At 40.7% G+C, this 116,960-nt stretch overlaps 3 protein-coding genes and 1 pseudogene across 10 annotated transcripts; 3 read left to right on the forward strand and 1 right to left on the reverse strand.

Annotated features, from left to right (window-relative positions):
* The first annotated feature begins 13,786 nt into the window (after window positions 1-13,786).
* Window positions 13,787-13,915, forward strand: LOC128851547 (U2 spliceosomal RNA; annotated as a pseudogene).
* A 1,758-nt stretch (window positions 13,916-15,673) lies between these two features.
* Window positions 15,674-58,824, forward strand: MARCHF6 (membrane associated ring-CH-type finger 6). 2 transcript variants are annotated; one of them, XM_054060823.1, is made up of 26 exons: window positions 15,674-15,728; window positions 20,919-21,018; window positions 21,797-21,870; window positions 28,038-28,181; window positions 32,261-32,333; window positions 34,076-34,244; window positions 35,677-35,869; window positions 36,163-36,224; window positions 38,262-38,294; window positions 39,204-39,255; window positions 42,371-42,429; window positions 43,023-43,103; window positions 44,334-44,402; window positions 44,515-44,589; window positions 45,405-45,539; window positions 46,048-46,167; window positions 47,171-47,271; window positions 47,935-48,072; window positions 49,837-50,038; window positions 51,083-51,152; window positions 52,140-52,321; window positions 53,253-53,387; window positions 54,661-54,750; window positions 56,140-56,272; window positions 57,067-57,202; window positions 58,427-58,824. In XM_054060823.1, exons 1-26 carry the CDS (start codon window positions 15,710-15,712, stop codon window positions 58,515-58,517), a joined length of 2,736 nt encoding a protein of 911 aa, XP_053916798.1. In that variant the 5' UTR covers window positions 15,674-15,709; the 3' UTR covers window positions 58,518-58,824. The 2 variants fall into 2 exon arrangements, with proteins under 2 accessions (XP_053916798.1, XP_053916801.1); XM_054060826.1 differs by having other exon boundaries at window positions 15,677-15,728; window positions 20,922-21,018.
* A 769-nt stretch (window positions 58,825-59,593) lies between these two features.
* On the forward strand, window positions 59,594-75,814 carry ROPN1L (rhophilin associated tail protein 1 like). Of its 6 annotated transcripts, XM_054060830.1 has the most exons (7): window positions 59,594-62,047; window positions 63,179-63,355; window positions 68,724-68,880; window positions 70,538-70,661; window positions 70,844-71,005; window positions 73,571-73,746; window positions 75,582-75,814. In XM_054060830.1, exons 3-7 carry the CDS (start codon window positions 68,750-68,752, stop codon window positions 75,643-75,645), a joined length of 657 nt encoding a protein of 218 aa, XP_053916805.1. In that variant the 5' UTR covers window positions 59,594-62,047; window positions 63,179-63,355; window positions 68,724-68,749; the 3' UTR covers window positions 75,646-75,814. The 6 variants fall into 6 exon arrangements, with proteins under 6 accessions (XP_053916805.1, XP_053916802.1, XP_053916807.1 ...); XM_054060827.1 differs by lacking the exon at window positions 63,179-63,355; XM_054060832.1 differs by lacking the exons at window positions 59,594-62,047; window positions 63,179-63,355 and adding an exon at window positions 62,112-62,435.
* Window positions 75,815-75,829: 15 nt separating this feature from the next.
* On the reverse strand, window positions 75,830-88,484 carry SNRNP48 (small nuclear ribonucleoprotein U11/U12 subunit 48). 2 transcript variants are annotated; one of them, XM_054060833.1, is made up of 9 exons: window positions 87,868-88,484; window positions 87,662-87,775; window positions 86,424-86,484; window positions 84,906-84,980; window positions 82,158-82,346; window positions 81,217-81,338; window positions 80,385-80,500; window positions 79,146-79,307; window positions 75,830-77,570 (listed from the first exon to the last, which is right to left on the reverse strand). In XM_054060833.1, exons 1-9 carry the CDS (start codon window positions 88,177-88,179, stop codon window positions 77,531-77,533), a joined length of 1,191 nt encoding a protein of 396 aa, XP_053916808.1. In that variant the 5' UTR covers window positions 88,180-88,484; the 3' UTR covers window positions 75,830-77,530. The 2 variants fall into 2 exon arrangements, with proteins under 2 accessions (XP_053916808.1, XP_009568598.2); XM_009570303.2 differs by having other exon boundaries at window positions 79,146-79,310; window positions 87,868-88,385.
* Between the last annotated feature and the right edge of the window lie 28,476 nt (window positions 88,485-116,960).

The raw sequence follows: 116,960 nt of genomic DNA on the forward strand, positions 1-116,960 counted from the left end.
CCCCAGGACTCAAGTACATCCAAGCTGCAGTCCCCTGTGGAACAGCATGGGCCAGCAGAAGCAGACATCTATTCCCACACGCATCTCATGACTGTAAATCTTGTCTTCCTGCTCAGCATCTTTAATTGGGGGTGGTTAGGGTGAAAGGAGAGCTCTGCTGTAATGCAAGCCTTTGTCTGCACACTGTAATTATGTTTGATCTGCAAATCCCAAATCATTCAGATCTCCCGTACTTGAAGAGACTGTCTCTTTGCCTGTGAGATATCACCACCTCTATAATGAGCCCAGGATCATGGAGTACATTGCATACGTGCATTTCCTACAGTCTCAAGCAACTTATACGTTTAGTTTCTTAAGACTGCTGTTAACATATCTATTTCTAGCTGTTCAAACACACGGGTCAAATTTCTCCTTCACCTGAAACATACAGATGGGTTTTGTTTGGTTTTATTTATTTTTCCTGAAGGTTTGAACCAATACTCCTCCAATTGCTCCTCCTGGTTTTATGTAAATGGAGTGGAGTAAACCCCCAAAGTAAATCCTCATGGCTGTTGGCTGCATTTTTAGCTGTAAGTTAACATAACAAACATGATCCTAGGACGTGCAAGCCTGCTGTCCTGAGACAGAATGGAAGGTTATTCTCTCTCAAACAACTACCGATAGATAAAAACTCAGAAAGTCTATTGCTGTTGGTAGCAACAGACTTGTCAGAAAGTTAAAATCATTACAAATGCTATATTTACGCTGTGAAAAAAACTGTTCAAAGTGCCTACGATAAGTGATGCTCTGCTTGCAGCTTGGAAGTTGCAGACAAGGCAAGATGGATGGTGAAGCTCCCCTTTTCTCTTGTGTGTGCCCTGCCAGCAGTCACAGCCTTGTTCAGGGGTTACCACCAGTTCCACAAAGAACTAGTGGAGAGGCGCTCTGGAAAGTTTAGTGGAATAGCATGGAGGAATGGAGTCAGAAAAGCTCAGCTCTGTGGGGCCAGCTTTAATGCCAGTAGGGGCTCTGTACCCAGCACCTGCCCTGTGAGAGCAAGAGGCATCTCCTGGGACTTGGGTGGCTACAGGAGGAGAACACAGCTATTCCCTCTCACACAACTTCTCTGTAAAGAGAGGGCCTAATTAGTGGGCTTGTGATTTGGAACTAGGTTTAGGGCTTTTGTTTCTCTATGTTATACTGATTCTTTTCCCTCTATCCAGCAGACAGCTGCATACCTAAACTTATCACTGAGCCATCACTTAGGAGGGAAGAAATATAGTTTAACAAATCTAATTTCATTTTCCAGGTTTCTGGTTTCAGTCTCTAGTCAGTGTTTGAAAAAAGAACCTTGGAAATCAGGCCAGCTCTTGTTACTGCAAATCAAAGCTTGGTGGGAGGTTTACGTGTACAGATACTTTCACTGTCATTCATGAAAACTAGTCTCATGCTTATGATTTTGGTTTTTATGTTTTACCTAGCATTATACTCTGAAGTTCATGACTGGTTTTGCCTGGAGCATTAAAAAAATTCTGCAGGAATTCTCTTAATTGGTTAGCCGTGATCCATATCCCTATTCTTTCCCATGCTTCCCTGTGTCTCTAAGAAGAAAGGCTCAGAAGTCTCTCCCCTGTGGGAGTGACCTTATCCACTTCATCTGGTGCACAGCTGGCAGGCACCACAGCGTTCCCTTGCACTGAGCAGAGCACCCACCGCTCCTCACAAGGCACCAGGACCCAGACCAGGGTGATTGCTGCTTCTCTGCTATTAACCATTGCCTCTCTCACCATGCTCTCACTCCCCCGTGCTTTTACTTGCTGCTAAAAATAATAGACTCAATCTCTCATCATCTATCCTCTTTGTCCATCTCCCCCTCGTATCTGCCCACCTGCTTGGCTTCCCACTCCCTCTGTGCTCTCACATCTTTCTGTCTTTTTCATTCTATCTTTGTAAGTTATTCGAAGCTACAGGTGTCAACTTGTTCCTGGCTGTCCCTTTTAGTGTCCCTCTGAGTGTTCCACTTTCCTTTCGGGTAGGCTAGGGTCGGCTCTCAGAGCATACAACTCCTTTTCTCCGTAAAATCAAAATTATGGCTCTGACACAGGGACAGAAGGATGATCTGCAATAAAATGTTTTAATTACGTGTGCTGATAATTTGCTTCTTGGCATACAGAACTGGTTTAACCAACAGCTTCTGGGTTTATCATGCATGCTTTGGATTAATTTTTTACATTAAATACATTCTGAATGCTTAGTCTCAAATTTTTGCTGAAAGAGCTTGTGGGACTTCAGAGAGCATGTTTTGTGAACTTTATAGAAAAAGGGTGGAGTACAATTTTAATTACGCCAAAGCAATAACAGGAAAACTATTTTAATATTGTGGATGACATGCAAAGAGGTGTATTAAAATTACCTAACACTATCCAGATGTTTCTGAGTTATTCGGTAGATCATCACTTTATTAAAAAACAATTTTATTGAAATTTCAGTACAAGGCACATTTTACAAATTAGAAGTATTAATAGCAACATACAGGAAAAATAGTAAATTTTGGAGCAGTGGCTCAAGAATAAGTGCCCAATATCAGAGGGAAGATCATTGTTCCGCTGAACACTACAAAGAGACACATGAGCAAAACAATAGAATTACGATTACATGGGTTTTGTCTTCTCTAAAACTACAAAAAAATGTCATCTAGAAATCTCTATAAAGCACTTTACTTTGCACTTATCCACCTTTTACATTATTACTGTCAAGGATTAATTCATTCCACATGTTTATGAAAGCTGAATTTTTTTATGCAGAATTTTCCCCATAAAATATTGATTTAAAAATAGTTTGTTTTGTTTGTTCCAGGGCAGAATTAGGATTTTTTCCTTTTTTTCTCCTTTTATTGGTATGAGTTGTCTCCCTAAACAAAACTCATTTAAAGCTTAGTTTACATTCCAGGAGCTTTCCAGAGTTGATCAGCTGGAAGTGGGTCATTTTGTTTGCTTATAATTAAGGCTGCATTTGCATTAATATATAAACACCACTTCATTCTTCAGAACAAATAAGTTGCCTTGAACTAAAACCTGCACTTTGTGCCAGTAGAATTTATCCCACTTTTCAGAAGAGGCAACTTTCATGAGTAGAAATTTGGTTTCTTGTCTGTAAACTCCCAGTGTACACTTGAACAGTTTGTTTTGACTTGGGGACTTCTCAAGAGGTCCTTTTTAAAGCTAAGAGGACCCCAACATTTCCACTTATATATGATCCCACATAGGCTATACATCTCCTAAATGAACATTTAGAGGTTTTTTCCTAACTGGGAAAGGGGAAATATTTGCTACTATCACTGATTGTTGAAGAATTCTGGCAAAAATTTCTATACTAAATCAGTGTTTAAAACTCCAAAATTTTAAACCATGCCAGAAAACACCCACAACCCTCTTCTTCCCATGTTCACCCAGCTTTAAAAGTCCTATTTTGCAAACACATCTATGCATTAGTAATCTTGACCTGGATCCAGTCAGCTCTGGACTGTATCCCACAAAGCAACAATACAGATGCCCAAATGCAACATAAAAGCCAAAAGTTTAAGGAAAGTTAATATGAGTTTCTAATTATATTATAAGGTAATTACCATACACAAATAAATTCTGAGCACTCAAGGTACTTTATTAAATAAGCTTGCAGTCCTAGCAGAAAAAAATTACATTTCAGTGTAATTCTGCACATTGAGTCTGTGCTAGGAATAAGTGTACCTACCCCGTAGTCTGTTCTGAGTAAACACATAACAAAGGATCTCAGAAGAAAGGGCTCTGGCAGGAAAGGCGTGTGGGCAACACACAGCATGTATGGAAGGGAACTCCTGGGCCAGGGAGGCCAACTAAACAGCAGTCACTGTCCAACCTGTAGGGTTCATGGAGGACATCTGCTGCATGTGGCATCAAACTTCGAGATGTGGAGGAGGTTGTCTCGCTCTGCTCACCTGGACATCTGCCCAGGTTTAACTGGACAGTTAAAACTTTTGCAAGGGGTATTTGTGCCAAAGCGCCTGTGCCAATGAAAAGTGAACTCCCAAGCTCACTCATCCATAGCTCATTCATGAATTGGCAAGTTTCAGACTGAAGGTTTCAGCAAGGAGACAGAATGAGCTTAAGGAAACTTCTCAGATTTGTTCTTAAGAGCTCATATTACCACTTCCAGTACTGACAATTTCCATCACACTGCATCCTTCTGGTCCTCAGTTGCCCGATAGACCTACGACGAGATCATAGAGACCTGACAAGTTATCGGCCGTAAGGAAAAAGCTTAGGGCCACCTTATTCGATCCTTCACAAGGTTCCTCTCTCAGGTGCTTTGACTTTTTCCCACAGGAAGCTATAGAGATGATGGCTTGTCTGTACTTGACACAGCAGCTACCACAAGACAGGGCCCTTACAGAGCCCTGTCTTGAGCTGCAGCTCAGATCTCAGGCCAAGCTCATCTATTCATTACAGCCTGTTCTCCTGGCTCAGGAGGTAAAAACAACCCAAACCTGAAAGCCTTCCCCAGCAAGCTGGAATCAAATCCTCAGTCACCTGCCTTTCTTCAAAGAGACCAACAGTCTGCACTACAACTTACTAGCTTCCCCAGATCTTCTGACGTGCTTTTAGATTTGCTTGGGGATCCAAGATCCAGGGTTTTTTTTTTTAGTGAAATCACCATGTGTTTCTACCAAGGCAGACCCCAGCAAGTTTCCTTTCCTCCTTGTGTAAACCTTCTTGTAAGATACATACAATGAATGAGTTCTCCAGGGTATGGATGATCTTCAGGCTTGCTATCTGGATAAAATAGGGGAGGGAAAAAAGTGGAAATAAGCCATTTTCTCCACAGAAGTAATTCATAGTTGTGTCTCTACCATCACATAGTCTTTCTCATCAGGGAGTGATAGACTGACATTAATGGGATAGCATTTGCCTGAATATCGATACAAAAAAGTAGAACTCGGATATAAAGGAGATAGGAATAGCACTGTGGGAGGAAGTCTTCAATAGGATGGTCCAGAAAGAAGGACCCAGAACTTTTTGTCCACGACATATGCCCTGAGTATGGCCTTGAAGATTTAACATAACTATGCTAGGTCAGAAACGCTTTTTCAATCTCCACCATGCTTGTTTGAAAAGGGACTGCCATACCCACATGGTTATTCCTTACCCTCTGTTTTCTCTGAAACATCCTGTCTTTGTATAGCCATTTATGTTTTCCCATGAGCAGGAACCAGAAGTCTGATTCGTCTTGTTCTAGTCAGATACAAGTATGATATTAGCTATTTCAATACTCCCTCTCTGGTTTTAAGCAGAAATTGGTGCCTGCTGCTGATGTCTTATCCTGAAATTTCTTTAAACATGGCACCAAAACTGAATTTTGATTACACGGATTTTTCTGATGATATGTATGTCCTAATAACAAAAAATCACAGCCAGCTCATTTCAGTTCCTCATAGTTAAAACCCATGGTTTAGCTGAGCACAACCATTTCCCTGTATTATGAAACAATCCTGAGAAGTTCTTTCCTGTGTGAAGAGACATAAATGCCAATATTTTCAAACTTAAAGCTCTGAGGGCTAAATGAATTCCCAGGGACAACTACCTATTATGTAAATTGAGAACAAACAGCAAGCATGGTGTGACTCAGGCAAACAGCAATGAAACAGCACATTCCTCAGTGAACTTCTGAATTATGCAAATAGAAAGTCAGAAGTTTAACAACCAACTCCTGCCTTGGCATTTGTAATTAAGGCTCTTCATTACCACCCAAGATGCTTTTATAATAAATGTTTGTTAAAAGGCGTGCTTTATGTTCTCTGCTTTGATGGGGTAAAAAGGTTTTGTGAAGTTTGGGAAACAAGTGGTTTCCCTAAATGCAAACTAGATTCTGCATGTTTCATCTGGGTACAGTTCAGAATAATTTTTTATGTGTTTACGTTCATCTGTCAGGCAGCTGAACTACTGGCAGGGATGTTGCTTACTCCTGGAAGCCTCCCAGAGAATACACAGACTTCAAAGGCTATTAGGAATCCTTCATATTCTTTAGACATAATATCTTTTCGAGGAACTCTTCTTTCTGTGATCTGCCAACAGCAGCTGAAAGTCAACAATTATAACCTCCTTGTCACACTTATAACTTCCTTTTCTTTTATACTACATCCATTTGTCTTAATTACAAATTTTACAAAGAATTTTTTTCCTGAATTTGTTTTTTTCTGAAAATAAGAAATAGATGTTTTTTTCCCAGCTTGTTGTCTCCAAATCTTAAAAAAAAACACAAACAAACATGACTGAGATGCTGAAGAAGAAAAGCTCCAGCCAAGCTCAGAAAAGCCAAGCCAGTATAGGTTGTAGTCCTACAACGCATGCCACTTTCCCAAGACCCCACTCACTTCATTCCCTGGGCTCCAGGAGGGACTTTGATTCGCCGATGGAACACAAACCTAAATACTTATGGCAATTTTGTAAGTACAATGGATTTACGATGGACATCCAGGTGAGTGAAAATTTGTATCTTTCAGCTTCCAAATTTAATTAAAATACAGTCATATTAAGTAACTGAAAATGGGTAGGCAATGAATCTTATTGAGTGCTTGTGATTATATGTGATATTAAAATGCAGGACATAGTAAGTATCTTTGAGAAACTGACAGAGATCAATGTAGTGACTGGAATATAGCAGGTAGGGAAAGTATGACGGAAAAAAAGATGGAAAAGTCACCGAACTCTAATTACATTTTAGTAAATGGTTTGTTGCATATTATAAATATGTTTTGAAACAGAAAGAGGTCTTTAATGTCTTTCTTCTAGTGTGTCTTCCAGTGACAATCTAAATTCAACCCTTTTTTGATCATGATAGCTGGTCTGGAATTGATCCTGCATCCAAAATCTACAAGCCAATCCAAAGTATACTGCAGGTCCAAGAACTTTTCAGATATAATCATGAAAGATATATTAACATAAATATATAAACATATTTTACATAAGCATACGTTTTCATAACCCAATTTTGGACCACAGTGAGAAAATCTAAAGCAGAAAACCAAGCACAAGTTTTCTTTGTTGCACAGACTTCGAGTTCACACACATCCACGGATTCTCATTGCCTAGACAAACTAGACAGTTCTTGGTCTCCTCTCTCTTGACCTACTTGTACTTCCTCCTGTCATTGCAAGATAAAGGCTGCTAGTGAAAGCACATCAATGCACACATGCATGCAGCTCAGTAGGACTGTGCTGACATGCTGCCAGAATAGATTCAATGCTGTACAGCCAGATGCACACAACAGTCTCCTCCCATGAGACCATTTGGTGCATCACTGCTGGAGTGCTCCCACACCCCCATTCCTGCCCCTATCTACTTCCTCCTGGGGAGCTAAAGCCCCTCTCTCTCTCTCCTCCCGACTTTGGACTGCTTGATACTCCTGACAGGACATTTCACTAGGCAGCATTTTGCACAGAATTTCCTGTTTGAACCAAAACTTCACTGAGAAGTGGAAAAGATGGCACTAAGGTGACGGTGACCCCTACCTGGGCCCTCAACAAAAAGGCAAGGTTAGAAACTCCCAACACATTCTTCCCACACTTCCCTGAACAGAGGGACAAGGGCCAGTCCCTGGGGCAGGAGCTGGGACTACTCCCAGCGAGGCTCAAGGAGAGCAGCACTTTCTGCAGCCGGCTGGAGACAGCGCCCATCAGCCACTGGCACATCACACAGGCGCTCCTGGAGAAAGCTCTAAGTCTTCAAATCTTTCTTCCCAATCACCTCCCAGATGAGAGCAGGTAATTGTTGACCCAGCTGAAGGGGGTTTGGCAGTCCTGGAATGCAATCTGGAGGTTATATTAGCGAAGATATGGCAAGATACAACAGCCTGAGGCAGGTCAGCAGATCAGCAGCTCCTGGTGACTCACTCATTCAGCTGCCACCGGTGTTGAAGATGCGGGGCAGCTGTGCAGGATGCTGCTTCAGATAATAAAGTCTTTAGACACCCGGAAACGCCCGGGGATCTCTCAGGTAATAGGCCGAAGCAGGTAGCAGCATTCAAGGCATCAGGTTTCTCAACGTCTACAGCTGCTCATTTCATAACCCATGAAATTACCAGATGGCCCCAGCCAGGTGCGTACTGTCATGATCCCTGCCTGGCTGGCCCACTGCAGGCGCCAGAGATGCTGGTGTCCTCTGCCACCCTCCAATTCTCCACCCCCACCTCCTGGGGCTGAAGCAGAGGTGCCCTCTTGTGGCACCCCTGGAACTCCATCACCTCCCTGGATCTGCCCGTACTCCTGCTTCACATCTCTAGGTCCCTGTTGCCATGAGGCAGTTTCACTGCACATTCCATAATCTTGCTGGGGACTCAGACTAGACCGACTGACCTGCAGCTCTCTGGATTCTCCTTCTTCACCATGAAGATGGCTATAATGCTTGCCTTTTTCTTGTTTTCAAGGACACACCCGTGTGAGCAGTAAATGTGTTTGATTTTCCATGTCAGTTGCCCAACTGAAAATCGACCTAACTGAGCCAAGCATTTTACTTTCTTCTTTAGACATCAAAAGTATTACGTGGTTTCTGCACTTTATTCGCTGACTCTACAGTGAAGGCAGTATATACAGCAAATACATTATCACCACAAGGAAACAAGCAAAAGCTGGGGTTTATGCACAAATTTTCACTGTGCAAGCTACAGTAAAATAACAGTTACTACAGAAATCAGACAACTTCATAAAACAGAGGTCATTAACTCTGATCATCTTGTAATATCTTCGACCTTTAGACCATAGCTCGCTTTTCCCCGACCAAGACAACTCCCATTCTTTTTCCTGCTGCTGCAAATGTTCACTAAAGGGTAATACCAAGTCATTAGAAATCCAAGCCCTTCTTTATTTCTCTCCTAGTCAGTGCAGGAGAAGCAGAGGCAACAACACAGGTGTCATTAAAGAAAGTATCTGTAGTGACTATGTGGATCATTCTCCACAATAGAACAGTTCTCTTTTTGGCAACATTGATAGTTTTAAATGAAGTAGAACTGACCCTTGCTCTGAGGAGTTCAATGTATTTTCGTCGGCAGTCATATAACATCTTCAATAACATCTAGAAGGTCAAGAAAAAGGTTTCTGGCAAAATAAGATAGCTCCTGCTACATACTGAGGATAATCCTTAGCTGCTGTCATCTGTAAGGATATTTTCACAGACTTCTGAAGACATGAGAAGCAACTTGTTCTCAGTAGGAATTGTAAGTAGTCACTTGACAATGATAATATGTTTCACACCACATCCTCTATTACGAAGGAGAACAAGGAGAAGTATGTAAAATAAAAATTATTCTAGTCTAATGACACAAATATCTATCTAAAAGGTTCACTTGAAGTGTTTCAGGTAAAGAACAAGTAAAGCCTCAAATGCTACTGCAGACAGCTATTACAATACAGTTTTTAGGAATGGGTTATTCCAGAAGATGAATAAAGCCCTTTTTTTTTTTTTTTTTTTTTTTTTTTTTTTTTTTTTTAACTCAGGAGTCCTTCGCTGACCAACAGCAGCTGCAGAGCTCTGAATCCCAGGTAGGTAAATAACAGCCATCGGCTCCACTCTCAGCATGACAGCGGGATCTGAACCAAGCTGATAGGGCCTATGTTTTAAACAGAAAATCTACAGGAACTAATATATGTGAAAATATCTCTGCTGCATTTAACCAATGTAATTTGATGATGTACATTCTGCAGATCACGAAGAGTCATGAAGTTCTGCAAATACTTCTTTAATGCATAGAAATGAATGTGTCGATCATCCAAGTACTACCGAGTTTCTTGAAATCGAGACATATAAAAACAGCCTTGATCTTCTTCTCAGTGGAACCTACTGAACAGCGATTTCTCCTGTAATCTCATTTTAGACTACTTTTTTAATACCTTAGCAAAACCTCACATCTCACTGAAAACGGTAGCGGGTATAGTTTGTTTCTTGGTTAGAATGTTAATACTCTGTAGAACAAACCCCAGTGCATAAATAAGCACCCCAAGCATCTCCTCAGAAGTATTTTCTAAAACAAGCAGATATGGAGCCTATATCATGGCTATGTCTGATGATGCTGAGCCATTACTTCCATCCCTAAACGTATGTTGGGCGCTCCATGTTTTCTAGCATACTACAGGCATGCGAGATATGAATCACAAGTCACATTTTCATTCAGGAAATTTGATTCCTCAAGGAGCTACTAATCCTAGCCTAGGTTTGGGATTGTCTCTGCTTCCCAACCAGCTTACCGTAATAGTTCTTTATATTGTGATTGACTCCCCATATTTTGCTATTTTGGGAATATAGTCTATTTCTATTTATCTCGTACTGTAAAGCTAATCACTGACATTGTTATTGCAGTTATTTTATGAGAGAATTTCTTAGTATCCAAGGGTGTTTTCATTACTCCCCTTTTAGCCATTCTTTCGGAGCTAAAATGCATGGAGGGTGAGGGAGAAGTGCTGTACACAGTTTGTAAATAAAATAATTTAATTAATTGTCTGGTTAGTATTATTTCTTTGTTTATATCACTCTTGTGTTTTCTGTTACTGGCTAGAAAGTTAACCATCCATGCAAGCTGGACAATAGCTTGAAACAAGCTCTAATTTAATTTCATGCTTTCCATATCCCCTGTACGAAATAGAAAGTAGCTAAAATGTCTTGTCCCAATGATGTTTGGTGACAAAGATCTTACCCAGAGGGTTATTACAGGGTGAACTTGGCACCTTCATCCTGAGAAAAGTTCCTCCTGGTGCAGCAGTAAACACTATTCCATACACAATATGTTTGAGACCTGGTCTCCATCTCTGTGCCAGGAATCTGCTGGCATAGAGCTACTTGCTGCTTAGGCTGCCTTATGAGACGTTGTGGCAAAATAGCCAGTCACCAGGTAAAACATCCTCTAAAGGTGCTGAAATGCTTAGAGGAGATCCAGGGTGGCAATGACATTCATGGTGTGTTTTTGTAGTCCGCAGACCTTTGTGCTTTCTGGTTATGCCAGGGTAATATTCTTCAGGCTGTACTTTGTATTATATTACTTACTGTAACAGAGCGCTTACTATAACAGTTTCTCTCCTGCCATGACTTCCCTAGTGGTGACACATCATTTGTTTAGGAACAAGATACATGTTCACCCCAAATAATGCCTGATTTTAAGATAAACTGGCATCCTTTTGGTTTTCCTTAAAATAACCCATTATGTTTTCCACATTTCTGCAACTTGCTGTTCACAACCAAGTCATTTTTGTGGTAAGAGTCAGGAAGACAGCTGAGGAAAAGAACTAGGGCAGCATTGCAAAAAAAAAAATGGTTAAGAAAATAAATGTGATTTGAAGTGTTCAGCTAAAGAAAAACTGAAAAGCATTAGCTTTTGCTGTTTGGCTTTCTCAATGTTCCGACCCTTTAAAATTACTCTAAAAATGTAAGGGAATCATTTTTATGAAGTCATTTTAAAATGGGAGAATAGATGGAAATGTCACAGTACATGAGATGGATAGTCTAAATTTCACAATATTAATTTTCTATTGTTTTAAGAGAACTTTTGGGAAAAAAAGACAATATACTTTCTAAGCATTTAAACCAAAACAAAAGCATGTTCAAAAGAATCTTGACTTCTTTCTGTTCCTCCCACCCACTCTAAATATGCCTTTCTTTTCTCCATAACCTTCTGTGACTTGGGGTTACATCTGTTACTGCCTTAGGTTTCCACCTGAAAAAGATCTATATTTCCTCTGTTATCCAGATAATAACTTACTTGGAGCAAAGACTTTTTTTCAGCATGTTTGTTTAGTGCCTCTTGGCACTAATTCCAGGGCCGGATGACAGTCAGAAGCTAATAACAATTTCCTAAGATCCTCCTCTGTACCAAAAATTTAAAACTACTTAAGCCATGGGTATTGCTCAGGTAAAGAACACCTAACATATTACCAAATAGACAAGAATTAGTAAGACATTCACCAAAAATACCAAGAAGGCTGAAAGAGAGAGATTTATTTTGATTTAACTGAAAGTCTTTTCTTTCTGTTTAAATTCCAGTGGCCTGTCTTCAACTCATGTTTACCTGTAAGCTATTGTGTAGCCTATACTGAAACATCGAGTGAGAACAAATTCGGGGGATTAATTCTCTCCAAATGCTGGGAAGATGGTATACGTGTAATGGTAGGTAATTTAAATAGCTGAATAGTTAGATACAGACAGGAATGAAATTATTCACTGGCAACACATAGCAATTTCTTTCAAAAGCTTCCATCTAATTTTAAAAATGCTTACCATGAAAGAACAAATTTGGAGAATTATGTACTTCAATCCTGTCATTGCCTTCTGAATGTGAACGAAAATTTAGAGACTGTTATATAACATTTAGTTTATATTGGTCACAATAGAGTAACAACAGTGGTTACATGTTTGGGAAATGAAAAGTGGGAATGTGCTTGGAATCTGAAGTGACATTCTTGTTTTTTTCATTTATTTTTCCTTGTTCAGACAAATTGAATATACTGGCATTTCTTATATCCTCAGTACTACACTGGCACTTTTCTAATATGCCAGGATAACTTCTCTAGATGAAAATGAGCTTACTTTTAAAATAAACTTTTTTTAAAAAAAAAGTCATAAGTAGGAGTTTTTCATTTTGCCTTGCTGAGAGGGAAGGTACAGAAGAGCTGACTACTACAGCATAGCTCATGTGTTTCATTGCAGCACTTTGCTGTAATTATACAGCTACTGGAGAGCTACATCAAGCCTTCACATTTTCCTGAATATTTTTGCTTGCACAGGCCTGTATCATATACCTCACCAGTAGCTCTGGTGCTTGAAGAAGTTAATCTTGAAGGTAATAATGTGGTTAAAGTTGAGGGGAAAGTATTACATAATTGTAACTTGGGCATATGCCACCTCTGCACTTTAAGCCCAGATTGGGACTACCATTCACTCTACTGCTGACACAATGGCCAGAGGCTTAGTGCCAAGGATTTAATAACAGTTTGGACACAAAGGGTCATGTGATAAGGAGAGCTGAAAGTTGCTATAACTCGTTGATCAACTAGAGGGGTTAAGATAGATACTACAAAGGAAAATTAACATGATACACACATGCATTTCAGCAGTATAGAATTTCTAGTTATTCTTAATGCAAAGAACTTGTTTTCTTCCTTAAAAAAATTCTTGCCAACTCACCAGAGACCACTCGACAACTTTCCATGCATCCAAAAGAGTACAAAGTTTCTATGCACGCCACCATCTCCACTACTTACACCAGCAAGATGTGAACACATAAGCAATTAAGGTAGAAGAGATTTTTGTCTTTTACTAAAGAGTTTATTAATTATATTGGAAATTTCAGGCTCAGGAAGGAGAGATGGGATTTTTAGAAGACCAGATGAGGAAGAGGGCTGTTTCCAGGGTCACCAGAAAACCCATGGCTTACGCATCCCTGGCCCCTAAAACACTAACCCTTCCAAAAGCTTGGTCGACTTCAAGTGTGAATGTCATGTTTCTCTTTGGTTTGCAGTAGAATTTATAGAAACATAGACTCATTAAGGTTGAAAAAGACCTCTAAGATCATCCAGTCCAACTGTCAGCCCAATGCCACCATGCACACTAAACCATGCCACAAAGTGTTACGTCTTCACGTTTTTTGAACGCCTCCAGGGATGGAAACTCCACCACTTCCCTGGACAGCCTGTTCCAATGCTTCGCCACGCTTTCAGTAAGAAATTTTTCCTAATATCCAATATAAATCTCCCCAGGCCTGCTGCAACTTGAGGTCATTTCCTCTTATCCTATCACTTGTTACTTGGGAGAAAAGACCAGCACTCACCTTGCTAAGATCATGTGTAGTATCTGTTCTTATCAGTTTAATATCTGATACGTCCTCGATGAGAGGACTTAAATTTTAAAAATTTAGAAGAGCAACAAAGCTGGTGAGGGGGCTGGAGAACAAGTCTTACGAGGAGCGGCTGAGAGAGCTGGGGTTGTTTAGCCTGGAGAAGAGGAGGCTGAGGGGAGACCTTATTACTCTCTACAACTACCTGAAAGGAGGTTGTGGAGAGGAGGGAGCTGGCCTCTTCTCCCAAGTGACAGGGGACAGGACAAGAGGGAATGGCCTGAAGCTCCGCCAGGTGAGGTTCAGGTTGGATATCAGAAAAAAATTCTTCACAGTAAGAGTCATTGGGTACTGGAACAGGCTGCCCAGGGAGGTGGTTGAGTCGCCTTCCCTGGAGGTGCTTAAGGAACGGGTGGATGAAGTGCTGAGGGACATGGTTTAGGGAGTGTTAGGAATGGTTGGACTCGATGATCCAATGGGTCTTTTCCAACCTTGTGATTCTGTGATTCTGTGATTCTGTTACAACCCCCTTTCAGGGAGCTGCAGAGAGTGAGAAGTCTCCCCTCAGCCTCCTCTTCTCCAAGTTAAACAATCCCAGTTACCTCAGCTGCTCCTCACAAGACTTGTGGTCCAGACCCTTCACCAACTTTGTTGCCCTCCTCTGGACATGCTTCAGCACCTTCTTGTACTGAGGGGGCCCAGAACTGAACACAGTATTCGAGGTGCAGCCTCAACAGCATGTTTTCAGCTGTATTTCGCCTGACCCCTATGCTCTTACTGGTACAGCCACTTCCAAATGATAGCCATGTCCCTCTGCCATGACCTGCGCTTCCATGGTTGCCACCATCCTGTCCTGCTCGCCCATTGCCACCCTGACTCCCCTCCAGCTCGCTCTCACCCACAAAGGCAGGCAAGCATGTAATAGCAACCATCACACTTCCAGCCTGGACGCTTGACCTAGTGTCACCTGCGCAGTGTCACCCAAAGCAGCACAGTGTCACAAGCACAGTGTCAATGACCCCAGCATTGTGTTACCCCCATGGTGTCACCAAACCCAGCACAGTGTAGCCCACATGGTGCCAACCACCCTGGAATGGATTCACACACCCCAGCACAGTACCATTCACACAGTGTCACCTCCTCCAGCATGGTGTCATCCACCTCAGCACAGTGTCACCTGCACAGTGTCACAAGCACAGTGTCCCCCACCTCAGCATGGTGTCACCCACTCCAGCACAGTGTCACCTGCACGGTGTCACCCAATCCCAGCATGTTGTCACAAGCACAGTGTCACCAGCTCCAGTGCTGTGTTACCCCCATGGTGTCACCAAACCCAGCACAGTGCCATCCACACGGTGTCACCCACCCTGGCGTGGTGTCACCTACATGGTTTCACCCACCCAAGCATGGTGTCCCCTGCATGGTGTCACCCACCCCTGCGTGGTGTCACCCACCTCAGCGTGGTGTCACTTGCATGGTGTCACCCACCCCTGCATGGTGTCACCCACCTCAGCGTGGTGTCACTTGCGTGGTGTCACCCATCCCGGCAGGGTGTCACCCACCTTAGCATAGTGTCATCTGCACTATGTCACCCACCCTGGCATGGTGTCACCCACCCGAGCATGGTGTCCCTGGCATGGTGTCACCCACCCGAGCATGGTGTCACCTGCATGGTGCCTCCTACCACAGCCCGGTGCCACAAGCGCGGTCCCGCCTCCTCCAGCGCGGTGTCCTCCCCCTCCCGCCCCCCCGCCAGGTGGCGCGTGCGGCGCGCGCGGCGCTCTAGCCCCGCCGCCTCGCTGGTGCCTGCCCCCGGCTGGCCCGCTTGGCCCCGCCCCCCGCGCTCACGCCACCCGCCCGCCCGGCGCTGCGTCAGCCACACAAGATGGAGTCCGCCGAGGAAGGTAACGCGCTTGTTCCGCCAACGCTGCTAAACCCGCACCCGGCCGGGGGTTCTGTCCGTGCCGCCTCGGAGCGTAAAGGCGTGTCAGCGGGCTCAGTCGCCGTTGGGCGGCTCGGAGGCGGAGGGGGGGGATGGGGTGGTCTGTGTATGCCCGAAGGGGCTTCGCGTACAGGAGCGCAGGTGCCCGCCCCCCCCCCCCCCATCCCGCCGCCACACGCACCCCAGTCGGTGCGCGCGCGCGCGGGGCCCTTACATAAGCGCGGGGGGGGGAAGGGGAGGGGAAGGGGAGGAAGAGGCCGTGGGGAAGGGGCTCCCGGGAGCTGTGAGATAGGAGCTCCTAGAGACCGTGGGGAAAGGGGCTCCCCCGAGCTGTGAGATAGGAGCTCCTAGAGACCGTGGGGAAAGGGGCTCCCCCTGCCCCGAGACTGTGAGAAAGGAGCCCCCCTAAAACCGTGAGGAAGGAGGCCCCCCGGAGCCGTGGGAAGGGACTCCTCAAGGCCATGCAAAATGCTTGACGGGTTTAGTTTTCTCTTGTGCAACAACCAATATCCAGTCCTGTAACTGAAAGGAGTTTTAGATTTCCAGTTTCAGGTGAATAACAAAAGCAGCTTTAGGTGCTGCTGTGTCTTTTGTGAGGTGAACTTTGTTATGTATGCTGGAAAACCTGTTTGTTTGTTTTCTGGAATAGTGAAGTGATGCAGGAGCTGACACATTAAATATTTTCTACGAGAGACTAATACATAGCAATTTACCTCATTTTAAAAGAGAAGTTGTCAAAGGTTATAGTCATGCTTTTTAATATGTAGGTTCCATTTCCAAGGATATAGCTTACTTGAGACCAAATTGCTGGTGTGTTTCATCAGCACTATTGCTCTGCTCAGATAATGCTGAAGAACTACGTAGTTCAAGCTGATAATGCAGATCTTTCATAAGCCAGGACTTCATACTGTAGTGTAAACCAAAATAAATAAAGGATGTGTGTTGTGCTATGTCCCTTGCAGTCTTTGAGCTTTGTTTATCATCTTGAGCAATGACTACAAATATGTATTGCAGTAGCAAGACAGTTCCAAGGAAAATGTTTTGTGTCTTGGCTTCAGTTACTTTGGCATCATTTCACGTGTGGCTTTTTATCTTGCGCACTTGATTTTCCAGCTTGAGAAGATTAAAAAAAAAAATAACTGGAAAAACATGAAGCCCCAAATCAAATAAGCCAGCGCCTTTGTAGAAATGTCCATTGGGTTGAGCTGTAGACATCATTAGTACTTGTCAAAGTCGATGGTTTATCAAAATATTAGTGCTTTTAAGATCTAACAATTTATAAAACTGCTTGCTGCAGCACTGTCATGCCTCTGTAGACCTCTGGTACTTATACTGATTAAATTAACAACGTGAAACTTTGGCCTCTGTTTGCCCAGAAAACCTGGATCGTAGCAAACTCTGGAATGGGTACTCGGAAACAACCAGCTGAGTTCCCACCACTCCAGGACTTTGTAAATCCTTCTCAGTGGTTTTAATTTGAACAGCATAGTTGATAATTTGTTACAGGCTGTTAACAGAGGTAGTCTTTGATCATAGCTGCTTTTACAGGGCTTAATTTGGTGAACAGAGAGACCAGGAAAAGAAGACAGGATTGTTAGTTACATCTCAAGGCACTATCTCCCTTAACTAAATTTTGGTTATACTCTATACTTGGAATTTGGACTTCTGTGTTTATATATGTGTGTGTATAAAATGCTTATATTTAAATTTTTCATGTATGTACAAAAATTTTATTAAATATTTATATATATATAAACACACGCACACATGTAGCCATAGCTATTATGTTGTAGTCTTATCAATATTCCCCTCTAAAGCACTGAGCAGTAGGATGAAAGCAACTAGTCTGCATACTCACTTTCCATAAATACCCCTAGAGTGTTACAACTTCTACAGTTTCAATCTTCAATTCCCACTGTTAGAATTTCATTACACTTGCCAGTATGCTGAAGAGACTTCCCAAGGTTAGAAGGCTTTAAACACAAGCGGCAGAGGTAGCACTTTAAGGAGGAAGTCGGTATTCAGATACTATTGTGTGGCTGAACTTTTGCTGCAAAGTGTCGGATGGACTTTGCTAAGTATTGATAGCCCATTAATGATATTAAGGCCATTGTGTTTCTGTTGGGTTTTACTTGACTGAGTTGTATTTTGGAGCCAGGAAACTTAACTGAATAGCGAGAGCTCACATGAGTGAGCTTCTGGAACGTTGCTTCTCTGTAGCACCTGAAAGCACCAGATACCAGCTTTTGCTGATAAGAGATATTTCTGTTTCTTTCTAGTTAAACAATTTTTGCTAAATAACATAATCTTCTCTTTTGGATACATCACACGGTGATGATCATTCAGATAGGGAGGTGACAAAGATTCATTCCCTGAGGGAACAGAAAAGAACTGTATTTACCCAAGATAATTATTTCCAAAACACATTCGTGAAGAATGTGTGTGTGCAAGTAAAAAAATAGCCTCTCTTACACAGTGGAATTCCCTCTGAACAGGACAGTAGGTTGTAGTGTGCATAGCTTTTTGTGTTGACCCTTAGTGGGCTTTATGGATTTGAAGCTATTGACTGTTTAACAGTCCAGGTTGTTACACTCATGATATGTTTGTTTGGATTTATAAAGCAAGTGGGGGTATCTAAAAAGTCTCACAGCCTTTGGAAAAAAAAAAAATTAGATTTAACTTATTTCATTAAGTGAACAGAAGAAATCCTTTCCCAGGTAAAGAATTAATTTGCTTTACTGAAAGCAAATTATGTTTTTTTTCAGTAAAGCAAATTATGGTTTTTTTTCTAATTTTTTTGCTTTCAGTAAAGCAAATTATGTTTTTTCCCAGCAGTCTTAAGAATAATTGTACAGCCTGCTGTGAAAGCCAATGGACCATTAATAAGTGGGTTCAAAGAGCTCTGGGGGTCTTTCAGAGAACAGTGTACTTTTAACTTGCTTTCTTTGGTGACAGACAGTATCCTTAAAGCAGTGGTTTTGCAGCCTGTCCGTGTGCTGGCTGCTGTGTTTGTCTGACCCTTTATGAGGCTGATCTGATGTACAAAGCTGTCAGCTTACTATAGTGAAATAGCTCTCCTCAAAAGAATACTGGAGGAAGGCAAGCACGCCACAGCTTGTGGGTAGGTCCTCCTGTCAGTTGAAGAGACCTGTCCTGTGCAGCCATCTGGAAATATTCTCTGTGATGAAAGAATTATTTGTTAGTAGAGGTAGTTGTTCTTGTCAGCACAGAAACCAGAGGCTCTTGATGTTTACAGCAATATGTTGTTGCTCAATATGGCTGTGATGGAAGTACTCTTCATGATTCTTTGTAGCGTCATTGGTGTGGTGTTGAATACAAATTTCTGTTAATTCTAGGTTTTTGGCCTGCATGAATGAATTCAAATCTCTTTTCTATAAAATTATTTTTTTCTTTGGAATCACTTGAATTCTTATGTTTTATGTTTAGAAACTGTTGTAATACTGTACAAACTATGGATATGGCCGTATTGTGACTTTTTACAAAAGAGAAGCATTCATATTTGAATGCTTGGTACGGTTTGGAAATTTTTTAGAAAAACATAAACTTTTGGAGATTTCAACCACAACCAAAGATAGGTGGGACCTCATCTGGAGTATTGTTTACAGTTCTGGAATCCTCAACATGAGAAGGTTATGGAATTGTTGGAACAGGAGGGCTACAAAGACGACTGGAGCACCTCCCATACGAGGACAGGCTGAGAGAGTTGGGGTTGTTCAGCCTGGAGAAGGTTCTAGGCAGACTTTATTGCAACCTTCCAGTACCTGAAGGGGGCTACAAGAAAGTTAGGGAGGGTCTGTTTGCAAAGGCTTGTAGAGATAAGGCTCGGGGCAATGGCTATAAACTGGAGAGGAGCAAGTTTAGAATGCACATAAGGGAGAATTTCTTCACTGTGAGAGTGGTGAGGCACTGGAGCAGGTTGCCCGGGGAAGGTATGGATGCCCCATCCCTGGAGGTGTTCAAGGCCAGATTGGATGGGGCCTTGAGCAGCCTGATCTAGTGGGAGGTGTTCCTGCCCATGGCAGGCGGTTTGGAACTAGATGATCTTTAAGGTCCTTTCCAACCTAAACTATTCTATGATTCTATGATTCAGGCTTGAAATTACAGGATTCTTACATCAGACTTTAGGCTGGTATTTTTCTAACGAAGACCTCTGATGTGTATCTGTTACACTAGCAGGTTTGCTGAGTGGTGGTTGGTAGACCAGTAATGAACAAAAGACAGAATCCTAAGCTTAAAGAATGACATTTTTTGTTGATTTCCTTAATAGAAGTTAAAGGAGTGAAGGGAAGATAGAAGGCAAATAAAATACCTTTTAATTTGTATTTTATTGTGTGTTTAAATGCTCTGGATGACTGATATTAGGAGACACGTTTTCTTTAGCGGCAAACATTCTTCTTTGTCGTCAAAACATCTTACAATCTTTAGTTGTAAGAAAATTTGAGAAATGGAGAATAAAGAAGGTGCAGGACCTATTGAAATATTACTGAAATTGAAATTATGAAATTAGAAATAGAAAGTGTCTTTCCTCTTGTGACTGGACCATAGACTGCTAAATGGATGGCCTTATTCAACTTAGGTAGCAAACACAAAAAATACCTATTTCTGTTTGTTGATTTTTTTTTTCTTACCATTTCATCAAGAGCACCAAGGAACACCCATGTTGGGTTCAAAAGTAGTGAATGCCATGTTCAACTCATTGTTAGAGATGAATAAGTCTCTTCTGCTCAGCCTCCATGGAACTTCTTTAAAACTCAGGTGGAATTTTTCCATTTCAACATCTCCTCTTTCAGCAATGTTATCTTTAACAATCTATCTGTTGTTTTAATGATAACTTTTTTAAGGCAAAGAGCACCTGTGCATGTACCTTTACTGTGTCTATTCCGTAGGGATCTTAAAAATATAAGGAGACATGTTTGGGGCTTTTTATAACATGATCGTGCAAGTAATGTTCTTGTTGCTTTTTCTGGTGATCTCTCAGTCTTCATCTTGCATCAGATGAAGTCTGTCTTTCAGACTCTTTCAATTTATTCTGGCTTAGTTGTGCTGTGTGGTAAAGAATTTAGTTGTACAATTTGTCTTGTAAATTTGAGTTCTTTAAGCAGAAGTGTAATAAGCTTTATGCCCTTGTCAGCAGATATATGCAGAGTCTGTCGGTCTGAAGGAACTCCTGAGAAACCCCTCTATCATCCATGTGTGTGTACCGGCAGTATTAAATTTATTCATCAAGAATGGTGAGTTCTGTGTTTGTAGGGTTTTTAATATTATGTTAACGTGTTTTATTAAAAAAATACTTCTACAAACAATACTTCCTGAGTCTTCACGCTAACTAGTAAAAGAATCCAGTTTTCAGTGGGAACGTTAGAGGTTATGATGTTTTTTACATGGTGAATCATTACAGTTCACAAAGAATTTAGTAACTATATATGAAAATAAAGTACTGATAACCGTGTTTAGGACTACAGTTCTGTTCGTATGTCAGCTTCTGATGTCATAGCAAGAAATAAAAATACCCTAGTACTTTTGTCATATTTGAAGTGTGGTTTTAATCAGGGAAATGCTGAAGTGAAAAGCACAATTCTGGTCTGTAGCACACATTCCTTTTGATGGTATTTTAATAGCCATTGTTTCACAACAGTTCTAAATCTTAGTCGTATGTGTATACGTGTCATATCTTGAAATATTTGTAAGGATTGGTGTCAGTAGTGAGTGTCCATGTCAGGATATATACTGTTAGTTATTAGCCCTTTCAGTAACATACTCAAAGAATGTACTTTATCAGTAATGTAAATGATGTAATTGAAGAGTCCCTGTTACCAATAGTCACCTTGCCTTTGTCTGGTTTTGAAACTTACTTGATGGCCTAAATAAACATGCTAATTTAAGTCCTGATTGATAGTACCGATATTCTGATTTATGTTTGAAAACAGAGAATTGGCGTGTTTTCCTTAATGGAGGGATAAGGCAGAGAGATGTAATAGCATGTATTAATACGATCACTTTTTATTGCAGCTTAGTTCAGTGGCTTAAACACAGCAGAAAAGAATACTGTGAATTATGTAAGCACAGATTTGCTTTCACACCAAGTAAGTATGTCTTACTGCTCCTATATTTTCAGAATTTCTTTTCTTTTTTCTCTTAGCATGTATGAAGTGATTGCTTTTTCATTCAGCATGATAGATGAATCATAGTACAATACCTGCGGCTCCTCTTTTAGTTTCTTGGCTTGCTGGTTAAGAGTGTTGCTGTCGTTCTGTCAAAAATGCGTGTTTGGTAGTATATGTGTATGGAGTATTCATAAAATATTCCAAGTGCATGTATTCTTTAGGTTCCTTACTATTTTTAAGTTCTGTAATATCTCATGACTTCTTTAGCACCTGAACTACTAATTTAGTTACTGTTTGGGAGGAAGGAATGGAAATGTAGAAGGTTCAATTTGCATCTTGGCAGGAATACAAAGGAACTGATTTTTCTTTTGAATACTAGCATCATTCTTTTAAAATGTTTAGTTATGTAGGCAAATTACTTGATTTTCAAATGCACACTTTCTAGCTAAATTTTATATGCTTTAAAATTCATTCCTTTTCTGACGTTCTTCTAGTTAGGACTTAGTACTAATATTTTTAAAAAGTAGCTTTGGACTTTTTGTTAATTATTGCAAAGTGTTTGTTCAATTTTAATTTGTATATTTTCTTTCTGAGTTTTTAAAGAGCAACTACTCCATATTCTTTCCCTCCCCACATATGCATCTTCCTTTGTCATGTGCTAGGATACGTTTTTCTTGATGTCACAGTAATTATTCATAAGCACGGACATGTGAAAGAAAGTGAGGCTCTATTCTCCATGAGAAGATAGTTTCCAAAATTTTTTCTGTAAAAGGTAACGTTAACATAAATATTTTCAAAATTACAAAGGTGGCAGACTAGCCTGATCTTTGGCTGGAGATTGGGATGGTTTCATTCCTCTGCTTCCTAAGCAGCTGCATTGCTGGTATGTGACGAATACAATTTCACAAGCTTAGTTAATGCAAAGATTGAAATGGAAGGAAGCCATATGGGTAGGGTGCTCTTCAGTTGATAAATTATTGTAATCTGAAATAATCGTTTGATTTATGCCTGCAAAGTTACAAATTCAAGACTTGCAAACACTTGGACCTCACTGTTTGTATTGTTATAAGCCTCATTTGTTACTGTTCTTCCTCTTGCGCTTTACCACCTTTTTGCTTGCATGTAACTTGTAATATGAAAGTTTGTTTGTTCCTGTGAATCATCTGGATTGATTGAGCTCCTAAGCTATCCTACAGAACACTTAGATTCTCCACGTTAAACACTTAAAGTTGTGGGTTTTGATTATCTTAGAACCTTCCAGATGTGACTAGCATATCTAGCTTAGAGTGATAGATTCATGGCTGATAGATTTCAAGCAAAGACAAATGAATATGCCTCTGACATAATTGTAAAATATTAAATTACATATTCATATTTTAAGTAATTTGTGCAAAAAACATCACTTAGTAATTTCATGTTGTTTGTAGTTAATTTATTCCTTTCCAAACTTTTGGATCTCTAATTTTGTACAAAATCATCTGTAAGTAGCTATGTAATTTTGCTAAAATGAGTGACCCATTTTATTGGGCTTTTCATTTGAAGTAATTAAGATTTTATTGAAGGATATAGTGGGTTGATTTTTTTGTACTGTTTATTTTGACAGACTTTAACACAGTAGTCCATAGCTTCAGCATTTCTAGTTTGGAAAAGCATAAACTTCTGAAGCAAAACACTGCGTGCTGGCGCAGAACTTGACATTGCTGTCAGCTCCTGGGTGCAGAGTAAGCATCCAGCTGAGAACACATGATTGTCATTTCATATGTTTTGTTGGACCCATGGCTTGCATGAGAAGGGGTGCTGTTTTTCCCATTTTACCTTAGCAGTCTGGACCAAAGTCTGTTTATATCTCAGGAGTGTAAAACACAGAAACATAGAATGATTTGGAAGAATATTCCTAAGATCATCTAGTCCAACCTAAAGAATAACATGCAACCCCTGTTTTACCAAACCAGTGCTTTAACCCATGACCTATAAAACACACAGTTTTTACTTAGGAGTTATATAGTCTTATTTCATGATCAGTGCATATGGATGATTGAAGTGGCATATAAATGGCTTGCGAGTGTAATAGTAAATAGAAAATCTACGGGTAAGAGGGCTGTAAATGTGGAGATTCTGTGAAGTAGGCTAATGACAGTTTAATCTGATCAAAGACAGTTCGCTTTCTCCCACACTAGGCATGCACCCTTTCAGATTATGGGGAAAATAGGCTGACTTGGATGCAGAAAGAGCGAGAAATGAAATAGGATGTTGTTGCATTGTGACAGCTGTGGAGAAAAAGACCACTGGAAAAAAAATAGGCCTTCATAATAAATGCTGGTAGGGCTTTTTGGTACAGTGTATGTCAAAATGCTGTTGCTTTTCTAGTTTCTCTGCAGTTCTGCTTCCCTCAGCAGAGACTAAGATGATGTACTATAGGAAGCAACTCGTGGGAGGCATGAAATCTGTAGGTATAATATAAACTGGGAAAATACATTTTAGGATCTTTGTTTCCTTCTGAGAGGAAGATTTGCATTTTCAAAATGCTGCTGGCCAAAAACGTGAAAAGTGCAGATAACTTTCCATTGTATTTTATATTAGTTTGTAACAATCATATATCTGACCTCTGCAGATGTTTCCATGCTTCAGAAAGTATTCATTTTTTAACTCATGGCAGAACTAGCCATAAATGAGTGAGATAAACAAACCTACACAACCTGTTCTCATTCATTGAGAGTAAGCCATTAGGAGACCAGGAAAGTCATGGACTGCTTTGGGACAAATTATGCATTGCTGATGATTCATTGTGGAGGAGAGTTTGTACTGCTGGTGTGGGACAGGAAAGAGGAACAGGAGAATATTGGGATTGGGAAGAGACTGGTGTTCTCTCTATACTGGAAGTTTTTTTCCTCTTGTGCAGCTGGCATTTATAACTACAGAGTGCCAGTGCTCCTGATGTTGCTGTTTCCTTTTTTCTTTTTTTAGTGCAAGCAATAACAATGAAGTCTGAAAATATCCAAGTTTGCTAATATTTAGATTTATCATTAAGTTTAACATTATCATAGCAGAACATACAGGTATTCAAAAAGCCCCTCTTGCTCAGATATTGCTCTGGTGAGAGATTCTTTCTGTATTGTCTGTCATGACTAAATATCTCTCGTACCTCCTTGCAAGGGAAATTATGCATGCAGAAGAGTTTGTGTTTGAGTCAAGTTTTGGTACTTTGAAAAGATAGGGAAAGAAAGGTTAAATTGAAAGCATTAGTTTAGTTTATTTCTTCATAACTTTGGTGGGCATTCTAGCAATCAGAATCAGCAGATTCATAGAATCAAAGAATCGTAGAATCATTTGGGTTGGGAGGAACCTTGAAGATCATCTAGTTCTAGCCCCGCTGCCATGGGTGGGTTCACCTCCCACTTGATCAGGCTGCTCAAAGCCCCATCCAACCTGCCCTTGAACACCTCCAGGGATGGGGCATCCACAGTTTCTCTGAAGTTTAGATTGTGTCTGTTGTGTTTGTCGAAGTACAGTTGTGTGATATTTGTACTAAATAGCCTGTGAGGAAATGGGAATGAGAGTTTCCTGTAATAAACTTAAAGGTATCGCTTTGATAAGCTAGAGTGTTGGGAACATTTTTTTTTTTTACTTTGCTGTTCTAAGATGTTGGGTTTTGTCAGCTGAAAACTGTTGATGAACTGTTTCCCTGAAAATTACTAACCATTATTGTCTGTTTGCTTCCTTGTTTTTTTCCAGTAGAAGAAAAATTTCTAAATATGGCCTTGTGTTCTTAATACCATTTTTGGTCAGTGTAATGGCAGATTTTTGTCCTAAGCTGTCTGCTTTGGAGAAGCAAAATTAATATTTGTGTTTCTGAAACAATCAGGCTTATTGGGGAGGTAGTGGAACAAAAACCTACCCTCAGAAAACAACCAGTCAACCAAAAAATAGCCCACTCTAATCTAGTATTACAAGTAAAGTAGCAGTTGCACTGCCACTGCAAAGGTGTGACCTCAGTATCCAAAAGCTTTCTGATAATTTTCCCATGGCCTGGACGGCTCAAAGAAGTTGAGCTAAAGCTATGAAAGCTCACTTACGCTCAGTCAAAGTCTGTTTGAATTTTACTCTGTAATAGGAAAAAAATATTTCTTTAATTGTTCTCTTGCAGAGAGATTTTTATTTGGAGGAACTGAGGTAAATAACACAGGAAGTTGGTTTCTCAAACTGAGTTAGGAAAGATTCCTGGGATGGGAATTAAGGGATGGAGGAAGACTGAGGACAACATGTGTGTGAAAGGGAATGAAGAGGAGTGTATAACACAGTGGCAGGAGTCAAGGTTCAGTGGTAGTGCAAAGTGGATAAAAGGGGGTGGAATGTGGAGAGAAAATGGCAGTAGTGAAGGGATTAGCTATGAATGTACTGGCAGCATCCTTCAGGGCTGCGGTGTATTTGCACACCAGGAGTTCCTGTCATGCTAGGAATTTTTCATTTCACCCACCTGAATGTAGCAGGACATAGAAGGGCTTTATCTTATCATTGTGGTATAAAACTTCTAGTGGTAGAAACTTTATATATTTTGAGGTGTGGCAAAGCAGAGAAAAAACAGCAGTCTCGCCCTCAGCTCCTGAAATCATCAAAAATTAACAAATTGTTAAAATTTGGGGGATATAGCTTGTCTTCTTTAGGTAGTAGCTACACTTTTTGTTTATTTGAATGTTCTGTTGTAATCCTAAAGCCTTTAGAAAAATGAGTACGTAGAGGTAATAACATTTATAACCACTTAAGCTTTACTGAATTAGGATGGGCATCTTTTTTTGCAATCCCTTGTGTGAGTGTTCAGTAATTCCTGAAAGATGCATTTTTTTAAAAAAAAAACTTTAAACCTTCCCAGCTTCCCCCAACAAATAAATCATTAGTGCAAGGTTAGTGTTTTCCTTTTAGCCTCTGTTGCAGTTGCAAAGAGTTGATCAAACACTGCCGAGTTCAATTTTGTCTGAGTGGTATCATAAATGTGTTACAAATCTACTCTTTTAGCACCCTTATCAAAAGTCTGCTTGTCTTGTCTGATAATTTTTCAGAATGTTTGGTATGAGCTGAGAGATCATTAGTAAGCCTTTAATAAGAATTTCCTATGGTACTAACAAATTGTATATTACATCTGTCTCTGTAATAAGACGATTTTTAAATTGAGAGATGGCGTCAAAATACATTTGTCTTGCTTTTAATTTACCACTGTCTGTTCTCACAGCTAAATTTCCCTAGTGTTATATTTTTAGTCCTTTTTTTTTTTTTTTAATGAATTCCAGTTCTTTGCCAGATACCTGACAACTGAGAACCTTTGAAACTTAAAACCAGTTACTATTTACCTTATTGTTACTGTTTTCTTGTTACATTGTGCCAAATATAATCTACATGTTGTTGAAAGGCACCAAACATTCCACATCTTTGGCTCCTTCTGCATGTTGGTACTGCTTTTCTATGTTTTTGAGTTCTCTTCACAATACAGAAACTTAGGGAAATATTACTGGAGAGAAGAGACTTTTTTTTTTTCTCCTGTAGATACTTCCTCTCTGTGATTAGTAAAAGGACGATTGGGAATGTAGGTAAAGGTAGCAGGGGTGTTTATTAGAGAAAAGGAAGGACACAAGTGTGTTGCGTGAAGCAGTATTTGAGACTTACAGTCAAAGGATTGTCCATGGGAGGGAAGGAAAGTTGTTTTTCTAGTAGCTCTTCTAAATATTGAGTTTCCTTATGTAGCTAAAAGTATGTTATGTTTTTAAAAATAGCCCATTAATTAAATGTGTTAAGGTCTTCAAGCTTAGCTGTTAAACTGTTAAACTACGCTTTGAATTTGCACAAAGACGTTGCTGCCTGGATGTTGAGATAATCAGAGTTTACAGTGGATAAATAAAACTATTAAGAAAACTTCGAAGTCAAAAACTAGCACAGAGGGGGTTTTTTAATTTTCCATTCCAGTCAGTACACAGTGTAACAAATGTGTTGTGAAGGGTTTTTTGTTATTTGTTTGGAGTCATCTTTTGGGAATCTATAAAATGTGCTTATTCTTCTAGTAAGCTTTTGCCAAATACAAACATTCTGTAGTTGACAGGACTCTTACATAAACGCTTCTTTAAAGGAAAAACTGTTTCATAAGTGCCTTTTCTATTCAGTTTATTCCCCAGATATGCCTTCGCGGCTTCCAATCCAAGACATCTTTGCTGGACTGGTTACAAGTATTGGCACAGCAATACGATACTGGTTTCATTATACACTTGTGGCCTTTGCATGGTTGGGAGTAGTACCTCTTACTGCATGTAAGTATTATTTTTTTTTTTGACTGTGATACTCGTATACAGGAAAATATGGTACTTCCTGTAACAAAGCTTTGTGAGACCATTGTTGGTTTATTTAAAAAGAAAAATCACAGATTAAAAGACATTATTTTGCTTATTTTCACTTAGAAGTTCCAGCTATTTGACTCTTAAGCTAGTAGTGTAGTGCAGGAAGGTGTTAACAGAAAGGAGAAAAAGCATAAAAGGGCTTTTAAACTTTTTATTCCAATAAAATACCCCTTTTCAATTATTTCTTTTAAAATGTATATGGATTTTCTGTTTGATATTAGGATAGAAGAATTGTCCTGTTTTTTCTAACCATCTACAGATTAAATGCAATATTATTTTTTTAGTATGAAAAGTTAAATTCCTTTATAGTCATACATGAGCTAATTAGTAAAACTCTTCTTTACTACCTCTAGGCCTTTGTTTAAGATTTAAGGGATTCAGCAGAAAAAGAGAGCACACATTTAAATGGCTTAGGATCCAGTTTGAATTTCACTTTCCTAATACAAGTGGAAAGACAACTACTGATGTTTTAACCAGCTAAAAATATAGTGAAGGTGAAAAAAGGCAAAAGGAATATAGTGTTCAGTCAAGGAAATGATTGGAAGTGCATTTTTACTAATAGTAATATACCCCGTGGACAAAAGATCAGGGAGCCAGTAAATGCATCTCCCTAGATGGTTTCTTAGTATGTTCTGTGTTTTCATTTGTAGCTGGCAGTGGCTTAGGTTTAGAATAGCAAAATGCTGGCATCAGCTATAAAAGAATGATCCCGTTTCTGCTGCCTGTCCTTCCTGTGCAAGAAGGAGCTTTTCTAGGCATGGAGTAAACAAAATTTTAAAACTGCTCTGCATTGAAACTGATAAATATTTGAAAATTCTTTCTCTTTTTTTTTTTTTTTTTAGGAAGCTTGGTTTTCTACTGTTGTCTTTCAAAATATGAATGTTGTATGCTTTTAGGGCTAAAACTTCTGAAGAACAGCAAAATCATATTCAGTAGTGTTGTTGAGGTAGTTGTGTTTAATAACTGCCTGGATACCTGATGCTGACTCTTCAGTAATACTAAAATGTTGCCACCACCTACAAGCTAGTTATTATATAACACTTTTTTAATATAAAAGTGTATTTTTTTGTTTTAGTACTCAGTTCCTAAGCCAGTATAACTGATGATTTTTATTTGAGTAACTTTTCACTTTGTATTAATTTCTGTCTTTAGCATTGCATATGTACCCCTGTATATGGTTTCCCTTAAGAACAAACATATTGTGAAGGGTAACATATTGCACAAGAAGAAATTTAACATAAAAGAGCCATTCAGTCATAAAAAACGTTAAAAAATTCTATTTACTTCTGAAATTTGTCAGGATTGGTCTTGTGGATGTGATTTTGTATAGGTCTTGTCTTCTTACCTTAAATGCCTTTAATGTAATCTTTAATTTTCTATAATATTTAACTCCTTTTTAAGGTAATATTTTTGCCTCCACTGTTTCTGTCATGTGGCTCATGTAATTGTGTGTTTAGTTTGCTTCAAAAGGAAGTATTCTTCTCATTATTTTATATCTGGAAGAAAAACATGCAGCAGAAAAATATTGTCAAACATACGAAAGGAGATGTATAGTTGAAGAAATTTGTCTTCCAGGTTGACGTGCTAATCATGCAGTTCTCCCATTGTGGGATAAATTCTACATTATTTTTTTGGTAATGTCACTTCTTTATTGCATACCCATCTTATATGGTTAGGTAAAAGGAATTTATCTGTCTCTGTATACCCTCAGTCTGGTCCCAGCAGGCTCTGATATGCTGTTGCTGTTCTGTTAGCACAAAACATTATTGTATTTAGCTGTGTGAAATACTCCAGGTACTTGTAACAGTACGTGGGGTGAGAAAGAGATGTACACACCGAGGAAAGTGAATGTGCACCCTAAGACGGTACAAAATGACAGAGTGGGAGCTGGATTGTCTGAAGTGCCTCCTTTATCTTGAATCTTAGAAATCACTGTTTGCACGTCAATACGGCACATGAATGTATTTTTTTGGAGTCATTCAGCTGCCATTTAAAAAAAAAACCAAAAAAAAAACAGCATAGCTGAAGACTGTGGTTGTATCCGTTTCATGTAATGATGTAGTGGTTAAAATTGTAGAAATGTGTAATAAAACTAAATTGACATGAGTGAAGTATGTATGGAATGGCATATGTGAGCACCAGGAGAACTAGAAGAAGGGCTAATGGGAATATTTGCTCTGTGCTGAAGAGCACTATATGTGAGGGAAAACAAACAGACTAAGGATAAGGTGTTGAGATGATGAAGAACAAGGCTGGAGTTCTAAGAAATGCAGATAAGAAAAACAGAAAAACTGAATTTTCCCTCAGACTTAAGAGGGATGAAACAAAACAATGGGACAGAGATCTCAAATGGCATCCTCTTGTGAATAATATGAAAAATCAGTTCTAAAATGCTAATCAAGAAGAATCCAAGAGATATGATGAAGATTCAGTAGCTAGTGTCCTTTGTCTTCAGTGTTGTCCACAAGTGATCCTGTCCAGACCGCTTGGGCATACGTGTCTTAATGCTTGCATGAGAGCAAGTGTAATCTCTGTAAAAATAGCTTACTTTGAGGTCAGTTTGCGTAGAGGTTTTGTGTGATAAAATACCCTTCCTATTCCATAAAATCTCACAATGAGTTTTGTGACACTGATTTCCTGCCAGTGTGGTGTAATCAGAAGTTAGAAAGCTTATGTTCTTTGACCTTTTTAGCCCAATGGAGCTCACAGCAGTATCTTGCCCGTTTGAAGTTGCCCCACCATGTAGCTTGATGGTGGGCATAGGCAAACTATTGAACATCACTGGCAGCTGAGGATCAGTATCACCTTGCTAAATTTGATTCAGAGACTGTTAAACATAAAATGTCTAACTAGTACTGACTGTAGTGAGACTGAAGAGTTTCATTAGCTCAGCTACTGCCACTATCTGTCTTGTGTTCTAACTTAACTCTAGCCCTTAGAGTGTTGTATTACTATTTTGTATTATTTTCTGTCCAATGTCAGAACTTCAGCAGGAGGGATGGATTGCACTGTAAGTGTTAACTTCCTCCAGGTTCTATAGTCTGTCTTACCTAAAAGGTGAGCATAAACGGTATACCTTTCAAGCATTTCTAGTAGATTGATTCATGAGAGATGTAGAAACGTAAACTTCCTGTAAGTTCCAAACAGGTTTAACAGAGAGGAAATAACTGAGCTATTTATTCTAGGTCACAGAAACCACAGTGTGCCCAATTTACTTGGGCACTGATGCCTGCCTAAAGGGTGGAATGAAAATGTTAAGAATTGCATTTCTGAGTATGGTTACCTTAATTCTTCTTTCACCCTGTTCTGGGCATGTGTTATCCTCCTGTGGATCTGAACCTAATTTTCTCAAGTAGACTGTATACAATTATAACCTGCTTTTAAAATTATGTGACTGATGGTGAAAAGCTAGCATTAACTTACATCAAACGTTAATCCATAAAACAATTATTTAAAATGCATAATGAAATGATGAGGCTTCTTGCTGCAAATTGTCACAATACCGAAAGTTCATATTGGTTCAAAATATGGTTGAACAGATCAACGGCGGGGGGGGAAGGAATCCATCAAGGATTAATTAGTACTGATAGACTATGGCACAGAAGCTGAGCTGCTTTGTGTGAAGCATATCAGAATATACTGAGGAAGTATTGGTGAAAGAATCTTCAACCAGTTTCCGTATTCTTCCTTAGGCATCTATTGGTGTGACCAGTGCTGGAGGCAGATTTAGATGAATCTTAGGTCTAACCTAGTAGGGCACTTCTCAGGCTTTGAACATATACTTTATCAAGAACATTCAGCTAAAATAAATACAGCTTTGTTCCACATGATTGCATATAGTCTTGAGTTCCGTTACTTCACTGAAAGTGGAGATTTTTTTCCTTGTCATAAATTTAGTTAGGACACAAAGTGAAAAGAGACTACCTATGGTCTTTCCAGGTGAGGCTCTAACCAAAATGATATTTATACCATGCTTCTGTTTCTTCATGCAGGTCGTATCTACAAGTGCTTGTTTACTGGCTCTGTGAGCTCACTACTGACACTGCCGTTAGATATTCTGTCAACGTAAGTGCTTAACAAATTTGATAAATAACTTTTCTAATCAGATTACCATGAAAATGGTTGCTTTGGAACTTAGTGTCCCTTTCTTCTGATTATGCTTGTCATCTTCTATTATGTTATGTGAGCAGCTGCCCATTACCCTTTGCATAGTGAGATGTATGAGCACCGGTATTACCGTAGAAATCATGTCTCTTTGAAGTTCTGCTGTTCAGCATCTTTGGAGATGGAAAACTGACTTTACAAATTGGGCCCAGTTTAATGAAGATTTGTATTTCATGTCAAGAAATCTTAAACTGCAAAATTACACTTTAATTAAAGAAATTAATTTTCTACAGTTTAAATCAGACTACCATTATGTATTGCTAATAATATTAATGTCACATTCTGTTTGCCTTGTTGCATTTTTATATTTTGAATTTAATTTTATCCATCCTGAGTCTCTTATGTCAGAGGGAATTTTTTTTTTAATCAGATTGCCTTCTAGCTGACAAATTTTAATGCTTCTGTCTCCATATGCTATTGGATATTGTCTATCTTTGTCTTTTTACAATCAGCTCTACTTAGAGAATCAGCAAATACCAACGGAGTTTCTGGCTGGTTCTTACTTTTTTCATTATCTTGAACCTGAGGAACGGAAACTCAGTTTGATTAGACTCAGTTGTGCATCAAGCAAATTTTGAATAAATGTACTGTGTGGTTTAGCTAAGTCATTTCATTTGGACTATTTGATTTGAGACATCGGATCATGATACATTTAGTTAATTTTTATTAAGGGAGAGACATGCTCACTTGAGATTAATAACAGTATTTTTCCTGTTGTCTCCCATTGAGTGTAGATCTTATTTTTCTGAGAAGAATCTCAAACAACTGAATGTAGAGCACCTCTTCTCGTGTCTTTTACAGGAGAGAGAAAATAGAGGACTCAAGTATGTGTCAGATTTTAATAACATGTGAAGCTGTGCTTTGACATGCATTTTTTTGACAGAGTCAATTTCAATAGTATCTTGTCATCTTTTCATTTTGTACTTCATGGTGTTCACTGTACTCTGCAGGCACAAGTGTTAGTGCAGCTTCATGGAGAGCCAGACTGATACTTCTTTGGGGATGGCAGAGTGCTATGGTGGCACCTTTCATTCTTATTTCTTACTTAGTTCATTAGTTTCCTGAGCAAATTCACTGTGGTCAAGGAGTAGTATGAGATTGTAAACATGTGGGAGGGAGTAACTGGAATTAGGGGTGAGGGTTGCTTAAGCGAATTTAAGTTCTTCTTGCCGTAGTTTCAATTGGCTAACTGAACTTTGTTTTGCTGCTGCTTTGTAGTTACACATAACTCAAATGATTGTTTTTCCTGAACTACTCTTGAAGCTTTTCTTCATATTGAATCAGATCCTGTTTTGCAGGAGTATTTATGTTTAACAGTAGTAATTTCACAAACCAAGCCAGAGAGAAATAAACGCTTTTCCAAATCGGCGTTTATCTTGGCACTTAAAGCCGTTTGTACACAGATACATGTAGCCTTCATAAAATAAACCTTCTTTGAACAGTTTTTTTTAAAAGTTACATAAAAATTATGTCTAGATACATCATTCATCTAGACACACAAATCAGTTCAGCTTTTTCCGCAAATTCCAGTTCCTTTATTGATTTTAGAAAAATCTGTTTGTGGTCGTTAGCAATGACTAAGTTTAGTCTTTCTGGCAAAATATATTTGTCATTAATATTTTGGGGTTTTTTTTCTTGAACAGGGAGAACTTACTGGCTGACTGTCTGCAGGGCTGTTTTGTGGTAACATGCACTCTGTGTGCATTTATCAGCCTTGTTTGGTTACGTGAACAGATTGTCCATGGAGGAGCGCCTCAGTGGTTGGAACAGAATCAGCAACAGCCGCTCAATGGTGTTGGTCAACAAAATGAGGTAGAACTTAACTGCTCAGTGCTTTATAATAAATGTAGGAAATGTGTTATTGTCAAGAAATACATTGTCAGAACCCAACAGTGGTGTTACTTTTCCACAGGGTGTCTTTATTTGTACACTGGCTGAAGTTGAACATGTTCCTGTATAAACTCAGTGGCACCGCTGTTATTTTTTGAACTACTGTAAAATGAAATTTTAATGGATGTGTTAGAATTTTTGAAAAGTAACCTTACCATTGTTTAGATTCTTATGGCTTAGATTCTTATATTTACACTTTTTAAAGATAACTTTGTGCATATAAAGATGAATTGTTAGCCATAGTCAATGAAGACGCAGCTTGCTTTTGTTTTATCTTTTTCATAATTATTTCACTAGTTCATGAGATAACAATTCACTGTTCTTAAACCAGTTGGAGGTTTTTTTGGAACCTCTGAAGCTGGAACTTTTCTGCCCTACCCCCACACGTGCACCCCTTTAAAGCTTACAGGAGCCTCCTGGGCAGGAGAAGAGAAGATAAAAGCGATATCTGCGTAGTGGGGGAAATAGTTAAAATTTTTTTTCTTTTGTAATGTTGATTTTTTTAAGAGGAGAGAGAGAGATCCTCAGCTAGTTGACTGACTTTGGTTGTCCTTGAATGATTATCTTTCTAATATAATGATAGTTTTCATAAGATCAAGATAATTCCCTCTATTGAACACTGGTGAGACCACATCTGGAGTGCTGTGTCCAGTTCTAGGCTCCCCCAGTACAAAAGAGAGACAGGCATACAGGAGGGGGTGTAGTGAAAAGCCAACAAAAATTATTAAAGGACTCTATCATCTGATGTACGACAAAAGGCTGAAGAGAGCTGGAACTCTTCAGCCTTGAGATGAGAAGGCTCAGGATGGACTTTTATCAGTGTGTATACATGCCTAATGGGAGCATGTAAAGAAGGCAGAGCCAGAGTCTTCTTGATAGTATGGAGTGACAGGGCAACAGGCAGTAGGATCAAATCAAAATACAGGAAATTCCATTTAGATAAAAACAAAACCAAAAAACCCAAACCAGTAGATGTGGGTTTGGGTTTTTGTTTAACTTCAAGTGTGATCAACTACTGAAACAGGTTGCTCAGAGTTGTTGTAAAGTCTCTGTCTCTGGAGTTACTCAAAAAGTCAGCTGTAAACAGCACTGAGCAAATCTCTATAGCTGACCCTTCTTTCAGTAGGTGAGTTGACTATAGACAATCTCTAGAGGGCCTTTCCAATCTCAGTTACTGTGTGAAGAAATCTAAATGTTTCTTTTCCTTTTTCAAAAGATTTAGTGGTTCCAAATTTAATACTTATCTAAAAAAGTGCATTAACATTTTTTAATAGATTCTTTTTTTCTGCATAGGGGATAAAAGTGCACAGAGAGGTTGATCAGTTTAACTGAATATCAAATCCTGTTTCTGCAGGCTCAGGCTGTTGTAAATGGCGGTGTTGAAAACGCTGTGCTTGATCAACCTGCTAACCCGGCTGCTGACAATGTAGTTGTAGGCGAGAATCCTGAAATTCAAGAAGAACAGGTAGATGAAGAGGAAGAGGATAATGAAGATGAAGAAGATGCTGTGGTAGAAGACGCAGCAGATGCGAACAATGGAGCACAAGGTAACAGGTGACTCAAAACAGTAATGTTCTAATTATTTTTTAGTATAAGTGAAGCCATTGAAAATAGAGCTGATGTAATTCAAGGATTCCCGCTTCAGCTTGTTTATCTTGTTTTTACAAATCTCATATATTTAATTTGAGCACAGAAGCATTTGCTTGCTGAAGAGCTATCACCAGTTATGAGTTAAATGTTATGCACTTAAGTCTTTTTGTTCATTTAAAACATAGCATGGAGTAGTTAATTGTGTTTTAGGTGAGTTTAACAGATGTAAAAATGGTCGTTGTCTCCTCAGATGACATGAATTGGAATGCTTTGGAATGGGATCGAGCAGCAGAAGAGCTTACTTGGGAGCGAGTGAGTAAGAATAATTTTCTTGAATTGAGTAATCCAGACTCATACTTGAAATGATTTGCAGTACTGCAGTGGGATAGGTTTTGGATACCATTGTCCAGTGTGAAAACTATCAGTAAGAGGCTTTAGTGACTTTAAAAAGTCATTGTGTTAAAAACAAAATGGTTTTGTACTACTTGTTAACTATCAAAAAGGCATTTTTTTAGTTTGGAAGTGGTAGCTTAAAACATATTTTAGAACAGACTTTTCTGAAGTCTTCAACTCAGTCAGCTTGGAAATAAATTGCAACTTGTACTGAGGATTCTAGGCCAGATTAGGTGCACATAGGGTGTTGCTTTATAGTGTAATGCTTAATTTTTGTATTCACAAAAGTTTTAACCTAAAGAGAAGAGAGAACCGGAAATTTTTGTTAATTTACCTTTTGCAAATATGTAAGTAAATGTATTTCTTAAAAAATTATGGAACATTTTGATGTAACATTGCTTCTGTTTTGCTTGTGGATTACAATTAGAGCATGAGATGCATGTACATTGTAATCATAGAGTAGTATAGGGACTCAATAACTAGGTTTTTTTGTACCTGGTTTAGAGGTAGCCAATATCTGAGTTCACAGCTCACCACATGCAGCAAAATCTCCCTGAAGGCAGATTCAGCGGCTTTGTGTGATTTACTAGCATCACTGGTGCCTATGGCAGGCAGCTGTAAAGCTAGTCGCTGTATGTGTAGGCTGTGATATGGTTGTTGCCTTGATTGCAGTGTAGTGGAAACACAGTTTACATCACAAGAGGCGGGTCTTGATCTTTGTTTTGTATCTAAGGAATACTTCATAGTTTCTTTTGAAAGGTATTTAGTGAAAAAGTGCTTACATAAATTCAGATTTCTGAGCCATTCTACTGTGTATCTCAAGACAAAATTGTATATTTCTGTAACCAGTTTATGTCCTGGGAAATGTTGATGTACTCCTAATTGAAAATATTGTGATGCTTCTTCATGAATATAGAAATCAATTTCAGAAAACTCATAACCATTTCCAATCCTATGTGCCAGCATAGACAATATTTGTACATGCACACAATATACAGTACATATCTAGTTAGCAGGTGGTGTCAGAAGTGGGGCAGACTTTTCTGCTTTTTCATCTTGTGAAAAGAGCGCACAAGCTTTCTGAATTTTCAAAGAAAATTGCATCTTGGTTTACTTTGTAAAATATGTGCGACTTCAGTTCTTGGAGTGTAGTTGAAAATAGTAGTGTAAAAGAGCCTTGAACTTGGTATTTTGCAGCAGTACTCAAGGAGTAGGAGTGTCTGGATTGAAATAGTACGATTTCCTTGGAGAGGGGGGCAGGGAAGGAGAGATTTTTTTTTTTTTTTAATAGATGCTTTATTTTTGGCTGTTGTGTGGACGCTTCCCGTAACAGCTGTGCAGAATGATAGAGGATTTGTTTCCTGTCTTCCCTAGCTGCAACTCAGTTCTGTTCTAAACTTAAAAACATACAGTGTAACAGCATTATCCTGTTACTAGTTGCTTTTATACCTTGAAAAATAATATATTAAGTATTGACATTTCTCAGTGCAACATAAATTGATACTTTGCAATTTGCAAGCAAAAATAATAATTGCTCTTATATCTTAGTATTGAGTTGTTTATACATGGTTTTAAATAACAGTTCGATCATTAAAATCTTTTGTAAATACAAAATCTTAGTCACTTTTAAAAGTCTCGGAGAGAAATACCCTATAAATTAATAGATTATCTGTTTCGTTTATCATATATAAATAGTTAAGTACTGAGATGTTCCATGGTTGCTGCCTTTTGATCAACCAAGTTTTGCTGTGTTGAACGAAACTGAAAACTTAGTTTCTATCTTTATCTTTAAGAATTTATACCCAAGTTCTCTTGGTTAAGCATTAAAAGAAGCTTTTGACCATGTTGGACTTTAAAAGTTGGCGTGAAAGAGACTTCTATGCCACTTATTTTAGATGCATGTTGCTTAGTTTTTCTGATGAGTTTTAAATAAAATTAACTTTATTGTCTTCACAGATGCTTGGACTTGATGGATCTCTGGTTTTTTTAGTAAGTGAAATCTTGCATTTCAAGAATTTCTATAGAAGCCTCTTTTTTTAAAAAAGTGTACATTTTAAAAAAAGTATTTTTTTAAATGATATCATTGTGTTTGAAATCCCTACTCTGATATGAAATATAGTCTTTAAATAAACTTACATATGATGTCATGTTCAAGCAACCTTTTTGAGGAGTTTCACAGAGTAGAGTTGTGTATATTGCACAAAAGTGGAAATTTCCTAAAAGACATAGGTCACTTTGGCTCGCGTAATCCACTGTAAATAAAAATCAGAAAGCATGAACTGCAAATACATATTTGTTCTAGCCCTAAGTTTTGCTCTTTATGATTAAAGTAATTTCCTCATTCAGTCCTTCTCTGATTTGCCCTAGTACCACTAGAACACCAGTACTGAATTTTTAGATAGACTACATTTTAAAATTTAAGGTCTTTGAATATGTTAGTTGACCTTATTTGGGGTTTATTTTTGTTTGTCCTTAGAATTTTTCCGCTCTTGAATATTATCTTAGTTTATATTGGTATCAAATCTTTTCTTAAAAATCTTCATTTATAAAACAAATGTCCGAATACTTTTCATGTAATTGTTTTTAAGGGTGGAACTGTTTATATTGATTTTTAAATAAAAGCTTATTTTTTTAAATATACGCATGTTAAGGCAATTCTAAGTGCTCATATCTAGGTGGATGTCCGTGAATATAAACAAATGCTTTCATAATCTGTCCTGCGTGTTTTGGTTGTTGTTAAATTCCTTGGCTCTAACGTGAGTTGTGCAAGTTCTGGTAGTAATAGGCATTCGAGAGAAGAAGTTTAGTTAGAAAAGGAAAACTACTTATTTAAATTACTGATTTGTATGTATTGTTTCTTTGTCATCTTCTTCACTCCTTCCCCCATACTCCTTGCAGGAACATGTCTTCTGGGTGGTATCTTTAAATACATTGTTCATACTTGTGTTTGGTAAGTATGTTTTACTCATAGGTTTTAAAAGGTCCTTCTTTGTGAAGTGATGATGCAAGCTAAAATTTTAAGGCTGTTCTCTCAAAGTAAATGAAGTTGTAACATCTAAAAATGGAACCACAAACAAACTGGGTATATGAATAATAAATCTTTATTGCTTCTAGTTTTGTCATGTTAATTCCTTTAAGCAAATGGCTTTCAAATAGGAAATCTACCAAAAGTTTAATGTTGTCAACCAAAGCACAAAACAAGTAGTTTTGGAATACTGTTAAATTAAAGGAGAAACCTCCTGCAATTTAATTTATGAGCAAATGCAGTACTTCTAGGAATGGCTAGGGTATTTTTTTCTCCTTATAGTTTTCACTAGATATAGTTGAATCACTTTTTTCCATCAAGAATCCTCCAAAATTGGGAGTGAGGGGAGCACGTAAGAATGTAGCTGTCTGCGTAGTGTTGTTAAATATACTTTAATTTTGCGTCCAAGTTAATATGGAACAACTTTCCTTAGTTCATACAACTTTGACTTAAATTTTAGAAAGCAGTAAATTCAAATCACTTGATGTATTTTAGTTGATTTTCCTTTCTCCTTTCTGAAGACGTTGAAGCTGCATTGCAACTTTAAATGTTTGCGGGACATACTTCCGTGCTTCTTGAACACAAACTCGTCACAGCTTAAAAACAACAAAAAAAAACCCCAAAACATAGGTGTATATTTCTCAATCATTTGAACCTTAAAAGAGAAGTCTAAAATGCCTGCTTTATTGCAAATAGCAGTAAGCTCCACTTCGAGAGTTCCTCAAATTCCTATTTTGTATTTACTGCTCCTACCATGTAGGGTAAGCTTGCATTTCCCTTTTGGTTTTACTGCAGGAAGTGGGGTGACAAATTTAGAAATATCTATTTATTTTCTTTTAAGAACCTCATGAGAGATATTAGACTGTGATTTTTTTGTACCTTACAGCTTTTAAGTGACATATAACAGCAGCTCTTTCCTATGCCTCAGTTTTGCCTGTTTTGTTGCTAAGAGAAGCTTTTGGACTATGGTGCTTGAGCACATTAGTGTTAATTTGACACAAACAGGATCATTTTAGTGAGGAAATAGAACCTTTTATACACTTGAAGAGATACCAGACACAAAATCACACTTGTTCTGAATTATCAATTTAGAAAGGGATTGGGTATGTTGCTTTGGGGTTTTGAGTGGTCTTTCTCACTTGAGCTTTAAAAACTGAAATCGTACTATAGGTACAGATTTTTGCTGGAAAAATAAGAGTTAGAAAATACTTGAATTATTTCTTTCTGGTAATTAGTCTATTTTAATTATCAGAAGTTAATTAGGGGGTTTTTTAGTTGCTATTAAACTTATGCCTTTTTAATAAGTAGACTATGAAATATCTAAATCCTTAATTTAGATTCAATAACAAGTGAGTAATAAGAATAATTAATGAGGTTGACATATAGATGTTTCAGTAGCTCTGTCTTTTTAACAAGTGGGAAACTAGGGAGTAGAGAAGGGGAATGACCTTCCCAAGCAAGCAAGCAGGAGATCTGCAAATTTAATTTGTGCCTCTCAAGCCTATTTTTAGTATCTTTTCCATTAAGTAATACTGCCTAATTTATGACTGCCAAATCTCCAGTTATTCATAATTATAGTCCTGGCGAGTTCAAATGTCACAGGAGGTACTTTCTGGAAGATAAAACAGAGGAAGGCATTTGCAACCTTAGTTACTGGTCCAGAAATTCTCCTGTGATGTTCTCTAGGACAAGTTAATTAAGTTCGACTTAACTCATATTTTCTATAAGTCATTTTAGTACTCAAAGAGGAGTTTGTATTCCTTCATGGTTTCTATTAAAAGGAATCTTTTGGAAATTCTCTTTTAAAGAAATGTATTTAAAAAAAATACGATAAATTGTGTACTATAATCTCATAGAAAACTGTCAGAAAGATACAACTCTTAAGTCACAGTCTGGTATCTACAGGATTTGTGTGATTTTTCTATTTTTTTTTTAGTCTCACTTTTCTTTCTCTTTTTCTTACTGGACAGGAAGAGCTCGAGTACTCCATTTATCCTTTATATTTTTTATAATCCTGGTAACTGCTGATTTCTCTGAAAGGGACATAAATTAAAACTTTTTGATTGTTGATTAGGGTAATAGAAGTCCTGCTAAGTATTTTCCTAGGGCTTTTTTACATATTGGTCGTATAGGAATAAGCAGAAGAGAGAAAGTCACCAAAGTTTTCATTTGAGGGTGTGTTTAGTCTGCAGTAGTCCCCAAAGTGGATAATCATGATATAGTGAAGGCAACATAGGTGAAAATAAAAGCTTGTGGTTACTCCTTTATTTCCTGTTGACATCCTGTAGTCCTCTTGCAATATGATGTTAGATTCTATAGTCCTTCATATATTGGTTAGAAGACCACAAGGTGAACTAGAATTATTACTTGATCCTGTTGCAAATACACAGGTGTCCAAAAATCTGGAAAGTGCTGTGTCAATTTTAATTCATTCCTCTTGAGACCTCAGAACTGGCAAGTGAGTTCTCAGGTATGACTACAGTTGTTAGTACCTTAATGCAGAGTAAAAGACTTCTCAGTTACTCTTCATCCCTTCACTGGAGCATCATTTTTTTCTTCCCCTAATCTTCTCATCCCTTTGCAAATTTTTGCAGTGCGTGCATTTTTCACAGTGTTTTTAAAGAATTGAAGTGCTAAAACTGAAACCTTGCTAAAGCAAGTCTCATCTGACCAAGATGTAAAATGGTTACTTAAGTCTTTTAGCACATGACGGAGTGGCTATACAGAACAGGTTCCTATAGGAGCCTGTGAGACAGATACCACTCTAGTATGTAAGACTTAGAAATTGAATTAGGGTTTTTTATTCACCTTTTTTCTGTGTAGTTTTGCATTGTAGTTTTCCAGTGTGAATTCTGATCTGATTATCAGTGTTTGTAAAGTTATAGAAATATAACACTTGCAAATATTTGCACAGGAACTAATTTTTTAGTTGTTTTCACAAAATTGGTGGGAAGTGGAATAATTACACATCCTGCAAATAAAGCTGCATTTAGCAGTTTTCATGGCCTTTTTTCCTCTTCTTTCTGCTTATATTATGCAGCATTTTGTCCGTACCACATCGGTCACTTCTCCATCGTTGTCCTGGGCTTTGAGGAATATGTAAGTACTGTTTTATATTTTCAAATGAAAAAAGTGCCACTGTTTATTTAATAGCAATAGTTTTGTGGGTTTCTTCCACTTCTATTTGTGATTGCAACAGTAACCTGGAGTGTCTTTCATTTTTTCAAACACATTTTAGTCTACGATTAAGAATGTTCTCTCACTCTTTCCCACTTCCTCCATTATTTACGTTGCAAGTGAGGTTTTCTCCTTTAAAAAAAAAAAGCCCACTTTTTTAACAGCTTCTTGTTCCTCATGCACATTTTTGTTTAGTGTATGTATTGAGTAATTTTCATAGCTGATAATAGTTAGCAGAAGCTGTGACGTAGTGTAAGGTGATGCTATTTTGTTTTGAATATAGTAAAGAGGTGGATTTGTGTTTGAAGAAAGGGAGTTGTTACTTTTGCAGTAAATGTAAATGTTTCCTACTCCTTGGAAATACCAAAAAAAGTAGTAAAGTAAAATATGTAAATACTAAAGAAACTTGTTATTCTTCTTGAAAAGTTGAGATTTGGCACTTATCCAATTACATAAAAAGATATAATCTTTTAAGAGACTGTGACAAACTTTCCCTTTTTTTGCTTTCCCTCCAGGTTCAAGCATCTCACTTTGAAGGGCTGATCACAACTATAGTTGGATATGTTCTGCTGGCAGTGACTCTGATTGTTTGTCATGTATCCTTTTATCAGTAGTTACCTGGTTGAGATTTTAAATGTAAATAATTTTTTTGAATATATTGGAAGGTGGCACAGACGTGGTGCAGATGCAGTAAATTTTACCACTTTGCTTTGCTCTTTTGTTGAAACTAGAAGAAAAGTTCTGTTCTCTTGGACATTCAGAAGCTGTCAGTGTGATTGCATCTTCAGAACACTTGCGCATGTTTAACTGTACATAATCATAGGCTTTTGTGCTTGCTTGAAGGCTTCAACTAAATTTTGGAGGTCTGTCTGAGAAAGATGAGTGTAGAACCATTTTTTTCCTCACTCTCCTCACACTATTGCTGTGGACTATGTAGTTGCAGCACGAAATGAAATTGGATTGTGAAAACACATAGGGTACAATGGGGAATCTGTTCACATCTTTTTAATCTGTCAGATCTTTAGAGTGTGGATTGTCTTAGTTTCTCCTCTATGTCTCTGAACCACTGAAAATTTGCAGCACAGATTTCTTTCAGGTGATATCCCTCATTATTACAGAGAAAATTAAGTAATGGGGAAGTCCTGAAAGCTGGAAAGATTTGATCATAAGTAAAAGGTCTGCATTCTACCTGCATGTTTTTAAAGGGACTAAATACACAGATTTCAGTTTGGAAGAATGAACATTTGTTAGGAGTTTTCTGTTCAAGAGTACACAAAGCTAACAGCAACTTTAAATCTCACTATACCATTGTGCAGTACCGAAGTGGTAAAACAGTTGATTGGTATGTCTATGTTTTGCTTCCTAAAAGAAAACAAAACAAGCCTCCAAACTGTAATGTGCATCCAGCTTTTCTTGGAAAAGGTTAGAATTTGTTTCAGGCTGCATGAAAAGGAAAGCTACCATTCAAGATAGGCCTTCAGTTTAGAAGCTTGCTTACTTGTTTTAGACATTTTCACAGCCAGCTGTTCATTTCTTGAGAAAACTTTTGTATGCTTAATTTAAGAAGGGTGGTAGTATTATTATTTATATATTTATTCATTTATCTTAGATGCATATTTGGAGGGGTTATCCAGCACATCAGGCTTACTTCCAGAGTTGCAGACAATTTTGAAAATAGAGCCCTGATAAAATACATGCTTCCTATTGTGCTTTTGTTTTTTTATAAAATTTCTTGTTGCTAAAAGGTGCATAACACAGTGTTTCATATTAATCAAACTATGTTATGAAGTATTTTTCAGTATTATTTTCTTAACAAAACTATTCAGGGTTTGGCGGCACTTGTGAAGTTCCAGCGCTCACGTCGTTTACTAGGAGTTTGCTATATTGTTGTCAAGGTAGTCCTATTTTTCTGTGTGTAGGAAGAACTCTCTCAATTAAAACTTACATTTACAGTTTTCTTAACAATTTCTCTCAAACTAGTGAGATGTTATCTCTTTTTTCCTACAGGTTTCCTTGTTAGTGGTGGTAGAAATCGGTGTGTTTCCTCTCATCTGTGGCTGGTGGTTGGACATATGTTCTTTGGTAAGAATGGAAATAAATGGGATAAAATCTTTTTTAATGGTGTTTAGGAAAAAAGTTCTGATGAGAAAGAAGTTGTTGATGTGACTTTGACAGCACTGTTCTGTTTTTGTAAACATAGAATTCCCAGAGGGAAATGTTTTTTGGGAACTACTTAATGCTTGTTTTGTTTTCTTTTGTTATTGAATACAAATTAACATGCTTTTATTGAAATAATAGGATCCTAATCCATTTTAATGCATTTACAAGACTACCATGACAATGAATTTACAGGTAAACTTGTGTACTGAATAACCTTCTTCATGTAGCCATCTTGCGTGAAATGGTAGTAACTTCAGATTTTAATAGTTGTCCAGTCTCTTTCGGTTTGAAGAAGAAACATGCTACGTTTGCTTGGAACTGAGAAGAACAGCTTTTCTGTCCTGAAAAAAAGATGAAGTGATGAGTTTCAAATGGAGAAAATTATTTCCACTAAGGCTAGAAGAAATTAAATTTTACTTAAGAGAATAAGTGTTTGCTTACACCACAGTGTGACTTTGAAATGATTTATAACTTAGGTTATCTACATTAGCATTTGAGTTGACTTCCTTCTTCTTTCTGTCAGAAGAAAGAAATAGATCACAGTTTGAACTTTATTTCCTGTTCTTATTGTAAATTATTTCCTTTTTTTCTAATTAAATGCTGCAGTTATTTATTTATTAGCACAAGGCAGACATTTAAATTAAATGCCTAGTAGTATATATGAACTAAGGAAAGCAAAATGAGTAACTGGATGTTTGCCAAACTTTATTCATATATGCTTACTGCTTACCTTCTAGGAGATGTTCGATGCCACTTTGAAAGACAGAGAATTGAGCTTTCAGTCTGCCCCAGGTACCACGATGTTTCTGCACTGGTTAGTTGGAATGGTTTACGTCTTTTATTTTGCATCCTTCATTCTTTTACTGAGAGAGGTAAGTCTGTAAGAACAAGATTGGTACGTAACATAGCTAGAGAAGCTTGCCTGTTGAATTGCTAGTTAATCTTTAAATCTTTCACATGTGGATACTGCTGATAAGTGTTTTGTTGTGTATGTTGGATTTCAGCCTTATGTAAAAAGGACCACACTGGTGCTTAATGCAGTGGAAAATGATGATATAGAGTGTAATTCACTTAAAGATTTTTAGTTTACTAAGAGTCCTTAAACATGGGTACTTGTTTTCAAATGGATGTAAATATATTTCTTTTGTCTAAGACTGATTAATACTTGAAAAATTAAGCTTGTAATTAGTTATTCCTTCTCTACTTCTCTATGATAATGCTTCCTTTGTTTTACTTCTGTACCGTTTTGTTGAACCTTGTTCAGAAAATGCCCCTCTTATGTTCAAAACTCATTTGCTGCAGCAATGTTATCTAAAATGAGAAACAAAGAATACAAAGGTGATTTTCTCTTCATGTACTGTTTTCTGTTTCCCACTTCAGGTATTGAGACCTGGTGTCTTATGGTTTCTCAGGAATTTGAATGATCCAGACTTTAATCCCGTGCAGGAAATGATTCACTTACCCATCTATAGACATCTCAGGAGGTTTATCTTATCAGTGGTAAGGACTTTTCTCAAAACCTTTATTTGGTAAGAAAATTTCATAAGTTAGCTCCGATATAAATATACTACTGTATATTTAACAAAAAATATTTTCTCTGTGAAGGTGATTATGGACTGGAGCAGGCTGCCAATAAAATTTGTCTTTTGGCAATACTCAGAATTCAACTGGATAACGTTCTTAGCAACCTAACATAACTGGGTTTGCACAGAGCAGGGGGTTGGAGTAGTTTAGTTCTAGACGAGCCATCCAAAACAAATTTTTTTGTGATGTCCTCTCCTTATGCAAAATCACAGAACATATTTGTGCATTCAGACAACAAGTGTTTATTATTAGAGGTATTATAAATCACATAACTCTTTCATAATGCTCTTAATTATTTCAGTAAACATTGTGCGTCCAGTTCAGCTAGAGTAGTGCAACAGGACTAGAGTAATTTTCTAGTTAAGTTCTTGATTGGATTATGCTGATCTAGCCAGCAGTGTCTGTTTCCAGATTATTATTGTAAGATCCTGAAAATAATGAAAATTTTCCTTCTGCTTGTTTGTCTGAAGTTTGCCTAGCAAGCAGCAAGGGAAGGGTATCAGGCTGTCTTTGACAAAAATGTCATATCAGCTGTGAAAACAATATTATTTGACATACTGTATTAATACACGTAAAGTGCTTTGAGCAGTGAAAGCTCATAGAGAGATCTTAGTTCTATTAGAGAGCCCTTCCGTACATGAAGAGCAGCTGACGTGTCTAACTTCCTGAGTATTTTCTCCTTAGCTGCCTGAAACTTTGTGTCACAGCAAGTGACCTAAATATAAGCAAAGACCTGCCTTCCTTTTGTTTCTTCCACACTCAGCCAGAGAGGGGAATGAGAAAGCAGCAGTGTAGGTGTTTGGCTGTTAGCTAGGGCTAAGCCACTACGCACAGGACATACATCAGCCTGAGACTGATGGGAAACTAGTTTTGGTTATTTTTGCTATTCGGACTAACTTGTTTAACTTCCTTGTTGCAGATTGTCTTTGGATCAATTGTACTGCTCATGCTCTGGCTTCCTATACGCATTATTAAGTATCTCCTGCCTAACTTTCTTCCATATAACGTTATGCTCTACAGGTAAGCATTTAATTTTAAAAATATGTTTTTTCAGTCTGCCTATAACTAGAAAAATATGTATTTGCACTCTTGGAGCATTAATGTGACATTAGTATGCTTTGCTTGTTTTCAGTCAATCTAAACTTCATTGTTCTAGGCAAGGGAAAAGGTATAGGATGTGGATACATCATACAGTTTGTCAAGTAAAAAGCTACTCAGAAACATAAAAGGCATTTTGTATTACTTCCATAATGATGACTAGTTGGTTTTTACATGACCCTAAACCACTTTCCCTTTCAATTTTTTGATAATCATGTTGCTGCCATGTTTGCTTTCCACATTCATTCCTGATTATCATTGCTTCAAGACTAAATGGACGTCTCTGATTGCTTTTCAATGGAGTATCTTTCTGTTTCTAAGTAATAAATGAAACGGCAATGGTAGAAGCAAATCATATTCTCCGATATAATCTTTCACAACATTTTTTTCTTATATTTCATGTGCGCCTAAGCACTCATGAACACTTAACCTGTGCTCAGAGTGGTATATAAAGAAAAATGTCTGCAAAAGCCTGCGAGTTGTTCCTGTTGGCATCCATTATGTTTGTTTTTATTGTAGTGGTGTAAGAGATTGGTATCAGAATGTTCCTTCTGTTTGACTTCCTGCTCTTCCCATTGTTTCTAGTGATGCTCCAGTAAGTGAGCTTTCCCTAGAGCTCCTTTTGCTTCAGGTGGTGCTTCCAGCTTTACTAGAACAAGGACATACAAGACAGTGGTTGAAAGGTCTTGTACGAGCATGGACTGTTACTGCTGGATACTTGCTGTAAGTACAAAAAGCCAAAATCAGCTAAAAGCATCGTGTCCAGCTTAGCCTTTTAACATGAAAGCAGCATGCTTTCAAGAGAGTTATCCCAACAAGTAGCTGTTTTACAGATAAATATATGATGAAAACTTATATAGTAATTTCCTGTGGAAGTACCTTCTAAACAGTAGTTGCATCTACTTCTGGACTAGTTTTTGACAAGTAATTCTTTTGGTACACTGTTGCAGAATTTGCTTAGTAAAAAAAAAAATCTATATAAGTATGACTGACAGCTCGATAACTTCCTATAATATGGAAAAATTAAAGAGGTAACTGTCAGCAGAGCATTTCCATGAGTTGTCTATGTAAAATTCATGTACCTATCTTGCGTTTCTTATTATAAGCAGGGAAAAAAAACCTAGGAAAGTTATATATATAAAGTTAATAGTTAGTTAGAACATTAAGCTGAAGAATTGAATATTGAATTGAAGATTGGGAATTTTAAGGTTAAGTTCAGTCTCTAAAGAAGGATAAAACTGTATCTTTGTCAGCTAAAGTAAATGATTATACAAAGTGAGGTTCTTTAATTTAGACTACCAGACAGAGTTCTAGCACTTGAAATTATTTTTTAGTTCCTATGTTGTCCGCCAAATTAGTCAAGAAAAAAGAAGCTTGATTTTGTTTCTATGGAGTTTTATATTTATCTTCAAAGTGTATTGGCATTGTCCTGCCATGTCTTGCTCATTGTAGGTTATGCCAGCGCAGCACTATTAGGATGAAGATTTATTCTTTGCTAAGTTATGTCTGAGGCTGAGAAAATGAATTTAATACTTCTTCCACTGCAATACAAAATATTTATTTTAGCTTCTCGCAAGGAAACTCTTCCTACTCCTGTTGTTCTCTTAGTTTGCATTTTATAAAGTTATTTTTCTGATTAGTTTGTCCATGTTTTGATAGTGTTTATATGTAATGCAAGAAATGAATTTCCGAGGTGATGATAGAAATGCCTTTGCTATCTCCACTGTTGCAGCTGTTAAGAACAATTGTGAAATCTCTCTTCAACAATTTTAGTTGAGCAAAGATGAAAAGCTTTCTTAAAGCAGACTGCTGTGGAAATGTTTTCGTTGCCTGACAGTGGAATATCTGTATGCATCTTACTGCCGATAAAAATTCTGCTAAAGCTGAGGAAAATTAGCTTCTATATGTTTATGTTGGGTTTGGGGTTTTTTTAATCGAACTCAACTATATATTTGCTAATCGTATGCAGGAAATATCAGTGGAAAACTTTTTTTAGGATTGATGTTTTTAGAAAGTTGTGAACAGATTTTGAGCAATTTAGAATGCTTGAAAGACTGACTCTGTAATTTCGAAAACACGTCTATAGCAATGCAGTGCTGTCCTTGTGCAGTTTAGATTTGAAGGCAATTGTTTCCAGTAGAACTTAGTAGGAGTAAAATAAAAGCTTTCATTTAAGCTGCCTGCTTATGTGAACTGAAACATCCATGCAGTCTTCCTTTTATATGCATAACAACTTCAATGCCAGATGTTGTTTTTAAAGCAGTCAAACAGATAGTTACCTTTATTTGTGGCTGTATTCCCATTGTTCTAATCTGCATCCATCCACACTAGCATTTTGTTTCTAAATTCTGTGTTTAGGATGACATTGAGTACATAGTCAGAAAATGGTTTCTTTTACTTTATCAAGATTCTGCCAGTATTCCTGTATAAGTTTTGTACAACTTGTACTCGTCAAACAGAACAAAACCGAAATTTTGATTGTTACAGGGATCTCCATTCTTACCTACTTGGTGACCAGGAAGAGAATGAAAACAATGCAAATCAGCAGCCTAACAACCAGCATGCTCGCAATAATAATGCCATTCCAGTTGTAGGAGAAGGTCTTCATGCAGCCCATCAAGCCATACTTCAACAAGGAGGACCTGTGGGTTTCCAGCCTTATCGTAGGCCTTTAAAATTCCCGCTCAGGGTAGGTATATCTAATGCTTTTAGACAAAAGTGAAAGGCATTTGAAAAATGGGTATCATTTTTTTTGTAAGAAAGATTTGGTCCACATGTTATCAGAAATCAAGTGGTGGGTCATATTGTGCTGAGTGTTTTGTACAGTTAGCATCTTTCTAAAAAGTAAACTTAGATATTCTCACATAAAATTTTTTGAGATCCCTAACCCTCAAGAGTATCCTGTGTGAAGAGTATGTGGCTGTCACCTGGCAAGTAGTCGGGTATTGTGGAGTCATCCCTCTTCATGTAGGCTAATGTCTACAAAATCACAAGATCTTCCTTCCTTTAGACAGTGCTGAAGATCCTAATCTAGACATGAGGCAGATCTGCATTTTCCCCTCAAATTCTTATCATGGAAAATGTGTGTTACATCTTTAACTTTATCCTAGGTAGACCATTATGATAATGTGTTAGTTTTCACATAGTAAGTTTGCTTGTTATGTGGCTTTGATTAGTGAAGCAGAACTTCATAGCACTTGGTGCCCAAGACATTCATATATTTAAAGAAGTCAGGTGCATGAGAATTCTCTGTTAAGATCTAAACCTGACCAGGGAGGCACCAGCTTTGCTGCCAGCTGCTGGTCATACAAACCTGAGGGCATCTGGAAGAAATTCCTGTATTTTAAAAGCACTGCCTTGCTCATCTGGAATACAAAGCTAGAAACCTTTCAGAGAGGTTAATTGAGAGTCGTTGTCCTGGACAGTGCAGAAAGAAAGAGGTTTTTTCTAATGTAACATAGCAAAGAACCGCAGTTATTCTGGATTCAAGTGTTAATTTTTACTGTTAAAACAACTGATGGGAACTCTTAAAGAAAAACTCACAACACTGTAGGGGTGCTGCATGTAGTACGGACAGGTTTCTTATTGCCAATTTATTTGTACAGCGAAACATCAGTTGGTATTTGAATATTCTAGTTTAGCTGCTTTTCTAGGATGATATATCTTTTACCAAAGCTAAAAAATATGTAAAGAAACTTTCTTATAAACTGTTTCTCTTTTCTCATTCTTTCAGATATTTCTTTTGATTGTTTTCATGTGCATAACATTACTGATTGCTAGTCTTATCTGCCTTACCTTACCAGGTAAGTCTATTATTGTAAAACTGCAATTAAAAGCAACTCAGTTAGCTCTGCTAAGGGTGGGGCTCCAGGTGCTGAGACCATCGATAGTAGTATTGAGAGAAAAAGAGAACTGATACTCTTGCACCTGCTTTACCATTCAGAGAAGGAAAATATGTAGGTTGTTTCCAGGTCTTCTACAGTATCTTTAACTAAATATTCTAAAGGTGTCATCATGACAGGTCACTGGGAGGTTTTGAAGTAATATGCATGCCACTTCCCAAATATGTGTGATTAAGTATTTAAAAAAAAATCAAACCCACCTTCTAGGGTTTTATTTGAATAATTTGGAACAAATTAAGATATGGGAACTCAGTTGAATTTTATAACCTGGCTACCATAGTACCAGGTCACTTTTACCTCCTTGTATTCACGATCATAAAGTCAATAATACGTTGTTCAGAGTTGTGAATTTTGTGGTGGTTTCAATAGTAGCACATAAAATAATTCTACTGTTAATACTAGTGACTAGAAACACTATTAAAAAATAAATGTAGTAAATAAGCCTCACGACTTTGCTGGAGAGCTTCAGAAGCCCCATCTTGTAATTATGAGGCAGTGAAATAAACTAAACATAGTTCATAAGATTTAAGTTCAAGCTTATGCACTAATCCATTATTGCCTTAGCCATTCTGAAGATTAGCGTTTGTGCTCTGAATAGTATAGTATTCAGTGCTTTGTTTTCCTGTAGTTCAGATCACGTTGCTGGTGTAAGGAACTTTTAGGAAAAAAAAAATAAATATATATATATCTTTGGAATCATCTGTGTAACTGTTTCCATAGTGCTTCACAAATTTGTGCCTTATGGGAATAGTACCAAAATACTGGTTTATGCTGAATACTATTTGTGCATTGATATTTAACAATAAATTTGTAAGTATTTTCTTAATAGGCGTCCTTCTTTAATGCATCAGAAAGCATTACTCTGTTTAATAATCTTTCTGGTTTCAGTATTTGCTGGCCGATGGTTAATGTCATTTTGGACGGGGACTGCCAAAATCCATGAACTGTACACAGCTGCTTGTGGTCTTTATGTCTGTTGGCTAACAATCCGAGCTGTGACAGTGCTGGTTGCCTGGATGCCACAGGGTCGCAGAGTGATTTTTCAGAAAGTCAAAGAATGGTCTCTCATGGTGAGTCTTAAGAAACATTTTCACTGAATTATTGGAAAAAGTAGCTAACAAAACTTGTTGTTTCATTTTTGCTTGCAGGTTTTACTTTGTAATGTATACTACATTTTCCTTTTCACACCATTTTTAAATTTTTGCGGCTTACATTCCCATTGCATAGGGTAACTGTATTTTTGGAAGCCATTTACAGAATGTAAATAAGTTTGCATATATATGTGTTTCTGCTTTCCTTTAAAGGTGAATATGTTGCATTATAGTATCTTATATGTGATCCTGAAATAGATTTATGTTTTCACATATACCTGGAAGCTTAACTATTACTCAGTTAGCAACTTGATATTGTCAAATAAAAAAAAGCTGATAGATGATGTTGAATGCGTCTCTACGAAGTAACTTGGTGCATATTTTCAGGAGGATCTTTATGATCTGTGAGAACTCTGAGTTTTTCAAATTAATACTTAAGATTTAAGCATGGTATTCAGAGTCTTTAACTTTTAGATCAGAAGAATTCCATAATCAATGAATTTTTAAGGTTTGGTTTTCACTGAAGAAAAATCAGCCAGTTTTGAAAGATTCTTCTATAATTTTCCAACGTACAAGAATACTGGGTGTAATGAAATGCCATTGAATAGTATTCCCTACTGATAACAGTCAAAGGTGCTTTTATGGTTTAAAACAACATGAACATCAATAGGCACAGTTATGCCTTGTTCTGGAGTGGGCATGGAATAGGACTGAATCTTGAAAAGTGGCATTGCAAAACTATGTATTTAATAAAATATTATTTCTAAAAGTGTAAGTGTATGAATTAAAGGTTTGTGTAATTTTTTTTTCTCCAGCTTCACCTGTTTGTGTTGTTTAAGTTACATTTTGAAATTTAAACAAAAAGAATCATCTGATAAACATATTTATTAGGTATCTTGGGTTTTTTTAGATAATGAAGACATTAATAGTGGCTATACTGCTAGCTGGTGTGGTTCCACTTTTGCTTGGTCTTCTATTTGAACTTGTCATCGTTGCACCTTTGAGAGTTCCTTTGGATCAAACACCTCTCTTCTATCCTTGGCAGGTCGGTTGCTCCCATTCTTCTTCTGCTGTTGATACATTTCTTTACTTACAACTAAGAGATGTAGGAGTTCTTGTTTCATATTGATTTGGTGCTTCAGAGCATTTCTCATGAGTACCTTTCCATGTAGCAGAGAAAAGGCAGACAGTCTGGATGTAAGAATTATCTAAACCAGAATGATATGCTAAGAAATTTTAAGTATGAAAAGCCCAACTTTGTGGGATGATATCAGAGGATCTTTGATTTGCATTTCAGTGATCAGATAGGCACCTCTTTTCAGTAGCATAATTGTAAAGTTGTGTACAGAAGTTAGTGTAGCTGTATGTACGTAGGTGCCAGACGTATGTATTGTATCTGACTTTTCTTGAAAGCTTTTTGCCTGCAGTTAGGCAGCAGGAGGTTCAGCTGAAATTTTTTCTGATGATACACTGAATGAAATTTTGATATGGTTTAGGATCTTTCTGGCTGTAGGTTGAGATGTCAAATTGTTAATATAAGATTTTGCAGTAGTAGTGTTTTATTTTTCTTCAGTCAAGTCTCACAGGTTAAGGGAGTGCAAACTTTTTTCCTTCTATTTGGTGAAACAATTGAAGGTACAGTGTACTGAGTGACAAATGTTTGCATCACCTAGACCAAATTTTGAAACAACTTGTAATTCAAACCCTAACTGAGGAAGCCATAACTCAGAAGATCTAGAATATATATTGCTAAATAACAAGAAAGTGTTCAGAAACTGTGATTTTCTAAGCTGTCCACCAACAGTTTTCATTTACTTTCAGCATCCAAATGTTCAAAGCCATGATACAAAAAAGACTTTGACAGCTAATTTGAATATTCCATTATTTTATAATACAAGTATACTTTGAAGTTGTCTTTAAAGTAAATGAATCACAAGTTGGGACACTGTATGATTGTGGTGGTAGAGGATCGTGGTTTCTAAATGGTTTTGGAAAGAATTTGTTATGCTAGAGATTCTAAAAAATCCTATATTTTGCATGTTAGTTCCTTAAAAGTTTGTAATAGTTTGTGTAATAGTAGTAGCTGGGTTTTGTGGTTCCAGGGAGCTGAGCATTTCACAGATGTCAGTTAAGCTTGAAAGTATCCTCTTTTACTTAGGAATTTGCAGATGTCAACTGTTGTATACAATGTCCCCTATAAATAGGAAAGTAATAATCTTTTCACTTACAAGTGATTCTGAAAAACTGCTCTAAAAGCTTTTTGTTGTCAAACTATTTGAAAATCTGTTAATGCTAACAGTCTATTTTTACAAAATTAGGACTGGGCTCTTGGAGTTCTGCATGCCAAAATAATTGCTGCCATAACACTGATGGGTCCCCAGTGGTGGCTGAAAACTGTTATTGAACAGGTAGGAAAAAATTGTCCATGTGAATTATCTTTCTAATTTTTTTTTAATGTATGAGTTGTTGTAGTAATGGAGTCATTTGAGTAAATGAGTAAAACTCAACTAGTCTTGTAGAATATAAATTTTGTAGCCTCTTCCCTTAAGGTGCATTTAACAATGAAGCAAAAATAAACCTCAGAAATCTGAAATTTTAAAAATGCTGAGTGTATGTATATGCAAGTTTATCAGATTTGTATTAAAATGAGAAACTTCTTTTATTTCTTCATCTGAATTCAAATGTCCATCACCCAAGAACAGAGAATTTCTACCTTCTCCAGAGCTGTAGGTATTCCCTCATTCATAAATGAGTACATATGAAAGACAGCATTCCCATTCACCTTTGATTATTAAGACAAGAACAGTTTTTGTCAGCTGTTCTAAGCCACACAGCCTATTGCTTTCTTTGGCAGAAGTACTTTTTACTTGATTATAACTTTTAAGTTCTAAGTTTGTTGCCTCAGTGAAGTGTCTCATTGTTTGTCAGAAAGTAACTTTTCAGCCCTGCACTGTATGTAATGGCTAGGGTGCGTGTCCTGACCTCTGTACAAAAGGTGCCTCTCTGGATTATGTCTAGCACATAGTCCCAGTTATTAAACCATTTACTGATCAATTTAGGTGTAGCACTAGAAAAATGTTGTCTTACTTCTGTGGGTACCTTTGGGTGCATGCTACAGCTCTTCCTTCCACTTTGCATGCTCTCCCTATGCCTGTTTGTTATACATGTGCTCTCCTGAAATCCTTAGAAATGGTTATGTCCATGCTGTGGAACAGAGGCCATTGTATGGGTAGCCACTTGAAATTGATCTTTCCCTATTTTTATTTTAGTCATGTCCTATGCTAGGAGACCTTAGCTCCTCGAGAATTGTGGAGACCCTGTCTTCCAGCACAGGCTCCACATGCAGAGGCTCTGGTCTGCCCAACCAAGTACAAAATAAGATTCTATTTTCTGCCGTTACCAAATTTAATAGATTTGGTCTGTTAGCATATGCAGGATCCTCTTTCAGCAAGTTAGCAGCACAAAGCGCTCCCAGGTGACCCACAAAACCATTGTCCAACAGCTCTATTTAACGATCTTTCAGCTGGTCTCTTGCAAGCCTGCAATGAAATCACAACACTATTCCGGATTAAGTTGCTCTCCTGGGTACTATTTAAATGATTTCCTGGAATGCTCATGATGTAGATTGGCATAGAGATTTTTATTTTCTTCAACTGTGGCCATTGTGGTTCTCTTCAAGTTGGGAGCACCTGTTTTCTCTCATAAGGAGAATCGTGTAAAACCTTGTAATTATCACTGTAAGTGCAAAGCATGGCTTTCTTGACTGATCCATTCTATTTCTAACTTGTTCTTCATAGGTATATGCAAATGGAATTCGTAACATTGATTTACACTTCATAATCCGTAAACTGGCCGCACCTGTAATCTCTGTTCTTTTACTTTCCCTGTGTGTACCATACATCATAGCTTCTGGTGTTGTACCTTTACTAGGTATGTATACATTCAGAATATCTGTTTATCATCTGATGGTTTAGAGCAATGTAAATAATCTGTGGAAATAAGCAACCTGTTTGTTTGTTTGCTTGTTTAAAAAACAAACACCCACTGTTCTGTAAGTATCTAGTTTGGGAAAGGGATGACTCATTTCTTTTTTGGACAAACAACCTTTAAGTTTAGTCTTTCTTTAAGAGCTGTACTAAGCTGAGGACATCCTCTTTGACTTGTCAGATACTAAAGGAAGCTTGGAGCAGGTGGAAATACTGGTTTTGTTTTAATATTTTCATGCAGTATCAATATAAAATGTAAATTTTAAATGTAGTTTATTTTTTTCAGACTTTCCTATGTCCTTATAATTGAGGGTAATAATTTTATTAGAAGCAAGATAGATGTGCTTTTTCAGTTGTCTTTATTGCTGTTTAGGTCTGATGCTAACAATGTGTTCAAGAAGCCCCATTTTATTCTTCAACCTCTTCCTCAAATGCAGACTTTTGTATTGCCAACTTTTTTCTGATACAGAAGTCGATAAGCAAGAAGAGCTGATAAGCCCTTTTTTTTAACTATGTTTTTTCACTGTGTTAATGGAAAACCTTCAGCTAATGCTTTGGCTGAAAAAAAGAACAGTAGCTGTCATATTGGATCTCAGACATAAATGGTTGTATTATTTATTTCATAGCCCTTCTACTGAAGTTACAGTATAACAAAGTGTAGAATCAGGTACAGAAGCAGAAATGCACGTGTTACTTTAGCAGTGTTAGATTACCTGAGGATTGTGTCTTGTTTTGTAGGAGTTACTGCTGAAATGCAAAACCTAGTTCAGCGACGGATTTATCCTTTTCTGCTTATGGTGGTGGTTTTGATGGGAATTCTCTCCTTCCAAGTCCGCCAGTTCAAGCGCCTTTATGAACATATTAAAAATGACAAGTGAGTATATAGCGTGTATTTCAATTTTTCTGCTTTAGATTGCGATAAATTCAGATGGTGTAGCTACAAAGGGATTTTAAGAAGCTTTCTAGACAAATGACCCTCTGAGGCAGACCTAAACTATCTTGGCAAATTATTTTATCTGTGGTTCAGGTAGATAAACTCAGGAATAGACTGTCTTTATAAATGGAAGACACTCCACTCTATCTGACTTGAATGTGTTTTACCACTAATGAAGCTGATTGCTTATCACCCTGTCTGTAGTCTTGGGAAGACAAGTGAATATAGTAGTTATGACATATCTAGAAGTAAAGTCATGTTCTTAGCCTACCGCTTACAAAACCATTTCTTCAACCATTTCTGTATAGCTATTTTCCTTCTTCTTTCTACTCTTTAGTATAATTAACCTGTCAAAGAACATTCAGTTGACTTAATAGAGTTTGTCCTTACCAAGTTTTTTACTGTTTTCTAACGTTTTCAGTAATTATTACTCTGTGTTACTCAGATGCCTGATAAAATATTAATTTACCCAGTGTTTGGTTATCCTGCCTGGTTTCTAAGCTTTTTTTATGTTACTCTAATTACTTTGTCTTCGTTATTGAGAAAAATGGTCTTCCTAGGTTTCTGCTGTATTGAAAAGAAATAAATGAGATTTTTGTGTTCATGTCTTGAGTTACCCTGAACAGTTTTGCTTTGCACTGACTGCTAAAGGAGTCAAACCTAAACCAAACTTCTTTGAATCTTAAATGTTAGAAAGTGACTTACAGATCAAGTGTTTGGTGTAAATGTGAAGTTATAGTATCTAGGAATATAATGAGAGTTGCAACTAAAAGTAAATTCTCAGTAGATCAGTTTCTGTTTTAGTAGACACTGCAAGGATGGTCTTAAAAGTATCATACAGCAGAGGGGCTAGGTATATAAATAATGCAAACACATTCTTTATATTTCATATCCTCATTCAGCTTATATATGTCTCAGTTGTATGACTACCAAAGTTGAGGCTGTAAACACAAACCCGTAACGCTTGTATTGCGTTTTGAAATGCCTGAATGTTAAGGAAAAATATGAGGATGGTTGAAAACTATGAAGGGGCGAGGAATCACCTGTAGAATAGCTGTATTGAATTGAGAAAGCTGCTTCTGCAGCAAGGGAGATAGAGTAGACTTGTGTTACAGAGTTGTATTAACTTTTGTTAATTTCTCACTGGTTTTGCTCTAATCCCAGGTACCTTGTTGGGCAACGACTTGTGAATTATGAACGGAAGTCTGGTAAACAAGGCACATCAACAAGTCCACCTCAGTCTTCACAAGAATAGATGGTCACATTAAACATCTCGAACTTCCCTTTGCCTTTACATGTCCTTTTATCATAGACTCTTCTTCCATCTTTGGATATCTCTCCCAATAATACTCTCAGCAGTGTTTTGGCTTCTGTTAGTAGCATCCAGATAGCAGTTAAGGCTCTGTTCCTTATCTGCATTTTCTGGTGTTATCAATGCTGTCTGAGGTCTGTATATGTGTAAATAGAAGTATCCTGATGCCCTAAAACCCCGGATTAAAAAGAATGTGCATTGTACATCTTTAAAAAAATATATTAATTTATTAAATCTAGTTGTCACTTTATTTTGGACTGCTGTTCTGTTGACAATGTGCCACAAAGCAATAGAGCGAAGAGGCAAGATTTTTTTATAAAATTCGGAGCTTACTTATTGTGTTCGTAACAATTCTTATTGTAGTAATATAGTATGATTTTTCATGAGTGGGAAGGCCACACAGAAAATATCAAAAGTAAGTAGCTGTCTTACAGTCAGCAATGAAGTGGCTGTGGTGAGAACATAACGAACTATGTATCTTGCTGTCAAGTCTTTTTTATTATTTTGTATAACACCAAAGCTGTTGTACATTTTCTATTGCCTGATTGTTTTTCATGTGTCTGAGTTTGTAATATTGTACAGTTGCTGTTAAATCAAGAAAATATTTCCTCTTCTGAGAATTCAGATGTACTTGTGGAGGCTCAGCTGGGCTTTTCTGTTTGTTTGGGGTGGGGAAGGCTGGCTTTGGGAATCAGAATTTCCTAAATCAAAACAGTAAATAAAATTTTTCTAAGGCTGAGTGATGAAGCATTTAAAGGTACCAAGAGAAAATAAATAGGTTAACAACTTAAATTGTAGCCAATTTCAGTAACAGAATTTTTCAGGACCTCAAGAGGAGGAATGAACCCTACCTGCTGTGTTTGCACAGAATCAAAGAGCTTAGTGTAGGCAACGTTCTGAGCTGGTCCTTTAAAGAGCTTGACATCTTTTTCTCTGTAAGTTACCAAAGCTGCAAATTATAGAATGAGTTTTATATTGCATAATTACTTACATAAAAAAGACCCTCAACAACAACAAAAAAAACCCTTTTCTTTCAGAATTGATCATTGTGAATTTTTATGGGAATAATGTTGAGGAAGTGATTCATCACATACCATTTGTTGCCTGTGAGGCAAGGAAATACCTGTGCTGTTAAACAGGCAAGGAGAAGTTAGCAGATTTCTTTGCAAGGACACAGTCAAACAAAAGCCACCAAATCAAGTCCATGTTATTTCTTTATGTAGATAAGAGTTCCTTTGCAGTAATGTTTGGGGTTTTTTTATGTAGATATTTTAAAGCAAGTACACAACAGTATCACAAAGCTTTAAGTAGCATCAAATCACGTGCTTAGATTGCTGTAGCCTTCCTAGATTAAATGGGGGAAATGTGAGTATCCATTGCAGTAATCGGAAAATTGATCGGAAACTTGCTACTCGGTACGCTATCCTTCAGTATTCTGTAATTATCCATATGTGTATATAATTAATACTTGAGAGTCAGGCAGGTGCTTTGAGAGTGTCATCTCCTTTTATTGATGTTGCATCTCTGATCTGGAGTGTCATGAGTTAACACAGTCCAGGCTGTGATGGTGGTAGTCTATTTTTTCGTGTCTGGACTCATGTTCTAAGCAGTGAGCACAAGCCAAATACATCTCATTCTAGTGGCGGGAGGACTGGGCTGTCCCTATCAGAAGGTCAGAAACCTGCTTTTTTACAGGATTACTGTTGTTCTGATGGTTTTAAACCACAGATATTACCCTCTGGAGTGATTTACTAAGGAATTTCCAGCAAAATGAAATTGTAGAAAAACAACCAAAATATTTCTCTCATTCACTGTTGCTGACTAAATGCTAAATTGAGTATTTGGCCCACATATTTTTGATGTGCATAAATATTGCATTTGACTATTTACAGTGGTGTACATTGTGGGACAGATACATTTTCACAAGATTAAATTCACTGGTGACATATATTCTTACTTATGCCAGGATTCTGTCTTTGACATATCTTTCATAAACAGTTCCAAAATGGTCTTGCCACTCGAATATTGTGAGCACTACTGTGCACCATGCAGAATTTGCAGTAGTGTGGTTCTTGTAACTTTTTGTTTTTATCCAGACAAACTGGTCTTAACATTAAAATTTATTAAGAAAAAGCCTTTTTGCTGCTTCTTATTACTGTTGTTTTATGATTCATGACAGAAACAAACTCCATGGGGCCAGTCATGTAATGTGATCTCTGAACTATTTTATGTAGCTTATATTATCTGTATTTGCTCTTTGTTATGGAGAACTGGTTTCAAATGAAACTGTGATGCTTGCTTTTGCGGTGCTTTACAGATCCCAGGTGAAGTGAAGTTTGTTTCTGAAACTGTCCGTTGTGAACTTCCAAAGAAAATCTCATCTCCTTATTTTTTCATGTATTTTGGGAAAGAAGATGGAGGTTGTATAGAACAAGAATTAAATAACACTGCTTTTTTATTGGTTTAAGTTTTAATAGTTTTCCTTACTGTGCTTTGTATACTTCTCTGGCATAGAAACTTGATAGTAAGCATGTAAGATCACAGGCTTCACTAAGACAGCTAGACAATCTCTATACCAGTGACTTCCATGTGCTACAGTCAGCATGCAGTGGTCTCATATTACTCTTCAAGTGGGAAAAGTTCTGTGTGCTTTCAGTACAATTTGTGTTGACCTTGGTTCTTGAATGGAGGAGTTGACAATGGGTACTGGCTTAATTGTATCCCTGCTGTGGTGCTGAGTATCACTGTTATTAGTGCTACAGACCTTCGTGCAACAACTGTTAGATGGCTCTGTAGTTCTTTTGTGTACTGAAAGAAGTTAATTGCAGCATGGCTTTGACTATTTTTACACAGATTGTTTTATATTGATTATAAAAGTAGTTAGAACTCTGCATCCTTTCTCTGACTCCCCCTTCTTCGGTGGGTGAAGCTCGAGTTACTTGTTTTAATTTCTGAGGTCCCTCTAGAAGTTGTAACTATTTTCTGTCAGTAACTTCCTCAGTAAGATGCCAATTCCAACACCAATAACAGTATTCACATCACTTTTCAGCTGAGTGCATTAATTCTTTCCTTGCTTTCCGCTAGGCTTGAGCAAAGATCTTCATAAAAAATCTACACAGCAGCCCCACTGTTCTTCGGAGAACTCTGTAAACAGCCCTTTACCTTACAAAGCATGAGTGACGGGTTTGTGGATTCCACTGCCTGGCATGCTGATCAGTGTCATTTTGTTTCCTGGTATTCCACTGTCCATCCGTTTGTTTATAGCTAGACTGGAAATTGTGGCAGGGTCAGCGTTCTTGCTCTTCTAGCCTTGTGAGTGGGCACCATACAGAGTAATTTCTTGGCAGAAATGGATACAAATAATAAAAACATTAAACAAGGAACTGACTCTTGGTAATAATGAAGTCCAAGATGCAAAAAAAGGAAACTGTCTTCTGAAACAGATAAGGAAACAACTTCCAGAAACCATAACGGTAAGTTGGAGCTCTCTTTTATTCTGATATTTCAGTTCTTAATTAGAGTAACTGGAACAAAAGAATTGCATCATTAACAGCAGTTCTATTATGACTGTTATTCCAGACAAGCTATGTTCTGGTTTTAATTTCTTCATTTGGAAGTCACCATAAGTTGAGAAATGATATGCTGAAATCAAAGTTACTCAATAGTGGAAATGTTTAGAGGATGATATTTCCAAAGGTCAAATACCATTCTAAGATAAACTGAATGTTTTGAATTCAGTATAATGCTGAGGAATGGAGCGATGACAAGATTACTTCACAACTCTACACATCAATTTTGCCGCTTATATGCGTACTTCCTGTTATCTCTTACTTGATGACTAGTGGCAAATGCCAGAGCTGCGTAAGTGTGCTTTTTTGCTGTAGGAGGGGAAATCAAACGTATCTAGAGTCGTCTGACATCAGGTTGGGGAGGGCACTTTAACCTTGTTTGTCTGATCTATGTTAAATCATTTGGCTTTCAGGGAGTGTTTCTGTTCCTGGAATACGACACTGGTTTTACTTAGAGTAACAGTCTTCCTTGTTGCTTACAAAAACTGGGAACACGACAAAGCTCATTATTTATTTATATTGGATAGAATTTAGTATTAGAATCTAGATAGTGAAGATCTGTCTGGGTGTGCCATGTTCAGCAGGTGCAAATAACGTAAATGGCCTGGTGAAGTTCGGAAAGGAATGTGCTGAATCTAAAAATACTGCTATATTATAATGGTTCACATGAGATACTTCAGCTGGTTGTGACTTGGAGTCATGTGAGCAGGAAGCAGCAGCAGAATTTCAAAGTTGAAATTGGGCAGTTCTGCTATAGCAACAATTGTGCCCATGGATATAATGTTTTATATTTTTTTTTTTATATGTAACAGTAATAGGTCAAATGCATATGGGGGAAGTACTCCACTTCTAGGAAGTGAGTTACTACTTTCACTGAAGATCCACTTGTGTGTTTATTGTGTTTTTATAGAGTTTGATCAGCTTTTTTCATAATATAAATTGTTTAAGTCTTACTACCTTTATAACTTTGGGCCAAGATTCTCAACATGACCCATCAATGTCCATTTCACTGTGCCTTTCTGTGATCTTGAACAGGATTTGTTGACCTGCCTGCCACATTACCTGTGTAATCCTGACTTTCTTTCAACAACCCCGCATTAACCTGCCTGTAGTTAGCAACTGTTGTCACACCACCAGCCCCTGGAGCTGAAGTTGAAGCCTCCTCCCTCACCTACCTGCTGATCTTAGTTTTACTCACCAGCTGTCTCAGAGGTTATTCAACTCTTTATTATTATCCTATCTTAGTCTCCTTCCTTTTATAGTCACAAACTGCAGTAGCCTTTAAGCAAATGTTTTAGTGTAGTTATATGTGAAAACCATGCTACTTTTAGCTAAAAATTAGTTCCCTGATGCAGAAATGATTTCTTAGATAGGACTCAATGATATCCCAATATGCCAAAATTAACACATCATCAGTAATTTATGCACACCCTTTGTGTACCGCTGATGCAGGAGTAACGAGGAGAAAATGTGCAGTACATTGGTTTCTGCTTGTAAATCAGGAGATTGCATAGTAAGGGTGATTATAACTCATGGAACTGCTGGTTTTGTTTCCAAGTGTGTCCAAGGACTGGATAACAGAGAATATGAAACTTTTGTTTTAAAGTATCTACCCATTTAAAGAACACACATCATAATCCAGAAGTTTGCTGTTCTCATGTAGCTGGGAGTCTGCAAAGTATTTTGAGGCCCAATGCTTGACCCGTAGTCTATGCAGAGTATTCATGTTTTATGAACAGATTAAACAGTTGTTAAAATGTGTGCTTTTTGTTTTCCAGAGACTGCCTTTTTATCTTTATCCTGTGCAGCCTTACATGTTCATCAGTGGGGATGTAATGTGGATCAAGAAGGGCTGGCTTTGAAGAAGACTGTGTTATTTTTCAGTAGCTGGCCTGATTCTTGCATGCAGCACTTAAGTTTCTTTGGAGCAATGGCTTGTGAAAGCTTTCTGAAGCGAAAAATCCTCTTATCTAGATAATTTGAGTGCTCAGGCTGCTTACAGCCCATGTTAGAAGGGAGAAGAGGGGCACTGCTTTTTAACCAAGAGATGCACAGTGTCTTCACAGAGGATGCCATTCTGGTTACCTTTGGTGCTGGTTTTATCTGCAGTGGAAAGAGCAGAGGTCTTATTATTCTCTCCCAAAACTCTGAGGCAGAGGGGGCACTTTGGTGTTTTGGGACAGTGGGAGAGTCCCTGCTGCCTTGCCAGCACATGCTGTGCAGGGTTTGGAGCAGCTGATACCAAGAAGTGTCTGGCACCGGCTATACTGTGTGTTCTGGTTGGGGCAGTCCACCAGGGATATTGCTGCCCTGCATTACTTGAACCGTGGAGGCTGACCAGCAGAGTTGCTTGCGGCTGAGCTCTCCTTTGAAGCAGCAGCGACTGCAAGTAACAGGAATTTTAGGGAATGCATTGCCCTGTGTCTATTTTGCAGCTCAGGCAGCATTTGTTCACAGCTCTTCCAAGCCTGGAAAGGAGCTAGGGGATTGCCAAAGGCAGGATGGATGTGCCACACTACTGCTGCTAACCAAGCAGCGCATCATCATAGTCAAGGACATGCAGGGTGATGGGCTGCCAGGAGCCTGGGGGGCCTGCAGGCCAACCTCCTCACTATGAGCTCTGCTGACGCTTTACGTTAAGGTGTTTCAGGTCCCTACTGTGTTACTGTAGATGTTGGTCAAAATAAACCCTTCAAGACTCTCTCTGGAGCAGGTTTTCACTGCTGGGTGTTTGCGGGATCAGCTCCTCTTAAGAGGCACACAGCCAGATACAAGTACTAGAGCTTTTTATGTTCTCATTATATGCATATGTATCTTATTTCTCAGAAAGGCTTTACATATTCGCACTATTTCTCAGAACTAATCTTAATAATGGCATACTCGTTACTCTTGGCATTTCTACTAGTAAAGTGTCTCTGGTGGTCTTCAGGAATCACTTCTAAGTACCCTTTTGTTTAACCAGACTGTGGAGCATGTATGGTTAAGCTGATGTTGGCAGGGACATCCCACTAGATGAGGCTGCCCAAGGCCCCATCCAGCCTGGCCTTGAACACCTCCAGGGATGGGGCAGCCACAGCTTCTGTGGGCAACCTGGGCAACCCAAAAGTTTATGGTTTTTATCTAAGAATCGGTAATAATTTCATATTTCAGCAGAAGGATTTGATACGTGGAGGTGCACAGGGAAGACAACTTGCATAAAAAATGAACTTTGACTGTTCTTGTGAAAGCTGGCAACATTTCATAACATTACAAGACTTTGCATGTCACCATTAACACAAGTGCTTGCATGAAGGCTTGCTGTGGCTTTACTGCTGAAGCATGACATCCGTCCTGGGTACATCTCAGAAACAGTGGGCTGAAACAGAGTGTTTTCCTGCAAATGCAGCTGTGCATCAGGTTTGGAAGCTGGGGTTGTAAGACAAGCCATTCTGATGCAGAAGGAGCAAGGACTGGAAGAGGGGAAGAGAGGTGGAAACAGGAAAAACCAAAGCACCAGAGGACTTGGGCCTGAGTGGACTAGGAGAGGACAAAAAGTTGAGTAGGGGGTGGTAGAGAAGTGGCATGCGAATTGTGGAGGCAGAGCAAGTGCCAGGGTGGGAGATAAGAAACATCTTTCCTTCAACTGGAAACCAGGACTGATTGGGCAAGGAATACACGTTCAAGGAATGCATGTTGCCTCAGATCTGCCCAAGAAGATCTGCACTGTTCCACTCTTCCTTCTCCCACCCCCACCTTCCCTCTCCCACTCCGGCCCTCCCGCCCCCGCCCCGCCCCCTCTCTTGCCCCGCCCCCCCGCGGCGTTGCCGGGGCAGCGGGCGGCAACGCGGGGGCAGGTGAGGCTCTTCCCCGCCTCTCCCGAAGCCCCGACGGCATGAGGGGGGCCTGGGCGGCTCGGAGCGTTCCGGGCCGGAGAAGGGGAGGAAGCGGGCACCCGACTACTGGCCGTGCTGGCTCTTTCAAGCCGGGTAACCGGAGCTCCCTCAGGGCTGGCGGGTTGGTGTCACCCAGAGCCGGGGCTGCGGGCGCGTCCTGGCTGGGATCGGCATGTACCCGGAGCGCCTGGGCTCGCGGGGGATGCTCCAGTGTTGGAGCTGCTGGGATGGGTCCAGAGGAGGGCTATGAGGATGATGGGAGGGCTGGAGCACCTTCCCTACGAGGGCAGGCTGAGAGAGTTGGGCCCGTTCAGCCTGGAGAAGTGAAGGCTCCGAGGAGATCTTAGAGTGACCTTCCAGTACCTGAAGGGGCTACAGGAGAGCTGGAGAGGGGCTATTCACAAAGGCTTGTAGTGATAGGACGAGGGGCAATGCGTATAAACTGGAGAGGGGCAGATTTAGACTAGACATAAGGAGGAAATTCTTCACTATGAGGGTGGTGAGGCACTGGCACAGGTTGCCCAGGGAAGCTGTGGCTGCCCCATCCCTGGAGTTGTTCAAGGCCAGGTTGGGTGAGGCCTTGGGCAGCCTGATCCGGTGGGAAGTCCCTGCCCATGGCAGGGGGGCTGGAACTAGATGATCTTTAAGGTCCCTTCTAACCCAAACCATTCTATGATTCTATGAATGGGAAAATAGAAAAATAAGAGCGAATAGGAGGTGGGAGAGATGAGGTGGCCTTTGCATTTAGCGAGAGAGCGATCCGCGTTAGGGCATAACCAGTAGGTATTGCCCTGTCAGTGGACCAACAAGGATGAGTTGTGGAGGTTGGTTGACCTGGCATTTGTCCATGCTCCTTAGATGCGAGTTACCTACGGGAGGTTCCCTGTGAGGGAAGTAACAGGCAATACAAGGAGAGGAAATGGCTTCAAGTTGCACCAGGGGAGGTTTAGATTTGTATGTTAGGAAAAACTTCTTCACTGAAAAGATTATCAAACGTTAGAACAGGCTGCCCAGGGAAGTGGCCAAGTCACGATCTCCAGAGGCGTTCAGAAAATATGTAGATGTAGCACTTCATAACATGGTTTAGTAGGCATGGCAGTGTTGGGCTAATAGTTGCACTCGATGATCTTAGAGGTCTTTTTCACCCTTAATGATTCTATGAATATCAGGAAATGTTTTTTTCACTGCAAGGATGACCAAGCACTGGGGCTAGTTGCCCAAAGGGGTTGTTGAGTCTCCATCTTTGGAGATATTCAGAAGCTGCCTGGACGTGGCCCCGGGCTCTGGGTGGTCCTGCCTGAGCAAATGGTTTGATCAGATGGCCTCCTGAGGTCCCTGCCAGCCTCAGCCCTTCCCTGGCTCTGTATTTAATAGCTTACTATAGAAAAACAGGTCTTAGGTTCCTCCCCTACACACACACACTTTTTCTTTTCTGCTTAGTTCTTGATTCTTTGACCACTTCCTAAGAGCACATGCACACACAGGTGTATTCTGCTTCAAGTTTTTTGTTTTTTTTTTTATTCTCTAGCTTGCCCTGAAATCCTCAACTTTTTCCCTTCGGTCCCTTGGCTAGAGCTGCACTTTTAAGTTATTGCTGAAAGTCTGTCCCCAATGCAGACTTGCTGCTTTGGAGCACTGAAGACACTCTACCTGTCTCTGTTTCTCCAGAGATGAGTATGGTTTGGTCCTCAAAACAACTGGAGTCACATTCCTCCATTGCTGACTTTTAAATGTTTTTCCACTACAGAAAAAGTCACACCTGCCAGATACTCTTATTTTCATCTTAGGAAGGAAACTACCTAAAGGGATAAAGGATGCTGTTACATTGATTCCTGTCTTGGTGCCATGGCTTTCACTGCTCTTCTCTTCTGCAGATAGCTGACATTTTTTCAGCTCTTGTTGCTGAATCAATTAAGTAGGCTGTAGTTTGTCCTTTAACTGTTGAGAGGAGTACCCAGATTTCCCACTAAATGCACACAGGTGCTGTAATGGGATAAGAACCATGCAATAATATATGTCCGTTCCTGCTTTTGGATCCTGGGGAGCAGGATTCCTTGCAGCAAGTAAGTTACATCTTGAATGAGACAAAGCTACCTGTAGAGGTGCGTGGGCAAAATGCAGTGAGCAACTGCAGTGTTCCTGAATTTTTTTTCATCTCTCTGATTTTTTGATGCAAAGTCTGCCAGGAGCACAAATTAGCAACTTCTTGCTACAGTGTGTTTTTAATACCTAAGCACAGTAGAAACTTAGCAATCTGCATGGTTTAGCTTCCGTGTAAAACGACAGGACTCTCCTTGGCTTGCAGTAGTGAGTTGTCAACATAGCTAGCTTTCCCCTTGCTATGTGTGGTGTGACTTGTCTGGACTACTCATTGTACAAATATGTACCGTGGGAGGTTTGAGGAGAAAAATCAGTACAGAATTATCTAAAGGTAGTTGTTAAAGGAGTAGTTCTCCTTACCTGGTGCTGTGGTTGGAGCCCAAGCTCCAGCCTTTTTTACTTGGCATTGCCATCAAGTTTAAGGGTTTGAGAGATTCACAGTGCTTGTCTGTTTACCCTTCTGCATTTATCAGTTCTCCAGCAGCCCCAGCAGTTGAGTAGGAGAGAAGGGAGTTTTGGCAGAAATGCTGTTCGCTACCATGTGGTCATACAGGTTTACATTTGTGTTTTGCATCTGTGAGCTGCTGCTTTATTATTATTTCTTCCAGGTCTTTGTAACTGAACTAAACAGGCCATGCCTCCTCCGGAAACCATATTTTGTGCTCAGCAGATCAAGATACCCCCTGAGCTACCTGATATTCTGAAGCAGTTCACTAAAGCTGCTATTAGGACTCAACCTCATGATGTTTTGCAGTGGGCAGCTGCGTAAGTAGGATGTGAATGTTCACATAATGATGTATTGCTGTGTGAATGGATCCGTAAAATCTTGCTGCTCCTGTTTGTTGTGCAGTGGAGCTGGCTTCAATGTCAAACAGCCTGTGTATTGCACACTTCTGTGCATTAATGCAGCATGTGAACTTATAAAAATAGTGTAGGACTTGATGTATTTCTGTTTTGTTGAAGTTTAGGACTAGCATATTTCTGGAATAGTTTGATTTCCATATAGAAGAATGCATCTTAATTGTTGTTAATTGCTTTGTCCTTTAACACCTTAGCCTCTCATGTGAGACTTAATTAAATTCTTGGAATTTAAAGGAAACAGCTTTCTAATTCTTAAGCTTGCCAGGTTTCTTTTGTTTGCTTCCAAGAACAAAATTAAGGAATCTCCTTCAATGTTACTGAAATAGGAAAAGAGCCTGAAAAGTTGTGAGTTCTAGATGATAGTCCTCATAATAAATCTCTCAGCATAAAATGAGTTTAAGATTTAAGTGTTTGTCTTTTTTTTTTTTTTTCTTTAACCTCAACTGCTCACTATCCTTTTTTTCCTGTCCTACAGTTTGTGTGGGCGAGCTCTTTAAAGGTATCTTTGACATGTTCTCAGCTGGGAGATAAAAAAAAGTCTGTGCTGTGTATGTGAGGGAGGGGAGGCTGTTAACAAAGCCGGGCTGGAGTCTGGCTCGACCATTTAAAAGAGAAAAACCCTGAAACTGGATCACTATAGCTGCAGAGTTGGAGAAAGATAACAGGAACATCTTAAAACACTGCGACATTTCTCAGGAATGTGATGGAGTTGGGGTGCAGCACCCTTCTGGGTGATGGATGCAGGAAGCTTGCCCCGACTGAGAAGCTGGAAGCAGTAGCCACCAGGTAGCTTGGACCTACTGGGACGTGGGGCTGGTGAGAGCAGGAGCAGTGTGACACTGCTGCAGCCACACTACCAGCCAGACCCTGACCTTTGTTTAAAGATTGCACCAGCGTGGGTGGAGGAGCCCTTGCAGATGGGCAGGCAGCTCTTGCTGGTCACGCACCCCTTTCTGAAATAGTCAAGTTTTCCTTGCCCAGTTCAGATTGCTGGCCAGTTATGGCACGGGTGATTGCTCTTAAGGTGGTGGCCACCTTATAATTAAAGCGATATGCATCTGATTCCCTTTCTGCTGTAGTCTTAAATTTTACTTTGGAGTGGATGGAAATGGCAGAAATGCTGATGAGACCGGTGCTGCATAAATAGCCAGTTGTGCTTTTCAGGTAGTGTTGTGAAGGGAACGAATGAGCCCTCAGATGCTCATTAATCAAATGGGAAAAGCCTGCGCTTCGGTTTTGCAAGCACACTCTGATGTTAATAAATCCCTCTACCTTTGCCAAGAAGGACTGAATATATCATTTGCAATTAACTTAAATACCTTAGAGTTATTAGAGCATTGTAAAATGGAACATGTAGTCTTTCTAGTGGAAACCATAGCCTTTCAAAAGGTAGTATCTGGGCAAGGGGAGATGGGAGCTGTGGGTGCGGGCAGCTTGCTGAGTGCTGCCAGTTTTGTACAGGAGCGTGTGGATTTGTTTACTGAATTGAAAGAGCATTTACTTCTGTGCAGCTTGTAATGGCCATGGGCTTTGGGGTGTGTTGCTTTTCCTCTTTGCTTAGGTATTTTTCAGCACTGTCAAAAGGCGAAACACTTCCTGTGAAGGAGAGAATTGAAATGCCTTTAGCAGCAGAGAAAATGGATGCTGGTTTGACCCCAGGACTCCTTAAAATCTTGCATAAACAGGTACAAACTGGCCTTTATCAAATGTACGTTGCTGTTGAGGACTGCCCACGTGTTGGGGATGATTGAGAAGACTGTCTGTCAAGTCTCTGCCTGAATGTTGGGGGTAGTTGAGGAGGGACTGTGTTCTTAGTTTCATTCTATTTTTCTGAGTTCTTATTATGGTACTATGTTTTTATTTAAAGCTTTCTCCCAAAGGCACAGTGACTGTTGCAGAACTGAAGGAAAAATGGAAGCACTTGTGCTTGCCAGAGGAGCAGCTGGATGCTATCCTTCAGTTGGACAACTTTGGCGAAGAGGTGAAATGGATGGACATTCTGGCACTTGGGTGCAGCGTGCTTGGCAAGGTATGTTCGTGGCAGGAGTCCTCATATCCAAACACAAATTGTTATGTGTGATCATATTTGAGGTAGCCCATAGAACAGTTAATGGCAATGGATTTTGGGGAATGGTGATTGCTTTGGCAGCAGCTGACAAAGTGGCTTGTGTCTTTACTTCTGTTCCCCATCAGCTTTTGGTCAGGGAGCTTTACAGGAAGGAAGGCTAAGCCTTCAGTTTACTGGGCTGGCAGTAGAAGAACGCGCATGTCCACAGGGAGCTTGGATCAGGATGGAGAAGATGATAGAGGAATGAGGCTTATGGCATCTGTGTAAGTGTTCATGGAAGAGAACTGGAGGGAGAAATTAAAACATCAATTTTTAATTGACTGGGTATTCAATTAAATTTTCACAGATGCAATTAATGTTACTAAATCTACATTTAATTCTTTTAATGTCAGTAATAAAATCTCAGCAGAGCATTTCAACAGAATGAGAGATTATAAAATGCACTGAGCTGATGTTCTTATGAAGTATAATATTTTTAATGATTTCTACATTACGGAAGATGGAGTATTAAAAAGAAAATACATGTTAAATGATTTTGAGAATGCTGCAAATTGGATTCATAGTTTAATAGGGTCACAGTTAAGATATTAAGAGTGGACACGTATGACCTTCTTAAAAATGCCAGACATCTTTCTGTAAAGCACTGATGTGTTTTTACAGCCTTGGAGAAGTCACCACACAGGTAGTCTGTAAAATTGTGTTTCAAAGGTGGCAAAATCAATATGAACAACTTTGCTGCGCTGTGAGAGATAGAGACAGTGGTACCTTGAAGTGGCAGGAGCAGGAACACCAGCAAACTGCAGAGGGTAGAGTCTGCCATCATGTAGGCAGCTGCCTCTCCTTCTCCAGGGAAGGATCTATGCTAAGTAAAACAGTTAAGGGATCATAAAATTACACTTATATGGCCTGTGTTCTGGACCCTAAACAGATATTCCATTTATTCTAAAAAATTCTGTTCTGCTATTAATAAATACTTACATTTTTACAAAATCATTGCTTGCTTGGTAGTGAACAGGTAAGGATAAATTTTGAAAAAGTTATAACAAAATATTTCTAGTTGGGTTAAAAAAGGCCCATGTGTTTGGTTTTTTTTTAATGGCATCCAGCCACTCTTTGACTAGATAAAGTTCCATGATGAATTTTTCCACACATTTCCCTGTGTAGCTCAGCATGGATAGGGCACCAGATTATAGGCATTGTTTTGAACAAGGTTTTATTTTTCAAGTATATTTGGAATAAATACTTTGAGACATGTTTGTTCTAAAGGGAACTCGGGCATTATTTGACTAAAACTAAAATATTATTGAAATGCTTTCTGCCCTGTGCTTTTTCTGCCTAAAACTACTAAAATAGAACTTACATAGTAATAGGGAAAATAGTATATATCAGCATTTCTAAAAATTAATATCATACTATGTCACAATAAAAAAATATCAAAACCATATGATTTTTCTGGTTTTGTAGATTTTTCTGTCTTAACTGCAGCTGAGAATTCCTTTAGATCCATTGAGATAAGAAATAAATATACATATGTATGTATATATGCATACACAACTCACACACATATATATAGAGTGAGGTACAGTCACGTCTGAGCTTTTACAGTAGCAGAAGAGAGTAATTTGGCCATATTTGGCCATATTTGGAATATGGCTCAGATTAAGACTACCCTGTGGACAACCAGCTGAATACGAGTCAGCAGTGGCCCAAGTGGCCAAAGTAGCCAGTGGCACCTTGGCCTGTATCAGAAATAGTGTGGCCGACAGGACCAGGGAAGTGATTGTGCCCCTGTACTCAGTGTAGGTGAGGCCACATCTCAAATACTGTGTTCAGTCTCTCACTACAAGAAAGACATTGAGGTGCTGGTGTGTGTCCAGAAAAGGGTAACGAAGCTGGAGAGCAAGTCTTATGAGAAGTGGCTGAAGGAACTGGGACTGTCTAGTCTGGACAAAAGGAGGCTGAGGGGAGACCTTATCACTCTTTACAACTACCTGAAAGGAGGTTACAGAGGAGCAGGTGTTGGTCTCTTCTCCCATGTAACTAGTGATAGAAGGAGAGGAAATGGCCTCGAGTTACACCAGTGGAGGTTCAGATTAGACATCAGAAAATTTCTTCACTGAAAGGGTTATCAAGCACAGGAACAGGCCGCCCAGGGAGGTTGTCGAGTCATCATCCTTGGAGGTATTTAAAAGATGGGTAGGTGAGGTGCTCAGGGATATGGTTCAGTAGTGGATGGGTACAGTTGGCCTTAGTGATCTCAAAGGTCTTTTCCAACCAAACAATTCTATGTTCATAGGATTCTAGTATATTTTACTCCTGTTTCTGCTAGAACTTCGTTATTGTTTCTATCCCTGGACCTGCACTGAATGGTGAAATTGGGATTGAAAGCTAGGTAACAATGATAAAGCCCTTGTCTCATTTGCACTCACTTTCAGTGGCTTACAGTGTGGATTTTGTCATGGTATGCAAAGAATGTTCATGGTTCTGATACTGTTCCTTTTAATTTCTTGACTGAATGCCCTACAGTCAATACTGAGTTCAATGAAACATGCCTGTGAAATCTTAACAGAGGATCCAGAAGGAGGAGCGGCTCGCATTCCTTTTGAGACATTCTCTTACCTCTACTTTTATTTGGCCAGTGTCGATGGAGACATACCAAAGGAGGAAACTGAAACATTCCTCCACAAAATGAAAGAACAAGCGTAAGTAAAAAAAATCAGTGTGTGGAAGTTTAATGTATGGATCACCTTTGGGTTCTCCATAAAGCTTTAATTTCAAGTGAATAGTCTAATTTCACTTTGAGTGTAGCCATAATAACAGGAGTAAAGGCTGACTAAGGTTATGCTGAAAGTGTACATAGTTATTTTTTATTTAGTGGTCAATGCCAGGGTTGAACTGCTAAATGATAAATTATTATTTATCCATCTGTCTTTGAAATATTAATGTCACTAACTGGTGGTATAATTTTCCCTGTAGGAAGCAATAATATACAGGTTAGTATCATCTGCACATTCCTGGTACTGGAACCAGGACCATCTTGTGGGCTGCTCTTATGATTTAACATAGACTGTAACCCAGAGAGAGAAACTGGGAGTCCCCACTTGGAAGTCTGAAGTTTCTGTTACGTCTCCTGAATTACTTCTCCCTAGAAATTTTGTTAAGGAAAAACTTAGCATGTGCTTGGTCTTAAATGCTTTGGCTCTTCAATTTTTGTAGTATTAGCTATGGTAAATTGTCCTTCCTGGAACAGTCTCAGTGTTTGTTGCCTCCAGTGGATATAAAGAACAAAGTCAGGACATAGTCCCAACTGAGTAGTTCATCCTCCTTTGCTATTTGTACCAAGCTGGGGTGGTTGGGTACATTTCTATTCTGTTGTGTTCTTCTTTCTCCTTGCTCTGGGATTGGCTTCATAGGTTGGCATCAGTCTGGTCAGAAAGCCATGGACTGACATGGTTCTTCACAGCAGGAGATGTGTAGGTTGAAGGTTTAAGCAAAACCCCACCATGTTGCTATCCATTTTGCTATCAATGGCAGCTGTGTTCGGGTCTTTTCTGTGCTGTTGTATAATCTTTTGGCTTGCTTTATAATGAAGAGGCAACCTCGTTCTCACCTCTTGACTTCATTGAATAGTTTGTTAGCAAATGGTGTTTTTCTTCAGTATTATTAGGTGTCCTTACAGGTTTGGGTAGAGAATACCCTGTTGATCATTGATCCATTCGAAGTGTGCTGCCATTTTTTGATGTGTCGTCAACATCCTAGGTGCTCACAGCTTTTTTGTTCTGAACTTCTGGGCACCTGCCCAGGATTACAGAGTATTTGCGTAGTTTGGCTTCCTTTTTTCTTCAGCACACCAGCACTATTCTGTTGCTTTAGACAGATCGTTGATCATGTTTTTGTCAACCTCTATAACAGCAAAAGCTTAAAATTCATGGGCTTGTGTGAACAGCTCTGCTAACTAGGCCTAACTCATGCTGAAGGCTACAGGTGAAAGATTTCATCTCATCTCATGTCTAATAGATTTGGATTGTTTATGTGAAGCCTTGTGCCCACAAAATTCAGTGTCAAAACCTCATAACGTTTTAGCAGATGAAGGAAAAGGTCCATCAAGATACTGCATATATTCCTGCTAGTGTTAGCATGGAAGTAGCATTAGGAATGTATGAAACTATGAATGTATGTAGACCATATAGCAGCCTTCCAGTACTTAAAGGGGACCTACAAGAAAGCTGGGGAGGGGCTCTTTGTCAGGGAGTGTAGGGGTAGGATGAGGGGTATTGGTTTTAAGGTGGAAGAGGGGAGGTTTAGGTTAGATTGCTACTAGCTCTGTGTACATGGCAGCTCAAAAATGCACAAGCACACTAATTAACTGAATTGTTTCATCAGTAGTTACCAGACTGATAATTTTTAGGAAGATTTACTTTCTCATCACACTGCTTTTGCTTGCAGTTAATATAACCCTTAACTGTATCTTGTCCAACATGCTAGGATTCACCATGTTTAAGTGTTGCTCTAAAACATTTGGTTTCTTTCTTTCCAGTGACAAACAAGCTGGCATGGTGCTGCTCAGAAACTTTCTGCCTCCACTCTCAACACCATTTTGACCAAGCCTATTCTTAAGCATCAGATAAGGGGGGGAAAAAAAAGGAATAAATATGTGCAAGAAAATAATTAGTGTTATAAGGACCATTATTTGCACCTACAGCACAAGAAGATCTTCTCTGGCACTTCCTTTTGTTGAAATGGCCCTTCAGCTGAAGTTAATTGAATATGTGGTTACTGAATACTGATGCTCACACCTAAGGAGCGATACCTTCACTCATTTCTTTGTACTGAGTAAAACGTATTTTGTTACGGATGTTCCTACCTATACTTCATAAGTGATTGTAAGAAAAGTAGAAAAATACAATTCAGTTTAGAGAAGACTGGACAGCTGTAGTTAGTGAATTTCTCATTAAACTTCTGGATAGCACTGACTTTTTTGACTTATACAAAGAGAACTTGGCTTTTGGCTACCATGTCTGAATGAATAAGCTCTATCGAAGGAGTAGTTTTACCAAGCCTTATTCAACACGAAAAACCCTCTGTCTGAGCTGCTGCAAGAAACATCAACTTGAGAAAGCATGCAATGATTCCTTATTGTTTTCTTTCTTATTAGGACCCTTTCAGAACTCAGATAGCCTCTTCCATTCTTAGATTGACTTTTCTGTTTAAGGATCTGTTTTAAAATATATCTTATTTTCTCACAGGAAAAGCTACTGCATTTGTCACATAAGTGCGGAAATGCCCAACAGATAATTCAGTCTGGTTTTGAGTTGAAGAGCTGTAGAGTGGAAAGAAGTCTAAATCAATCAGAACTAGACTAAGTATTTAGTGACAGATAATCACACTTAATTGCAAAAATTGAGACAAGGATTAGGATACAGTAAAACTGGAGAGATTTCAGTACCAGAGCATATTGACTGCCCTCTCCTGGCAACTCCATAACACAGAAAGAAGTACTGTAGGAAAGACTGCTCTGCAACCTTGTTCTTTTGTGGTTCATTACTTCGTTGAAGTAACAAGCTTTGCAGATGATGACTGACCTGACCATACTGTAGCAGACTGTGTGAGGAATTAATAGGACTAGAAATTGATATAATAAAAATATCATTTAAGCACAACCCTCCTGCACACTTTTACTTTGTACCTGGATGGCTTAAGTCTTCTCCTTTTACCAGCCCCTATCACTAATATTTATACGTTAGTCTGCAGGATGTGAACTCCTCCTGGTTATTTGTGGAAGGAAATGTGTATGCACCTGGTATTTCAAAATGGCAATCAGTAATATCACAAGTGTCCCTGGTACCTCCCCAATAGTTTCTGCGTAGAGCTATATTCTCATCATCTTTGCCAGGTGACATTGATACTAAATGTCTTTTGAGCATGAGCTTGGGAACAGCAGCTTCTCTGTTTTAGTCCTACCACTGCCTGCAGTTGAAGGTATTTTAGCTTGCTGGAGAACTCCAAGATCTGACCTACCACCTCTGGTATGTGCTGTAACTGGCCAGTAAGTGCTGTCTTTCTGGAACACTGCTCCCAGAGGGGACAATGCCAGGTAGGGAGCTCTCTTCATGCCTTTTCACTTGCAGTTGATCCTAGACAGCAGGGGTTAGCTCTGTTCTATATTCACTAACTATGGGCCAGGAAGGCAAATCAGTACAACCTCTCACAGCTTTCATTCTTCAGCCTTGTCAGACTAAACTCGAAAGATCAATATAATTTACAAGTAGATGTGTTAGTCTTACATACTTACACGTTTTCTGATATATACTGCTTCCATCCTCACAAACCTTAACAATATTTCACTTCTGCCTCCAAGCACAGCTGTGATGCAACACCAATATTATGTGCATAGCATTACAGTCCCTGGCACAACAGCAGTAAAGATAGTTCTTGGGCAAGTAATTTTTTGAACAGCTGACAAACAAAATAATCAGGTTCTTGTTTCTACTTTCTTCTTTTATGGCTGTGATATTTGTCTTCATCCCTGAAACAAAAACACAAATGTGGTGTGTATTGTTAGGAACTGAAGGGGGAAAAAAAGCAAAACACTTGGAAAATGGAAAGCTCTCATTAGATGTAATTCAGTCCTCCTCTAAGGAAAGAGGAGTTAACTACTTTAAGACAGTTTATTTCCCATGCCATTTTAATCAAAGTCTTGTCATGCAGTGCCAGAGTGGCAATTAGTTTAGGATGAATGGTATCACTATGTAATGAAGCCAGTTTTGAGAAAAGCGCATGTTCCCATCCATGTAGTCATCTACAGCATTTCTTCCCTACACGCTAGGGACAATGCAGCATTTCTTCTGCACAACAGCCTAAATCTTTGCTCAAACACGGGTCCCACACACCTATGGTCTTGCCAGTGCAAACATGCCCATCTTGATGATATTGGAGAGTATGGCCCAATTTGTTTTCTGTTCCCTAAAAAAAATGTCCCAGACTACTGAAGACCTACAGCATTGTTTTGAAACATCCACCAGAGAAAAGCTAGTCAAGTAATTGTATGTATATACATATACGTATGGCTGAATTGGAGCCAACAGTGTGGCCAAGAAAGCCAGTGACATCCTGGCTTGTATCAGAAACAGTGTGGCCAGCAGGAGTACAGAGGGGACTGTCCCCCTGTACTTGGTGCTGGTGAGGCCACACATCAAACACTGTGTTCGGTTTTGGGCCCCTCACTACAAGGACACTGAGGTTCTGGTGTGTGTTCAGAGAAAGGGAACAAAGCTGGTGAAGGGGCTGGAGAACAAGTCTTGTGAGGAGTGGCTGAGGGAACTGGGGTTGTTTATCTTGGAGAAGAGGAGGCTGAGGGGAGACCTTGTCACTGTCTACAACTACCTGAAAGGAGGTTGCAGAGAAGCAGGTGTTACTCTCTTCTCCCACATAACTAACAACAGGATAAGAGGAAATGGCCTCAAGTTGTGCCAGGGGAGGTTTATATTGGATATTAGGAACATTTCTTCAACAAAAGCTTGTCAAATATTATCACAGGCTGCCCAGGGAGGTGGTTGAGTCACCATCCCTGGAGGTATTTAAAAGATGTGGAGATGTGGCACATAGAGACATGGTTTAGTGGTGGACTTGGCAGTGTTAGGTTTATGGTTGGACTTGATCTTAAGGGTCTTTTCCAACCTAAATGATTCTGTGATCAGTGAAACAAATAATCCTATTTATTAAATTCCAGTGCAAACCAGAGCAGAAATCAGCATTAGATATGACAAGCACACTTAATTGGTTAAGTGGACAATATGTCCCCCTTCACAGATGTTGGTGAAGTAAAACAGCCTGCAACAATACTGTGCTAACCCTGTAACGTGCTGTTGAAAGTGTCGCCTTTCAGATGTGAAAGTAAATTCTGAAGTCTGAACCACAGTTTATGATATTGCAGGAAGTTCTGTTTAGTAGTAACAGTCTCATGCCACTGGCTCGTTATGCTGTATGTGAGATTAGCCTAGCTTTTTGACTGGACTGGATATTCTAATTCTCTGCACTAAATCTCAGAGCTAAGGGCTACGGCTGCCCAATTCAGGAGTCAGTCAACACTATTTATGCTCACCTCTCTCTTTTCCTCCGAGAATCTCTGTCTTTGCCTCTTTCATGACTCCTTTTTCGTTTACTTGGACTCCTGCTGTTCTCTCTCCTATGTCTGGCGCGTTCAGTATCCTTATAGCTTCCTCCAGACTGCCGTGAGTCCACTGAAGCTGACCGCCTGTCTTCCCTTCTGAAAAATAAAAGGTTATTGATTTTACTCAATAATAGTTTCCATCACTATTGTTTTCAGCACTCGTTTTGTAATATAATGACCTACTAACAGTGTAAGGTCTTTTATTAAGCCTCTCTATATCCTTAAGAAATACAGTACCTCCGAAAAGAGTCCAAAGTCCATGCTCTTATATATGCACACCTCAGCACACTATTTAATCTAGTTACTTTTCATAAACACTGCCCCTGAGTCTTATCACCTCTGCTCATAAAACAGCAGGCAGTAGAAAGGGTTCACTCTGTTTTGCAATAAATCCCTGACTCTTCAACCACCTGCCTTAAACTGCTAACTACAGCTGGAGAACCCAGCAAGCCTGAGCTCCTCCTGTATGGCCTTTTCATTCACCTTCACATTAACAATGAAAACAAATGCTTCGAGTGTCACCTTTTAGTTTGTTTCAACAACATTTTCCTGTCAAAGATCTCCTGAAGAAGCACGAACAGACTATCACTAGGTCGTGATTCCATTTTTATTTCAGTTACAGATATCTGGAAGACCATACAATGTTGCTTGACACAGGAGAAATATGTATAAGTAAAACACAGTTAGCACTTCAGCATTCACAGTGATAAGAACTGTAAAGGGTCCCCATATTTATAAGAGCAGGTTATGAAAACCTTTTATCTGAGGTCTATTATATTAGATCTACTATAGCATCTGCTGTCATGTGGTAGGGAAGGGGAAGAAACTGTATTTTCAAGTGTCGTTCTGTCCCCAGCTATCACATATATACATGCGGCTGGACACAAGAAGGAGCAATAATCATTCCCCAGCTCAAATAGAAACTACCTGTTCACCTGGATCACTTGCAACTTACCTCTTTACCCCTGAAAGAAAATTAATAATTAGTTTTTCCCTATCCTTCATGCAGACAGAGCGTTGCAAGCAAGAGTTTTAACAGAATTAGTATAAAATAAACCGTGTAGATGTCTCAGCCAAGGTTGGTTATGTGCTATTAGAAAGAAGTAATAAGATAATATCACAGGCTATCAGGCTGCAACATCCCTGAGGAATTTCCTGACTGTGACATACCTTCCTGAAGAATTTGACTTCCCTCCTTCACATATCTCTTCATTATCCAACCTACTCTCCTCCTGCCAATGATTGCTGAGTTCTTCCATATGCACACCAATCACATCCCGAATCACCTGGAGATTAAGACAAACAACAAAAAATGCTTACAGGAAAGCTGGAGAGGGGCTATTTGTAAAGGCTTGTGGGGATAGGACCGGGGGAATGGGTATATAAACTGGAGAGGGGCAGATTTAGACTGAACATTAGGAAGAATTTCTTCACAATGAGAGTGGTGAGACACTGGAAGCGGTTGCCCAGGGAGATTGTGGCTGCCCCATCCCTGGAGGTGTTCAAGGCCAGGCTGGATGGGGCCTTGGGCAGCCTGATCTAGTGGGAAGTCCTTGCCCATGGCAGGGGGGTTGTAACTAGATGATCTTTAAGGTCCCTTCCAACCCAAACTATTCCACGATACTATGATTAAAAAAAAGCAGTATGTCATGGTATGGCCTGAACTATAAATTAGGCAGCAGAAGGTATACATCTTAAAAAAATTTCCCCAAACACCTACACATCAAATGTTTTGATGGAAAGTCTCATTTGTGGAAGTAGGCCTTTCAGTCTAAATTGATAGCATCATATTACAACAAACTGTATCTTGCTGGTCAGAAATACTGTTATTTGTAACTTGCTGCAAAAAAAAAAAGATTCCTTTATAGTCCACAACTCTAATAAGGCAGCAGAAAAAAGAGACATTTTCCTTCTCTAAAAGTATATACCATTGTTTATGCTGATATAAAATAAGCACTTGTGTGCAAAAAAAAAAATCATAGCTTTCTCTTCAAATACTCACCTCAGTGTACGACTTCTTTGTTATATGAACGTTCTTAGCCCTGTATGACTGCCTCCGCCTTTTGTAGTCTCGCATTTCAGCCAGAATTTCAAGATGTGACTTTGGACCTTTCTGACTATCATCTAGCAAAAATTGGAAGTAAAACAAATGGTCATTAGTAGGACATGAGCACCTGCAGGTATGCAAGCCTGGTGCCTTAGTAAAAAGTCTGAAACTTCCACTAAGCAATCCTCTTCCACTGACCAAATGTTATTCTCTGATCTCCATCTCCTGACAATGATCCAATTCAATATAAGGGTTTGTGAATTGGTCAAACACCTACAAAATGTATTCAAGGCCAGTACTACAATAAGATACAAAGAATTAGAAAGCCAGATTATGTAAAATCTTTACCTCCATAGCCTACCAATGCTATATCCTACCTCCTAGGCATAGCAGGGCCCACAGGATAACACAGATGCTTATGTTGCACTTGGTATAGTTACAAACTGGCATGACTCAACAGCCATGAGACACCTCAGTCCAATACACCCATTTGTGTATTGCTCAAGTGCTTCACTGGATGACTGCCAACCTTTCTCATTCAGTTTTTACTCTTAAATGATCTTTAATATCATCTCTTACAGCAAATACTGTTCCAAGCTGCACAGTAAGTTGGCATCACTAAGCAACCTGAAGTCAATTGCAGCATAAACAAAAGATATATCCACTAAGATACACACAATACATGTGCCAAGAGCAGAGTACCTCGGCTTGCTCAGAAGGAAAACATCGTAAAAGATAGCAGACTACTGTTTTCTGATGCCAGGTCTTCCTTGTGGCTTTTAAGTATGCTTTTCACAACAAAAATAGCACAAACAATTCTGTTTGCCTTTCAGCAAAACTCATCTAACTACACAAAGTGAAAGTTCTGACCCATACATTCAACAATAGCTTCGAACCTTGGGTGATTTTCGCTGCTAAATCCACAAAGAGGTCACTGTCATTTTCTGTGATTTGGGATCTAGACCTCTGTTTCTTTGTTTCCTCAACAACATAATCATAAAGAGCAAGGCGATCGGCTTGAGTCAGGTCACAGGTGAAACGCTTGTGATTTTGAGGAACTTCTACAGGCAGTAATGAGTAAGATCCTGGAGGTTGAACAGACAGCTGTTATTAGTAAAATGGCATAATTAAACAGGAAAACACAGAGAAGCTCAACAAACAATGCAGTAAACACCTATGCTGATTTTATCCTTCATCTACAAATCTGTAAGAAGTTTTATCGTTCTTAATGAAAGGATAAAAATTGCTCCAAGAAAAAAACACACCCCCTCTCCCCGAGTCCCACACCGGTTATACAACTTCTCTTGACTTCTCACACTATTAGTTACAGGTTTTCATATGCATCAAAGGGAACATACTAGATTAGATCAAAACACCACCTTGTATTGTCACATCAATTTCAGCTCTTGGCTTAGAAGCTAAAGCAAGTAAGAGGAGGCAGCAGCTCTAACTTGTGGGTTTGTCTTACTCCCAAACTTTCTGTAAAGTACTAGCTGAGAAATACCTGTTGTTCTGTCTGCAAGAATGAAAGCTTCTAGGAGACCAGATAACTGGGCACCATGCAGATCAGTCTCACTCACACTGTCACTTTATAGAGCTTTTGCAACAGACTGCCACAGGCATTTATAGCTAAAAAGGGCTAAGAATGCACTTTCAAGATGCTCCAGATTAAGTTCAGATAACTAGCTTTCAAGTTACAAAACTGAAGACACTGCCCATGCACTATTTCCCTGAATTATCAGCCCAGTACTCACTCTTCCCACTCCTCAGTTAAAATGCACGTCCTCCAAACAAACAATAAATCCATTCTTAATCCATTGCAACAGCACAAAGCAACTTCCCTAAAGATACAGGATGCAGTATTCTAGGATATTGCCTGCAGAAATGTATTTTACTCAGGAGCATTCAAATTCCCAGCAACCTAGGAAAAAATCCTAACCTGTTTATAGACCTGACCTCAATAATCCTGCTCCCCACAAAGCAACCTTCTCTTTGCAAGGCACAATCCCACACAGACGTACGTCTCCAGGCAGACAGAAGAGCCAACACATAAGACAGGGTGCATGCAGGAACCTTCACAACAGCAAAGCTACTGCTTTTCTAGAGTACGCAGCACTTAACAGAAGGGGGCAATCTTTCACACTCTGCTTTCACTAAAGACACCAAAGAAGAGGAAGATGAGCCACGATAACTCTACAACAAACCTAAAATACAAAATTTCCTTATTACTGTACTTGAAGCCTAAACCAGAACTTTTCTAATCCAAACTAACAGATTTAAACATGAACACTAGAATTTTATTTTTAAAGTGCACTGTTCTTACAGCACCACAGAAACCCATGAAATTGTCCTAATAGTTATGCACTTGTGATTTTACAAACTTGTGATTAAGACCAGCTTTTCCCTGTCCTATTATAAAGCAACTCTAATATTCTAAATATGGTTAGAATTTTTTTAAAAAACAAAGAAAGAAAATTGCTTCGATACAGTTAGTCAAAAGGAAATTATAGTTAGTCAAATGAAAAATGCTTTCATTTGTTTCTGTTGCCAAAGACTTTAAATTAAACAAGCAATTTTAATTCAGTATGTCTTAGACTGGGCCAAGATGCCACAATGGAAACTACCCCAATACATTTTAGTGTTATCTTCAGAGAAATGTAAGCTTGCAGTGAAAACTCGATAGCAGACACTGGCATCTAGTGGCTCACTGATGTCTCTTTGTGGCACACCACTTGAGAAAGGTTTTAACTGTTTCTTCTCTACTTGTATGGGCTTTTGTAAAACTAATGAGTTACCACTTCCCTCCTGAGAAAATGCAGCCAACACGCTCCAAACACAGTGCCCATCACATAAAAGCTTCTTCCCAAGCAACTGTCACTTAATGTTCCATTTTCTATGCCAGAGGAAAAGATAAAATGAAAAACTATGTGGTTGCTGTATTTGTCAGTAAAGTAGAACAAATGCAGTTCTTCTTCTGCACATATGTTTTACCAAACTAATGGACTACTGACATTCACTGTAAGTGTCTGTAAACAGAAATGCTGTTCTTTCAGATGTAGTTTCCAAACCACATGCTACAGCTCTACACTGGTTTCTATACTTTTCTACTCAGTCATGGTCTGAACTCTCAAATTGAGGCTCACTCCTAGCCTAGTCTCCACTCAACTGAAAAAAAAACCCATAAAGGAACTAATGAGCCAAGACCAGTGGCAAAAGTCAACATATTTGCAGATGTATGAACCATTACATGAAAAATAAGGTTGGAAGCAGCATTAGAAGAGTTTGGGCCACAAAGAATGGAAGGATAACAACAGGAAATGCAAGCAGAAAGTATAGTGTAGGTGCTGGGATGGGAAGTGAAGGAGTAGTGTTTTAAGAAACTTCTGAATCTCGCTGTGTTGATTTTCTAGTCCTGACAAGAACTAGAGGTGTGAGCACAACAGACTCAAATTTTCTTATCTGGTTGCCCCGAGAAGAGAAAGTAGTTATACTCCAAAATACACGAGGGAAGGAATATTAAAAAGAAATTAAAATAATTCCCCATAGCAGTTCACAAGTAGAATGAAGGTAGCTGCAAGGGGGAGACAAAAGCAGCAATCATATAAGAGCTGATAAAGTTGTCTCAGTATCTGCTTGCTACTTACCTTCACTGTAGCCTGTACCTTCTTTTGCACTTTGAGCTCTAGCTTGTTTAAGAATGTGAAACTGTAGATCTTTATCTGCAGACAGAAATATTACAGAATTTTTACATCATGGACTTGGTAGGGTTAGTCTTTCTTTATTCCCCAATCTCTATTATGAGACATAACACGTTCCAGAACATTGTAGTTTTATTTATGCAAAAGGGAAAGTCTGATCTAAAAATATCATTTTAACCTATTCCATATTTAAACCGGGGGGGGGGAAGAATGATTTCCAGGTTACAGGTATATGGAAAAATAAACATATATATACTGCAATTCTCTTGTGTACCATTACTATATCCCCAAACTCTAGGGACAGTTTTCCCACTTTCTAAGCATGTGTTTTAATACACTTCCAGCACTTGATGCAAGGTGAATATTGCAAGACCCAGAAAAACAACTTTAGGGGGAGAAAAATAAAAGACTGTCCTTGGATTTTTAGATGAAAAAGGCCAAGACCTACCGAGTAGAATTACAGTGACAAATGCATAACAATGGTAAATTAAGGCAAAGAACAATGGTGAGAAAATAAACCTCCTGATGAAAACACTCAGTTTTTGTAAGAGGCCTTGGAGAGCTTATGGCTGGCAAGGCAGTGGGGTGTGCTACCACAAGGACTTGGACCCTGCCTGCCCCAGTGGGCTCCCCTCAGATCCCTCCCATGCCTCTCCCAGATATCTCCCCTCAGCTTTATTCTTTGTTCCTCCCCAAGTTTCCCCTTAATGTTTCCCATCCCGTGCCCCACCCTGGTCTTCCTTCAGCCCCATCCCATCTCTGCCACCCTCCCGGGGTCTACCCTCTGATCCATCCTTTGCCCCCCCGAAATTTCCTCTCCACCCCTCACTCCCTGCCTTGGTCTCCCTTCAGCCTCATCCCCTGTCTCTCTTGCCCCTGGTCTTCCCTAAGCTCCATCCTTTGCCCCCTCCACCTTGTTTCCCTTCTGCCCCTCATCCCCAGCCTCCCCCTCTACTCTCTCCCCAGCCCACCTGCCCCTGCCAACCCCTGGGTCTCTCCTCAGCCCCATCCCATGTCTACCCCTCCCCCCTGGATCTCCCTTGAATCCCATGCCCTGTCTCCACCTCCCCAGGGTCTCCCTCAGCTCCATTCTTTGCCCCCCTGAGCTTCCCTTCTGCCCCTCATCTTCAGCCCCATCCACTGTCTCTCCACCCCTGGTTCTCCACTCAGCTCCATCCTTTGCCGCCCCAAGTTTCCCTTCAGCCCCTTGTCCCCAGCCTCACTCATCCACCTTCACTCTATCCTCAGTCCCCATCCCTTGCCACAACCCTGGTCTCCCTTCAGCCCCATCCTCTGTCTCTGCCTGGTTCCAGGTCTTCCCTCAGCTCCATCCTTCCTCCCCACCACCGAGTTTCCCCTCAACCTCTCATCTTCCCAACACCTACCTCCAGTCCCCCCTCATCCCCTGCTCCCTGGGTCTCCTCTGAACCCCAGCCGCCCAGGCAAAGCCCCACTGCCACTCACCCATGGTGACAGTGGGAACCTTCAGGTTTTCATAGAAAAAGTTGGAGTCATACATCTCAGCCTGCGGGAACAAGAGGTTCAGTCAAGACCCCAGAGCTGCCCTCAGCCACGCTGGCTCCAGGCACCCCAATTCCCCCACTCTGCCAGGTTGCCTCCGCCACTGGGGTCCCCATGCCCACTCAGCTGAGTAGGTGGCACCCCCAGGATACTGAAAATGCTAGCAAATAAATTCTCTAAGACTTGTTCTGGAGTTTTAGAAAGCAGGCATCCTTTATCAGGGCCGGGCAACACGAGGGAGTAATCTCCATCAGCCGTGTGCATCAAGACCTGAGCTGGGTACAGAATGTATTTCCCACTTACAGGCACGTGTGTAAATTTTCCCAGATATCTTATGCATATTTGATTACTTTCAAAAGTCTAATTTTAACGTTATTATGAACTTCACAACAGTCAAATTTCTTGCTAATTTGGAGTTGGCTCCAGCTGTGTCTGACCTTATGTTTGAGAAAAATACTGCAAAGAGATTACAGAAGAGACTTCTGTTTAGCACAGCTCATACTTCACACGACATTATCATCTTCAAAGAATGAACAGCATCTGGAAAGAGTGGAACAGTGTGAAACAGCGTGACCAGCAGGACCAGGGAAGCGATTCTGCCCCTGGACTTGGCACCGCTGAGGCTGCACCTCGAATATTGTGCTTAGTTTTGGGTCCTTCGCTCTAAGAAAAACATTGAGACTCTGGAGTGTGTCCAGAGAAGAGCAATGGAGCTGGTGAAGGGGCTGGAGAACAAGTCTTATAAGGAGCGGCTGAGGGAACTGGGGTTGTTTAGCCCGGAGAAGAGGATGCTGAGGGGAGACCTTATTGCTCTCTACAACTGCCTGAAAGGAGGTTGTGGAGAGGAGGGAGCTGGCCTCTTCTCCCAAGTGACAGGGGACAGGACAAGGGGGAATGGCCTCAAGCTCCGCCAAGGGAGGTTCAGGCTGGACATCAGGAAAAAATTTTCACTGAAAGAGTTATCAGACACTGGCAGAGGCTGCCCGGGAGGGGGTTGAGTCCCCAGCCCTGGAGGTGTTTAAAAGACGGGTGGGTGAGGTGCTTGGGGACAGGGTTTAGTAGCGGACAGGTACTTGGATGAACCCCACTTTAGCTTAAATCAAAATATTCCACTTTTTGTAATAATAACTACTCCTTGCATCGTCCAGACCAGAGCCGCAACCCCTCCCGCCGCCGCCCACCTCCTCCTGGGCGGAGTACCCCATCCTGCGGAGCCGGCAGGACGCGGCGTGCCTCTCCAGCGACGCCCGCGGGACGCGGTGATGGGCGTCGTAAGGGCACGTCACCCACTCCTCCTGCCAAAGGGGACACAGGTCAGCTCGCACCGACACGGCACCGCCCTGCACCGCCCCGCTCCCGCACCCCGGCAGCCCCGGCCGCCCCTTACCGGGTCCCCGAGCCACACAGCGCTGGGGGCGGCCATGGCAGCGCCACCACGTGGGGTGGTGGGCGGGACACCGCCATTTTTGCTGAGGGGGACCCCCCGCCGCAGGGGAAGCTGGGGCCGCGCTGCCATCTTCACTGAGGGCGCCTCTGCTGCAGATGATGCTGGGGGCTGCGCCGCCATCTTTACTGAGGGCGCCTCCGCCGCAGGGGATGCTGGGGCTGCGGTGTCAGTTTGCGGGGTAGCAGTGCTTCCTCGGAGCGGGTCGTGTTGGAAGGGACCGTAAATATCATCCAGTTCCAACCCTCCTGCCATGGGCAGGGACACCTCCAACTAGATCAGGCTGCTCAGGGTTCCATCCAACCTGGCCTTGAACACCTCCAGGGATGGGGCAGCCACACCTTCCCTGGGCAACCTGTGCCAGTGTCTCATCACCCTCATGGTGAAGAATTTCCTAGTCTAAATCTGCCCCTCTCCAGTTTATACCCATCTCCCCTAGTCCTATCACTACAAGCCTTTGTAAGTAGCCCCTCTCCAGCTTTCCTGCAGCCCCTTCACTTACTGGAAGGTCGCTATAAATCTCCTCTGAGCTTTCTCCAGGCTGAACACCCCCAATTCTCTCAGCCTGTCCTCATAGGGAAAGTGCTCCAGCCCTCTGATCACCTTTGTAGTCCTTCTCTGGACATGTTCCAATAGCTCCATATCCTTCTTACACTGAGGATTCCAGAACTGGACACAGTATTCCAGATGAGGTCTCACAAGAAAGGAATAGAGGGGTAGAATCACCTCCCTCGACCTGCTGGCCACGTTGCTTTTGATGCAGCCCAGGATATGTATGGCCTTCTGAGCTGTGAGTGCACATTGCTGGCTCATGTCGAGCTTCTCATCGACCAGCATCCTCCAAGTCCTTTTCTGCAGGGCTGCTCTCAATCACATCATTCCTCATACTGTATTGAAACCACAGATTGCCCCAACCCGGGCGCAGGACCTTACACTTGGCCTTGTTGAACCTCATGAGGTTCACACAGCCCTACTTCTCCAGCCTGTCCAGGTCCCTCTGGATAGGTTTGATGCCGCAGTAAGCCCAAGGAAGAGCCGGAACAAAGAGGTGGCATGGGGTGTGGGGCAGTGCCCTGCTGTGCTGTGTGGTCCCTGTAATACAAGAAGTAGTAGTTATTACAAAAAGTGGAATATTTTGATTTAATCTAAAGTAGAATTAAGCTCATTTAAGTAACTGCATTTTTTTAAAGTTAGACAGAATGTCCCTCTAAAAGCATGGATTTTTATAGTGTGTTTTTTCAAATAGTTTTTTTTCCAGGCACTTTTACATCTTGCGTGAAGCCTGATCTGTGCTGAACAGGTGTCTCTTCTTCTATAATCAACTCTGTTTGCAGTGTTTCTCTGTCACAAATGCAAGGTCAGACAGAGAGCTGGAGCCAGCTCCAAACTGGCAAGAGATTTGACTGTTGTGAAGTTTGTAATAACATTAAAATTAGACCTTAGAAAGTAATTGAATGTGCATAAGATTTCTGGGAAAATTTACACATATACATGTAAGTGGGAAATATATTCCGTAACCAGCTCTGGTCTCGATGCACACGGCTGATGGAGATCACTCCCTCGTGTTACCCAGCCCTGATAAAAAGGATGCTTGCTTTCTAAAACTCAAAAATAAGTCTTAAGAGAGTTTATTTGCCGGCATTTTCAGTATCACCTGCCAGCTCCCAGCTCGGGGCAGCCGCGATGGCCACCAGTGACCGCAGTGCAGAGAGAAGGCAGAAGGCGCCGCCTTGCCATAGGGAGGGGACAAGAGCAGTGCCGGGGGACGGTAAGTCCGCTTCGCTTTGAACCATAGAATCATAGAATGATTTGTGTTGGAAGGGACCATGAAGGCTATCTAGTCCAACCCCCCTGCAGTGAGCAGGGACACCTTTAACTAGATGAGGTTGCTCAGAGTCCTGTCCATCCTGACCTTGAATGTTTTGAGGGATGGGGTATTTGCCGCATCTCTGGGCAACCTGTTCCAGTGTTTCACCACCCTCCTAATATCTAGTCTAAACTTCTCCTCTTTTACTTTAAAACCATTACACCTTGTCCTATTGCTATAGGCCCTGCTAAAAAGTTTGTCCCCATCTTTTTTGTAGGCCCCCTTTAAGTACTGAAAGGCCACAATAAGGTCTCCTCGGAGCCTTCTCTTCTCCAGGCTGAACAATCTCAACTCTCTCAGCCTCTCTTCATAGGGCAGTTGTTCCAGATTATCTTCGTGGCCCTCCTCTGGATCCACTGCAACAGGTCCATGGCCCTGCTGTGCTGAAGGCTCCAGAGCTGGATGCAGTGCTCCAGGTTGGGTCTCACCAGAGCAGAACAAAGAGGCAGAATCCCCTCCCTCACCCTGCTGGCCACACTTCTTTCGATGCAGCCCAGGATATGGTTGGCTTTCTGGGCTGTGAGTGCTCATTGCTGGCTCATGTACAGCTTCTCATCTACTTCAGGGAGCCAGGGAGTAGCTGCTGTGAAAGGGGCAGCCGCAGAGCCCTGGGGGAAGCGTGAAGCCCTGGGTGAAGTTTGGAGCTCGAGACTGTGCTTTGGGGACCCCTGCCTGTCTCTGAGGAGTGGCATAGGCAGCTCTGTGTGGGGCTAAGCCTCAGCAGACCCCAGCAGCAGTGGATTGCCCAGTGCAGGCAGAAGGGGCTCCGTAGCCTGGAGTAGAGGCAGACCAGGCTTGGACCAGCAGCCTGAGGAATTCACCCACGGCTGGAAATGCACCCACAGGACTCAGCAGTGGGAGTGTGGGCTCAGGTCCATTGTGGGATGTGCCCCACACTGTGCAGTCTCTGAGGAAAAGGAGTCTGGCAGCAGTATTCTTTTCCATGAGGACACTGGTACTTTCCTGCTCCTTTTTGGGCTTTTTTGCCACAAAGGAGCAAAGCAAACTCTGAGGGCAGCCTACTTTTTCTTCATTAGCCTCACGTCTGAACTGCTTACCAGCTTTAGCAAGGGCTGTTTTTTTCCTAAGCACAGCCCGTACCTACATGGATGCTTCAGAGAAGGAGCCAGCCCCCAAAAAGCACATGCCTGTTAATGGCAGGATGGGAGAAACATCGGTCACCTCAATGCCATTATCCTTTGATGCCCATTTTCCTCTTGGAACATGATGAATGTGGGTGAGACAGGCGTCCTGCCACATGCCTTGTGAGGGGATCCATAAGAAGCAGGCAACATGGTGCAGGGTGTTTCTCTCCAACACCGCTTCCATGCACATGCTGCACAGAGGCTGGTGTGGGAGGCAGCTGCATAGCTGCAACATACCCCAGAGTCCTGCCTGCTGTCTGCCCAAAATTATGAGAGCCTTCCCCTGGATACTGAGGGAGCAGCAGGACTCAATAAGATTGTAACATAGGATGAGGAAAGAATGCCCATCCTAAGGAATAAATTTCACATGATTGACATTTGTGCTTGCCTATTTTTGTCATCTCTGAGAAAAGCACAGATGACTAGAAGGAAGAGTGGGTTTAAAAAGGCGGGGGGTAGGGGGGAGGCAGCATGACAGATGTAGCTGCCAGAATGACTCTTGTACATCTGCTTTCATTAGCAGATTACAGCCCTTTCTCTCCTGCGCAGTGAATTTGAGATTCAGCTAGGATTTTAGCCCTTTGAGAGATTTGCTGTCTCTAGCTATGTTTGCCTGAGGATCTTTGACTTCACGCGATACAGAATACTTACAGTTGAAGACTTCCCAGCTGCCCTTGCAATTTCTTCCATGCTGTACCAGAGTACACTTGCTAACATTAGCACATTTTATCATAAAAGTAATAAGAACAGCTGGGAAAAATCATTCTAACCATCTCCAGTGGAAAGTAATATTTCATCAAAATTATGATAGTCAAGTTTAACAAAGTAACCAAGCAGATATTTTAAGAGAGTAAAGTTTAAACAACATTTTGATTTTTTAACTTATAAATTAAATTGAGAGTTAAGAATCATGGTCAGAATAGATGTTTTTCTCTATTAAACAACACATTGAATGATTCAAAACCATCTTAGGGATTTCTTTTCCCCTAAAAATGCCAATTCTTGGGATCATGAAACAATCAGAAAATACTGTCTTTTTTTTTTTTTTTCCTGGCCTTTATGGATTTGGGGAAATACCTAACAAACAATGGACTGGGATGAATTATTTCCTTTCTAGAGCTCTGGGAGAAGCCTCTGTCCTGTGACACAGTACTTCAGTTAGGAGTCAGCTTGTGCTAGGAAGTCAGGTCATCCCAACATCCAGGTAACATTGCACATTGCAGCTCATCCATGCTGAGCAGCAGAGGTGTGCCTTGACTAATCAAAATGAGACTACCACATGGAGAGCAAGTGCTGGGCAGGTAGTGTCTAGGTCACTGTCTGGGACACAGAGGGATGTACCCACTGTACTCAGACACTGGAGAGGAGCAGAAGCCCTCTTCAGGGTCTTCAAAACTGTCTCGTGGATGCATTAGTGCAGATCACAGTGAGACTTGGAACAACACGGGGTAAGATTAAGCCTCTGAAATAGGTGGATAGATGATCCAAGGCTTTTTAGTACAGCAATATACAATGAAGCAAGGGTAAGATGCTTCCGTGAGCCACTTTGCCACTGTATATTCTGGCTACAAATTTTCCAGGAACAAACTGACTGGCGGGAGACAAAGGCTGTCAGCTTACAAAAATTCACAGTGCTGCTTTTCCTTCCAGGCACTGGCACACTTCACATTGGTTTCCCATCAAACAAGGGGTGGGATTGCCACAGACTTTCAGCTACATCATCTTTCCAAGCTGATTCTCTCCAGCCTATGGCACACCTTCTTCTGCACCCTAGCAGCATGCTGGCGGAAGGCCAGCAATGCTGGGACTTCTTCATCAAACAACATGATTAACAACATACTGCCAAAGTCAACACATCTCGGTCTCCGTGGCCCTTTCTGAGAAGGAAAGAGGAAATTCCACAGCTCCATTTCCCCAGGCAGTACTGCTGCCTGGTTGTAGCTTCCCAGAATGGTGGTACAAGTATATGGCCTAATCGCTTAGCAGAACTGCAATGCTGAGTATGGTGGTAGTGTGTTTTCCTAGAGGCTTTTCTGGGCAATACTGATCTCCAGAGAAAATCTCTGTGTGAACCTGACCCAAATATCCTGACAGTGCAGCAGAACAATCCTAAACTGCAGGATAAGCAAAAGGCACAACACTGCATATGTTATGCCAACATAAAGACCATACGGCGCTCCTGGGGAACTCCACCTTGTGTCCTCCTCAAGATCAAATTTATACTGCTAGATAATCCAGCTATTGGCACATTAGAGGATCACCTACCTTGGGACCATACCATGAAGCAGGAACCTTAACATAGGTTTAGTGATCCCAACCCAACAAAGACTCCCCAGAGCACCATGCTGAAACTACACTGCTCTTATGGGCCAGACCTTTTTGGTGGCTGTCCCCCAGGAGTGGGAGGCTCATCCTGAGTGACAAAACCCTTCCACACACCAATCATGTGGAGAGGAGGATCACTCACCCACAGCCTGTATTTTCTTTTTTCTCTAACTGATAACAAATCCTTGTAGGATTTCTGTAGCCACTTAATTATTTATTTAGAAGTATATTGACTCCTTGGATAAAATATTTTTTTCTCTAACATGGCAGAGAAGAGTTTTCATATTGAGCACTTCCTCTGTTCCCTAGATACAAAGCATTGCTTAGAGTTGTATTGTTTTCACATTCCCTCCTGGAAACAAGGAAAGAACTGCAAAAGCTCAAATTATTTATTCTTTTTAACATGCTCCTGGTAAAGATAAATAAAATAAGCTTTTATAACAGCTTTCTCAGGCCTTACTGTCGTCAGTGTGCACATTTCTGTGAAGGGAAAGGGCCAGGGAGCAGGGGAAAGCAAGCTGAAGGAACTTCTTGGGACTATGAAAAATCCAAAATAGAAGCAGTATGGCTTATGGCCCCAGACAGCCCAGGCAGGCAGAAAAGACAGCTTTTGACTTGGAACCGTGACAGGTTTTTGCTGGGCTCCACCCCAATGTATTAGGCAAAGTTGCAACTAAGTTCTCAGCATCTAGCCTAGCAAAGGACACGGAGTAAGCAGCCAGCACCTGGCATACCACCCTCTGTTCTGCAGCAGGGCATTAGGTACCCCCAGGGCATACACCATGCAGAAACTGCCTCATGCCTAAGGTGTCTTAAACCGCAATTGCTTCATTAACACTCACCCACTGGACTGCAGAAACAGGGTATGTCAAATAGGGAGGTGGGGGGACCCAGCATCCCAAGGGTAAGATTGTTTGTACTCATCTGAGAACAACTCAGTTTGCTTTTGTAGTGATGCTACTTCTTCTCCTTTGCCCCTGGAACCTGTGTGTCAAACTAATTTTCTCCAGGGAAGGAGATCTGATATCCAGGCTGATAGCATGGGCATCATTCAGCAGAAGCTACCGAACTAGAGAGAGATTTTGTGAAAAAGAACCACATAGACATTTGAATTCCAATTTTTTTTATCATTGCTGTTATTCTGTGCTTTCTTAGACTTCAGCTAGGACATCACACTCAAAATCTGTAGCACAGATTCAGCTGAATCAGCTTTGTTATCTACAGGAACGTGGCGTGAATTTCTCTAGCACACATGAATTAAGTTATAGAAATGTTTTTCATGGCATAGGCAGAATTTTCAAAGTTCCCATTGCAGATCCCTGACCAGAGTTTAATTTTCATCGTCTGCTCTCTGAGTTCTAGTTTTGTTGCCCTTCCAGCTTGTTCCAAAGCGCTGGTGTGTAGGTGCTGGTGGCAACCAGCAAAGTCAAAGATTGCTCTCAGATGTTATTGGTTCCTCTGCTAGAGGAATGCAGCTATTTATTTCTTGAGCTGTGTACCACTCAGAGCCTGTTGCTGGTCCTTAGCTTCTGGATCTAAATGCTTATTCCTTTTGAGCTTAGACCAGTTCACAATTACAGCCTGAGGTGTATTTTACAAACTGCACTACACTGGACACTTGTAAACTGATTTACAGGAGGCAACTCTAGCATCTGTTAAAACCTTATTGATTCCTTGTTGTGTATCTCTGTGTGATCTCTTGTGGATTCATCAGATCTGGATCAGTTTATCAGGCTGGTATCATCCTTATCTTTAAGGATAAAGAATTGAAAGCTTGGTGTTGCCCCCACATGCCAGATTCATATGGCATAACTATTCATGCTTAAACATAGTGACAAGATATATCGCTGCAGGAATAGTGCTGGAAGACATTCTTACTTGACAGAGTTGGAAATTCACCTTTAAACCATCAGAAGTTAACCCACACTGAAGTTTTAATACGTGTACTTTTGAACTTGCATAGAGTTTTCCATTTAAGCCTCAGAACCTTCACAGTTGCTGCATTGCAATTCTTGATCCTTTGCTTGTTCCCTCTGCCTTTTCTTTGCTCCAAGCTTTCAGACCATGCAATACCCACCATCTGCTCAGGATTGAGGTTCTTCACCTACCTTTTCCACCTGGGTTGTGCATGGCCTAGCAGCAGAGTCTGGCATCTGTTTTCAGCATATTCATTTATTTAACATGCATTGTGATTAGGCATAATCCCTGTGAAGACGGAGAGCCTCTTCCATGCTTTTTTTGTTACAAATACTAAACCAAAATGTCACCAAGACTCTGTAACTGCATAAACAGTGACTCTGCCCCTGGTTGTGCTTAGCTGTGTGTTGCCAGGGTGGACACCCTTCCAGCATGGGGCTGCTTGTGCTCTTTGCCAGGAAGCACAGAGGAGCCTGTGGTTTTCTTTTAAAAGCATGCTATTGATGTCCAATTGATGTCTGCTTGAAATTAAGACATAACAATTTACTCATCTGCTTGCTGTTTCTGTGTGTCAGACTTCTTAGGGATGCTTTACAGCTCTGTGCTTGACGTGAGGCTGTATAATGTGTCCCAGTTAGGAGCTCAAGTGCTGCCTTAGCTACTGAGCAGCATTGTTTTGCTTAGAGATAGCTCCTCACTAGCGACTGTGGGCTGAGCAAGAGAGCCCATGCTGCACAGAGCCCTGCATAGCACCGCAAGCTGTTGCACTCTGCTGGCTGTGGCTACAAAGCCGCCACCAAGGTAAGCCAGCTGATGCCAACAAAGAGGCAGCCTGATGTATTGGGTTTCTGCAGCAAGGTTTTGGTAACAGGGAGGGATTACAGGAGTGGTTTCTGTGAGAAGCTGCTAGAAGCTTCTCCTCTGTCCGACAGAGCCCATGCCAGCCAGCTCTGAGAGAGGCTATTGCTGGCCAAGGCCAAGCCCATCAACAACAGTGGTAGCACTTCTGTGATAACATAATTAAGAAAGAGAGGCACAACTGCTGCACAACAGCAGCAGAGAGAGGAGTGAGAAGATGTGAGGGGAATAACTCTGTAGACATCAAGATCACTGAAGAAGGAAGGGGAGGAGGTGCTCCAGGTACCGGAGCAGAGAGCCCCCTGCAGCCCCTGGTGAAGACCACAGTGAGGCAGGTTGTGTCTCTGCAGCCCATGGAGGTCCAGTGTGCAGCAGATATCCACCTGCAGCCACAGAAGACCCCATGCCGGAGCAGGTGGATGTGCCTAAAAGAGGCTGTGACACCATGGGAAGCTTACACTGGGCAGTCTCCTGGCAGGACCTGTGGACCCATGGGATGAGGAGCCCATGATGGAGCTGGCAGAACTTGTGACCCCATAGGGGACCCACACTGCAGCAGTCTGTTCCTGAAGGACTGCACCTTGTGAAAAAGACCTGTGCTGGAGTAGTTCAAGAAGAACTGTAGCCCACAGGAAGGACTGATGTTGGAAAAGTTCATGGAGAACTTTCTCTCATGGGAGACTCCTCACGCTGGAGCAAGGGAAGAGAGTGAGGAGTCCTCCCCATGAGGAGGAAGGAGTGGCAGAGACAACGTGTGATGAACTGACTGCAACTCATGCCCCAGTGCTGCTGTGGGGAGAAGGTAGAGAAAATGAGTAGTAGAGCCCAGGGAGAAGAGATGGGTAGGGGGAAGGTGTTTTAAGATCTGGCATTATCTCTCATTATCCTACTGTAATATGATTGGTAAGAAATTAAACTGATTTTCCTTGAGTCAAGTCTGTTTTGCCCATGGCAGTAATTCATGAATGATCACTCCCTGTCCGTATTATCCCAACTCATGAGCCTTTTGTTATATTTTCTCTACCCTGTCCAGATGAGGATGGGAAGTGAGAGAGTGGCTTTGATTAGCACTTGATGTGCAGCCAGGGTCAACCTACCACAACCTGACATCAGGTATAATCAACTGTAAGTGTGAACTCCTTCTGGCTGTACCCACAGGTATTCTGGATTGCACATAGTCTAAGGCTACACCCAAAAGGCATTGGAGTGAGGGCAGCTGTAACAGATTTGGGAGAGGTGTGAGGAAGGCTGAAGCAGGGACTCCTGTGTCAAAATCATAAACCAGGACTTTAGACAAAGGTGCTGGATCTATTCGTTGGAGGTGGTTGCTTAGCAGGTTGCTGCCTCTGTGGGAAGGTCTGAGAGCAGAGTCTGAGTGTCTAGCAGGCAGAGGACAGCAGAGGCATCAATAAACCTGGCCTCCTCTGAAAATGTATGCTTTACTGCCTCTTTGCTGCATTTTCCACAGTAACAGGTCCCCACCCCAAAGCAAGAGCTAATGAATTAAGTATTTGTTAATTTGTTATGTGGCTCAAAGGTGTGACCCAGATTACATTTCCCTCACCCTGTGAATGCTTCTAAGACTGCAGCAGCAGATGAGTGCTGCTGTGTGTGTTGCTCTAACAGCTTTGTGCCAGGCCTTTGTCCTTGGGTCGCTGTTGCCCCTGCCTGGTGTGCGTAAATGGGGTTGTATTTCCTGAGTACTGGGAACCTGCCCAGCTGGTTGCCTGCCAAAGATGAGCTGGAGCAGGCAGTTCCCTTGCTGCCCACCCCGCCCTTTGTCAACAGGACACATGGAAGTGCCTTCTAGGGAGGGACACCATCCCTCCCTTTGTGCCACCTGCAACCTCTGAAGCACCCCCCTCACACTGCCAGGCGAGCCAGCTGAGTCCCAGCCCTACATTGCTGCATGGCAGCCAGCTGGAGCCCTTCCACACTCCAGCAGATGAACTGCCACATGGGGCAAGGCAATGGGGAGCTAAAATAGCACAGACCTTACAATGCTCTCAGCACTTACAGCACTTCAAAAGCTTTAGAGCGAAACAGAAGTCATGTGTCAACTGCATGTTTCAGCTAGTGCTTAAATCACCCTTGCATTTGCCATGTGGGCATGTCCTAAGTGTGCCCCACTCTGTTCTGGTGCAGGGAACTTCAGCTCCTCCCTTTAGGGCCCTGTGTATACCCCAAGCCCTAGGGGATCCTTGCCTGCACAGGGCAATGTCTGGACACGTATGGATTGAGCTGCTTGCTTTTGCTGCATCTGCAGACTTGCACAGCTTTAGAGGTCGCTTTGAAAAAGTGGCGTATCATGTTCAGCACTATTAGTGCAGTGAATAATGATATCTGTCCTTAGGTGTTGCCATTTCTTCTCATAAGGGTGTATGAAACAATCAGTATTACTTTAAGCTGAAGCAACATTTCACAGCAAGCCCATAGGAAGGAGAAACTTAGTCACCCACAACAATTTATTTGGAAAAAAGTGTCAGCAGACCCCAAACAGGCCAGGTTTTATAACAAGCTTAATATCCTGGGCATGGATTTGCAAGTGCTGCCTACAAGCATCCTTCCTTTTGCAGGAGGATTAGCACAGGGGATTATAGATGCCCTTTGAGGAGATTGGCATATGCGCAGATGGGCATACCATCCCAGGGTTCCCAAGTGTGTGGGGGCAGGGAGAAGGAGTGCAGGGGAGATATGGAGAGCTTTCTCAATGATTGCCAATGGGGAGAACACACTGTGGTTTTAGGGCTCACGGGGACTCGTAATTCAAGATCACCATATTTGCTGAGCTCATCAGCGATGGGATTTCATCAGACTCAGCACAAAACCTGCACCCTAGCAGCATCACATTTGGAAGCTCAGCTTCTCGGCTGAGACTTGAAACAGAAGTGCTGTTTGCTTGTAGTCAGAAATGGCTTTCAGGCACTTATGCATGCCTGAATTACAGTATCAAACTCCATGTCCTGGCCAGTTTCTCTTGACTCTACACACACAAGTCATGAGTTCGCAGTTAAAGTGCTGTGCTCACCACACACACACTGTGATCTCCACATCCCTCTGTTCCTCACTGCAGGCTTTGTCCCTTCCTCTGTTACTTCCCAGGCTTTCTCCACATTTCCTCCTCTGCTAGGCCCATGTTTTTTGGCCATCCCCACCTCTTCAGTATCCCGGCCCATCATGTCAGCAGCTGTATGCTCCCAGGTCTTTCTGATTCTGTAACATTCAATGATATCCCAAACCTTCACTTAAAAGCAGGAACTGTTCCACTTAATCACTTCTAAACAAGAAACGTTCCCCAGACAAGCAAGATGCCCCATTTTGTTTAGCCCATCATTATTTCTGCAGCCCTGAAACTGTCCTGTTGTATGTTCCCTCACAGGCGCTGTGTCTCTCTCTCTCAAAGCAAGCAGTGGCCTGACTGTAGTAAAAAGGAAAAGCATCCACCCTCATCTACTTCACAAAGAGCATCTTCCAATGCAGCATGCATACACAGCACCGTGGCACGCGCTACCATGTAAGTGTGGATGAAGAATAAGGTTATTATCTTTTAGTGGTTGTTTGTTCCACTTCCCAGACACTGGGGCAGAACCTCATGTGTGCTATTCTTTGTGTCTGTCAAATGTACTGTGCAGTGAAGTGTCTCACCTCAGATATATCTCTGGCCCACCACAGCAGAAGCAATATAGAAACACTAATAGAACATTCCTTAAGACAACAGCTCTATTCATATCACCAAAAGCTGTTAGCAAAGCAAAAACATGTCAAGGATGAATCCAGGCTCCACCAAATTCATACAAACAGTCATAAGCTGTGTTAAAAGAGCTGCTTTAAAACTACACGATATAAGCTACAAATTCAAATGTAGGAAAAGTCTAGCTGAGGGTCTATGTGTGGTGCTGCAGCCTCTTGTTTGTGGCATGCATGGAGAACAGCGGTGCCTTGGCGAGTGGGTGACAGAGCCTGTAAGTATTGTATGTGGCAATTCCCCAGCAGAATGAGGTGAATGAAGATGTCACACACATGGCTGTGAATTACGAAACTATCAGAAAGGCTGCTGGGCACCAGGATTACTCTGGTCTATTCCTGGCTCTGGTGGCAGAGTCTTAATGGGTACAGCTGTGATTAAGAGCAGGGTAAGCAAGAGCTCACGGCTGGAAGGGCTCTCTCTGAAAATCTCTGTGCCTGCCTCTAGGGGATTTGGAGCTGTTCCGCAAGCTGCATGTCCCATCCCAAACCTGTTATTGCTGAACTAAGAGGAAGGATATTTGCTTGTCTTACAGCAATGGAGGTGCAGCCAGGGAGGCCAGGATACCTAAACTCAGTCTTGCCTTTCGTAGGCTGTAGGTGCCTACATAGGAAACAGAAGAGGAGTCAGGTAGAAACACTGATTTAAAGCAGATACCCATGCAGGGTATAGTAGTGTTTTCTCTGCTTTTAAATTCCTCACTCAGTACTGGAAAAAAGCAACTACTATTGCACTGAAGATTCAGGATCTCACTCCCTGATACCTGGGCTTCTCCCTCATTCCTCATGGGATTGCTTGTGTGCAAACACCCAGGCAGCAGGTGCAGAGTGGGAGACACAGAAGAGGTCCTGGGCTGCCTCCTGTGTCTCCTCACCTGTGATCGGTCGTGGCAGCAGCGCAGCAGGTTGTAAACACACAGTACTGAAAAAAAGGTTTAGGTAGCTGTGGCACCTCTCACTTACACAAACCAAGCCTGATTAGCTGCATCACTGTGTGTTTTTATGGCACGCCCCTGTGGTGCAGAAGCACGCTTTGGGTCGCACCCAGGGTTTGTCGATGCTCACAGTCTGGTCACACTGATAAACGAAGTGGCCACCACCAGTTTACCCCAGTAAGCGATACTTGGCTTAACACCCAAACGCCAATCGATCCTTTCTTAGAAATCCCAGCTGCCTACACCATCTGCCAAGTCGGGAAGTGTCTGCTGTGCCAGCGCTCCTCCTGGAAAGAGGGGCAGCGCTGCCCTGGGCAGGGGGCGGTGGTTCTTCTCTCCAGGCACCTCGGGAAGATTTCAGGGGGACATGGTTTGTGTCAAGCACAGAGAGAGGAGAAGAGCCGGGGGAAGTTTCGGGAGGGGAGCGGCTCTGGGAACGCTTCCTTTGCCGTATCCCGACGCCAGGTGGGGCTGTGGAAGCTGCAGCGAGGGCCGCTGGCACCGGGGGCCCGGGGGGGGGCTGCTTCTCCTCCAACAGAACGCCTCCGTCTCTGTCTTCCCCCCCCCCCCCCCGGCGCTGCTCTGACGCATCCCTGCCTGCTGCAGGCGGCGGGAGGGCTTCTGGCTGCCTGGGGAAGGGATGCAGCGGTGTTTCAGTAAGGCAGCAGCTGCACAAGTTCTTTCCTTACGCTTTCGGAGGGGTGCGGTGGCTTAGCATCAGCAGGGGGAGCCCTCAAACTCATCCTGGTGTAGACCTGGAGCACTCTGCTTTTGCTCGTTTTGTCGGGGCTTTTCTAGCCCTGGAAACCTCCCCTGTCCCAGCAGCAGCTCGGTGCTCTCCTCTCCCTCTGCCACCGTTCTGGGGCCCTGCACGGGCTCCAGGAACAGACAAGGATGTAATGCCGAGAAAAAGGCCCAACTCAATAGTCAATGCCAATTTGATTATTAAGCAGGTATTGCTTTAATAAATGAATAACAACGCTGGACACCCAGGGAGTTACTTCACCTTATGTGTGTCCATTGAGGCTGGTTACAGGACTTTTATACTAGTTAAACATATAGATAATCATATAGATTGCAGGAAACATTGGTTAAACATACATGAACTCATTAAACATAGATAAAACATAAATACATAAACATAGATAAAACATAAATATAACTCATTATCACATCTATCACCCCCTCTGAATGTACATCACAGTTTCTTTGTGTGTTCAGAATCCTCTTATCCTCTTTATCTTATCTCCTTCCTCGTGTCTTCTTAGTGAGCTCAGGTTTGTTCTTTGTTTTGGCATTTTCCTTGGCTTGGAGCATCAATCAGAGATAAGTTTCTTTAAGATACACAATACTTGATTTGTTGCTTGTTTCAACTAGTAAACAAGCTAAACTCCTGTTACGATTATATTCTTACTTACTGCAAGCTGGCCAAGATTTGATTCTTATTATTCTTATTGCTTAAGCTAATTCATTCTGTTAACATAATGATTTATTCCTTCCTTCAGATGGCAGAAGCGTGGGTTGCAGTAGGTACTCATGGTTTGAGAGTAAGAGGGTGGCCAGGAGAGACATAGCAGCTCTCCTGAGTTCTGCAGTGCCCTACTCACAGCCAAAATGGAAAATTTGCCTGCATTTTCCTCTCTAGGGCTGTGAAAAAAAAGATACAGGATGACTTCAACTGGAGAAACTTGCGCCAAACTCAGACTGAAGGCACTGCAGGACAGGCAGAACGTCTGCACTCAGGCAAATCCCACAGAAGTAATATGCCATGAGCAATTCCTCAAAAAAACCCGGTTCCTGCAGCCAGCAAGTGGGCTTTTTTTTTGCTTTGAAAATTAACATCTCAAATTAAAATCACTCCTGTGCTTGTCAGTGGTTTGGCCTCTGGCATGCAACACTACTTCAGACAACACGGGGGATATTAGAACTTGTCAGCTATTCCTTGACTTTTTTCCCCCTCAGTTTGAAATGTGAGCGGTTTAAAGCCCAAAGGATTTCATAGGATGCTGTTTGTTATGACAAAATAACAGCAGAAGTGAGGCAAGGTTCCTTTAGCTTGGCATTGCTCTTCTGTTTCTGAACTATTACTTCTAAAAATCTTCGCCGCAGTAGCAGTTCTCTAGTCCAACATTATCTGGCTCTTGCTCAGAGTCTGAAATTATTAAAAAAAAAACCCAAACAAAACAATTTCCAGAAACAAAACAGGCCTACAGGTTCATCTGTGTGGAGATATTTTTGAAGAGGTTTCTAAGAATTTTCCACTGTCTCTTTAATTCCCCATACTCCTCCAGCCTCACTCATGACCCATATGACTTGGAAGCCAGAGATTTTTAAATTGAAGAGAAAATCCCCAAGGAAATGAGGCAGATGTTTTCTATATTTTATACATGTATACAATGCGTATTTATAGATTATATATTATTTATCTACATATTAAAAAGGTCAATGTATATATTTATACAAACATATATGTATGAATGTATGTGCATATATGCATTAAAGGTCAACAGAAAGAGTAAAGACGGTCTCAGTGTTTTTAGCTATTCTATGTAATTGAAAAAAAACACCCTGGAGGTCACACAGGATGGCAGTGAAGTCTTCTAATCATTACTCTTTTCTGCAGTTTTTATAGGCTTACCTACACAAACCCTCTAGCCCTGCAGAACATCCGCCCGGCACCCTTTTTCCCTGGTAAATTCAACAACAGTCTTCACCATAGGATGTTTTTGATCTAATGGGGACACCCCCCCCCCCCCCCAAACAACTGCAGATTACAGTATAATTTTCTTAAAACAACCCTGACTTTAAAGGAACTAAAGGGTCTGTGTGAATCCAGTCAAGGAAAAAAAAAAAGAAGGTTGATAACAGATGGTTCCACAGTTAGGGGAAGCTCTGAAATGAGCTCAGACTAAGCTCTTAGAGGCTTTCAAACAAATAGGCCAAAATAGTCACTGCTAAATACTGGAATCGTTATCAAATGTACAGATCTGCCTGTAAATGAGACAATGTTTATACCGAAAGCAAGACTAAAATGTGCAGTCTCCTTATTTTGCATATTTACCATGAGTGCCTTTATGAAAATCATGCATTCTATTTGCTTAAGTGCCAATAATGAACTTTCATAACATATTTTGTCCTGTCAGCCCAATACAGGTGTGAAACCAATAAACATTTGGTTTATCCTTCTTACTAGGATGTAGAAAAATCTGGTTGCATTTAATCTTACTTGTAGTCCTGTTTTCACACCTTTTCTAGAGATTGATTAAGGCCCTGATCCAGCAAGCACACAAATGCACACCTAGTTTCAATTCAAACAGGCCTTGCTTTGTAGCTTCAGTGACTTCAAATGAACAGGAAGAGGCACATGCTGATGGCATGTGTGGTCTGACATCTGTGTAGGTTGTCCTTGGGAGAGCAGCGGGCTGTGCCAGCAGCCATGGGCGGGAGCAGGACTCAGCTACTATATGGCTGTGCCAAAGAATGAACTTCTGGGTTTTGAACGAAGTTTGTAATCACTACTTTTCCCTCCTACCACAAATGTAGAACAGTCAGTGCAATGTTCTGAGTATTGAATTCTTCTCTTGCTGCATTTTTTACCACTTGCCTAAGGATGTGAGGTTACTGTGACCATATTTGGTACATCACTTCTTTTCCTCCTTCCTCCAAATATACCAGAGGCTGGATTTGACTTCAAACTTGACAAACCGGAGAGACAAACTGGAGAAACAAGCTGCGAAAAAAAGGTGATGAAATTTTGTTAAGACAAGTGCAAAGCACTACCCTTGGGCAGGAATAATCAATTTTATGAGTACAAATTGGGACCAAATAGCTAGGAAGTGTTGGAAAAAAATTTCTGGAGATTACAGTGGACCATAAGCTGAACACATGCCTGTGACAGATTGCTGTGAAATGGGTGAACACTATGCAAGACTGTATGAACACAAGGATACCAAACAAAACCTACAAGTAATCCTGCAAGTACTTCTTATGTTTTATTGAGTGCTTGTAAGGCCCCTGCTGGAGACAGATGCCTGGATTAGACATTGTCCTTCAAAAATGAAAGAGATCTGGAATAAACTGATACCAGAGAGGCTGTGGAAATTCCAGTGCTGGAAGCTTGTATGTACAGATTAGCTAAATATTAAACTGACATCAGTAACGTTTACTCCTGTGCTCAAGCAGTTGGCATCCTGGAGTTCATGTGAGCTGTGGTGACCAACCATAAAACACATGTTGATGGGAAAAAGAGGCTTCACACACACAGGCTTGTGTGGAAGCCCTTGCTTTAGCTGGTGGTCAGAGCACAGTGTCTTTGTATCTGTGTGTTTGAACTCCAGGAGAGAGTATTAGCCAGGTAACTAGAATCACTGTGCTTGTTTTAAGGGAGTTAGAGAATCCCTTAACTACAGGAGAAAAATCCTAAGAGAGGAAGAAAAAGCATAGTCACCAAAAATCTCTTATCTCTTGTAGAAACCTGGGAGTAGCATCAGAGAAGAATCTTATGGAAAAAAAGAAAACAATTACTTAAATCACCCGGACATGTTTCTTTACGTAAAAAGCCTTCAGACAGTAGAAGCATGCTATGGCAGGTCCCGTCTGTTCTCCTTTCTCAGTTTCACACTTTGTGATTTGTAGGCCATAAGGAAGATCACTGAGCAGCTCCTCTGCCTGGACACTGATCATAGAATCATAGAACAGTTTGGGTTGGAAAGGACCTTAAAGATTGTCTAGTTCCAATTCCCCTGCCATGGGCAGGGACACATCCCACTAGAAGCAGGCACGGGTCTTTCCTATATTCCCCTGTGACAGGTGTTTCAGCAATCCTCTTCAAAACAAAATAAAGGAAAAATGCAAAGGTGCAGCAGCAGCACAGATTAGCTAAAGAGATTATGCTGTTGGTTCCCCTAATGGAGAAGGGTCAGAGGAGATTAGGGACATTCCCACCAGACCATGCATTGCTAAAGACAGACTTCCACAAAAACCAACAAAACTGTTTCTTAACAACATGCCACCTAAGACCCTCACAGACATGCTTGGCTTTACCCTTCTAATCTTGGTAGCAGGGAGGAAAATTTCAGTGCAATTAAATTTACTTGACAAATGGAGACTGGAGCCAGAGAGAGACAGCGGGGCTTGCTGAAGGCAGTGATGCAGCTGGGCAGCAGAGCCAGGATGGCAATTCAGTCTAACCTGACTGGGACTCTCCTGGGGAGGTCATTGCTTCAGGAGTAGGTGGGTTACACATCCCATTGCATCTGTCAGTAAAAACACCATAAGTACCCACAAAGAAAGCACACTTTTTTTTCACTGCTTGCTCAACTCTGTAACCATCAATACAGTCAATAAATATTCTTACCACTTTTGCAAATGAATCAGATTCTGCATTTCATACTGTGTTATGCTGCTGTCAGTGTCTTCTCCTCCTGTGCTGCCACATGCAGAGCAGCACTCTGGCTATATCTCACACTAGAAAGGAGATATTTTGGTAGCAAAAATGACACTCAGCAAGCAGCACTGCAATAGTGCACATCAGGCTGGACTAGGGGAATGAGAAAAGCAGAGGGGGAAGTACAGCATTACACAGTATCAGTAGTACTCTGAGATCTCATCATCTAAATATGTAGCTGTACAAATAACTTCCAAGTGCTGGTATGAGAGAAAAAAAATATTCTTTCTTATATACATACAAAGACAGAACGAAAAACAACGTATCACCATGTGGTACAAAGTAAATTGCAGCCCACATAGATTTTTCAGAGGAAATAGAGATTGGTTTTACTACACTTTCTTTGAAGGGACTATGGAGGGACAGACTGTTTAACTGTTTGTCTTGCTTACCTTAACTCTTTATTTCTTTTCTTTTAAATGCACATAGTTTAAAGCTGCTATATGTATTGCTTTATGTACTTTTCATTATGTTGGAAGGTAAACTTGCCCTAGAATAGTTAGTTATCTCACCTGTAAGCAGGAGAAAGGCTAGTAGAAAGATTTTTGCTCTTTTTAAGCTGTGATAGCCAATATAATGGATTTTTCTCAATTGCTGTTTTAATAGGTTTGCTGTTTCAAAATATGTTCAACTATTTTGCTATCTTATTTTGAAGCTCATTATTTTCCAACTGGGAATATAGCAGACTGTGGGCTGAGGCAGCTGGCAGAAGGACAGAGAGGAAGAACTGCCATCCCTCGATAGGCTACACCCACACTTGCTGGGGAATTGGTTTCCTCAAAGCACAGTCTCGGTTTAGGTTAGCTGGCAGCAATTCAGGTTTTGAAGAAGTCTTACAATACCCAGTGTTAAAAGAAACAGTCAAGAGCTCTAAGAGATCTTGCTACATCTTACCCACCTTTACAGCAGCAAAAAGCCCCTACAATACATTATAGATTAATAAAAAATTCTATCACAAATGAAGATACTATTTTCCCTCCTCACACTTAATTCTCTTTTGTTTTAAAACTGTGCACATTCAGAACTAATGGAAAAATCCACATAGCTAATGTTCGTTTTGGGATGATAGCTGCATCAATGCCTGATACAGTGGAAATACCAGTTACTCAACCTTTTTTTTTGGGGGGGAGGAGGAAGGCGGAATGTTTAAACAAAGAAGTCCAGACACTCCCTTTGAGAAGTAAAGGAAAAGAAGTAGTCAGAGTGGTCTTTTGAGTGATGAAACATGGGAATTCCAAAGAGCTCTTTTAATTGGTGCTGTCCACAACAGCAGCAATAAATAAGGCTTATTCTGATCTTCTGCTTCAGAAACTGCTTGACTGTACAGCTGGGAAAGCGAATTTCTTGCATATTTGGGGATACAGAGCACATATGCACAAGAAAGTGCTCATGGAAGCCTTGACTGTGTGGTTTTCAGACAGGCAACAGAGCAAGGGAGTGGACTAGCCTACCACAGGGCTGGGCCATAAACACCACTGCTGAACAAGTGCTTTGGTTTTGGCTGCTGTTCAGAGCCCTGAAGGGTACCATCACCAAAGTGACTCTCCTAGTCCTCTCCAAGTGAGCCCTCGGTCAGCTGGCATCAAAGTTTGGTGACAGTCCAGAGAAAGGCCATGGCAAATTTAAAAACAGACAAATAAAGCTTTAAACCACACATGGCAAAATTCCCCTTCCTGGGAAGGGGAATACCACTGACCTGGTAGCATAGAAGAATGTAGAGTGCTGTACCTTCCCCGACATTAGACACTGTGGGTGCGCAGAACTCATGATTTGTCTTAAACGTTTATCCTGCAGTAAAGATGGTACTGCTAAATTATGGTAATTTTTTACTAATGACAATTTTTAGACTGTAAGATTGGTGCTTTAGAGTCTTCTGTCTGTCCAGTGAGAGCGCAGAAACTACAGGCAGTTTAGACGAGTTGTCATTTCTCTGTGCTCTCAGCGTGGTTGCTGGCTGTGAAAAACCATTTCCAAATGAAGGGAAAAGCGTGGTATATCCTGGAGACTCCCTGGGATTTACAGAGACTCATCACAACAGTATTCACTCAGTGATCACAGTGAATTAGTGGAGCTGCCATACACTGCACTACTCCTAAAGTGAATGCTGCTTTGACTTTGCAAGGAAATAAAGCATATTGGCTAAATGAAAAAAAAAATCCCTCAGTTCTCCAAACCAATTTTCATTTGTGCTCTGGGATGGCCGTAGTCCTGTGACTGACTGCTCCCATGCAACTGACTGCTTTGGTGTTGCATACAGATTAAGAAATGTACTGTAAATTACAGGACCAGAGCCTTAGACTTTAAATCCTTCAGAACAGAAGACTCCTTTTAGCAGAAGTTATACACAATGCATAATAAAGGCCTTATGCATAGCATAATAATGGCCTACTACATCTATTCATTATTATTGATGACCATATTACAGCATTACAAACAATTTGCTTTATGCCCAAATTTCCCCAGAAAGCAGCTGGATTGTTGAAGGCACTAAAAAGCTTTCCTTTGCTACCCTAACCTGCGACACAAATACAGAACACTAAAACCCTATAAAAAAGGCAATACACAGGCATTCTTCATCCTCTTATTAAAAGGCACTTTCTTAAGGGGAGGTTAATTATTTAGCAAGCAATTTAATTCACCTCATCAACCCCCTTTGCTTGATTTTCTGCATCTGGCTGCTTCAGGCTGCTGTGCCTACTCCCAGACTGCCAGCTCCATACATCCTCAGTGTCCTCAGCTGCTAGAGTTGCAGCCATCACCCACTCAGCCCTGGGCATCAGCCCTGCCAATCCCTGAAGTCACTTGTGCTGCAAAGCTGCTGCATGGTTCCCCGCACATTGCTCGCCTACATCAGCCAGTACCCAGCCAAAAAGCTCTAAGGCACTGGAGAGGTTCGAGTTGGGGACTGCTCCCGTCAACAGTCTAACGGTGGCTTTGGGAGGTAAGAGGGAAGAACTTTATACGCACACACTGTACCATGTCAGGTAGGCTCAGAAAACGGTACTTGTTTTAGTGACTGCCACAGGTGCTGCTTGTGGGTCTCAGGGCACTTCAGCACTCTTTCTTTTCACCTCTTCATAGCACACTGCTATCCCTGACTGGATCCCTCATTTTCCCAGATGTCCAGATCTGGGACATAAATTACATTCAGACATACATTTTATTATCCCCAAGCACAGCAGAAGGAAAGCTTGCATCTCCACTATGTACCCTTGAATAACCATTCAAGGTCCTCCCTGCAGAATTTGGAGAATGGCAACAAGTGTGGCTGCATGTGATTCATCTGAATCTACCATCAGCAGCCTTTGCTGTAATGTCACACCAAAGGGCTCTAGGGTCCTTAACAGGAGTGGATTTATTAAGAGGATGAAAACTTCCTCTTTTAGCCCTGGCTGATACAGTCTTGCAGTAATGAAAAGGAATGGAATAACAGATGTAGAGAGCCTCGTACAGGCAGATTGAGATTGAATCTGTCTTCATTTAAAAAAAAACCAACAAGCCAACAAACAAACAAAAATACTCAGGAAAATATGTTTGCATGTAGCAAGGACCTAATTTCAGCAGGGGCCTGAGCCTGAGCTGCTCTTGGAGTAATGCAGGGATGCCACGTTGTACAGGTGAGTCAACAAAATGGACAGATAAAGCAATAGGGCAGTCATAGCCCCAAGCATGTTTCTGGGGCAGGGACCCTCTTTGTGGAATGGTAGTTCTGCTTCCCTCCTGCCGACCTCTCTCCCATCTGATCCCTCCAGCACCTGCTCTGGACCTCTTTAAAAAAATAATTGGCATCAATCTTTACTTTCTCAGACCTCTGTTTCATAAGTCTTCCTTGATCAGTCTGAGCAGATTCCTATCTTGTGACTTTTCTGGGAAAAGACTATTTCTAATACCTGACTATCTTTCCATGAAAAAGCACTGTTGCCACTGTGGGCACTGGTGTTCATGTCCAAGACGGTAAAAGGATAAATGAGGCAAAAGGCTGCCTTTCAAAATAAACCTGTGATTTGAAACAGATAAATATTGAGACCCTTAGGAGCAATTAATATCCAAGATGGACAAATACATTTTCTAATCCAATGCACCGTATTCTACTCCTAAACATATTGTAAAAACACTAGAAAAGGAAAAAAATGCTTTAAATGGCCATTATAGGCTGTTGGGCAGACTTTAGCAAGACAGTATTATGCCTAAAAGACAACCAGAGTCCTATGAAAGAATCAAGGGAAAAATGAACATCATCAGAAAGAAAACCCACTGCTGTGGAAATTGGCCATTAGCAATATGGCAGTACTGCAGCAGTTCAGCCAAACAGTCCAATTTGACTGTCAGCCTGCTGGTTGTGACCATTTTCAAGATGCAGCTGGCTGTAATAACCCAATTTTTTTTCTTAACACTGCAGGTTAAATCCTCATCACTTTTAGTATCTGTTATCAGTAAAGAAATATCATACTTGAATAGTAAACATAAACTGTCACTCACAAGGTTTCTTTAAGATGGACTTATACATTCTTTAGGTACATTTTCAATAGGGTCCTGAATTAAGGCTTACATGGGTTTTTTTTAACCGAAAGCATGTTAACTGCATGTGATCAGAATCTTTGTTAAAGCTTCGTAAAAGACAAGCAGGCTTGATTGTTAAGTGCCCCCTGGAATACTCACTTTAATCAGAAACTTCATGTCAATTATTTTTAGACAAAGACATAAGAAATGAAGAATCACTGATTGCTTGTTAGCAGCATTCAAACCTTGTCTGCTTCTGCCCTACAAACTCTGCTTTGGTAGATTAAATAATTTCTTAGCTTCTAATTCAGATGTTATATTCTCAAGGAACTTTCAGGAAAGAAGGGCTTGTAGCTAGTGGAAAGGTCTGATCTGTGTTTCTAAATGGAACATAAATATGTTGTGTCACCTAAGGGGAACTCATTAGGCTGTTGGTTGCTTCAGTTTCCTGGAAGAAACCGTATACATCTTTTATTCTTATTTACTGCTGGGATTATTTCATCAATACTTGTAAACAACCAATATTTAATGGAAGATAAGACCCTATTTATTTTCTCCTCAGAAAATTTTTGGAGCATAAAGATATGAAGTTGTCATCTAAAGTAGATAAAATCTTATAATTTTGCTTGTGGCGAAGTATATTTTCCTGACTTGGCTCTGTTTACAGATGTTGAAGCCATGTGTAAGCCCCAAATTAAACTCACTTTACCACTGACAGTATGGCCACCTCTATTTTTAGAAACAATGTGTGCACAACCAGTATGCCAAGTTAGCCACAAATAATGTAAACCTCCTTTCCAGCTGCTATATATATACATCCATAACACCATAAGATGGAGACTATCACTCTTCTAACAAAGGCTAAATCAATAGGGCAGCTGAGTGGCTGCCCATTTGATGCAATGTAGGCATCTATGGTACGTTACATGTGAGGCTACACCTCAGTGTTAGTCTCTCAGCTTATGCCATAATCAGGCAAAGGTTTTCTTAATGGTCTAAGGTCTGTTTTTCAGACATTTCTCTCTGTACAAATAATGGGCTCAGACACCTCCAACTTTAATGAGCATATTCCCATTAGACTATTACCTTAAGGCAGCACTCCGCAAATTTACTTTTCTGATGTAGTAAAAAATTTGAAGTGAAATCAAAATATGAAATACTACAATGACATGCAATACATTTTCAGCTTTGCCGTCAGAAAGCCACGTAACAGTAGCAGGACGAATCACACAAGGGTTAAGGTTGGAAGAGACCTCTAGACATTATCTGGTCCGAGCCTCCTGATCAAAAGAGGGTCATCTAGAACAGGCTGCCCATGACCACGATCAGACAGCTTTTGAATATTTCCAGGAACAGAAATTCCACAACGCTCCTGGGCAACCTGTGCTAGTGCTCAGTTACCCTCACAGTGAATAAGTGTTTCCTGATGTTCAGATGGCATCTCCTGTGTAGAGGCTTGTACCCATTGCCTCTGATCTTGTCACTGGGTACCACTGAAAGGAGACTGACTCCCTCTTCTTTGTACTCTCTCTTTAGAAATTTATGTGCATGCTGACAAAATCCTCCTGAGCCTTCCCTTCTCCGGGCTGAGAAGTCCCAGCTCACTCAGCCTTTCATCTTGGGGAATAGTTGCTCTAGTCCATCATCTTCTTAACTCTATTCTGGACTCTTTCCAGTATGTTTGTCTCTTTTGTATGGAGAAATCCAGAATAGGACACAGTGCTTCACATATGGTTTCACCAGTGCTGAGTAGAGAGCAAGGATCACCTCCCTCAACTTGCTGACAATGCAGCCCAATCTATAATTTGCCTTCTTTGAAGCACAGGCACATTGCTGGCTTGTAGTCAGCTTAGTGTCCACCAGCACCACCAGATCCTTGTCTGCAAAACCTGCTTGCCAGCTGTATGCCCCCTGGCACACAGTGTTGGTCCTCCCCAACAAGGTGCAGGACTTTGCACTTCCTCTTGTTGAGCTTCTTCAGGATCCTGTTAGCCCATTTCTCCATCCTGGATGGCAGTACAGCACTCCTACGTATCAGCCACTCCTCCCAGTTTGGTGTCATCTGCACTTTGGCCCACTACTGTTGTCATTAATGAAGATGTTGAACTGGATTTGACCTAGTGTTGACCCTAGGATGACACTGCTAATTATCAGCCTCCCACTGGAGGGCACTTTATGCCACTCATCACTCCCTGGGCCCAGCAGTTCAGCCAGTTTTCAGTTCACCTCATTGTCCACACTTCATCACCTTTGCTATGAGGATCTTATAGCAGAAAGCGTTGAAAGCCTTACTGAAGTCTAGGTAGACAATATCCACTATTCTACCATGACAGTCATTTAATCACATAAGTCATCAAGTTCATTAAACATGACTTCCCCTTGGTGAAGCCACGCTGACTACTCCTGATGACCTCATTTTCCTTCATCTGCCTGGAAATTATTTCCAGGATTAACTGTTCCCCCATCTTTCCAGGTATTGAGGCAAGTCTAACCAGCCTATAGTTCTCTGGGTCCTCCTTCTTGCAGATAGGAAGGACATTTTCTTTCATCCATTTCTCAGTCTCCATGATTGTTCAATGACTGAGAGTGGCCTCACAATGACATCCACCATCTCCCTCAGCACACGCAGGTGCATCCTTGTCAGGGTCCATGGCATTAGATATGACCTGTTTGCTTAAGTACTCCTCTTCTGCCAGGGGTGTATCTTCCTTGCTCCACATTTTCCTTCTCCAAACATGATTTTGTTCCTAACCATCTGTAGAGGGCCTTATCCACTTGTTCTTCCTCGTCAGACAGCCTGTAACAGACACCCACTATAACATCACCTTTACTATTCTCTTTAATCCTAACCCATAAACTCTCAATTGGCTCCTCATGTATCCCCAAGCAGAGCTCCATGCCATTCAGCTGCTTTCTCACATAGAGGGCAACTCCCTCTCCTCGTCTTCCCAGCCTCCCCTTCCTCAAGGACCTCATATCCCCACGTTACAACACTCCAGTCAGAGGCCATCCCACCACATCTCCATGATTCCAGTAAGATCATAGCCCTGCAACTGCACGCAGATCTCCAACTCAAGTTTATGCCCCATACTGCATGCATTATACAGGCACTTTAGAGAAATGTCCCACTTAAATCCTGTTTTCTTGATTTTGTGTTCCATTCCTGTCACATCACCCCATGCCCTTTGGTCATCGACCCTGTTCAGCATTTCCTCAAGATTTCTGACTCCTCTCTTCCTCCCATGTCATCCTTACCAGGTCAGACATGCTAATGGTGAAAATAGCTTTGCCCTACTTAATGAGGTGGATCCCATCTCTCCCAAGCAGATGCTTATCTCCAAACAGTGTCCAATGGTTATAGAACCCAAAATTCAATTGCCAGCACCAGCTCTGTAGCCAATTATTGACCATTACTATCAGTATCTTCTTCACACCCTTTACCCTTACTGGAAGGATATTGAACACCACCTGGGCCCCCATACCCTTGACTACTGGCCTTAGAGCTCTGTAGTCACTTTTGTCCCAGGTTTCCCTGGCAGTATAATTTATGTCCACATGGAGTAACAGCAAGGGACAGTGTTCAGAGGGTTGGATGATCTTCAGCAGTCCATCCACAATGTTTCTGGCAGGCAGCAAGCCTTTCTTGATGATAAGCCAGGTTGACAAGTAAGTGGCTCTGACACGTGGCAGTAGGGAATCACCCATTACATGGACTCACTATTTCTTCCACAGGGTCTTCCATGGTTTAGGGTCAGGTGGAACAGATCCTTTGCTTGAAGACATATCTGGATTCTCTTCAGCTTTGAGTGTAGTGAACCTATTCCAGTTATAAGCCCTAAGGTGGGATAGGAGCCTTTCTCTTGGTGCCAGAGGTCATCAGCTTCCATCCTTCCCCTTCTCCAGCAGTTGCATTTACCTTAATATTAAGTGTGAATACTGCCTGCTTCTCTGCTGCAGTTGGGGTTTGGGCTTCTTCAAGCTGCTGCATCTCGGAGAAGACCTGTCAGGGACCAGCTTGAGAAGTCTGGGTTCAAGTCTGGTTTGAGACAGATTAGAGTTTCCTGTGAAGTAAATAAAGGTGCATCCATACCAAGTAATCAGAAATGGGGGGGTGGAGAGGGGAAGGGGCGAAAGGAGTTTTTATTTATTGAGCAAGGAATAAAAGTACAGTATTTGATGGTGTATTTGAACACCTCAGTGAACAAGGAAAAGGAGAAGAGAAGAAGAAGAATAGAGAGGAAAAGAGAAAAAATAGAAAAATAGATATCACCATTGCAGCAACAAAATTTCTTCTTTGCCAGCAATGAAGCCATCTTCTGTGTTGTGGACCCAGGATGCAATGGAAGGAAGATGGAGCAGAGAGAGAGAGAGAGAGAATGCTAATAGCCAAATTGGCCATCTTTTTGTCTCATTTCAAGGGTCCTCACGTTGAGTGGAGATCAATTATCGTATTCACTCAGGCCTTCTAGGAGATTCTGGAAAAGGGCCTGGTGACAATTTCTATAAAACTCCTTTTGTCACTTATCAGCAGTCAGGGTTGCTTCAGGGTAGAAATCAGGGCTGGAAACAGGACAACACCCCATCCTCCAGCAGAACTTTTCCCTTATCAGCAGCTCCGCTTCCTCCCTTTTCACACATGAGAGTGGAGGTCAAAGCTGTTGACAAAAAAATATCCCACCTCCAGCAGAACTTGTTTTTTATAAGCAACTCTCCTTCCATTCAATTCTAGGTTTTCTTCAGTCATCAGGGTAGGGGTCTGGGCGGGAGACATGGCAATGCCCCATCTTTAGTTGTTCGAAGCAAACCTCCTCAGTTCCTTACAAGACCCCATCTATGTGCCTTTTCATCCTCTCTGATACACCTTGCTTACTTCCCCCTGTAACTCCTCTACTTGGCAGCACAATTTCTCCAAGATGGCATACATCCTATGGGACAGGAGGCAATCAATCCAGGCAGTGAGAAGCCCCAGGCACACCCTGCAGCCCAGGACTTGGACGTCTGTGTATGCCATCTGGAGTTCAGTCTGCATGAAAGTCTCTGCCCTAGCTAGCACTTCTGCTCCAACACCTGCTGGGCAGACTGCCCTGTGGCATGTCATCACCATAACTGAGTCTGTCAAAACAGTACAAATTCAACCGAGCACCATTCCACCCTTCTTCCTTAGGCCCTGCTGCACAAACCGCCTCTAGAAGTTATACTCTGGGCCATGGCTTTTATATAGTCCTAGTGTGAGCACCAGCTAAAAGGTTCTTTGCCCTTCGTGGTGAGAAGCAGTTGCAACAAACGCTCCAGGTACCTGAAGTCAAAGGCAGCTGATCACACTCGTTAGAATATTCCCCAGGCCCATGCACTGCTGGCTCCTCTTCCATCCATCCTTGCCTGGCAGCAGCAGATGCCCTGCAGTTTCTCACAGGATTCCCAGGCATTCCTCAATGATCTTGGACCTTATCCCCAGAAAGTCCAGATGCTCCCAAGGAAGAACGCAGAGATTGCTGCCCAAACAACTACCTCTGATTTCTGCACTCAAGAATATCTTACTAATATCTCCAGACACCTGTTCCTAGAGACCTTTGTGGACTCTATGTGTCTAAACTCAAGTGTGCATTTAGACTGTCTGAATAACCTCCAAATGTATTGCATAAATATATATGTAAATGAATGATATATGTATATGTACATGTAAATCTAATACACATATAGATACATAAATTTCAGTCCCTCTTTCTATTTGAGGCATAGGCAGCCTAAATCATTTATTGACCTCCCCAATATGTTCAACTTCCCATCATCAGAGCTATGCATAAATATTTCCAGAGAGTTCCACTTGAACTCTCTTTATGTTTGCAACCCGATAGACTGGTGAGTAGGCAAAAGGTGAAGCCTTAAGGAGTTTAAACATAGCAGCGTAAGAATGGTGGCACCTCATCAGAGCAGTGGTTCATCTGATAGTGTCCTATGCCAGATGCCTGTGGGAAGCATAGGGGCAGGACAAACAGGTGTAGCTTTCAGAGGTCTGTGCAGCAGAGAGAGCCTCCTTAACTCACTTTATAACCCCTTTGCCCAACCATAGATTCAGACTGGATGAATTAGGCCTTATTCACAAATTCAGCACCTTTGACCATGTGAATCACGCAGGTTTACTAACAGCTGTAAAAACCGAATGAGCGAAATGTTTTATCTTTTAGAGCTATCCTTAGGGTATTTAATTATAAATAAGCTCCTGACCAAAATAATTTAATCAGATTATCTTTCATGAAAGCATTACTGTGAAAGAATGTAATTGCTTGGGAAAGACTTAT

Source organism: Cuculus canorus, chromosome 2 (genome assembly GCF_017976375.1).
Source record: "Cuculus canorus isolate bCucCan1 chromosome 2, bCucCan1.pri, whole genome shotgun sequence".
Taxonomy (NCBI): Eukaryota; Metazoa; Chordata; class Aves; order Cuculiformes; family Cuculidae; genus Cuculus; species Cuculus canorus.

Bases quoted from the DNA above. Each gene is read 5' to 3' on its own strand.
- MARCHF6 (XM_054060823.1), top strand. The intron at 38,295-39,203 runs GTAAGTGAAATC...TACTCCTTGCAG, and splicing joins ATGGATCTCTGGTTTTTTTA to GAACATGTCTTCTGGGTGGT. The intron at 39,256-42,370 runs GTAAGTATGTTT...TATATTATGCAG, and splicing joins ATTGTTCATACTTGTGTTTG to CATTTTGTCCGTACCACATC.
- ROPN1L (XM_054060830.1), top strand. From the start codon at position 68,750: ATGCCTCCTCCGGAAACCATATTTTGTGCTCAGCAGATCAAGATACCC. The intron at 68,881-70,537 runs GTAAGTAGGATG...CTCTTTGCTTAG, and splicing joins GTTTTGCAGTGGGCAGCTGC to GTATTTTTCAGCACTGTCAA. The intron at 70,662-70,843 runs GTACAAACTGGC...TTTTATTTAAAG, and splicing joins TTAAAATCTTGCATAAACAG to CTTTCTCCCAAAGGCACAGT.
- SNRNP48 (XM_009570303.2), bottom strand. From the start codon at position 88,179: ATGGCAGGAGGGTTGGAACTGGATGATATTTACGGTCCCTTCCAACAC. The intron at 84,981-86,423 runs GTGAGTGGCAGT...TTCTGTCTGCAG, and splicing joins GGTTCCCACTGTCACCATGG to ATAAAGATCTACAGTTTCAC. The intron at 82,347-84,905 runs GTAAGTAGCAAG...TTCAACCTCCAG, and splicing joins AGGTACAGGCTACAGTGAAG to GATCTTACTCATTACTGCCT.